Source organism: Punica granatum, chromosome 5, assembly GCF_007655135.1.
Source record: "Punica granatum isolate Tunisia-2019 chromosome 5, ASM765513v2, whole genome shotgun sequence".
NCBI classification, from domain to species: Eukaryota; Viridiplantae; Streptophyta; class Magnoliopsida; order Myrtales; family Lythraceae; genus Punica; species Punica granatum.
In genome coordinates, this window is record NC_045131.1 from 9,119,808 (window position 1) to 9,244,692 (window position 124,885).

Here is a 124,885-nt window from a genome sequence, read left to right on the forward strand (position 1 = left end):
TTCTCTAACTCGTTGATGTTATGGTCGGCATCAAGTGAAAATCTTACAACTGATTTTGGAAGTATGTTAGGGAGGCCCTTTATTATTCTTAAACTTATCCATATGGTAGTACATAAGAGCTGTAGAAATCTTAAGCAAAGTATCAGTTCTCTTGGTTCAAGAATCATCAAACCTGTAGATTTCGTGTGTTGCCTCTTTGGATAATGTACTCCCTAAGTAGGGGCGTGCTCTAGACGAAATCAAGAAATGATTATTGTTCTAGAGGACTTCCTTGTTTAATATTTGTTTGTCTATATTTGGGTTAGAGATTAATATTATGGAACACAAATCTACAGCGTCGCATATACTTCTGTATCAAACTTTCTCGAGAGTTAGATGCTTCACATTCTTGAGGTTCCTTATATTTATTTGTTGCAACTTCGCAGACAACATCTGGCAAGGGAGGTGCTTATCTGTATGACATACACTTCTGGATTGGAAAAGACACGAGTCAAGTAAGTGTTATGACATTCTTTAAATCATAAAATTGCTCACGTTACTTGATAACTGTGGTTAGCCTGAACATATGAATTCTGTGTATAGGATGAAGCCGGCACAGCTGCCATTAAAACTGTTGAACTTGATGCGTCCCTTGGAGGGCGTGCCGTCCAGCACAGGGAAATTCAAGGCCATGAATCAGACAAATTCTTATCCTACTTCAAACCTTGTATTATACCATTGGAGGGAGGTGTAGCATCTGGATTTAAGAAACCTGAGGAAGAAGAGTTCGAAACACGTTTATATGTTTGCAAAGGAAAAAGAGTAGTGAGATTGAAACAGGTTGGAAATCTCAGCATGAACCATGAATACAATGCTCAGAAGTTCGTCTATATGCGAATTTCTTGTTGATCTAGTTCTTTTTCTTGAAATTTATCAGGTCCCGTTTGCTCGGTCTTCACTAAATCATGATGACGTATTCATATTGGATACTCAGAATAAGATATATCAGTTCAATGGCACGAACTCGAATATCCAGGAAAGGGCTAAAGCTTTGGAAGTAATTCAATTCTTGAAGGAGAAATATCATGATGGAACATGTGATGTTGCCATTGTCGGTAAGGACATAAGTCATCATGCTTCTTGCTCTCTCTTATATGTGTATTGCTTTTTGTAAGTAAATGATACTGTGCCATCTTGGGATCTCATATATTGATTATCACCCCTTTATAGAGAACTTCTGATTCTTCAACCTTCGGTGATAAATGTGTCTGGTTTACCATTCCAGATGATGGGAAATTAGATACGGAGTCAGACTCAGGAGAGTTCTGGGTGCTCTTTGGTGGTTTTGCACCGATTCATAAGAAGGTGACCTCTGAGGATGATGTTGTTCCTGAAGCAACTCCTGCCAAACTGTACAGGTACATCATCTTGTACTTGTTTGTATGTTCACTGAAGTGATGAATTAGTTTGACTACTTATATAAGGTGATGGATCTTTGATTTATATAAATATATAGTTTTTTTCTGGTTTGACATCCAAGACCCCATTACTGGAAGTTTTTTTTTGGATAATGCGTTTAGTTGTCAGCATGGATTCAAGTTTACACTTTGTTGACTTTGTGAATGCATAGCATCCTAAAGTACTATATTTTTCTCCTTCACGCGTATTATATTGGGGTATTGTCTTTGTCTGAGAAGCTGACGGTAGCACAACTTAAGAATTTTGTATTACTTCTGTGATATACACTGCTTTTTGTAGCATCATGGATGGAGAGGTGAAAGTTGTTGAAGGTGAACTATCAAAGAGCTTATTGGAAAACAACAAATGCTTCCTTCTTGATTGTGGGGATGAGATTTTTGTCTGGGTTGGCCGAGTAACACAAGTGGATGAGAGGAAATCTGCTAGCCAAGCGGCTGAGGTAGTTCATCCACTGCTTAAACTTACAGAATTGCAAATACAATCTCTGTGCTCATTTTCAAACTTACGTGCAGGGGTTTCTCAGCAGCCAAAACAGGCCAAAAGCTACGCGTATTACGAGAGTCATTCAGGGCTATGAACCGCATGCATTCAAGTCTAAATTTGACTCATGGCCATCGGGATCTGCAGCTCCTGCTGAAGAAGGAAGAGGAAAAGTCGCAGGTAAATCACCTTCTTTTTTAGAAGATTGGAATTGCCTTTAGCTTTACTTTAGTGGCCTCAAAATATGACCCGATATATAACTTTTCTTTCCCTCTTTTTAATGATTCGATTTCATTTGTTTTAGCTTTACTGAAGCAGCAAGGGGGTGGTGTCAAGGGCATGACAAAAGGTTCTCCTGTCAATGAGGAAGTCCCTCCTCTGCTGGAAGGAGGTGGAAAGATGGAGGTAGGTGAAGCTTTCCCTGTTACATGTTCTTCATGCTGTTGCAGTTAACATCCTTTCGACTGATATACTGTACTTTCCTTTCCTTGGTAGGTATGGCGCATAAATGGCAGCGCTAAGACCCCACTGCCAAAAGAGGATATTGGAAAGTTTTACAGTGGAGATTGCTACATTACACTTTATACGTACCACTCAGGAGAGAGAAAGGAAGATTTCTTTCTTTGCTATTGGATTGGAAAAGATAGTATTGAGGTAAATGAAGTGTATGACTGCTAACCATTTGCCGCTAAGAATCAAGATAATCTCATTTCTGTATTGTATTAACTTGCACCCACGCTCCACAATTTGTTCTTGCCATTTTCTATTTGCTCCTTTACTTTTTGAATCAATAATAGAGTTCTTAGCAAGGAAGGCTTTTAAAGTATTTAGATGTATAGATAAATCCCCCTTAGAAATGATAAGAAAATCGAAGATGATTAAAGTAAAAGGATTACACAACCTTTTCTTGTCTTATAATTCGGTTAGATAGTATTTCACAACTTTTATCTTTACTGATTAGATAAACGATATGTTCTGCAATTCAGGAGGACCAAATGACAGCAGCTCGGCTGGCTAATACAGTGTCGAACTCATTAAAGGGAAGACCTGTCCAGGTGCATATTGTCTGTCACTCTACACAACTACCTTACATAAAGTTTGCATCTACCTTACCTTTTTTATTCCATGCTTCATTAATATATATATATGTATGTATGTATATATATTTTGCAGGGTCGTATATATCAAGGTAAAGAGCCACCACAATTTGTTGCACTTTTTCAGCCTATGGTGGTACTTAAGGTATGTAACCTTTTTGGCTGGTTTGTGGTTCAAAAATATAAAAGCCCAATTTTTTCTGATGATAAGAAATCTATTTCTGAAGTTGAAGGACCTGAATTTTCCTGATTGTTTCTTTCAGGGTGGTTTGAGCTCAGGCTACAAGAAGCATGTAGAAGAAAGCGGTTTGACGGAGGATACTTATACACAAGAATGCATTGCTCTCATAAAGATATCTGGCACTTCTATTCACAACAACAAAGCTATGCAAGTTGATGCGGTATGTTGACTAATGATCTTTAGATTTGTATAGATATTTGAATCATATTCAAAAGTCTGAATCCTATAAAAGTAGATTCTTTGTTCAGTCTATCTCATTTCTTATGTTTTGGCTGACAGACCAAAATATGTGAAAACGTGTAGTATGTAAAAGAGGAAAATAGCTGTTAATATCTCCTCTTCTTGCATCTTATGGAACAATTCTTTGTATATTAGCTGATAGAGGGTGAAACTGTAAGAAAGAAAAAAAAAAAAGAGTCAGCAGTATTAATACGGAAGTTTTAAGTGACTGTAGAAGCTCTCGCTTGTTTATGGTTACATGTGGCAGCAATCTAGGTTTATCTTAAATTATTGGACATCCGATACTCATCAGTGCATTGATGTGTGGGCTTGAGGAAATAACTGCAGAAGGATGAAGATGTGTTCGGTTAAGAACAGATGAACAAGTGGAAGGACAATCAATCACATAAAGAAAGTCAATAGTGAAAAATGCTGACTATTTCTGAAAGATCTTCTGTAAAAAGTCTCAAAATAAATCTCCATAAACCAATCAGGCTTCATCTTCAAATGCAGTTAGGTTGGACTGGAGGAGAATGATTTTACTCTAGAGAGGTCTATATTCACCTTCAACCTGTCTATGTTCAACTAGGAAGCTAGTTGTATTCAGATATACTCTTGCAATAGCTTTGGTTCATTGTAATTATCTCCATCTTCCTTATAGTCCTAAAAGATAATTATATCTGTCGTTCTAAGTGCAATTGCATGCTCTATCAATTCTTAGGTGGCTACATCTCTGAACTCGGCTGAATGTTTCCTTCTGCAATCGGGCTCTTCAATCTTTACCTGGCATGGAAATCAAAGCACCTTTGAGCAGCATCAGCTTGCTGCAAAAGTTGCTGAGTTTTTGAAGGTACATTGTCTGCTCCTCTCTCTCTCTCTGTCTCTCTCTCTCTCTCTTTCTCTCTAAGTGTTTCTTTGCTGTCAAGTAATGAGTTACCTACACTTGCAATGTAAGCATGGCTGGTAATAGGGGGCTCTTCCCAGTTTGTGCTTGAGATATTGTACTTTACTAGAAAATAAGTATTGCAACTTTGCATGACAATGATTGAGGTGTTTCTCAATTGGGAAAAGAGTGATTGGGTTAGCTCAAAGCACATATTACCCTAGGACAAAATCTTAAGAGATAGTTTGTCCCAGTGTCCTGGGGTACATGCAGTAGTTGATGATGTTAAAATCTTATTTACATGCAATGCATAAAATTGCTGAGTTAAATAGTTTGTAGTATAGTTGCCTAGCTGGGATACCACCAGGTTGAGGCTTTTGAGATGCATGAAAATGCCAACCAGATGAGGGGAATTTGTCATTATTGAGATGATTGCCAGTTTGAGTCAGCTTGCTATGTTTGAATACGCAACTTTTTACTTGCATTTATTCATCGAAAAAAAAAATCACTTGCATTGCTTAAGTTTATTCACTAAGCTTCTAAAAATACTGGCCCATGCATGTCTCTATATGCTCCTCGCCATTGCTTTGAGTTGCTTAAATGAGAAATAATCTTTTTAGTTTTGTTTGATAAGTACATGAGATTTCACTCCATTGTAGAAAGCCCAACAAAACACAAAGCTCAGCTATATGGCCTGTTTCAGTGTATGCAAAGTAAAATATTCAACAATCAAAAACAGACAAACTGGCCTATATACAGGGTAAGCACATAATTACATCTATGGCATGGGATCTTCAACACAATATCACTATGTCCAAGTAGTGACGTGGACGGTTATTATATAGTTGCATAAAAATCCAACGCAATATCATGCTAGCACTTATAAATTCACAATGTTTTACGGGGGATAGCTTTATCAATAGCCCGATTTGGATTTTGAGTTTTGGAACTCGCATTTACAGAACTTGCACCTCTTGTGAATATTTAACATACCATCTTCAAATGCCTTATGTTTTGTTTGATTTACAAGATCTTTTTTCTTCTGATACACAGCCTGGATCTACTCTAAAACATGCAAAGGAAGGAACTGAAAGTTCAGCCTTCTGGTTTGCCCTTGGAGGGAAACAAACTTACACCAGTAAAAAGCCTTCGCAGGAGACTCTGAGGGACCCACATTTGTTTACATATTCAATCAGAAAAGGTATGTGCCTTGTATGTGATCTAAATGAAAGCAGCTTCTTTTAACAAATTGATTTATCTGATTTAATTCTAACTATTTTTCCTTTTCTTTCACTATGTGTGTTTCGCAGGAAAGTTCGAGGTGAGTTATAGTTTTCTACTGGTAAGAGTATTTATGAGGTTAGTTGCTTCTACCCTCCTGATGTTCATATATGCAGGTTGAGGAAGTATACAACTTTTCGCAAGATGATTTGCTGACAGAGGATATCTTGATTCTGGACACTCATGCTGAGGTGTTTGTTTGGGTTGGCCAGTCGGTAGATTCCAGCGAAAAGCAAAGTGCTTTTGAAATTGGTCAGGTAGTGATTGCTATCGTAATGTTTGTTTCTTGCATTTGTTTACTTCATTCACTAATTAAGTACTTTGCAGAAATACATAAACATGGCTGCATCTCTGGAGAATTTGTCCCCAAATGTACCCCTGTACAAAGTGACTGAAGGGAATGAACCATGCTTTTTTACCACATACTTTTCATGGGATTCTGCAAAAGCAACAGTACGTGTTGCACACCTTTTGCTTCTCTACCATACTGCAATGCATACATATTCTTGAACTAAAAATATCTGTACAACTTAATATGGGCTATCTTATGTTAGAATAAAAATAATTGAGGCACTGGGATCCTATGTCCTTTACGTCTTTGACGAAGAACATTCCAACAGTCTTTAAAGTATTGGATTGCTGAGCGGGAGGTGTTCAGTCTATGAAACAGGCTGGAATTGGCGAAGGTGGAAGGATGCCCATAGAATTTGAATGGGAATGATTAATCATCAAACTGAGTGCACTCTGGACTTAATTGTCATCATTTTTGCTTAGATTTGAATTATAAAGAACTTTCATCAATGACGTCAGTGTTTCTTTAATTTTTGCTAGGGTATCAAATAGGGAAACCCTTTAGTCATGAACCTGATTATTATGATCAGAGAGGAGGCATAGGAATCCCCTATTTATGGACCTTAATATATGTAAGGTTTTTGATGGTTGTGGAGCCATTAGGTGACTGATCAAGACCGAGACATTGGTAAGATAAAGAGGTAGATAAAAGGTAGCAATGTTGATTAGATGAGAAATCAGTGTTAAGACAGTTGACCATCATTTTCTTGGGGACTCAAACTTGTAAAGCAATGGGAGCATATCAATGTTAGTTTTTTCTTGTAAAATCTTTGTTATATGCGATGCTTTATGTAAGGATTTCAATGTGCATGCTGTCATAGAATTGTTTTCTTTGATGATAAGATTTCTCCTTTTTAACTTAAGTTAGCAAAACCGAACGAACCACAACTTCTTACTGTCCTTAACAATTTTCATGTGATGCAGGTTCAAGGAAACTCATTCCAGAAAAAGGTTGCTCTGCTTTTCGGAGCAGTACATGCTCTCGAGGTAAATATCTGGATGTTTCTGCTAGGTCCTGCTGCTTAAGATATTTTTCAGAAGTGTATATGGCAATTCTGCGAGGAAAGAGCTAAATATTTGTGGGGAAGCAGAATTTCATGAGAAACTAGTCTGCTGTAACATTTATAACTTTTACCCGTGAAAACATGTCTGTCCTGTGGCACTGCTGATGCTAAGAGTTGTGTGTGAGTTAGGTGGGTTTCAGGCTTCTAATTTCAATAGTCCCTTAAAAATGCTCGAGGAATTTAGGAATGAGAAATGGGCATTACAAGATTGTCCCTTTGATGCTTGAATGCCACCCACATCTGTGAGAGCCTGCTCCCAACGTGGGCATTTCTAGTGCAGGAGGCAAACATGTATAACATTGGTATATATTATCAGTGAACTTTGCTTTATAACCTTCTTATGGCTTTTTTATTACCAAACCAGGAAAAGTCAAATGGCAGTCCAGGAGGACCAAGGCAAAGAGCTGAAGCTTTAGCTGCCTTAACCAATGCATTCCATCCATCTTCTGGGAAACAATCTTTCATGGTATAGGATCTCTCTCCCCATTAATTTATAGTCTGTATCTCTGTCAATGTCTTGAATGGTGCTTATAGTTTCCTAATTACGCAATTAAAAGAGGCCATACGAGTTTATCATCTGTACGCCTTTGTAAACCTTGTCCATTATGGAGGCCATATAAAAGATACACCCGAGGGTTGTGCAATCTAATTCACTTGCTCATGTCTTTGGTCTCTGAACTTGCCCTGCTTTTTCTCTTTTCTTGACACTGAGTCTATGTTTTGTGTTTTGTTGCAACTAATATGATTTATTTCTTCTCTTGGGCTCCAGGATAAATCAAACGGTTCTAGTGGAAGTGGTCCAAGGCAAAGAGCTGAGGCCTTGGCCGCCTTAAATTCTGCCTTCAGTCAATCTTCTGTGGGTAAGCTTTCTCCTGTTCAGAGGTCAAGTGGGACAGGTCAGGGTTCGCAGAGAGCAGCCGCTGTAGCAGCTCTTTCTAATGTTCTCACTGCGGAATCGAAGAAGAAATCACCCGATGCATCTCCAACGAAATCAATTGAGAATGCCCCATCCGAAAATAGCTCACCAGGCAAGTAATCCTTTATCTTCGCGGATGTAGCTTTTGTTGTCACGCATTTCTAGTCATAAGGTTTGGCTTCATGGGACTGAATCTTGCACGTTTGTCTGTAAGCTTATTCTCTCTCTCTCTCTCTCTCTCTCTCTCTCTCTCTCTCTCATATGGAGGAGAAAATTATTTCTCTTTTTGAAACAGAAGATTCTCAAGAAGTGTCAGAGCACAAGGAAACGGAGGAAGCTGCTCCTGTTACACCGACTAGCGTGGAGGATTCAGAACCTAAGCAAGAAAGTGAGCAGTATGAGACTGATAGTGCAAGTGCCCCAACCATATTCAGCTATGACCAACTGAGGGCTAAATCTGAGAACCCTGTTACTGGGATTGATTTCAAAAGGAGAGAGGTCAGTCATGTTATCAAAATTTTAGTGCTGGAATTAGTTGATGCACGTGATTTCGATCTTGACTCGCATTTTTCTTCCCATTCAATTCTCAGGCGTATCTCTCTGATGAGGAGTTCCAGAGCGTGCTTGGAATGACCAAGGAAGCTTTCTATAAATTGCCAAGGTGGAAGCAAGACATGCACAAAAGGAAAGTCGACCTCTTCTAGGTACCATAAATTCGACTGAGTGCTTCGGCTTTGCCTACTTCACATGCTTATTTGTGGGACTCTCCGTTTGTTCCCCCGTTCATTGACGAGTTGAGTGTTCGTTTTATTGGGACCCTCATGCCCTCGATTGCATTCGTGTCTAGCGTCATGCCTTCTGATTAATTTGTAGCTGTCAGAAGAAATGTGTTTGGTTTGTGAATACTTGGGATGCCTTTATTATATATTTATTTATTTTTCTTTTTCTTTTTATTTCACCCCTGGAAGAAAAGGGAGGAACCTGCTGCCTCCATTTCATTTATGGTCGGGGTAAAAATGGTAAATGATAGTCGTCGGTCTTTGAAGAAGACAGCGAAGTGGGAAAATTCTTTTGTTTTGTTGGTCAGCTTGTAATCTCATTTGTGCCTTTTCCCTTCTCCTCATTTCATTCAATTACACTTGTGCAAAAGGGATGTATATGTAATATTGCATATTTCTTGGTTTTAATTTTTTGGACTTTAATGTAAAAATGTGACATTTGTTGGTCTGTAATCGTATACGTATATTATGTGCTTTCGTTTCCCTATTGTTTTTGGCGGGTGATTCGAGATGGCCGTTCTCATAAGTGGAAGAACGATGATAACCAAGTCGAGCATGACATTGGTCCCGGGGAAGTTCCATGGCAGGTCCTGATCTAAACGGGGAGATGGTTACATTTCGGATTGTGCATCAGTGGAGAATACTTTTAATACATCGAAACGGAAATCGGCACTTAAAATCCAAAGCAAGTCAGGTGACTCCTAACTATTTCCCTGATAAAGAAAATATGGTATGGTCAACTGTGGTTGAGGACCTTAAAGGTGCTGAAAAATCATCAGGAGCTTCCCATAGTTGACGCCATCGGGCATTCCATTATGGCCGGTTGGCAATTAACCAACGCAACGAGGAGAGGAATGTGAATGGGGGACTTGTCATAATATTCCCAGGTCAAGCCACAAGCTCCGGTCTCCCACTGGAAGCCCACTGTATGTGTAAAAGATCAACAATAATTTTTTAGAAAAAAATTGGTAAAAGTTTCAAATATTCTAACGAGTATAGTCGTACTTTTGCCAATCGTGGTTTGACAACGAGCACATTTCATCAAAGAGCAATCCTTTTGCCAGTAACATGTTAATACTAGTAATCAAATTCGGGCACTGCACAGGATAGAACTTGAATTTGTGTTTTTCCCTTATAGGTTCGTATTGATTACTATATAACTACAATTAAGGGTTAAGGAGAGAAAACGTGTCATACTAGAGAAAAAAATGCAACCGAGAGCGGAACTACCATTTGAGCTTAGGAAAGAGAATGTGTCATATTATATAGAGAAAATGAAATAGAGAGCAACTACTACTTAGGATTTAGGAGAGAGAAAGTGTCATGTAAGAGAGAGAGTGAAACTACAATTTAGTGTTTAAGAGAGAAAGTGTCATGTTAAAGTAAAAAATGAATAAAAAGCCAATTATCATTTAGGGTTTAGGAGAGAGAAAATGACATGTAATAGATCGAGCGGAACTACCATTTAACGTTTAGGAAAGAAAAAGTGGCATGTTAGAGAGAGAGTGGAATAGAGATCGCAATTACCATTTAGGGTTTAGGAGAGAGTGTGTGTCATGTTAGAGAGAAAAAAAATGGAATAGAGAACGGAAATACCATTTACCATTTAGGATTTATGAGATAGAAAATGTCATGCAAAAAAGAAAGTGGAACTACCATTTAAGATTTAAAAGAGAGAAAGTGTCATGTAAGAGAAAGCAGAACTATCATTTATGGTTTATGAGAGAAAGTGTTATGTTAGAGAGAAAATGTACAAAAGAGAGCACAACTACCATTTAAGGTTCAGGAGAGAGAGTCACATGAGAAAGAGAACGGAACCACCATTTAGGGTTTAGGAGAAAGAAAGTGTTGCATTAGAGAGAGAAAGTGATATAGTTTGCAAAACTATCATTTATAATTTATGAGAGAGAAAACGTCACGTAAGAGACAGAGTGAAACTATCATTTAGGGTTTAAGAGAGTGAAAGTGTTATGTAAGAGAAATAGCGGAACTACCATTTAGGAATTATGAGAGAGAAAATGTCATGTTATAGAGAAAAGGAATAGAGAGCACATCATTTAGGGTTTAGGAGAAAGAGTCATGTAAAAGAGTGAATAGAACTACTATTTAGGATTTATTAGAGAGAACGGAACTACTATTTAGAGTTTATGAGAGAAAACGTGTCACGTTAGAGAAAGAATGTGGAGGAGACAGCATACTATCATAACATTTTCCCTCTCCGAGCAAACAACGGAACTATTTTAACACTCTCTCTCATAAATCCTATATCGTAGTTAGACTCTCTATTTCACTTTTTTCTCTCTAACATGTTATTTTCTCGCTCTTAAACCCTAAATAGTAGTCCTGCAATCTATTATACTTTCACTTTTTAACATTACACTTTCTCTCTTCTAAATCATGAATGGTAGTTTCTCTTTCTCTTTGCATGATATTCTCTCTCTTAAACCGATAGTTACACTTTTTATTCCACTTTCTCTCTCTAACACGACAATTTCTCTCTCTTAAACCCTAAATAATAGTTTTGCTCTCTATTTCACTTTCTCTTTTAAACATGACATTGTCTCTCTCTTAAAGCCTGAATGGTAGTCCCGCTCTTTATTCCATTTTATCTCTTTACCACGATACTTTCTATTTTTTAAACTTTAAATGGTAGTTTCGCTTTCTCTTGCATGACACACTCTTTCTTAAACCATCAATGATAGTTGCGCTCTCTATTCCATTTTCTCTTTCTGACACGACATTTTTTTTCTCTTAAACCCTAAATGGTAATTCCACTCTCTATTTCAATTTCTCTCTCTAATACGACACTTTCTCTCTCTCTTAAACCTTAAATGGCAATTTCATTCTCTCTTATACATTACTCTATTTCCTAAACCCTAAATGGTGATTGTGCTTTCAATTCCACTTTTTCTCTCTAACATGATATTTTCTTTCGTTTAAAACCTAAATGATAGTTCCGTTGTCTACTCCATTTTCTCTCTCTAACATGCACTTTCTCTCTCTTAAACTCAAAATATAATTGCCCACTATATTATATTTTATCTAATATAAAAATTATGATTTTATTTATTTTTTAAAAAAATAAATATGATAATAGATCTTTGAAAACACAAGCATGATATATTTTTATAGATAAAATCCAACCCAAATTTAATATAGATAATAGTTAATGTGATTGACAGTTAATGGAGTCATACAAAATATATAGCACATCATATCTTTTAACGTCTTATGTACAAAATCTATATTTATAATATTTGGTGTAATTGTACAAATCTATATCTATATGTTTTGGAAAAAAAAATTAAAAAGAATTCGTTTTGTAAAAAATATTGAAAAAATCTAGAAAATAACAACCAATCCCACAAATTATTTAGTTTTAAAAGTAATAAAAAAAATTAAAAATTATTTTTTAAAGAAAGTTAAAATGAAAAGGATAATGATCGATCCCATAAATATATATATTTAAAATTTTAACCATAAGTTCATTTTCTAAAAAATGCTAAAAAAGATTGAGAAAATAGCAAGCAGTCTAACAAACTATATTGCTTTAACTATATTAAAAATTTAAAAACTCTTTTTTATATAAAGTCAGAATAATCGATAAAATAATGACGGGTAGCACAAATATAAAAATATGTATATATTTTATAAATTTAAAATAAATCAAAAGTTCGTTTCCAAAAGATGCTAAAGTTGAGAAAATAAGAACCGCTCCTACAAATTATATTATTTTAAAAATATAAAAAAATCTTTTTAAGAGAAATTTAAAAATCAAGAAAATATTAGTTTGGGACTATTAGCTTATTTATCATGTTCATTATAGATATTGCAATAAATAATAAATTTTTCCATTCCTCTTCATCAAAAAGAACCATATACATGCTAATTAAGTCTTTGTTCTCTGTTTTCACTGCATCCCATAATTTAATTACTTTAACTTTTATCTTCCATGAATCTTTTTCATTCACTCAATAAATTGGAGGACACACTGAAAAATCAAAGAGAAAGTGTAATGCGTAAATCAGAATTAAAGAAAACAAATCTATACAGTAATCAAAGAAGTAAATGTTGATGGAGGGATTGAAGAGTCTATACAGTTCTTGGGGTTTCTCGTTTTGTCGGGAGATCGTGGGCTCCTTCTTTTATAAACAGGTGTACATGGTTTGTTTCTAAAAAAATTATAAATAATATGATGTGTCACAGTTTAGGAGTAGCAATCATCATTATATCTATAAAAGATTTAATAAATCAGATTTTATCATACCATATGTTTAAAAAATTAAAACAAAATCCTTCTTATTAAATAATTAATATAAAAAAATTCAAAAATTTGAGAAAATTTCATTCATCAATTCGGGCATTCTAATGCAATCTGGCTGGACCCACCAAAACTCCACTTTATATTATACTAGTCATGAGCATGTGCGTTGTACCGGATAAAATTTGATAATTATTTTTAAAGAATTTTATAATATATTGTTTTAAACATTTGTGTATATTAATCTATATCATTATAATTTATATTTTCTTTAATAATTCTTATTAGTGTATAAGTTATAAAATGGGAATTTTTTTTGAAAAACTCGCCTTTTTGAAATTGAGGAGCTCACGTCTACCATAGCAAAATAATAGACATATTTGGCCTTTCACATTCTCAATACTTGTACGGTGTTATATTGTATTAAAAATTGAGCTCTTGAAAAAATTTGTTTTTATAAATTTGTTTTTGGATAAAATTAATACACCTAAAAGGATAAAATTAATTCATCTTTTATTATTCTTTTCAATTAATACATCAAAATATATAACTACTAGATCTATATATATGTATGCCATGATGATTAAATTTTCAAGCAAAACTATCAAGCATAATTAAAATAGAGAGGGATGATTAATAGAGCATAAACATCTCTTGGTTCGATTGCCTTCCTCAACGATATAAACAATGAGCAGCTAAAACTATATATATATATATATATATATATATATATGCAATTGGAGTTGGAAAGATAAATAATAATGAAGTTCAATTAATTAATGTTGAGCCAGAAATAGAGGAATTTAATTATGAAATTTGCACACGGAAAATTATAAACCAATTAATATATAAATATGACAGAATTAATATATGTATGGTTTCACCCAAAAGAAATTAATATATGTATATGTAGCCAACATGCAAGTCAATGAGATGCAAATTGGTTAAATGGTAGTTTTGGAACATGTGATGCTAAGTCATGCTACACTAAGATCAGATCAGATTAACGTGAAATGAAAATAATTTTAAAAGAATTCCACCGAATATGAATTATGGTTCTCGTGCATAAGAGATGTACCTGTGATTTTCTTGTAGGTTTTGCAAGTTGATGGAAGCAAAATGGTGAAATTAGTAGGAAGCAAAATGCACGGGAGACTCGGTGATGCAACCCTCTGATCATGAACGTCCAACACATCTCGATTTAAAAGGAGTATCATGGATTTATATGTAGAGAATTATGGATATCTATTACCTTGGGATTTTTGATATATTTAGTTGATCCATAAAACTCGACACTTTAGGAAGTAAATTTGATTTTGTGAAATCGATGATAATTTGGTAAAGAATTTCAAACTATTTTTTGATAATTTTCTAGCCAAATGTAATTAATTTCTGAAGATTTTGTTTGGAAGATTTTATTGATAATTTTATAACAAAAAATAATAAAGTGAAAATTTTAACTCAAAAATCCGAGAAAATTTCATTCAGAAATAGAGCGTTTTGAAACTATATGGCCGGGCCCACCTCGTATCTTGTTTTAATATATATATATTGAGAGCATTTAGGATCAGGAGCATCCTTAGAAATATGTTCTTTTGGATGCTAAAAAAAATAAATAAGTTCCTTATTGTTTCGTAAGGAAAATTTTTTATTTAATAAGAATTTTGCTGTACTCAAATTAACAACTTTCTTGCAAAAGAATTCACATTTCATCAAAATATAATTTTCTTATCATTTAGTAAATTTTTTATTTATAATTTAAAAATAATATGTTTGTTGGTAAGTAATAATTTTTTTTTTATTTAACAATAAAACTTATCCACAATCATCCGATATATTGCGACGCAGTACTCTTGAATTGGTCTCTGCAATTCACTCATTTTAAGCAGCCTTCGGATGGAAGTTTATCTCTAATATATTATATTAGATAAATGAAGAGAAAGAAATTATAATGAAAAAGCGCAATCATATAGTGAATGCCTTTCGTAGGACAGTGGGCAGGAGCCACAATTTCGTCTTAATTAACAGCAATTGAAAAGTGGAATCCCGGCTTACATTGCTTAACCTAAGATCAAACTTTAATTTATTTATGCTTCAGAATTTTAAAAACATATAAATAGTGAGTTTGGACCCCGATTAGTATTGGCCGGGTTCACATGATATCGTTTGAGATGAAAAATGCTCCATTCACTTTGAGGCAAATGTTTTTTTTTTTTTTCTAAGCATTCTATCGCCCGTCTGATTATATATCCAAAGTTAACGGAAACAAAATTCCAATAGGTTTGGAAACCTCTCACGAGTCGAGATAGTTGATGCCCGCGACCTCCTCCATCACCTTCGGTGTCTCCTGATGTAGCCACACTGCCAGTGTAATCGATAGGAAATGACCACAATTATATTAATTTTCACCAAAAAAGGGGAAGAATAAGATTAATAATCGATTAAATCGACTAACCCTTCCTTGTTGATTGATTCTAAAATTTATAAAACCATATCATTGCTACGTCGGTTTGGAATCTCAACCACGACATTGACAGATAAAGCTCATCCAAACAAAGCGGAGGAAGCTCTTTCAATTTATCCACTCAATAGAGGATTATTCATATTATAATGGATGCCTTCTATAGAGTAATTTGACTGCCTCGAAATTAAATTTCACGTGGTGTGAGTCTAAACGAGCACGTAAAAGTATAACTCGCTCTAATACCATATAAAATTTTACTATATCTATAAGATATTTGGGTCCATCTCCAATTCAAAAGTTCAAGCCGATAGATTGTGATACCCAGTCACTTATAAACTCATGAATTTCTCTTTAATTTTTCATTGTGAGACAATATGTCTCAATATCTACTCTCACGTAGCAAAGTGTGATTTTGATTTTTCCATGTGAGACAATATATCTCAATACCTATCTTCACGCGATAAAATATGATTTTGATACTTTACTTATACATGCGATGTGATTAATTTAACGTTGCGTATGCACAATGTCTTTCTCATCATTTAATTGGGTGTGGGGCGTTTTATACGATCAATATGTACATCATCTTTTAGAAGGGACCGCACCCAAATGATAACAGTGACTTATATATTAATATATCTATATTAATTTTACCTAATAAATAAAAGATAACACTGATGATATTTAAATTGAATGACCTTTTTTCCCCCTATCTTAAGCCCTATAAAATTTTCCGTTACAAAAAGGTTGAGGGCTATGTAAAAAGAAATAGAGTTCCAAATAAATGATACGAGTAATTTTACTGGTGAAAACCGAACATGAAATCTCTTACGGATTCTCAGCAAAGATATATACTACTGTGCCATGCATCTCTTTTTTTCCACTAGAATATTTTAAACAATACATTGTGAGATATTATTTCGGAAATTGAAAAGGACAATTAAAATTGGGGGAGAGCAATAATTATAGGGGGTGCGTGGGGCTACAGTGAGACAAATTAGGTTCACATGAGCTTTAAATGTGTATATGCCCCGATCTTCATATGCGCCTCGTGAGAATATATGCCTAAATCACCCCCACACAACGGAGTTTGGATTTGGAAAGCGACACGCTTTTATTTATTATTCATCTATTTTCACATTTATAAAGCAACAAAAAAAAAAAGTAATCATTCTCAAACGTAATTTTCAGCTTTTTTATTTTTTGGAAGGATTTGAACGTTACTTACATATGTATTTTATTTATTTTTAGTTGTACAACAGATAGTTGTCCTTTTCCAAATAATTGAGTTTAGCTAGCAGTTCTGGCCCTTCACAAGCTTTGATTAATTTTATACATTGGATAATGATGTTGGAAAAGTAAAAAAGGAATTAAATTTCTTTTGGTGAAATAAAAATTATAAATAGCTACCAAATTGCATTAATTTTGTGGATAAGATTCTAGTATTATGCAATTATCGGCCAATCAATCGCACATAAAGAGATTGCACCGCCATTGCCTTTATATCTACGTTTTTCTATTACAATTGCTCGATATTGCGAGCTAGATAATACTACGTATCGTAATCTAAGCAATGACATCCATCGCGAGTCCGTATTATTACGTGCACTAGAATAATTTTGAAGATATTTACTATGTATAAGTCCAGCCCAGTACCTGTAAATAACATTCCTTTTAAAAGGCAATAGCTATTGGATTTGATGATGAGTGTTGTTAATCTAATAGTTATCATTTCTTAAGAGACGAGATTGTCGTTAAAGAGATGGGATGAGATTAGAATCCTGCAAACCTACTTTCACCATTAATATCATAATCTAATAAAATAAAATCGATAAATATTATACTCGAAAATCTTTTTTTTGGGGGAAAAAAATAAATAATTTGGACTAACTAGGTGCGTTGTGTGGACCATTGGGGGATTTTTCACGAGGGGTAGCCTCTAGACCTTTCGGCGCACTCAAAACTTTACTCTGTACCTATACATGTATATACTTCTTTTATATATGTATATATAGTGGTAATGGCTATATATATGCATTTATAAGTTAAAAATTTTAGTTAATGCAAGATTGTTCTTTTTCCTATATTATATTCCTTCGTTCTTGTTCGAATTTGTCTTGTCATTATTCCCCTTTGCCCGTCCGATATAATAATATACTGTATGTACATGTGCGTGTGACCTTTAAATATATGTATATATACTGCCATCTCATTTCAACTGGACGCTACCCGAAGGGGAAAGTTAGCTCATGTGATTAAGGGTAGAAAATAAGACCTCATGAAGATCATCATGACAAACTATAGGGGCAATCATCATATCATATGCACTATGACCCAAAGTCAAAGTCAATTATATATATATATATATATATATAGATAGATAGATAATAAAGCAATATCCTTAACTTCCCTTTGCCCGAATATCAAGGACAAAAAGAAAGAAGAATTTTGGAACCAATTACAAACTATCATTTCACCTGCACCCCCGGTTCCTAGAAAGACTCGAACTTCATCATGTTTGTCATCGAAACAAGATTAAACTTTTGGTTATGCCCCGATTAAGTCATCTCTCAATCTAACACATCATACAGAAGAACGCGCTCTGAACTCTGGAAATGAGCCCGAAGATCGGACGTTGTTGAGCATAACGTATCGGATATATATATGAAACTTGTAAAAATGTAGGGGTGGCCTTGGATGCTTATGTATATACATTACATGGTATAGAAGAGGCCAAGAGATATATCTCTCTCTCGAGTCTGAAAAATTATCAGAAAAAGGGTCGAATAGGCTGCAGAAATCAGCACAGCAGAATGAATGGAAAATCTTGAAAGTCACTATCAAATGGAGCCCTAGCTATAGCTAACACACACACACACACGCACAAAAAAGAAAGGCATAGAAATAATTAATAAAAGCATGCATTTCATACAACAATTTTGGCAGCATCCACCCCCTATACATATGTAGATTCAGTCCCAATATTAGCTCTGTATATACTATATTATTTTATTTTTCCTTTAAAGGTAATTCAACGTACACATAAAATTTATGCATCTATATATGAAAGTATAATGATGTGATGAGTCCATCATATATATTAATGGGTTGTGCGAACCATATTTCTTTATCTCTTTATGGAACATATATATATATATATATATATGTCTTCATCGTTTCTCAAAGGCTATGTTTCATGCACATCAATGGCGGGTCAACTTCCCTCAAACATATTAAAAAGAGAAAGGATAAAAAGTGAAAAAGGATTATTCCGTTTCTTTCTCTATCTCTAGCAGGAGTATACGTGACGTTGTCGATCTGTCAAGAGTATATACATGTTTATTGCGCCCTTTGAAGAGTAATATCCTGAGATAAATCATTCCTTTGTAAAACACGTGGGCAATAACTGAAACTACGGTCAATTCCTAAAGAAAATGACATTTTATTTAGCTAAATGATCAAATAAATAGAAAGAAATTACTTCTAAAAAAAAAAAAAAAAAAGGTCAAGAAGGGAGTTGTCTCATGCGGACTATGTGATGACAACCGGCACCCATCATTAGTGTCGGCGGGTTGGCTTCGGCTTTAACATTGGATCCTTTTCTATTTATCTGTATAATTAATTAAACCATCCAAGGCTTAAAAAGACTAGAAGCAATCTCAATTTTACTAATTTAATTATGACTGCCGATTAATCTTAATCGGATCTTAATTTACTATTAATTACATCAGTCCACCTTTATATTCTACTACAAAATGATGAACTCTAAAACCAGTTTTGCTGAATAAAAGTTGCACTGTTACAAAAATTGGGTTTCATCTCGAGCTACGAACATGTCATACTTAAAAGTGAACATATCATATGATGAATTAATATTCGCCGAGAGCGACCACACACACGTCGAGTTATATATTCATGGGCACGTATATCCGCTGATTGTAGATGCATGTGATGATCTTGTATGTGCCAATCAGACCACATTATGAAGTACTTATACACCTGTAAAGAATCACATCAAATCAACCAGAGGAATTTTGGAGGCTTAATGTCATTGGGACACGTCCTCCCCTATGAATAAGAATCAGAATTTGGCCCCTAATGATGTAATTATATTAATTAAATATGAACTCGTAAATATATGTTGAGTGTTTACAAGTTTTTGGCGCGTTGCTTTAAATTTTAATTGATTAATTAAAAAGAAGAAAATCGTGACCATGTGAAAACTTCATCGACTCTGTCTCATACAGAAACTTCTCCGTGATAATTAATAAATTATAACTTAAAGAATAATCAATAAAGGGCATTTATTTAATTATGGATCATCCCATTACGGGCAAAATCACAGATAATCGGCACGGGAGCCGGACAATGACTTTATGATGGTAAAGGAAATCTCTACTATCTTTTAACAGACAAAAATTATGATCATCTTTATATTATTCGATAAATAATTTTATCGTAAAAAAGTTAATCTAACAATGTACGCAGACTATCGACTGTCTTGCCGGTAGAGGATTCCTACGGTAAGGGGCAAGTCAATGGAGGGATGACTTACGATTATGTCACTCAACCTTTAATTTGAAAGAGGGCAAAGTTTGTTTAAGTTTTTCTTTTTTCTTTTGTTGCCCACAAGTTCATTTAAGTTTTAACAATTAATTTTTTTTAAAAAAAAAAGTTAAGAAAATTTTCCCTCGTGTATTGGAAAGAGTAATGAAGCAGCAGTTTTAACCTGCATGCTCATTAATAACATTTCAGAAAATTCTAAAAAATAATAATACGCGTCAAAATCCCCCAAAGAATCAGATCTTTGCAGCCCCAACCATTTAATGAAGCACTAATTAATCCATTTCTATTAATTCATCCCCACATGTCAAGTGGAGTTACCAAGGCCGCATTTAGCACAACAAAACCATGGCGGGACGAATTCGGTGCAGCTATGAATGTGTAGCGAACAACTATTGCCTATTCGTCGAGAACAAAATTTCGTAACGTAACGGGTAATTGTTCTTCGCAACGTGCTCGCAATTGTTTGTGCCAAATTAATTAAAAAGTAGTACAAAGTGTACAGTAGACCTTTTTTTTTTTTTCTTTTTGCTTCTTTTTTTTCTTTTGGGAATTAAAGGCAGAAAAAAAAGAAAGAAAGAAAGCAGAGAGAGAGGGGACGAAGCGGTTCATGTGGGTTTAATCAATGCAAGCTTAGCTTTGACACTCCCCACGCGTTTCCAGTTCAGTTCAGTTCCCCCACACTCCTCCCATGACTTTACTTCCCTTAGCATACAAATGGAGGGAAGCAAATGCAATTTCAATTTCATTTTTAACAAGGAGAAAAGAAACAACACATTTCCAACAGTAATTTTCAGAAAATTCTGCATATCATGTCATGAACGGTTTAAGAGAACCACGCTAACCACTGAATCAACACTTAAAAGTGAACGGCTAAGACAATGTTATGAACAGTTCATTATATGAAAAGTAAAAGAAGAATGGATCCTACTGTTGTGCCATGCAGTTCGGTTTTTCGAGTAGTCGAGAAAACCCGGGGAAACGAATTAGTCTGCGAAGAAGTAAACCTTACATGGTGTCTTGAGGAGCTGGCCGGTGGTCCATAACCGCATTATCCGGCCGGTTGGACATAGTTTAGTTTGGTAATAGTAAGGAAGAGAATAATAATTTTTCATTTTTCACCCAAGGAAAAGCAAACGAGAATAAATATCATGTCTTGTCATATTCTTACGCAAGTGTGGAGTAAATACCTCTTACATCACCGACACAGATTTTTGTAGCCAACTTTTCATTTTCTCCTTTTTCTCGCATGACTTTATGGGCGGTAAAAACTAAAAACTATCGAATTCGCATCGTACTTGTGATTACGGTTAAATTTAATTGTTATCCGAGCAAAATTAGTGTCGGTCAATAAATTGTAAAAGGAGAACAAAAGCAATTTTCCTTTCGGGAATTTCATATACACAGGTGAAGCCAATTTAAGAACACAAACTAATATGGTTTTTTTGCATTGGAAATTTGCAGAAAAACCCGAAAAAAAAAGGCGAAAAATCTATAATTTCTATTTCCTTTGAACTGTTTACTTTGATGGAAAATTTTATTTCGGGACTTACTGCTAACAATCCTTATACACAGAAGAATCTGTTTCACATGAACATATTTGCTTCATGATTAGGCCACTGAGACTGTTACCCCGTTGAATGACTGCAAATTCCGAGCTCGAGCTGCCGGTTGAGCCCGGCTCTGGCGCCGGCGGCTCGTTCGCCCTGACCAGCTCCACGTTCCTCAGCAGGAACTCGTTGCCGGCGAGTTGGCTCAGCACCGCCGACTCGGTGACCGAGCTCTTTTTCTTGTGCTGCATGGCTGCCCGGACAACCTCGGTCAGCATTGCGGCCGCGAGCCTCCGCACGCCCCTCGCCCCGCCCATGATCATCCCCGAGTTGACCGGGCTGTGACCGCCCTGGTTCTTGTCCGAGTTCTTCCGCCCGTGCCGGGGGGAATTGCCGTCGGGTTTGTTGAGCAGGTAGACTGATTCCGGGCTCCGGGACCTGACCCGGCCGAGCGGGTCGCCGAGCACGACCGAGCTCCTCACATCCACGAGCATTACGTGCTTGAAGTTCCGGCGGACCCGGCCGAGCAGCATCTGGTAACATGCCCACCTCCTCAGGCTCATCGGAACGTGGTCTAGAAACCCCGCGAGCGAGTTCTCCGGATCGAGCTCCGCCGCTTCGAAGCTCACGACCGACCCGTAACTCAGACGAGTCAATTCGCCCTCACCGTCACTATCGCTGTAATTGCTCCGCATCCTCTTGCCCCATAACGGCTCGGCAACCTCCTTCTCTTTCGACTTGACCGGCCTGACGAACTGGGTCACGTCGAAACCGCCCAATGGCGTCCGCTTCCGGGCAGAGGGCCCGTTCAGCTCACCGTAACGGAGGACCAGCCGCAAGAACGAGTCGTTCTCTTCGCGAATTACGGCATCGAATCCTGGGGACCTGGAGGAGAGGATCAGGACCAAATCCGCCCTCGCCATGAGAGCGGACCGATGAAGAGCTCTCAAGAAGAGGCGAACTTCGTCTTCCGTGGCGGTTTCCGTCACGTGGGCGACGACGAGGTCGTTCATGGCCCTGGTGCCTCTGCGATACAGAGTGCCCATCCCCTGCAGCGCGAACTGTGGCTTCGTGAAATTGGAATGACCCCACAAGTTCGAAAAGCGGAATCCGGGAGGCGAGCGGGCTCCGGCGGTCTGGGAGAGGAATCTCCGGGGGGCGGTGACGGGGGTGGAGGCGTGCTCGAAGGTGGAGAGAGTGAAGACGAGGAGGGTGATGAAGACGAGGAGGGCGCAGATGGAGATGGTGGACTGGGCCTTGGCGAGGAGGCGGTAGGAGCTGCTCCGCCTGAATGAAGACGAGGGGGAGACGCCGTACCCATTGCTCGATCTCGCGGCGGCGGAGGGCGACGGAGAAGGGGTATAGGAGGAAGACGGGGAACAGGGCAAGAGCTTGCTGGGGGGAGGAGGAGGAGTGTGGTGGGTCTCCTCCTCCGGGAAGAAGACGAGGAGGAAGCCCGTGTCCCAGTTCTCGCTGCTGCTGCTCCTCTGCTTGCCGTTGCCGGTGCCGGTGCCGGTGCCGCCCTTCGTCGAGATGCGCATTGCTTTGCTGCTCCCCTGCGCCTGAACTTGTGAACGTGAGGGCGTGGGCGTGGGCGTGGGAGTTAGAGAGAGAAAGAGAGAGAGGAGAGGAGAGAGAGTTGAGTGGTCAGTGTTGGAGCTATGGTTTCTGTTTATGTCTTCACCCGTCTCACAGTCAGTGCGGTATTAACTCCGGCGGTTGACGCCAAGGTGAAATAAGGATTCGCAAGGGAAGTTTCCTTTTATCTTAGACCAACTCCCGATTCCACCCCCGCCCCGAAGGGATTCGCTTCATATACCGGATCAATCACGACCATTGATTATTCAATAAGCATTGATCTGACCACGGTCGGCCTCGCCCGGAATTGAAGATCGCTGTAGATGGTTAAGCGACAATCCTATGAGGTTCTTGCATAAATTTTCCGAGTTAGGGATCGAAATTGAAGAATAATATGTAAATTTTTATAAAATATCAGAATTTCTGGGGACGCCTGCTTCTTTCCTCTCTTAATCCATTCCCGAGCAACGGGACATATGAGTGACATCATATATGCTCGAGCTCCCATTGATTTCTGTCTTCGGACTTACCTAGTTCAATTAATGGATGCGTTCACTTTGGGAGAGTGATGTAATCGTAAGATTACTAGGTTGTTTGTCGACATTAACTTCTTGCGGGTTTTCATAGTAACATAATCTTGTAGGTGTTTAGATTCCAATCTATATCGAGGTTTCTATGATACCGCGTGGAATTTATTTTGTCAACTAAATCATGTAGAATCATGTGGATGGACGAGAGGGATTTTCCTCCTCATATGCGTGTTTATTATTTAGTACAAAATATTTTGAAATATATATTATCTCTTAGAATGATATTATTCGACCGGGAAATAGGTCGAGTTCGAGCAAGGGTAAGATTCTTTTTACCCCGACGATGCTAATTGAAATTTAGATTACAACAATCGTGGATCCTTTCCAAAATTATGATACGATTGGAATATGATGATCCAATTATTTACCAATCACTAATTACGAAGAGGGAATAAGAATGGGATTCGTGGGAAATAAATTGCAAAAGATCAACCGTGCCGACAAATTTGGGGCTCGCCGACCACAAGGATCCAACTCACAATCAATTTCCTTATTCACCCCAAAAAAAAATTAATTTCTTTTTTTATATATAATTTTCCCTTTGTTTTTCACCTTTTTTTGTCTTTTTTCTTTTCTTTTTTTTTTGTCATAAATCAATTCACGGAAATTTAATGTACGGGAAGATAAATACAGGTACAAACTCCTCGTAGGGATGCATGCATTGATGAACTTTCATCTGCACAACTCGTACGTCTTCTACGACTTGGAAGGCCTTTCCCCGGATCAAATGTAACTCGAAGGTGCCCGTGCAACGCCTTTGCCCATAATTTTTATCACGAGGCTCGATTGAACCGACACAAGGGTAGGGAAAGATGTGGCTCTATTTCCTTTTTTGGTGATATATATGTTGCATGAAGCGCCGGAAGTACCGATCAGATAAGAGCTTCTCACACATGGATCGTTGAGTAGTGTCCTTATTCCTCATCGCGAATGTGACCACGTGGAATTCCGTGAAATGTTATGGAAAAATAGATGACTCTTGGAAAATCTGAATGCCCATTCCATTATTCGTGAGGTCCAATAAATTAAACAGCTATAGGATTACATGTACGCAAGAGAATTTGAGTAGGACACGAATCGCATCAACGCGCCCATATAAGTTGTGTGGGACATTTCACAATAAAATCCACTACCAAGCTAATTACCTCATCCGTGATGATGCACCAAACATCGTTTTTCCCTCAATGGTAGAACTTGCCGAGCCAATCGACCTCGTTAACAATTGACGCAGGTCGTGAAAAATTTAACTAGGACCGAAAATGATAAAATAAACCATGTCAGTCACGGCTCTCAACCGTTAAATTTCCTATATCGAGTAAGGAGATTCCTACGTATTAACCATTTATAGAAATTCAAGTTAGAATGACATTTTTTTTTTAAACAGTTGGTGCGGTAGGTAAAGTTTACAAGAATCTCCATTAACATTAATTATGGTAAAGAAAGCTTCAAAAATCGCGAGGCAGGGGTCTGCCCTACTGGGAACGGCCGACCCAACCATCAGTTACCGTCTGACCGACACAACAATGCGAAAAACGTGTCTTGGCATTTTAATTACTAGGCTTTTGATCGGATCGTCGGTCGTACCATCTCAGCGGGCTGCAATCACCTAACATATTCTCGATAAGGAACTACCGGGGGGGATCTAATGTCGAATGCTGATGAAATCATAATGGTCGTTGGATCGAAGTGAGACGGATCACCCCAAGTGTTGATCCAATTCCTCTCAGAATCTCATGAACCGATCATGCAATGAACGTAATCCACGGATGGGTCTATGATTTTTGCTGTTTTTGGTACGATTTTTCTTGTGTGGGGCCAAGGCCACGGCCACATTGAAGGGCACTTACGGATGGGGAAACAGTCCCTTGAACTGTGCGAAGGCTGCATTGCATGCCCCGAATTTTTATTTTTATTTTTCCAAGTTAAATATAAAAAGTAAAATAGATTGAATAGATAGACAGATAGATCCAGTGAGAGAGAGAGAGATCGAAGGTTCCATGAGACACGTCACACTTGGCGTCTTAACTCTGAGCTGCTGACTCCACCTTGGGAACTGCGATCTTATAATTTCTTGCTTAGCTTGGCTGCAAACTCACTCACAGTCCCTGTGAATGAAATGAACCCCCCCCACCTCTGTGTCCTGTCCTGTCCTGTCCTGTCCTGTCCATTCCATTCTCCCTTTGGTTCGTTGCGTTCGCCTAAGGTTCCTTTCCTATGTGCTAGAGCTAGATCCGGTCTCTTCAGATCGGATAGTCGAAACTGATAGATGCTCGGGTCGAGAGTTTTACGTGAGCTCTATATCGATTAGTATCCATTAGTAGATTAGATCAACCCGTGAGAATGAAACTAAGGCAAATCTGGTCGATTGGTTCGTTGAATGCAATGTTGTCGAGAGATATATCGGGTATCCATGCTTCGGTATCGATGCCCTCCTAGTATCCTTTCATATAATACCATTTACCGTGGCTTGAAGTTAGCCGGACAGGACCAGACTGTCTGCTACTAGAAAATGTATATATATATATATATATATATGCAAGTGAATCAACTGTCTGGTTCCTCATTTTGAATAGTCGAGATTGTACCAACTCGAGAAGTTATATATTTACTTCTAAGAGATCTGACTGGGAAGAATCAAATTTGTGAATTTAGGAGCATGTGGCTGGACCGACTCCATCTCCTGCTTAGATTTACATAGATGACATGCCTCATTGTGCATTTTTAACGTGTCATTTCATTTAATCGGTTTCAATGTATAACCATTTTAACTGCTATAACTTCAACGCAGGGTCCAAATCTCATAAAATATTTCAGTATATCTAGATCCGCTCACGTTTATAAATCACGTCGGGGCACTCCAACATTACGAAAACATTAATTTAATTGAGTCGCACGAGCTTAAATTGCTCTTCAAATCAAGATTTCATTCTTGGCACCAACGAGGCGGGAAAAAATAAAAATTGGGAAATAAAACTTTTTTTCTTGACTTTTTTTTTTCCTTAAAACGAAGTGCATCATCAATTCTCTATGCCAAATGAATTATTTGATGGATCCAAAGATGAATGGATCGATCCCCTTTTGGATCACGCGACCTCACAATCAAAACCATGCATTACATTGTCCCACTTCATGCAAATTAATACCACGCATTGGTCGAGAACTCATCCGTCATGATGAATCAAAATTCACGTCCTCCCAAATCTTTTTGCATATTATCATATTAACAAACTCTTTGCGCGATGCGGATACTAGAAACATCTTAAGACATCACCCGTAAACTTGAAAATTGTTCTATGTACTATCGATGTCGGTTCGATTGAGAATTTATTTTGTAGAGTTTTTTTTTAAATTATTATTATTTACATCGTGCAATCACATAGAGAAAAAGCCTTATTCGGATTTGTCCCCGAATCTTTAAGGTCGATTGATTTCTTCTGAAGGTGGCTTCTTGCTATTTTGGCACCTTGACCTTGCCTGCCGCCACCAGGTCGTGATAAAACTTTCTTCCCCTTCTAGATACATAAGCTCAGTCTATATATAGCATTGCAATGCATATCGAGCTGGCTGATGCCGAGTTCGCATATGACATGACATAATGAAATTTCTAAGACCACCTAATAATTTACCGATCCTTGTATTAATATTAAATGGGCCAGGCTCTATGTGGACCAATGTACACGGGGTCCGGTGTCACCTAAAGATTTCTCGAGGAATTAATTTCAAGTAGAGAATCTATACAAAACCGGGTCCATTGGAGGTTATGTTATTCATTTGGTAGGCCCAGCCCAACTACCAAAATTATTTCTCATGCGGTCGGTCTGTCTATGTGAGAGTAGACTTCATGGGCCATGGCTTTTTTATGTCTCTGTCCCCCACTCTTAATTTCCAATTAACTCTTAATTGTGGAAAAAAAAAACTTCGCTGTTATTCACAAAAGTAAAAATAAATAAATAACTATATTAGTCCATATGTTCTGTGAATTCATTCATAGAAGACAATTGAATATTATCCAAGCTGTTATGCTGTTGTTGTACATCTATGACTCTTACAAGTTAAATATCAATCCTGTCGAATGTTATTCGTAATGAATATCTATAGTTGAGAGTGTGTAAATTTTGTTGGCAAATTTGGCATTTGACGGGGAAAAAGAGAGAGCAAAAAATTGAATAATGTTCATTCATTGCAATCCGTTATAATTTTAGTAATTTGAAAATAGTCTCGCTTGATATATGGAATATAATAGAATGAGATGAAATTATTGAATGAAAATTACTGAATGAAAATTTCATCCTTCCATTCTTTTTCCTCATTTGGTATCGCTTATATAAATTGGACAGATTATTCCCACACGATAATATGTATTCTTCAATTTGATTGGATGAACGTTCTCTCTAAAAAGAATAGTAATAGTCATCCCCTAATTTTGTGTAAGTATCATAATTTTTAATATTTTCTTATACATTTTTAAGAATATATATATAAAATGATATCTTTGTAAATAAGTCTTTAGTGTTGTAATTATATTCCGTCATATAGTATTGTTCAACAGAGAAATCATATATTCTATGACAATATCATCATATCTTGTTATACAAAAACTTATTCCATTTCGGAGTATCAAATGGAGCCTAATTGTACAGGAAAATGACAAATCGTTTCCATTGCAATCAATAAATCTTGTTAGATGGAGATGTTTTTAAAAGCATACCGTCTACATAAGATATGTTTCATGAAATTAAAATGTTTTCGAAAATTTATTTTTGAGTAATTTAGGATTAAGTGCAAAAATGTTCTATTACGGATATTGAGAAAATAGCTGTTCTTACCAGAAATGAGAGAGGAAATGTAAAATTACATGTTTTTTAAGATCATTACCCTAATAAAAGTTAGTTAGATGAGCAAAAGAAAACTAAAACCAAATTAAAATGATTTTTTTTTTGTTAACTGTGGTTGACCATACCCGCCAAAGTTCGTTATAAGTTGGCGAAGGCATTTCCGTAATTTAGACAGACAGGCAAAGGCGATTTGGTCAATTGATGTTGTCCTTCGTCTATCCGCAACTGTGGAGCTCGGTGACAGTCCCTCGCAACACTCCCCCTTTCAGCCGGGCCGGCCAGCTTCCCGGCATTAAATGGCCGTCGCCGTGCCGAGTCAGGCCGCCCACCCGGCCGTCAACGGCCGCATACGTCCCGCGCCAGCTCTGGTGAGCTCGCGGCCCACTCGCCGCATCGCCATCGTCCTCTGCAAGAAGGCCAGCAACGAGTCGGCGCTGGAGGAGACAAAGTCCGGGTTCGTCGACTACGACAAGGGCCAGCACGCGGTGTCGACTCAGATCAGCGGGTTCAGGAAGAAGGACATACCTCGACGGTACAGGCTGCGGGTGGAACATGACCGCTTCCAGAAGGATTGGAGCGTGTCGGAAGTAGCTGAGAAGGTTCTGAAGCTGAGGCATTGGGAGGATATTCATGGGGTGTTGAATCGCTGGGTCGGTCGATTCGCTAGGAAGAACTTTCCTCTTCTTATCAAGGTATGAACAAACTTCGCATTTATATCACAGTGAAAGTTAGATTGTTTGTTGTTCGAATTGATTCGATTTTCCGAGATTATCACACGAATAGCTTCTGCAGTTCTGAATTTCCACCGGTAAAGGGCAGTGATTGCTTCCTTCCGAGTTTGCCGAGGTTGGGGATGGAGTCAAGTTCCTGACTTTGTGTCCTTCTACTGTTGTAGGAGATAACAGACGGTGGCTCTCTCGAGCAAAGTGATGAAGTCTTCAAATGGATGAAGAATCAAAGGAATTATTGCGCTCGGAAGGATATTTACAATATGATGATAAGGTTGCACGCAAGACATAACCGAACCGACCAGGCTCGTGGGTTGTTCTTTGAAATGCAAAAATGGAGGTACAAATTTACGGTTATATGATATGTTTCGTATTGGCCGCTATTTCATATAACATTTCTGATATCGATGTGCGACTGGAAGTTTTGTTTGTGTCGTAAGTCTTCCTTCATTGACTGGTGAGAATAGATTTACTTTTTCTTCTAGGATTGTTGAGCGTGTAATGCCTACCTGAATCTTGGTCATTTAAATTAAAAAAAAATCTCATTTCTGCAACTAGAAGAATATTTATGACTATTTTGTGCAATTATTCTCTTCTGCTGATTCTGTATTTCTTACCAATTAATCTGTTCTCCCTAGATGCAAACCGGACGCTGAAACTTACAATGCTCTCATTAATGCACATGGACGAGTTGGTCAGTGGCGTTGGGCTATGAATATCATGGATGACATGCTGCGTGCAGCCGTGTGTATTCTTCTGTCCTAAGTCTTTCTGTTTCTGAATAGCTGTTTGGAATAAATGCACTTCATATCCATACTCATACTGCGATGGAGGGTATTTGGTTCTTCATATTCATTTCAACTGATTAAGTGTTTGACTTTCACTATCTATCACAGATTCCTCCGAGCAGATCTACTTACAACAACCTGATCAATGCTTGTGGATCCAGTGGAAATTGGAGGGAGGCCCTTAAAGTGTGTAAGAAAATGACCGAAAATGGCGTTGGCCCTGATCTTGTGACTCACAATATTGTTTTATCTGCCTACAAGACTGGGGGTCAGTATTCGAAAGCTCTTTCCTATTATGAATTGATGAAGGGAACAAATGTTCGTCCTGACACTACTACCCTAAACATTGTCATACATTGCTTGGCGAAGCTTGAACAATTTGGAAAAGCTGTTGATGTCTTTAATTCCATGAGGGCAAAGAGATCAGAATGCCGTCCTGACATTGTGACATTCACTACCATCATTCACATGTATTCGCAGTGCGGTCAGATTGAAAGTTGCAAGGCTGCTTTCAATACGATGCTCGCAGAGGGAATGAAACCTAATATTGTATCCTACAATACACTAATGGGTGCATATTCTAAGCATGGAATGAGTGAGGAGGCATATTCTGTGTTTAGTGACATAAAACGTGCTGGTCTTCGACCAGATGTTGTATCTTATACTTCCCTACTCAATGCTTATGGAAGATCACAGCAACCGCAAAAGGCCCGTGATGTATTTGAGATGATGAAGAGAAACAAATGGAAGCCAAATCTTGTGAGCTACAATGCTCTGATTGATGCTTACGGATCTAGTAGTATGCTAGCAGAAGCTGTTCATGTATTGCGGGAAATGGAACAAGAAGGTATCCAGCCCAACATTGTCTCTATATGCACTCTTCTAGCTGCTTGTGGGCGCTGTAGAAAAAAAGCGAAGATCGACACTGTGCTCTCAGCGGCTGAGATGAGAGGAATAGAATTGAATACTGTTGCATATAATTCGGCAGTTGGAAGCTATATGAATGTTGGGGAGTTTGAGAAAGCCCTCAACCTGTTTGGATCTATGAAGAAAAAGAAAGTAAAACCAGATCCTGTTACCTACACTGTGCTGATAAGTGGGTGTTGTAAGATGTCAAAATATGCTGAGGCACTTGAGTTTCTTGATGAAATGATGGTTGCAAGAGTTCCTCTAACTAAGGAGGTATATTCATCGGCAATATGCGCCTACAGCAAACAGGCAAGTGCTTGCAAATCATGGCCCAGGATTCGGACCATACTTCTATACTGTCACTCTCTCACTGTGATCTTTCTTTCTTCTTTTCACTTTTATTCCAGGGAAAACTCGCAGAAGCAGAATCTATGTTCACTGCGATGAAGACAGCTGGTTGCTCTCCTGATGTTGTTACTTATACCACGATGCTGCATGCTTACAATGCTGCTGGTATGATTTCATCTTAAGCATTAAAATTCTAGTACAACACAAAAGTTGAACATTTTCTAATACTTGGTTGCAGAAAATTGGGAGCAAGCTTGTCTGTTATATCAAGAAATGGAAACTAACAACGTTATGCCAGACATCATTGCATACTCTGCTCTAATGAAATCTTTTAATAGAGGAGGACAACCATCTAAGGTTCTTGTTCTGGCACAATCTATGAGGGAGAAAGATATCGCTTTCACTGAGGCTACCTTCTTTGAGATGGTGTCAGCTTGTAGCATGTAAGCCTACTAATCTGTTTTACATGATATTTGCTGTCTCAAAAGTTAATCTTAGGAAGCTATATGTGAAGGGTTCATGAACACATTCTACTGGAAGAAATACAGACATTACTCAGTTTACTCCTTGTCATTGACTTATATGGTTAAATTAAAGACTACTAGTGATAGTTTCCTTAGAAGACCACATTTCAGGACGGCATATTTGTTATTCTCAATTAATTTATATTTTCCATCATAGAAAAATCTGACATTTGAATGTCTTTCGAAGTTTACGAGATTGGAGGAGTGCAGTTGATATCATTGGACTCATGGAGTCTTCTCTGTCGACAATGTCCATTGGTCTTCTGAATCATCTTTTGCATTTCTTGGGCAGAAGTGGGAAAACTGAGATAATGATGAAGGTAAATGAAAACTCTGCTGTAATAAATCGATATCCTCTCACCCATAGGCTACTTGACCACACCTGACAAGACAAGAAATGGTCATTTTACTTTTCTTGTTTCTTTTTTTGGTTCAATGTCCTTATTTCATTTGTCCCTTCGTTTTCTATTCGAGAACATCACATCAGCATCGATTCTAATCGATAAAGAGTTAGAATTAGCATCACCATAAGTAGCCTGTAGTCAGTGAATGTCAATATTGTGCTTTTTGAGTAGCTTCCCATACTCACTTTTTCCTCTTTTTCATGAATAAAGTTGTTTTACAAGATAGTGGGATCTGGTGCTGAAATCAACGTTAGTACCTACTCGATTCTGTTGAAGAATCTTTTGGCTTTGGGAAATTGGAGGAAATATATTGAGGTAAGTTCTTCATAGTTGTGAATACATTGATATGAAAGAAACTTATTACATTTGTTTCTCAGGAGCCGCCCATTAAGATTTCGGCAATCTGCACATATTTTACTCATTGTCACTTACACTCGGAGATGAGAGTAGATTTAGCTCTCTTGTTTGTAGCTTCATTGTTGCAAGATTCATTCATCCAGCATGCCCAATATATGAACATGGAAAACCAAGAAAGGCATTCACTTTCCCATCCACTCCCCAAAGTTCTGGAAAAATTCCAACATACCTTCTTTTTTAATAAAAAAGGAATATTTAAGTTAGTACCCTCTAACCTCGCAAATCCAATACCTAGTCACCCGCTTTGAAGTTTCTCCCAGGCCCTTTCTTATATACACCGTATGATTATTCATGTGCAGGTGTTGCAGTGGATGGGGGATTCAGGCATGCAGCCTTCAAATGGTATGTACAGAGACATATATTCATTTGCTCAGAGGAGTGCTGGAGCTGAAAACGCGACTATAATATACAACAGAATCGGTGAGCACATGCTTGGTTCCGCTGTGAATTTATTTTCACATCATAATCTTCTACTTACCATCATTTTTTTTAATTGTCGAGTTCTGTCAATGATGGATCTCAATATTTGATGTTGCAAGTCAGGCAGTTCCCATTAATCTCATTCTCTTCCCAAGACATTCTTTGCCATTCAGCCAAACCTGTTTTATATAAGTTATTCTTAACTAGCATCAGTATATCGTGCCTACTATTAATTTAGAAATTCAAGTAACTCTGTCCTAAAATCCTCCTTGTTATCATGAAGAATTTGCCTATCTTGAAATTTGATTATTAACTGCATTGCTAGATTAAAGACCCCCTGTTTAAAGATCCTAATAACGGTTTATACTATTCTGCAGAGGAGTTGAAAAGGAAGAACAGCAACCAAGTAGTTTTAGCATAGTTCTGCAACTTCCATTCTCACCCATTACTGATGGAACAAAAGCTCCTAGTCATGAAGTCATGCTTAGACCTTATGCAATACATCAGGTTTTCTCTTGTTCTGTGGATGTTCTATAGTTTGAAGCTCCGGAAGCTGGAATTTATCATCGTTGCCATTCATCTGGACATTGTAGGAGGACAAAGATGAAACGGGTCAAAGCAGCTTGGGAAGCATGCAATCACCAACTTGCACGCAACAGCGAAGACCGAATAGTAACAGTTCCATTCTATTGAGGGAGTACCGATTCTGTCGGGCAAGACTTAACTATGCAGAATGGACTAACATTCGAACGGCAGAAGATTGGTCATCAGTCAATGTTCTGTAGACAGATGAAGCGAAAGTTTCAGGCGTAATGTGCTCATTCTAGTCGAGCTCCCTATATTGGCTTTGGCTCTCTCAAAGGTTACCTTCCTCTCTCGACGTATAAACCCGTCATATGGCTCCTGATAACTTGAGGGAAAATTCAATCAATGCATAGTGTAGTCTGAGACTTCCGGAAGTAATCCCGCTCGCTTAAACCATTGGCATTCGCTCATCTTGAATATCTTCATTTCGAGTTTTTCAATGTTTCAAGCTCTGAATAGTAATAATCAAGACTGCCCTGCCAATGCCATCTCCTCCATCAATGGGGACATATAAACTGAGGCCAGATCGTGGGCTCATGGGCCTGGGATCTTTGAATGGGCTTATGGAAGGCCGATCATCCAATTCGAGTGGGGCCTGGGGGGCCCATAATTAGTTGAACAACCCCGAAGAAAAAGTGTGATCATTGTGTGGTAAATAAAGGTCAGTTAACAGTCAAATCCCACTTTACTTTTTCATTACATGATTGATCTCCACAGAGCATCCAAAGTCTTGCCTCACATGATGATTCACAATCTCCAATGCATTGCCGACCGCGGGACCGAGTCCGCGAGACGCTTTGGATGGGAAGGCAATTATTGAATGAACCGCAACCGTAACTGGAATCATCGAACTTCGTTGGATGGTTACCGGTTGAGGTGAGGCCCAAAGGGACTCTGGGATTCTCTCAAATGGGCAGAACCAGCCGGACCGGAGAGACAAGTAGCGTTAGGGAGCACGTGATGAGCAGAGGCATTTGAAACGCCCTAAATTACGGTTTTGCCCTCCATCATGTCATAGCCGTTATGAACTTTCCGCGGACGTCATGCCGGCCGCCACGTGTCAGTGCCCAGGACAGCAATCCAGGGGCATTCTCGTAAATTTCACCGACCGCCCGGCTTCTCCTTCTCCTTCCTTCCTGCCCTGCTCCCTGTAGTTTCCCCCTCCGCGGTGAATCAAAAAAACACTGAGCTTGATCGCAAAAGCACACTTAGCTCTTTCTCTCTCTCACTCACTCACTCTCTCTCTCTCTCTCTCTCTAAGACTCTAACGCGCACACACACAGTCTCACTGTTCATAGGGTTTTCTGGCGTCTCCGAGCTCCGTCCTGCCATGGCTTCCTCGTCCTCGGAGCCGGGGATGAAGTCCGAAGCTGGCGGCGGGGAGGCGGCGCCGCCGAATGATCAGCTGCTGCTGTACAGAGGACTGAAGAAGGCGAAGAAGGAGAGAGGATGCACGGCCAAGGAGCGCATCAGCAAGATGCCTCCCTGTGCTGCTGGCAAACGCAGTTCCATCTACAGAGGCGTCACCAGGTGCTTAAAGAGTTCATGGATTTTTGTGATCGCCACTGAATATGAGTGGGATTGGTGTCCGGTCCGTGATTGGCTTCTTCTTTTGATTTTGGTGCCCTTAGCTAACAGTAAGCATTGGACTAAGTAGAAAAGTCCATCCTAAGACAGTATTCGCCGGTGAATGTGAAGCATCGAGAACCAAAATTCAATGGAACTTCCGCAGATTAGTTTTTTTTTTTTTGTGTAATTGCATGCTTGGTTTGTGAAAATGAATTTCAAATTGCAATCTTTTAATTGCTAAAAATCTAAGCAGAGTGTTTATATGCGGTGGGAATTCTGTGTGAAGATGGAGCTTTCATACTTAATCTGCCTTAGGTAGAATGTGTTTAATCAGTTAGTCAATCTCAGCTTATTACCTAAGAAGATACTATTGAAGGGAGGAAGAACAAAGTCCTGGCGATGTGTGTCTTTGCAGGAATCAGACAATTATGAGCCTTTTCGGCTATTGCTTGAACATCATGAAAGATAAACAGCTGGTTGTCTTCTATGGTAGATATCAATTTCCTTTGGGATATATCGCCGTGGGGTTGTTTATTGATGTTTTTAGGGTTCAATGTGTGTGAAAATTTAGGCATAGATGGACTGGTCGGTATGAAGCTCATCTTTGGGACAAGAGCACTTGGAACCAGAATCAGAACAAGAAAGGAAAGCAAGGTCATCTTTTTCGCTTAGCATGCGCGTCAGTTATTTACTTTCCTACATAAGGTAGATTTGTATGTGATCTCTTTCTGAGAGCTGACATTAGTCTTTTGTTGTTGTGCCCGGAACAAATGGCGCATGATCCACTGGAACAGTTTATTTAGGTAATGTAAGATGATGGCTCGTATTTTATGGTTCCTTTACTTACTTTCCTTTCTTTACAGGAAGATTTTATCTGATCCTTCTGATTTTAATTACACTCATGGACAGGTGCCTATGATGATGAGGAGGCTGCAGCTCGAGCATATGACCTTGCTGCATTGAAGTATTGGGGCCCAGGGACGCTCATCAATTTTCCAGTAAGATAAATCAACGCCTAAGCCTTCTTTCCTTGAGGCAAAAGGGTTTCTTCCAATTAATTTCGAAAGGCAATGCTGATCAAATGATTCATCATGTCTTCTTGCCCATTTACATTTTCCATTGACTCTATCTTCATACCTCTCCATGCATGTACTTAGGCATGCTCGTTCTTCACATGCAGGTTACTGATTATACGAGAGATCTGGAAGAAATGCAAAATGTGACAAGAGAGGAGTACCTTGCATCGCTTCGAAGGTGTAAAGATATTCTTTGAAAGTGTTTTTTGCTACTCTTAATTTCTTCATTCGTTCTTCTTTAAAAAGAAAAGAAAAGAAAAGAAAAAATCTTCATTTGTTAATATGTCCCTGCAGAAAGAGCAGCGGTTTCTCAAGGGGAATTTCAAAGTACCGAGGACTCTCCAGGTTGATCACTACTCTGGTTCAGTTTCTGTGTATACAAATACATCATAGATCTAGTGCATCAAGCTTAACTGCTTCAACCATCCCATGAATGTTTTAAGGCAACAGTCACTTATGTTATTTGCAGACACGGTGTCATTTATTACATCAACATTAATGCCTATTCTTGGTCTCATGTTCATGTCCATAAGCTATTCATACTTCTGTAGCTATACTTCTACTAATTCTCAATCACGTATCTCACACTGCTTAATGTTAAAGTACTTCATCAAGTGATCGGTAACTGTTTCTTTTCCTCCCTGTTATATTTATCTCTCCTAGTCAAGATATTTCAGTATGAGTTGGAATACATTTTTACAATCTAAATTTAACAGTCTTTGCTGATGTCTTCTTCTTCTTCATGTTTATCTCTTAATATACCAGCCGATGGGAGTCATCATTTGGCCGAATTGGTGGAACAGAATATCTCAACAGCGCGCACTATGGTGAGTACCAAAGTTAAATCAAAACATATTCTGATACCCGTGAATATCCGAATCATTCCATGCATGTATAAGCATTATCTATGGTAGTTTACTTCCTGAACTTATTACATCTCTAACTGTTGAATTCTATTGAAAGGTACAAGTGAAGATCCAGCAATAGATAGTGACTTTCCGGGCGGTTTTTGCATTGATAGGAAGATTGATCTGACAAGTTACATCAAGTGGTGGGGACCCAATAGAGCACGTCAAGTTGATTCTACATCGAAGTCATATGAAGAAACAAAACAAGGTCCATCTGAGGACAGTACTGATGAACTTAAAACATCACAATGGGCAGCTCAGCATACTGAACCATACCAGATGCCCCGTCTGGGAACAAACCATGAGGGAAAAAAGCCAAAAAGCTTAGCCTCATCTGCCCTTGGCATCTTAACGCAGTCAGCCGCCTTCAAGAGCCTGCAAGAGAAAACAATGAAAAAGCAAGAAAGTGAGAATGATAATGACGAGAACGAGAACAAGAATACTATCAACAGAATGGACTACGGAAAGGCAGTTGAGAAACCAACGGCACATGATGGTGCCGGGGAGAGACATGGAGTTTCGATCGGGACGAGTGGGGGATTGTCTCTCCAGAGAAATGTTTATCCCTTAACATCTTTCTTAAATGCACCACTTCTTACCAGCTATAATACAATCGATCCACTTGTGGATCCTGTTCTTTGGACATCTCTTGTTCCGGTCCTTCCTGCGGGGCTGTCTCGTGCGCCTGAGGTACTAGCCAAATACTATATGCGCATGCACGCACATGCATTTGTGTTGGTTAATTGTACTTCTCTACGGATTTTCAACTTTACTCAACAAGAGTCCACCTGACAGAACGCTCTTTAGCAAATGCAGGTTCCAAAGACAGAAACCAGTTCCACCTATACTTTTGCGCAGCCACCGGAATGATGAACTGATTTCTTATATTTTCTACTGAATGTGGCGGACTGAAGAGCAAGAATATGCTTATTACACAAGTGGTTGGGCTGATGATCATGCTGTAGGTACAGCAGCTGCAAGGAGCCAAGGACATTGAGCGTACCACTCGGTTTGGAATCTGGACTTCAGCATATCTTCGGCAGCTCATATTGCCGGATTCTGAGTTTGTGAATACTGATTTTAACTTGATCATCTCATCTTTAATAGAATAGACCGAGAAATGATGAAGTTATGTTTAGAAAGATAAGTATAAAGTTATGTTTTGTATATTATATAGGATTCTGAGCACATTTAGCAGGTAAGAATACTGAGATTATGGCAGGACAAGTTGGGACAAACTCTGATCATCTCAGTTCTTGCCTAATAGGGAATAGACTGCGATCTTCCGTTCGAACAGTCTTGTGCAATGATGAACTGAAATTTCGATGCAGCTCATTCATATGCCTCTGCTGGATATTATCAGTCCCCAGCACCATTCTTTTTACAGAAACTCATGGGCTGAATTTTAATTTTCAACAATAAAAGAGAGCTGGCAGCAGACAAATGAGGTAGTGTTGAAGACAGAAGACAAATGAATGTGCTGTTGCTGTTCTTTGTTTTCCTAACCAGTAAATGTTACAGAGTGAGAGAATTACAAAAATTTCAGGATGCTTGAGGAGAGACATCATTTGCCCCCTCCCTTTTCGGCAGCAGTCAGATTATTACCTGAAACATGAATATGAAATACCGATTTCTCGCATCTCTCTGTCTACAAAAATTACAGCCGAGCTTCGAGAAAGAGGAGCAGATCTTCGAGTTTAATTAAACAGGCACAGGAGTTCTCCTTTTTCACGAGAGAGCAAAGTCAATGAAAAATTTCAGATTTTCGCACCCAGAACTTTATCCTGGTGAAGCCTTCTCCAGCTCGGTTGACCCCGAAGTACCGGATAAGAGGTCTTTAGTAGTATCATACAGATGTCCATTCAAATCGTACCCCAAAACCTTCATCCTCTCGATAAGATCGATGGCTTGCCTCCAATAACGAGACCGCAGCAGTGCCAGCAGCAGTTGATTGCATATCCTCTGCTTCAACAAGAAACCTCTCTCGAGGGTGTAGAGGAAAACGTCTACTGCTGTTTCAAGGTTTCCTTCCCTTAAGAGACATTGCATCAATTTCACACAAATCGGCGGACTCACGTTGACTTGGTGTTCCTGAAGAACCAAGAAGATCCTCAGAGCATCTTCAGTTCTTCCTGCCTGGCACATCCCAAACAGCAAGATAGTATAGAATGCCGGATCGAAATCATTCAGTGTTCGTTCGAGCTCAAGGAAGTCTTGAACTGCCTTCTCCACATTCCCTCTCTCGAAATGTTCCTCCGCCAATCTGATTACTCCTTCGTCCAACCCCGGGACACTCTTCAAGTACTTTAACCAAAGACTGAACGTTAAGGAGACTTTGCCCTTCCTGCTCGACCAAGCCATTAGAGTTTTGTAGACATTAAAACCTGGTGTGCACCCACTCTGATCCATCTGATTGAAAACCTTGAACGCGTCTTCTTCTCTGTCAGCTCTCTGGAGCCCGTCTATCAGGGTACCATAGGTAACCGAGTCGGGGGACAGCCCCTTCCTCGTCAACTCCTTGAAGAGCTTGATAGCAGCCCCAATGTTGCCTAACTTAGAGAAACCATTTATCAGGATGTTGTAAGTTGTAACGTCGGGAACAACTCCATCATCGGCGAGCCTCATGAGGAGCCTGTAGGCCTTGAGAATCAATCCCGTCTCACATAATTGTTCGACCATCCTTTTCAGGCTCTCAGTGTCGGGCACCTGGTTTGGACCCTGAGAAAGCTGGAGGAATATTGAAGGATTCCTACCTATCTCCATCCTGTAGAGCAGAACCCCCGCTTCCTTGAGCTCACCAACCTTACAGAGGCCGTCCATGAGAGCATTGAAGGTCACAACAGAAGGCAAGCACCCGTTCTTCTCCATCTCGCTGAAGATCTTCTGAGCCTCTGTCACCAGCCCATTCCTGCACATCCCGCAGATGAGGATCGTGTATGTGTAGACACTAGGAGGGCTGTCTGAGCGAGAAATCTTGAGCTGAAGTGACCTTGCCTCATCAAGAAGACCCACGTCGCAGAACCCTTTTATCAGAGCATTGTAACAGTGTGTGTTCGGAAGGATGCCCCTCTGTGTCATCTCTCCGAATATGCCCATGACATCATCAAACCTGCCCGCTTGCGAAAACCCACGGATCATTATCCCATAAAGAACAATGTCGGGTTCAATCCCTGCCTCAGTCATCTTCTTGTACCACGATTCAGCCTCATCATCTCTCTTCAACCTAAACAGACCATCAATCACACTACTGTATCCTTTCAACCCGAAGACATACCCATCCTTCACAAACTCAGGAAGAAGTAATAAAATAGCATCCACTCTCCCCGATTTACAGAACCCATCGAGCAAAGCATTGAAAGTGATTGAATCTGGAGCGCAACCATTTGCCCTCATCGATTCGAACAATTTATACGCATAAGAAGAATTCCTCGCCTGACACAGACCCGAGATCACAGAGGTGTAAGTCATCTCATTGGGAGTGATCCCTCTCAAGATCATATCATCAAACAACTTCAGCGCATCCTTTATCTTCCCACTCCGACGGAACCCATCAATCAGAATCGTGTAAGTGACAATATTAGGCAAGCAATCCGACTTCGACATCTTATTATACAATGCTAGAGCAAGTAAAAAAACCTCCTTTTGAACAATCACATGGAGTATCTTATTGTAAGTGTACACATTGGGATCGCATTTGAAATCCCTCATCCTCCCAAAGGCTTGGACGGCCTTGTCGGTTACCCCGAGCCTCGAGTACGCCATAATGAGCAGCGAGAAGGCGTCGGAGTCGATCGCGACCTCGAGCCTATTGAGCTCCTCGAGGATGCTCCAGTAAAGATCGAACCCACTCTCCTTCACGAGCACGTTGACCGCGAGGTCGTAGCAGTTCCAGCAGTGGAGGTGCTTGAGCCGCGTCACCCAGATGAAAAAGCGGAGCTTGAGCTTCGGGTCGGGCTGCCGGAGGAAGACGGACTTGACGGAGCTGAGGGAGAGGCGTGGGGCCACGCGCTCTAGGGCGGGCTCCATCGGGTCTGCGGTCTCGAGAATGGAGAGGACCTCATTGCAGACGGAGGCGTCGCTGCTGTAAGAGCGGAGAGGACTATGGAGCTGTGAGATGGCTCGAAGATAGTGGAGAGGCACTCTCATAGAAGCTGAGTTCCGGCTCCTGCATTAGAGGTTCAGCGCCAGTGTTCGGGTCAGCTATTGGCCAGTGTAGAGAGTTCGCGGAGAGTTCCGTGGATCCGCTCTGACCATACGGAGCTCGGGAGCTTGAGCATCAATGGCGGTTGGGGAGCTTCGATGACAGCGGCGAAAGGAGGGGGGGCGACCTCTGTCAAACTCTCTGATCAGGGGGTCCGATGTTTGAGCCGAGGGGCCGCACCGCGCGGCCCACAGTGATGGGCCCATGAACTCCTTTATGGGCCTCGATGAAAGTTTCGCCTAAGCTAGAAGCCCATATCCTCCTCGGATACGTCGATGTTTCTGTTGACAGATATTATCTTTGTCTTGAAGAGGATCTTGTTTATCAATATGTATGCCTCCTCGATCCAAACTATGTAGTATTTTCCGAGAATACTAGCTTCTCAAAATATTTCTGCCTGCTCCCCATCGGTCTCCGACAACCGCTTCTTGTTCGTATTTATACCGGTGGACTGCTTCGGGCCACAGGTTAACAGATGATGGACCGTTGCAAGAGGCGAGTATAGACCCTGAGCTGGAGACCCATGGTATGAGGCCCGTCACTTTGAATGGGGAAATTGAAGAGAGTTGTTCTCTTTCTTTTTTCCCCCTTAATTATTAATTTATTATTAGTTTTTTTCCTTTTTTTTTTGTGTTTGATACAAAAGAGACTCATCAACCTAACATAATAAAATTGAAATTTTAATAGTTATTAAAGACGCATGAACAGTCTCTCAATGAATGTCGAATATAAAACTTCTTGATTATCAAGCGAAAGAGTGCGCCGCTGCGTTATACCATTTTTTTTAATTGATTAACTGATGTTTTCTTCTTTTCTTTTCACCTAGTGGTAGGTTTTAATGGAAAACCAGACCTAACATTCGTCAAACTCGAAAGACGGTTGGTGGCTGATAGTAGCAGTATCGGGAACATAAAACGCTAATAAGTCAAACTATAACAAATACATCGAAGTTACTTTTCAGTTATATATTATTTATTATGATCGAATTAGGTAAATCTTAATCGAACGATATTTGTGAGTTATGCCGAACCAAAGTAGCATAATGAAATATCACGAGGCCAAGCAACATTTCACCAAAAAAAAAAGAGTTCTTCCTCTTCCTAAGTTGTTATATAATTATATATATTGTGTGTGTGTGTTTTAGGATGTTTATTTTATTTTTAAAAAATTCTTCTTATATCCTGTACTATGCCAACCCCACTTGTCCTTGGATCATTCAGCTTACCTACTTCTATCTGACCCATTTTAGCAAATGAAAAACGTCGGGGACTTCATTGTGGACTATAGACTTCACGCCCCTTCACCTATATCACTGAGCAGATTTTAATTACTTTCCGTATATAACTCGTCTGAGACAGGATAGATCCTTATCTGCAGCATTTTTATTTAGGGTTTGAATGACATTAAAAAAAAAAAAACGAATTTTGCTCTTATTCTTATTTCTAGTATGGTCTTTTAGAAATTGTATAAAAATGCACGACTTTTTATTTTATTGCGTTCTTAGAACGGCATCAATTTTCCTATCTATTTTAACGGTAATGACTAGCGTGAACTTAATGGCGCCACGTAACGTAATCTAATTGGACAAGTGGACCCACAATATTTATTTAATAAAAAAATTTAAAAAGAAAAGATTCAATTGAATCCAAGGAAAAGAGGGAGGGGCTAGCGGTGCTGGCCGCAATCAGAGACCACACTGCCAGAATCGAAGGAGCCTCAAATTTTGGGGCTCCTTCGATTCCAACAATGCGGGCCCCAATTGCGGCCACCATCGTCCTCTAAAGAATTTCGGCTGTAAGGGCTCCGATTGCAACCATCGTCGCCCCAATTGGGGTCGTTAGCCATAACGGAGATGGCCGATGATCTTGTTTGGGGATGGACTGTTGGCCCCCTCTCCCTTTTCCTCTCAATGAATCTTTGTCTTCTTCTTTTTTCCTTTTTTAAATATTTTTATATTTTTAAATTTTAAGAATAATTTTTATTAAATAAGAATCTTGTGAGATCTAGTTGTCCAATTAGATCATCCCACGTGACACTGTCAGGTCGACTTCATCCATTATCGTTAAAATAGACGGTAAAATTGACGTTGTGCTAAAAAAAAAACTAAAACATAAGGTCATACATTTCTATACAATTTTCAAAAGGTCGTGTTAGAAATAGAAATTCAAGTAAAGATCGTGTTTTTTTTATGTTATTGACCCTTTTGTTTATGAATAAACCTTTTGTCTTGTGAACTAAAGCGAATATATACAATTTCGTGTAAGTTATAGCCCGAAACTTGATATGGCTCTATCACACAATCTCTATCTCGGTTTAGTCTTGACATGTTGTGATTCGATTCCATTGCAAGCTTCCTTGATTGAGCAAGGTGCCCTTCACCTTCACGACCCCAACAAGTGCGGGCTCCACGAGCCCACTTGCATATAAACTCCAAAACTTTGCCCAATAATGCAATTGGGCCCCAAACATCATTAATTTGTTTGGCTGCATTTCATGAGGATAAATCATATCTATAGCAGTCCCACAATGAGTGTCAAATACAAAACTTCTTGATTATCAAGCGAAAGTGTTATACCATTTTTTCTTAATTGATTAACTGATGCTTTCTTCTTTTCTTTTCACCTAGTGGTAGGTTTTAATGGAAAACCAGACCTAACATTCTTCAAATTCGAAAGACGGCTGGCGGCTGATAGCAGCAGTATCAGAAACATGAAACGCTAACAAGTCAAACCATAACAAATACATCGATGGTACTTTTCAGTTATATATTATTTATTATGATCGAATTAGGTAAATCTTAATCAAACGATATTTGTGGGTTATGCCGAACCGAAGTAGCATAATGAAATATCGCGAGGCCAAGCAACACTTCACCAAAAAAAAAAAAGAGTTCTTCCTCTTCCTAAGTTGTTATATAATTATATGTTGGGGTTAGGGATGTACTCAACCAAACAATAACGCAGCAATTAATCTTCCTCCCCTACTGGTGTAATCGAGATAGGAACTAATCAAATCAACCAACAAGCAGTAAAGTAAAACAACACCAAGAATTTTACGTGGAAAACCCCAATGTGGGGAAAAACCACGGGACCAACTCCGAATCAACGATCCACTATGAAGGTTATACAATGTCTTTCATCAAGGGTAAACCCTTGGATCACCAAACTCAAGAGAAACACTCTCTTGGATCACCCAAATACTAAATTCGTCGCCCACACCGGGTGGTTCACAAAATCAGCTGAAACAGCACCTACAGAGCTCGAATAGAAATTCTGACCGTTCAGAAGTTAGCCCCACGTGTTGTGAAGCTGCTGTCAAAATTTCGTCCCAATCGGAGTTCGTTTGATGTCCCGTTCGAGGTTTGATCTCCAGCTGCGCGCTGCCCCTGCTCTTCGAATTCTGCTGTCTGCTCTTCCCTGGTTTTGTGCTGCTATGCTGCTGCACTTCTGCCGCTCTACTCTAATCTGCAGCTGTTCTGCTGCTATTTATACCTCAGCTGATTTGCTGAAAAAAAAACCCTAATAAAATGGGTTCTTGGGCTTATTAAGCCCGATAAAAGCCCAATACAATTTGAGCCCAACTTCCTCCAAATTGGAGGGATGCCCAACAAACTCCCCCTCCCGACTATTTGGAGGCTTCAAGCATACCGGCTATACTTCGGCAAACATGAAGTTTCTCCCTAGCGAGAGGTTTTGTCATCATATCAGCTCCATTCTCATCAGTGTGTACTTTGTCTAGCTTCACCAGCTTAGACTCCAACACATCTCTAATCCAATGAAACTTGATATCGATATGCTTCGACCTCGAATGGAAAGTGGGATTCTTGCAAAGATGAATGGCGCTTTGACTATCACAGTGTAGAACATACCTTTCTTGCTTCAAGCTCAACTCCTGCAAAAATTTTGCAACCACAACATCTCCTTGCAACCTTCGGTCACCGCAATGTATTCGACTTCCGTTGTAGACAAAGCGATGCACTTTTGAAGCCTTGACTGCCATGAGATAGCTCCCCCTGCAAAAGTCATCAAGTATCCCGAAGTGGATTTCCGGGAATCAATATCTCCTGCCATATCCGCATCCGTATAGCCCACTAACTCGGCTTACCAGTGCCAAAGTGTAAACACACCTTGGATGTTCCTCTGAGATACCTCAGAATCCACTTAACTGCATTCCAATGCTCTTTCCCCGGATTGGAGAGAAAACGACTAACACCCAACCAAAGAATGAGCGATATCTGGTCTTGTACAGACCATGGCATACATCAAACTTCCTACAGCTGATGAGTAAGGAACTTTCTTCATCTCTTCTTTCTCCTTCTCACTTGTAGGACATTGCTTCGAGCTAAGTTTGAAATGAGAAGCAAGTGGTGATGAAACTGGTTTAGCATTACCCATGTTGAACCGATCCAAAATCTTCTCGATGTACTTCTCTTGAGAAAGCCAAAGTTTTCCACTTGATCTGTCACGAGAAATATGCATCCCAAGGATCTGCTTTGCCGGTCCCAAATCCTTCATGGCAAAGGACTTGTTGAGCTCCTTCTTCAACTCATAATCTTGCTCATATCATGACCAACAAGTAACATATCATCCACATATAACAGAAATGATAAAATCACCATTCGAGAATTGTTTCACGAACACACAATGATCTGAAGTTGTCCGTGTGTAGCCATGGCTCAACATGAAAGAGTCAAACTTTTTATACCACTGCCGAGGTGCTTGCTTAAGCCCATACAAGCTCTTCCTCAGCCTACACACCAAATGCTCCTTACCTTTAACTCGGAATCCTTCAGGCTGCTCCATATATTTTCTTCCTCCAAGTCACCATGTAGGAAAGCTGTTTTTACATCGAGCTGCTCGATCCAAATTTAGACTAGCTGCCAGTGCGAGAACAACTCGGATCGATGACATCTTGACAACAGGCGAGAAGATCTCCTCGAAGTCAACTCCTTTCTTCTGGTTGAAACCTTTCACTACCAGTCGAGCTTTGTATCGAGGTCGCGAGTTCTCTGTCTTCAACCTGTAGACCCATTTGTTCTTCAATGCTCTCTTACGTTGCGGTAGCTTCACTAGGTCATACGTGTGATTTTCAGACAAGGAGTTCATCTCCTCATTCATCGCCTTCAACCAGTGCTCCTTGTGCTCATGTGCCACAGCTTCATCATAGCACTCAGGTTCTCCCCCGTCAGTCAGTAGCACATATTCATGAGGCGGATATCTTGTAGATGATCGTCTTATTCTATCAGATTGTCTAGGTAGATCTGCAGGCTCTAACTGTAACTGCGAGCCTGTATCATCCGTAGTCACATCATCATCTACCTGAGGAATCTCACCCCAGTCGTGGTTTCTTCATACTCACCAGGTACCTCTTCCATTGGATGCTCTACATCAACCGGTACAGGAATAGAGATCTCGTGAGGATTGCCTACACTGGCCTTCTCTAACTTTTGCAAATCCTCGATTGTCTGGTCCTCAAAGAAGACAACATCCCTGCTCCTGATGATCTTCTTGCTATCAGGGTCCCAAAGCCTGTACCCGAACTCTTCATGTGCATAACCCAAGAAGATGCACTGTTTTGCCTTGGCATCAAGTTTTGATCTTTCATCTCGAGGAATGTGAACAGATGCCCTGCACCCGAATACTCTGAGATGCTTGTATGATACTTTCTTGCCGGTCCACACCTGCTGGGGTACATCTCCATCAAGTGCAACTGACGGTGTAAGATTAATAAGATCAACCGCTGACCTCATTGCCTCGCCCCAGAAAGGCTTAGACAGTTTCGCTTGAGAAAGCATACAACGAACTCTCTCAACAATTGTGCGGTTCATCCTCTCTGCAAGCCCGTTCTGTTGTGGTGTCTTCGGTACCGTCTTCTCAAGTTTGATACCGTGAGTCCTGCAATAGTTCTCGAAAGGACCTCTATACTCACCACCATTATCAGCTCTGACACATTTCAGCTTCATGCCTGTTTCTCTTTCCACTGCTACATGGAAGTTCTTGAAAATCTCAGTCACCTGATCTTTAGTTCTCATAGGGTAAGCCCAAACTTTCCTGGTGTGATCATCTATAAATGTCACAAAATAGAGAGCACCACCAAGAGATCTATCCGACATAAAACAAACATCTGTATGCACAAGATCAAGTATATGATGGCATCTAGAGGGACGACTTCTAACAAAAGAAACTCTCCTCTGCTTACCAGCTAAACAGTGATCACAAGTGCTCAAGTGCATACCTTTAACGGGCAAAGACTGTTCTAGCAAGAATTTGAATACCTTTCTCGCTGATATGCCCAAGTCTCCTATGCCATAGCTCGATAGGATAATCCTCAGCAACATTAATTTGACCGGAATTGTGTCTGGCACGCAGCCTGTAGAGAGTGTCGGTCTTCTGACCCCGTGCCACAATCAACGAACCCTTGGAGAGCTTCCATCTCCCATTGCTGAATTCATTACTGTAGCCTTCATCATCAAGTTGACCCGTCGAGATTAGGTTAAGGCGAATTTCTGGAACATGCTTCACCTTCTTCAAAAACAACTTGCAGCCAAGCTCGGTCTCTAGACAGACATCACCAATACCGACAATCTTGCATGATTGTCCATTCCCCATTCTCACATAACCATAGTCCCCGGTAGTGTAAGATGAAAAGAAATCCGATGAGGGAGTGATGGAGATGACATGAAACACAGGGCACCTGTATCTGCAACCCAGGTAGAGTCCTGACATGTGAAATTCACATAAGCTTCATCACAAATGATGTAGGTCTCTCCATCACATGCCACTGCTTGTAGTGCCTTCTTCCTTCTTGCTCTCACCGTTGCCATTCTGATTTTCTTCAGAGCTCTACACTCCCTTTTGTAGTGTCCCTCTTTTCCACAGTGATAGCAAGTGACCACTTTCCTCGTCTTCGACTTTGATCTGCCCCTCGATTTGTCACGTGAGTTACTATGCTTGGAAGAGAAATTTCTGCTTTGACTTCTCCCCCGTTGTTCAGTAACCAAAGCTTCAGACTGAATGGAAATTCCCGTGCCTTTCTTCTAGTCTCCTCATTAAATAAACTGTCTGTCACCGTAGCCAACGATAGCTTCCCGTTTGGCGCAGAATTGCTTAATGCAACCACAAGTATGTCCCCAATTATCCGGTAGAGTCCCTAAAAGTAGACAAGCCTGCAACTCATCGGGTAATATTATCTCCAGGTTCGTCAACTGGTTAATAATATCCTGGAAATTACTCATGTGCGCAGCCATATCACCTCCATCCTGAAAACGAAGATGAACCAGCTTCTTCACGAGGAATGCTTATTTTGCGGTGTCTCCTCGCATAGAGATTTGTCAATTTATCCCACAAAGCTTTGCATTTGTCTCCTGAGCAACATGATGATAAATACTATTGTCTATCCACTGCCGAATCAAACCAATAGTCTTCCGATTTGTGCGTTCCCAAGCCTTGTCATCCTTATCTTTGGGTTTCGCGGAATCCCCTTCAATAGGATCGTACAAATCCCTGCAAAATAGAAGATCCTCCATCCGAGACTTCCATATAGAGTAGTGGTTGCATTCAACTTGAACATGGATCCTGTAGACTCCTCCATCTCGAAAACACCGAAAAAAACTCAAACTTCTCTAACCCGAAGCTCTGATACCACTTGTTGGGGTTAGGGATGTACTCAACCAAACAATAACGCAGCAATTAATCTTCCCCCCTACTGGTGTAATCGAGATAGGAACTAATCAAATCAACCAACAAGCAGTAAAGTAAAACAACACCAAGAATTTTACGTGGAAAACCCCAATGTGGGGAAAAACCACGGGACCAACTCCGAATCAACGATCCACTATGAAGGTTATACAATGTCTTTCATCAAGGGTAAACCCTTGGATCACCAAACTCAAGAGAAACACTCTCTTGGATCACCCAAATACTAAATTCGTCGCCCACACCGGTGGTTCACAAAATCAGCTTGAAACAGCACCTACAGAGCTCGAATAGAAATTCTGACCGTTCAGAAGTTAGCCCCACGTGTTGTGAAGCTGCTGTCAAAATTTCGTCCCAATCGGAGTTCGTTTGATGTCCCGATCGAGGTTTGATCTCCAGCTGCGCGCTGCCCTGCTCTTCGAATTCTGCTGTCTGCTCTTCCCTGGTTTTGTGCTGCTATGCTGCTGCACTTCTGCCGCTCTACTCTAATCTGCAGCTGTTCTGCTGCTATTATACCTCAGCTGATTTGTGAAACAAAAACCCTAATAAAAGGGTTCTTGGGCTTATTAAGGCCCGATAAAAGCCCAATACAATTTGAGCTCAACTTCCTCCAAATTGGAGGGATACCCAACATTATATATATTGTGTATGTGTGTGTGTGTTTTAGGATGTTTATTTTATTTTTAAAAAAATTCTTCTTATATCTTGTACTATGCCAACCCCACTCGTCCTTGGATCATTCAGCTTACCTACTTCGATCTGACCCATTATAGCAAATGAAAAACGTCGGGGACTTCATTGTGGGAATATAGACTTCACGCCCCTTCACCTACATCACTGAGCAGATTTTTATTACTTTCCGTATATAACTCGTCTGAGACAGGATAGATCCTTATCTGCAGCATTTTTATTTAGGGTTTGAATGACATAAAAAAAAGTACGAATTTTGCTCTTATTCTTATTTCTAGTACGGTCTTTTAGAAATTGTACAAAAATGCACGACTTTTTATTTTAGTTGCGTTTGTAGAACAGCATCAATTTTCCTGTCTATTTTAACGGTAATGGTTAACGTGAACTTAATGGCGCCACGTAACGTAATCTAATTGGACAAGTGGATCCACAATATTTATTTAATAAAAAAATTTTAAAAAAAAGATTCGATTGAATCCAAGGAAAAGAGGGAGGGGCTAGCGGTGTTGACTGCAATCGGAGACCACACTGCCGGAATCGAAGGAGCCTCAAATTTTGGGGCTCTGTCGATTCCAACAATGTGGGCCCCATTGCGGCCACCATCGTCCTCCAAAGAATTTCGGTTGTAAGGGCTCCGATTGCAACCGTTGTCGCCTCAATTGGGGTCGTTAGCCATAACGGAGATGGTCGATGATCCTGAATGGGGATGGACTGTTGGCCCCCTCCCCCTTTTCCTCTGATTGAATCTTTGTCTTCTTCTTTTTTCCTTTTTTAAATATTTTTATATTTTTAAATTTAAGAATATTTTTTATTAAATAAGAATCTTGTGAGATTTATTTGTCCAATTAGATCATCCCACGTGACACTATCAAGTCGACTTCATCCATTATCGTGAAAATAGACGGTAAAATTGACGTCGTGCTAAAAAAAAAACTAAAATATAAGGTCATATATTTCTATATAATTTTCAAAAGGTCATGTTAGAAATATAAATTCAAGTAAAGGTCGTGTTTTTTTTATGTTATTGACCCTTTTATTTATGAATAAACTTTTTGTCTAGTGAACTAAAGCGAATATATACAATTTCGTGTAAGTTATAGCCCGAAACTCGATACGGCTCTGTCACACAATCTCTATCTCGGTTTAGTCTTGACATGTTGTGATTCGATTCCATTGCAAGCTTCCTTGATTGAGCAACGTGCCCTTCACCTTCACGACCCCAACAAGTGCGGGCTCCGCGAGCCTACTTGCATATAAACTCCAAAACTTTGCCCAATAATGCAATTGGGCCCCAAACATCATTAATTTGTTTGGCTGCATTTCACGACGATAAATCATGTCTCTAGATACCACAAACAAAATGTAAGGGGAAAAATGAGGTAGTAAACCCAACTTAGCCTGTCACTAAACAAGATGCAGGATATTCCTTTCTAAAGTGGACAACACCGACCGTTCTTAGTAATCTAAATTGACTGGTTGATGGATATCTGCTGCAATATATGGGAGCGTCTATGCACTAATATAGTTGATATTATTTTATATATAAAAAGGATCGATAGTCAATGGCATTGATATCTTCTTATTCGTTAGCTTATACTGTTTACTTCCCTGGTTCATAATAGGTTATTTTGCTCCAAGAATTTCTTTTTAAACATGCAACATACAGTTAATGGCTTGCTAGATAGACTAATTTGTGTTGTTTGAGTTTGCAAATTCTCATCCGATTTCTCACGGTTTAGATCATTTGCTGTTATGAGATATTGTTGGACACTCCATTCCTTGCTTTTGCATTGCTTTTGGGTGAATTGCTTTTGCATTACTTAGTTTCTAGTTTTTCGGTTTGGGAGTCATTTTCTCTCATACAAAAAAAATATATATATATATAATAGCAACAATAAGAATGCCTGTTCATTCATTTATATATATACGTGTGTGTGTGTGCATAGAGCAAAGTACTTGTGTTATGTGCTGAAAATTATATCGAAAATAAAAAAAGTACAGATATTTTTTTTTAAAAAAAGCTTTAATTAGATTATAGATGAACTACTTTAGATAAAATATAGAATTATTATTGAGCAATGAAGAGAGATTTTAACGTCAAAAATTGGGAGATAGAATGGAGAAAAGATATATAGGGGATGAGAAACAAAGGAAAAGGGAGTGAATAGGAGAGTGAGTAGTTATAATCGAAAATTTACGCCTTCATCCGGTAGTCAAGAGGTTTCAGGTTCAACATTTAATAGGATTACCCGTACATCTTTATTAGGTATTAGGTTTTTTTTACCCGTGCGTTGCATGGGAATTTTACAACAAATATATTTTTATATTATTCAAACTTAATTGTTTTAGTTAAATTTCAAAATTTTCATGAAAAACTATTCCTTATTTCTATAATATATAATATATACTAATTATATCCAAATAACTTTAAAATTTTTGACCAATTCAAATATTACAAATATATTAATGAAGTAGAAGAAAATGGGATGTAATATTTTCAAAATTATTAATTTTCCAATTAGATAAAATATTAGTAGATATAACTTTTTTCATCACACTTGCTTTCTTGTTATCTTTTATTATCGTGGGTAACAACTTGATCTCTTTGTTGTACTCTATAATATTATCTTAATTGGGATTTCTGATGAGTCATCAAAAAAAATTTTGAGGACAAATTTTTATTTTTTCATAAAATTACTATTTATTGTGCTATTCTTATACAAATCTCATATATTAAATTTCGTGAATTTGAATAATTTTAGCTAGAATAAATCAATTATTTCCATGAGAGATTTACTTAATTGAGTTTTATAAGATTTGCAATAGTTTTAAGACATTATTCAGTAAAGTTTAAATTCATATAATTATAAATTTTCTTTATTTTTGTAAGATTATAAATATTTATTGAAATAACAATGATGATTCGAATTAATGTATTCTTCATTTTCGTATTTGCTACTATTATTTATAATAATATATATTACTAATTAATTTTTATTTAGCATATTAATCTATGAATTACAATACATTTACTATTATACATTTATTATACAACATTGGATGTAAAATTTATATTAAATTGACATTGGTATTGATCGTAAAAATACTATTATGAGACCATTTAATGCAAACAATTGGTACACTTTATCTTTTATAGTCAATTTATTAGTATTCGGAGGTGGAAATTAATATTTTTTTAATATCATATTTAACAATTTAAAGTATTGATCGTAATTTATTTCTCTCTCTCTATATATATATAATTATAAAAGCCTGAACGATAAGTTGGACAATGCCACGTAGGACGTAGGTAGCTCATGGTTGAGTGACTCTTGAAGTTTCTACTAATCACGAGGCGAAAAATGGCTTAGTATTATTGAGCCACATCATTATCATGGAATTCTAAAAGATCTTCAATTATTGAAGATGAAATGTCATCTAATATAGTCTTAAGAATAAGATTTAAAAATAATAATAATTTATTTATATGCATTCTTATCATATTCACATTAACAAAGCACAAATTTTCATACTATACGAACTACGAAAATCTATTTTTTTAAGAATAAAATATTTAGTTAATTATTTTGTAGCGCATCATCAACCTCTTTAAGAACCAAAATTAATAACTTTAATTGAAATAGGATTAATAAAAAATAAATCATGGCTAAATATTAACTTTTTTATAACCAACTCTGTTAATGTAATCATGGACGAATCTTTGTTATTTGTGAACATTTTATATCATCTATAAGCTTATGCCATAAGTGATCAGTCATCTTTTCAATACTATGCGCAGGCCCTTCATCTAATATAATATATTTTCGCTGAGATATATTGACCATAAAACATATATACACTATAATCTATTAATTGTAGTCAAGTTTATCTATCGATATGTACATATATATGAATGAAGTTAGTTAAAATTTGTATAATTTAAATTAAAATGAGTAAATTATTTTCATGACAAATCAAAGTATATTTATTTTAATCAAATCTCATACAATTATTTAAGTTTTGAGGATAATTTTGAAAAAAAATTAATTTTTAAATATTTTGGTATATATGTGAGTTAATTGTATATATATTTACGATTACTTCACTCTTTGTTTGCATTTAATTCATGTAAATATATCATTAATATAGTATTTATTTTATTTTTGAGATAGTATTTTTAATTTAGAATATTATTTATTACCTTACAATATTTATAAAATTACATTTCTAACTTTATTTAATTTGTGGGATACAACTTCATATATATATATATAGATAGATAATTCATGTAAATATATTATTAATATAGTATTTATTTTTTTGAGATAATATTTTTTAATTAATAATATTATTTACACATTTACCTTTATGACCTTACAATATTTATAAAATTATATTTATAACCCTACTTAATGTGTGGGATACAACTTTATATATATATTAAGATTTTTTATTCATTGTGCTAGGCATGAGCCTCTCTTATAATTGAAAAAGAAATTTGCATTATGAATTGTTTTTAAAATAAAAGAGTGAGACCAATCTGCCTTATAATAATGTAGAGAAGAGAAAAAAAAAGATGCAGTGTAGTTTTGTACGTCTTCGCATATAATTAAAAGTTTCTAAGTTTGATACTCGTTGAGGGATCACCTTTGTTATTTTATTAGTTATTATAATTTTTATTCCATTGTATTAGAGTCATGTACTTCTCTTGGAAACGAAATTATTTAAAAAAAAAACTAAAGAAGAGGGGAAGGGAAGGAATACATATTCTTGCATTTTGCTGCTTTTTTTCTTTTGGGGCAAAAAATTTGTGGAATAATATTAAGGAGTCAATTCCCTGGGCCGGGCTGGGCCCACTTAGGAAATTTCCTCGGGTTATGGGACTTCCCCTCCCCTCGTTTCCGTGACGCTTCGTGCATCAATGAAAAAGTGCCGACCACACTTTTGTGCTGACGTATATATCTATATATTTAATTATATCTAAATATACATCGATATATTTATATGCTTTCATTAAGAGAGAGCAATTTTCTTTTTTCAAATTTTTAAAATTTCAATATATATATGTATATAAATATAAAAAATTATCCTTTATAAACTTTATCGATCAATCATAAATTGATAAATTCGGAAATATATTCATTTAATGCAATTTTTTTTAAAAAAAATTGTCTTTCAGAATTTCTATCTGCTCTTCTCTCCCTTTCTTTACACTTCGTTTGTATTTTTACTCTTTTTTCGGAAGGGTAATTTTCCTGTGTAATCTTTCTCAAAAGCAAACTAATATCAAAAGTTCAATATTAATTGCGTAATCAACGTTTACGATAAATTACTCAATGATTTTCGCCAGTAACCTATAATAATATACACACATATTATTTTAATAAGATCTTTAGAACTACATGTAATATACTCGTATATTACGGGTACATATAAAGATTATTTATGATAGTACACACTATATGCAGCATAATTTTTTTCTGTTTCTTTTATTTTATTATTTTATTTATTAAGTTTGCATAGACCTAACGTGTGTGTGTATATATGTGACACGATATATTATGCAAATGTATGTGTAATAATTGTTTAAAATTAGAAATTCATTTTTGCCTATATTCCTAATATTTGATCAAATTCGCGTACCCTATACCGCATGAAATTACCACGAACAATTTCCATTGAGATATGAAGGAGAAATTATACTTGTATTTTTTGTATGAGATTCACAAAGCGATAGTTACAATATCATGTACTAAAAAGTGTCATTTTGGATGATAATTTCTTAATAAACACATATGCGTGCAGTTATATATATATATATATATATCGAAAAGAGCATTATAATGGGTTGGACGGTTTTATACCAGACAAACAGATAATTACACACACGCATATATAAAATCTCATTAACTTCTATTGGTGCGTGTCGGAGTCATCAAATGAGACGTCATGTCCAACTGATTAAAGGGAAAAACAAATAATCAAATGAAAAAGAAGTCTTAATCATATAATTATTATGGAAGAGGAGGGGGCAAACCTAACATTCTCTCCGATGGGATAATTCCCTGTCAATTATCGATTCCCATCCTGTGAAGAAAACAAACATTCAGAGACATATGGTTAGTCTGAAAAACAAACCTCATTGCCCGTGTCTCAACGTTTCTACCGTTCACGTTAAATCAATCGAAAATGGTAATTCGTGGCACGAGTCGCAGAGCTGCAACTGCAAGCGGCCCGATAAAATATATATGACGTCCTGATTGCAACAAAGTCATATAACTTGGGCATTATTGAGCTGATGGACATCACAAGGAGGCCCCATGGAACCAATTTTTACTGCTGCATATAATGGTTTCAGAATAAGAAGATTGAAACAAGGCAAAATATGTTGATACAAAGACGTGTTTTTAACAAAGAACAATCCAATCGCTTGTATCTCGGCACGCTCTCTAGATTCGGGTTAAGATTAAATAGACAGAGAAATTCATTGCTTGTATGGTAGGTGAGAGTTAAAACTGCAAACGATTCAATAAAATAAGACGTCCCCATTGGGGCAAGTTCTATTTCGGACATCATCGTATTGATTGATGAACATCATAAAGAGGCCCCCACGTAACCTCTTCTTATAGTTGCTGATGAATATAAGGTTCGGGGCAAAAAAGGAAGATTAAAGGAAGGCATAATGACAACAATATTGTGCCTTTGGACTAAAGAAAAGGCAAGGACGCGACCAAATATATGTTCCCTTCTTTCCCTCGAAGTAACCCTTTGCGGTTAAGTAAATGTTAAGGAATTGGGTAATATCTTTGTAAGTAATTCAACAAATATATCAAAGACAGTATAATATAACGGAGCACGATTTCGTATAGTAATCAAAATATTTCAAGTTCGACACTCGCTGTATAATATATTAGTTCGTTCCCTTTATTAATTATTATAATTTTTTATATTTAAACTTGCATTTACATAAAATTAGAACAACTAACGGTGAGAAATAAGTTGTCATGATAGGGATATTTTTACTAGACATGATTTTCATTGACTTGCTATTCAACGAACGGTTCTTCACCTCGTTATTTGAGCAAAGTGGCTAATTTTTATTCGATGAGATCGTCTCGTTGCGCGAGTCATGTCAACAAATCATTTCATACTATTCCAAGTTTTGCTGAAAATTAGCATTCTATCTTGCCAACGAGCCATGACTATTAGGTGAGGTCTCCCATTCCATAGTCGGACATTTTTGACTGGGGCCCTCGTTTTATTTTCAGTTATTGGTCGATGATTAATTGGGCGCTTTATCGGAATTTAATTTTGTAATTTTACAAAAAAATAAAATCTGAAATTTTGTACTTTTACAAAAATAAAATCCTGAATTTAGAGGCATATGCTTCGGAATATACTACTGATTCCGCATGACCCACCAGGGACGTGGGCTTCTATTTATTTTTGCGAAAATTCTTTCCGCATGATTCGGAAGTGAAACTAATCCCCACCAATATAATTCCGATCAAGTTTATTTATCAAGAAGTAAAACTCATATAGCATTAATTTTTTTACATTTACAAAAATTCAAATTTGATACTTTATTTAAATATTGATATTGGTGGGCCCACACAATTTACAATCTAGTATTTCTACTATTAGATCTCCTCCAGCTATGAATTCAAGTTGTAAATGGAGTTTAAGTATAAGCCTCTTGCAAATCCAATGATACATCTATAAGCCGCTATCTTTGCGCTTCGACTTTCGAGGATGAGCTGCCTATGGCCAAAAGCAGATGAACCTAAATAGTCGAGTTAATAGTATATTTTTTTTAAGAGTAAAATCGGTTATTAATATATATGAAGATTTTTCAATGTAGAATTACGAACGGATAATTACTTAAAATTGAAGTATTTCCCCAGCTATTGCATCTATAGATAGATTGATGGGCATGGTCGAATAGTCAGTGTCTCCATTTCACTCGTCTGTAAACTTTACATTGTACCGAATACAGAGGCGCGACCTTTTATCGATTCACAAACTAATAATGCGCCATTCAGCAGGCTATGATCATCGACAAAGAGAAGAAAGCACGGGTTTCACACCTGACTCTACGTCCATAGGCCATTTTAATTTGTACTCAATCCACAACAGTTTTAACTCGGGGTCAGTCGGCATTTGCTCCTTAGCCTACGGGATATTAGCAGCCGTTTCCAGCTACTGTTCCCCTCCCAAGGGGCACATCTAATTTATTGACCAATCGTATATGCTAATCTAATAGTCTCGTCTCGAGTCTTAGCATTGTTACGTAGTACGATGGACCATGAAATACTTGATTGTGGCGGGCCGAATACGTTAAACTAAGAAACTGATTGGCTAACTCCCAATTCCCCAACTCATCACATTTTTTTTTTATTTTAAATTTTTTAATAAATATAAAATAATTATCTTTCCGATGTAAATATTCCCCAAAAATATTTTTTAGTGGGAGTTTTTTTTTTATCGGATGGATAAATAACAGTTCTTTTAATAATAAATAAATAAATAAATAACAAAAAAGGGAAGAAAAAGAAAAAGAAATTTTGCTACTTTGCTTTGGTTTCTCCTGTCAGGGAAGGAACCTTTCCAAATGTCAGAGCGGCTCCTAACAACAGCATTGTCCCCTCCTTCCTCTGCCACCTCCTCCCTTCACCTCCTCCGCGCACCATAGCTGCTGCTTCTTCTTCATATTCCTTACTCTCTCGCCGAAGGGTTTTGGGGTTCATCGCCGGTGGTGAGCTGGGCTGAAGTTCTCTGGCCGGAAAAATGGGAGCTTTCCGGCGACAGCTGAAGGCGATGCTCAGGAAGAACTGGCTCCTCAAGACCCGTCACCCCTTTGCCACCGCCGCCGAGGTCCGACTCTCCCCTTCTCTCTATTATGTTAAGCATTCTGTCTGTGTAGGTTGATCATGGAGATTATAGCTCAGAATCATCGTCAACTGTAACGGCGACTTGTCAAATGTGAATGTCGGTTCAGAGTCAGGAAGTAATATGCATATTCACCGATTACAAAGTCTTTCTTGTTGTGAATCTTGTCTGTTCCTATAAAATACATTGAATTTGATTGCGTTGGAGCTAAAGGCGTGGTGTTGATGAGCAGGGCATGGTTCAATAGTTGCTTGTATTTCGTTTCGTGGTACTGTTCTATAGAAGGTGATGTCAAATTGTTTCTTTCCCATGGCAGATTTTGCTCCCATCGATCGTCATGTTGCTGTTGATAGCGGTTAGAACTCGGGTAGATACACAGATTCACCCAGCTCAACCGTAAGTCCTTATACTTGCTCATCTTGTAGATGAAGAAGCAGCTGCATTTATACTTTGAACTGGGAGCAATTTTTGCCGATGCATTTCTGTGCACAATTTAGTAAAGTTGCAGAAGAGTTTGGTGCACTTATGGATGGTTCATAATCATATAAGTCGATGAAGTATGTTCTGGTACTTGAAAGGCTTTCACGGATGGAAAGAATTTGGAATGCCATGCCACTAAGACTGGGAGGGAAAAAAACCATTAATTTGTGCTTTTCTTTGCACTCACTGGATAGTGGTCTATGTCTCCTGGTCTTTCGATTCTGTTCCTTTTCCAGCATGAAGCTGATGTACACCATTGTACTCGGTGGATTTTCACTTGCACATGAACAAAATCTTCATTTCATATGAAAAGAACGAATCCCTGCCATCAGTCATAATTGGGAGAACTATCCTTGGAGCATATAGTGCATGATGCGGAAAGAATGAATACCAGTAGCTGCCAGAAAGGGTTTCTTCCTGGTGCTGTTGCTGTATACGGACAGTCAAAGCAAAAACTTTTGCTGCTAATTTGTGTGAAATATTTCAGAATTGCATTGTCGTCCCAATTAGATGATTGATTGTAATTTAAATCTGATGGATGCTGAAGCTTTTTCTCTGGATATATGTCCAGGTACATTCAGAAAGACATGTTTGTGGAAGTTGGTAAAGGAATATCCCCTAATTTTCAGGAAGTTTTGGAATTGTTATATGCAAAAGGAGAATTTTTGGCCTTTGCTCCAGATACAAAAGAGACAACAGAGATGATTAAATGGATTTCCTTGAAATTTCCATTGCTGAAGGTACCACCCATCTATATATTTCTTTGGTTTATTATTATGCTCGCAATCCATTGTCTCGAGGTGATGCGAAAGGTCTTTTTACCTCGATTAAAGCAAGTTAGCCGAATCTCATTTTGAATGTACAGTTTGTCAGTAAAGTTTACAAAGATGAGCTGGAGCTGGAGACATACATACTTTCTGACTTTTATGGATCATGCAGCCAAGCCAAGTAAGTTATATATGGTTTAGTGATTTAGAGATAGAGCAGGTTGATCCATTGGGAACTAGTTTCTGGTAAAGTTTTCCATTTATACAATCATTTTGCATAATGATACAGTATCCTGTTATCTCATTGTATTACGCTTATAGGGAGTAATAGACCTTGGAGTCTAGAATGAAGCCTCTTTCTGTGTCTAAACTAGTTTCCATTCTTCTGATAATTGAATATTGTACTACAAAATGCTCCAAGTGGTGCCAATGCTTGAAGGATGTACAAAGAAAAATAAACTTCTATAGGATGTTAAACTTATGTTAGCATTATTGGGCTAATAGGAAACAGCTAATTGCTCAGAAAACATCATCAGATTTAAAAGTAGCAAGATGTAATTCAATTTTATGTTACCAGGTTGAGTTGTCCAGCATATATTTTTCACTGGAGTGGGAATAATACAGCGAACTCCGATTAGTTTGTTACTTAGAAAAAATCCATGCCCATTTGTTCGAAGCCGTTGTTCAATTTAATGCTTCTTTGTGGAATATGGACTCTACAAGTTCTATCTGTATCTAAATAAAGGCCTAGAAATGTTGCAAAAGACGGTGGGAGCATGATCTACAAAATGCTTAGTTCTTTATAGACATATTTCTGTTTTTTATTTGCTCATGTATGATCTGTTTTTTGTTGCGGTGAGAAACCGGTAGATGGGACCCATTAAATGATGCTGACCAGAATCTGCTTAATTGACAACTGAGATTTGGCTGGTCTGCATCTAAACTATTATAACGGGAGAAGGTTTTTTTGGTGTAACTTTTACTCTCCAAAACTACCCATATTAGATATGCTCTTTTTTATGCGAGCAACTAAATTGAGGGCACATTGATAAAATCATACAATAACTGCACACTATAATTTTTTTCTTGGCGAATAACTGCCCTCTACTTCACATACTTTTTTTTTCTGATTCTCTCTCCTCTCATCTGATCCTAACCTCCCATTTCCGTTCCTCTTTTTTCCTTTTTCAACGTTTAAATCCTCAATCTGCATATTTAATTTTTTTTAATGAGATCTGAATAAGCAATTTTTTTTGGTAGTGATCTGAATATGTAAATTAGTTTCATGTTATAGTTGATATTATCGAAAAATCAATCTCAAGTGGAGAAGATGGAAATGAAAAAGAAAAATCTTTAATTTTTGTTAGTTTTTAAATCAATTATATGTTTTAATATGTACTCTGCATAGCAAACTTGTGTTATATTATTGTCAAAGTTAACATTTAGGGTACTCTTTTTCCCACTTGCTAGCATCATTTGAAGCTATGTCATTTTGTTTTCAAAATGTCTACATGGAATGATGTGCTGCTTAATGCGTGTGATTCTATGAAAACTGACATAGTATTTAGTTAGACTCTTACTTGAGAAGTAGGCTGGTATTGGAGGCAATGATACTTAATATACTAATTCCATTATGTAGGAAATGCTCAAACCCCAAAATCAAAGGAGCAGTTGTATTTCATGATCAAGGCCCTCGGTTGTACGACTACAGTATACGCTTGAACCATACATGGGCTTTCTCGGGGTTCCCTGATGTTAAATCTATCATGGACACAAATGGACCTTTCCTCAATGACTTAGAATTGGGCGTCAACCCCATACCTACGATGCAGTACAGCTTCAGTGGATTTTTCACTGTACGGTCAGATTATTCCATAACTGCCTTCTTTTCTGGTGTCTTTTTCATTTCTTAAGGTTTCCAGATTCTTACCAGCAATAAACTTTTCGTTCAGTCTGTTGTTTATCAGTCCAAACATGAATCACTTGTCTGGGTCCTATGTTCTTCTCTATCTGAACCTGATTTGTACTGAGAAATTATTGTCACTATATAATTCCTACTTTCAGAAGTGGAAGAATCATATCTTCTATGTGAAAACCCTCAGATTAGAGATGAATGGAGAAATTGCTTTTTCAGCCCTTGAACTCTGGGATATCATGGCTTCAGTAAAACTTATTTATCAAAAACTTCTTTTCTTTTTAGAATATTTCCTGCAAAGCCACTAAGCAAATTATGATAATTCAATCATTTGAATTCAGCCTTTGGCAATCATTGATTCTTCTGAACTTTCTGCAGCTTCAGCAGGTGTTAGATTCATACATAATACTCGCTGCTCAGCAAGTTCAAACTAATGAAGTTTCTGAAAGGGTGGAACCTTTGTCAAAGACACATGATAGACCTTCCTCACTGGAGCAGTCATGGATGGAATATGTCCCTTCCAACATAAGGATAGCACCATTTCCAACTCGTGAATATACCGATGATGAGTTCCAATCGATTGTCAAAAATGTTATGGGAGTATTGTATGTCTGACTTGAATTTTCTCCTATCTTGCCAAAACCAATACTTCTTTTATTTGATTAGTTTGATACTGGGATGTGCAGATACCTTTTGGGATTTCTCTATCCAATCTCACGTCTGATCAGCTATTCTGTGTTTGAGAAGGTATTGTAATGCATCATAGTGACATTTGCAATTGTTGATTAAGACAAAAGCTGTGCTTCTCTCTTTTTGTTTCTATTGTTTGGAGTCTCTTGACATTCTTAGGCAAGGTTTCTTATATCTTGATTGGTAAATTTTCAGGAACAAAAAATAAAAGAAGGTCTCTACATGATGGGACTGAAAGATGGGGTCTTCCATTTATCTTGGTTTATAGCTTATGCTTTCCAGGTATGATGCCGTTTGAATGTGATTGTTATTTTCCCAAACTCTAAAAGGTAGAAGCTGTGGACATAAGTTAAAAAGTAAAATTTTGAGAAATATGTGGCATCTTAGGAGATAGGACTGGGCTCTGGACGTGAATGATGTGCCCTTTCCACTACATAGTACATACATTAATGTGGCTGGAGATACTATATTTGTTAGCATTCATAGAATTAGTGATGAATTATTCCTTCACCAGGTTTTCTAGATTCTGTTAACAGTATTCATGAGGCTCTCATTTTCTTTACCCTTTTGGATTTGCAGTTTGCCATCTCTTCAGGGATCATTACAATTTGTAGCATGGGTAGCCTTTTCAAGTACAGCGACGAGTCGGTGGTTTTTGTGTATTTCTTTTCTTTTGGACTCAGTGCAATCATGATGTCATTTTTGATCTCGACATTCTTCACACGGGCAAAGACAGCTGTTGCAGTTGGTACCCTTTCTTTTCTGGGAGCCTTCTTTCCTTACTACACTGTCAATGATCCAGCTGTTCCCATGTAAGTCCTAAGCCAAAAATGACATGCATGTGCGCACCCACATGTACATATTTTTTGTGTGTGCAAGGGTATATTTTGGACCTTAATATTTTGTGGAATATAATTATTCTAATCTTGCTGCTATTAGGGTATTAAAAATAATTGCCTCTCTGCTTTCACCTACGGCCTTCGCTCTTGGGTCAATCAATTTTGCTGACTATGAGCGTGCTCATGTTGGGCTCCGTTGGAGCAATATTTGGCGGGTATATTTGCTTAATAATTACTGTGTTGTTGTGATTAATGTTTCACATTTACATTCTCTTGCCATTTTCAATAAGTTTAATCATTAATACGGAGAGGATGTTGTGGTGCAGGCATCATCTGGTGTGAACTTTTTGGTCTGTCTCCTGATGATGTTGCTTGATTCTCTTCTGTACTGTGTAATTGGTCTTTACCTGGATAAGGTAAGTTCCTTCCATGTGACCACTTTATCTAGAAGTTATGCTTGTGGAAGGGTTTTGTTGTTCTTGTATTAAATTGGTAAAATTATGGTATTTGATGTCCAAGAAGGGTTCTTAAGTCTGTAGCAGTCGTCGATAAGAGCTGCCTAAGATATCCAAAGGAATAGATATTTCAATATGCATTGAGTAGAACTTTTAGGTTCAGATTCAATGCAAATGCCTCCTTGAATGTGTTCAATGATGAATTTTAATTGAATTTTGTTGGAAAAGGTCTCCTATTTCCCTTTCTACTCGAGGTGTAGTCATGTTGATGCTGTTGAGTGATGAACAGTAAAGCATGCCTTTAACAAGCTTAAGCTTTTAGATCAGTTGGTAGGGGACCTTAAAAATTATGGTATCAATGCTCTGCTTCGAGTCTTGATACCCGTGCATATGTTCCCATTTGATCATATAATTCCATATGTTAAGGCTTCAAACTTATTTGAGCCCACTCGTGAGTGAGAGTGTTATGTAATAATTGCGTTCATCTTACAAGCTGAAGCATTTAATTAGTTGGCACTGGTCTTTAAAATTCAAAGGCCTAAATACAATCTCATATTTTTTGCTAATAAGAAAATTTACTAGGAATTTTGAGGTACTCTTCAGTTTAGGAACGTTTTTTCAGATCTTAAAGCTCTTGGTCAATAGGTTGTGACAACTGGGGTGGAAGTGCTCTCATAGATATGTTAGATATGCTGTCCATAAGATGATTAGTTGGGTTGTGTGGTCAAATTTTTCCAAGTAATATCTCTCTTGGCTTCTCTAATTTGTCCTTCTGATCAGCTCTTTACTTGGGGCGAAAGAGTGCTTTACCCTTGGGACTCCATGTGGGGCAAGTGTTTCAGACGGAATAAATGTAGTTCAGCGCTCACAACTTCTACCATGGAACCAAAAAGCTCCATGAAATATAACCAGAGGAAGGTGGCTGCATTGGGAAAAGATATTTCCGAACCTGCTATCGAACCAATAAGCTTGGATATGAAACAACAAGAGGTTGACGGCAGGTATTAGCTTCTGACATATGACTTTTTTGCTTCTTACTCATAATTTATGTTTTTAATACGCTTTGTTTTGCAGGTGCATCCAAATTAGGAACTTGTGTAAGGTGTATGCCACGAATAAGAGAAAATGTTGCGCGGTTAACTCACTGAAGTTAACACTATATGAAAACCAGATTCTAGCTCTTCTAGGTTAGTGCTTTTATTTGACTTTCAGCATCATTTTGGAGTCTTATTATCTCCTTCTTATCTTTGGTATGGTACCTGATATCTGATTTCTTAAGAGATGTCATGTTTTGAATGCGCTGTCATTAAGACTTCCATCGGTTTAATCAGATGCATGATAATGTTCTCATAGGCATTTCAAAGAAGAAAGATTATTAGTATCAGGTCAGGGATGGAATCCAACGGCTTCCATTTCAGTGTCTCACACATAGATACTAATTTGAAGCAGAAAGTCCTCATAAGCTATACTACCTGTTCTATTTTTCTATTAACATCTTCAGCAATAATATTTCTTTCATCTGCCTGTGCATTATAAAATGACATTTTGTATGTACATGCCTTAACAAAAATCTCACTCAATATTTATTCAAGCACTTTAGGTGGCTGGGGATATGATAAGGGGTTGAGATGCGGGCATATTGTTTAATATTTGTCTGCTGATTATGGATTTTCTTATTTTGTAGGACATAATGGAGCTGGTAAGAGTACTACGATATCAATGCTTGTTGGCCTTATTCGTCCTACTTCAGGGGACGCTTTGGTATTTGGGAAAAATATTAGGACAGAAATGGTAAGTCCTTTATAAATGACTCTTCAGGCAAAGACCTTATCTTTACATGTTCTTTCTAGAGCTTATGGCTTGGAGACGTGTCTAAGATCGTGCTTGTTGCTTGGGCTCATTATACAATCCAATTGATTCTTCTCATAAATGTTAGTGTCCAGCAAAAAGATATCCTAATATGAATTTTACAGTGAGTGTCTCTTTGAGAACTTTGGATCTAATTTATATATCTGCTAGTTATGTTGATTGTTGGGGTTAATTTTGTGATGAATGATATGAGCATGTGTGCTGCACGTCTTTTTTTCTTTCTTTCCAGATTTTGTAGCCAGACAGCTGGTTTAGCTGGGAATGGCTATGTGCTGGTGGGCTTTTCCTTGAGTAATATATTACTTCCGTTGATAACAATACTTAAGCAACATATTCTTGTCTTTCTCTAGCACTTTATATGGCAGGGTCCAGACAAAAGTCAAACAACTGGAGATTCCTGCATGCTCTAGTTATTGACGTAGATCTAATTGACTTTCTTGGGGTTGACATTTGATGTTTGCCCATATAGGTGTGCTATTTCTGGTTTTGAAATGATTTTTTTTTTTTAGGTCTGAAACTTTTGAATTTCAAAGAATTTTGTTTTCTTTTCCACCTGAGTGATTAGCAACAATTTCATATGGTGCCTTCATCAGGAAGCTATATATTTTGCGTGCATTTCATGAGAACACATAATGACTCATAATGCAAATGTATTAGCAGAATGGGTTTGTATTCCTCTCCCCTGTTTGTTTTTTAAAAATACTTTCCTAGAAATTTTGTTGTATCGTTAGCTGAATAATAGTGTTTTTGCAGGATGAGATAAGGAAGTGTTTGGGAGTTTGCCCTCAGAATGATATCCTTTTCCCTGAATTGACTGTAAGTTCTAGAATTGCCTTTGTTTTTTTGCCCTTCATGTATCAAATCAGATATGATTGCATCTCTCTTCAATTACTTCTACCTCAATATATAATTACTTAATACTAATTTAGGTCAGAAAAAGTAGAGTTCTTTGAAGTTTAGAATATATAGAATGGAGTTGAGTCAAAATAGAATTGAAGCTATGAGCTGTTGCTTTCTTCAAGTAATAGAAGGCTCAACTATTAGATTATTAGCTTTCTGAGGAATAATTGTAGCTTGAGATGCTTGGAACTTCATGATATTCTTTATAAAGGAACAGTTAGTATCTTCTTCCAATGCCACTTTCCAATCTAGTTGCTTTAGGAAGTTGAATGAGCCCAGTTCTGAGCTGTATTAGCTAATATACTTTATAATGACGGTAAGAAGGTATCCTTTTCTTTCTATTAATTATTTCTTGAGAGAATAAAATACTGAAACGATTGTCATGTCATTTATGAGAAGCTGTTGAAGAGCATGCATTAACGTAAATAATGCAAAACCACTTTTAGCATTTGGTTCATGAATCGTTAAGGGAATTCTCGGGTTTAATTTCATTTAAACATGAAATATATCACTTGCATGTTCTTGCTTCATTAGGGGAATTCCAAATAATGGCACTATTGTCTTTATACTGATGTAACCTAAACATAATTAAACTGAATAAAAGTTACAATAGAAGGTTTTTGCCATATCCCAAACTCAGTCATCAATTTCATGTTAAAAAACCTATTAAAACTTCCAGGGTTGTAGCCATAAGATTGAGTAATTTCTTTTTCGATTTTATCCTCGTAATCGCTGCAGCAATCGCAGCTGAATGGATCTTATTGATTGCCATTAGTGTAACTCATGTCGCAGATAGCTGATTGCTTTTAGTATGCTTCATATTTACTGTTGTTTGACATGTTTGGTTACCATATGCAGGTGAGAGAACATTTGGAAATGTATGCTGTTCTGAAAGGTGTGGAGGAAGACCATGTAGAGAATGTCGTGTCAAATATGGTTGATGAAGTGAGTGTTCTCTCTTCATATCCTTTGGAGTTCTTTCTGTATTGTTTGATGAGCTAGTCTTTCCATCTTCTTACATAGATGTTTCTGCAAGTCACCCCTCATTGATTCGAAATTTCTGTGTTCTATATTCATTTAAAAGTTTTTCTACTTTCTAATGAGACTGATATAGCACAGGATAGTAATAGCTGTGTAATTCTATGCTCTTTTTGATATAAAATATTCAATCTTTGACATCTCTTAAATGATTTTTATACGAGAATGGATGTCATTAATACAGCTGTGTGTGTATTAGATACTGAATGCATTTACAATCTTTAATTTAAAGGGAAAAAAGAAGGAAAAGGCCATGCTGAGTAAGGGGTTATATCATTGAGATTTGAGTGTTCTTTGCTTACTATAATCAGGTGGGTTTGGCTGATAAAGTCAACACCACTGTAAGGGCTCTCTCTGGTGGCATGAAGAGGAAGCTGTCTCTTGGAATTGCTCTGATAGGAAACAGCAAGGTGCTACAATATCTCTACATTCCTGTTCTTGTCCTTATCTTTATTTGATGTTTGGAATTTCTAAATAGAGTTTCCAGTATCTTCTTGCAGGTTATTGTACTTGATGAACCCACAAGTGGAATGGATCCATATTCAATGCGATTGACATGGCAGTTGATAAAAAAAATTAAAAAAGGCAGGATTATTCTGTTGACAACACACTCTATGGATGAAGCAGATGAACTTGGAGATCGAATAGCTATTATGGCTAACGGCTCATTAAAATGTTGTGGAAGGTAATGCTGCTCTTTCTTCAACTTCTCAACGTTCATTTCTTTGCAATTGAACAGAGAAAGAAATGGATTTAGAGTAATTATAGATGCTTTTCTTGCCACTGTTAAAGACGCTATTGAATTATCCACTTCTATACCCTGCAAAATATTTGTTTACATACAGGCAAATCACGCTCCTTTGTTATAATTCAGAAGGACCAGTAATTTAGAAGGCAATTGTTCCTTAACCTATCTTTTTGTCTACCTTCTACCGCCAGCTCCCTTTTCCTGAAGCATCAATATGGTGTTGGTTACACTCTCACTTTGGTGAAGGTACAAACCTTTTTCAGTTTATTTAATTCTAACTTTAGGTTTCTCATGAAATATGGTAACACTGCCATCCTGTTATTGACTGGCTTTTCCTTCTTTTTAGTCGGCTCCTACTGCCTCTGCTGCTGCTGATATTGTATACCGTCACATTCCATCAGCAATCTGTGTCAGTGAGGTAATTGTCAGTTACCTAGTTATGAAAGCACTGTGATTCTCGGAATTAAATAGAATGATGAAATTTGTTACACATTCGTTTATTTGTTTTCCGCCTTGCACGCACATTCTTTTTGTAATATATCTACTATTACTATATTGGAGAAGAGTGTAGTGGTGTGACTTTGAGTTTCCTAAAATACACTTATTATAATATTTTTTTATTTATAACAACCATTATATTAGGAATACAACTGTAAATATACATAATTAACTATCCTATGTTTCCTCCACCACTTTTCACTCTCCTCTCTCCCTGTATTTCTCTATCCCTTTTCTCCTCTCTCCTACTTTTGGTCACCTCACTCTTCTATTTTTTTAATCAAATTTATTTACTAATAAATTTTCAAAATGTTAACACTGATTAATAATTAACACTAACTCTGCTTAATATTTTCGTCCACTTAAACTTAGATTATAAATTTAAATTTGTTTCTTAGTAATTTAAGTTATAGAAATCGTGCACACAGTGTGGTTATAGATCTAGTTTGGTATATTTATGAACTTGATTGATGGAATGTGATTGTGTGAAGTCATTTCTCATTCCTGGACTCTGGAGGTCAAATAGCACTAAGCTTTGCATTCTATCCTCTTTCTCAGGTTGGAACTGAGATTTCTTTCAAGCTTCCTTTAGCTTCATCGCCTTTCTTTGAGGGTATGTTCAGAGAAATTGAAAGTTGCATGATGAGATCAACCTCTTCGTCAGTAAAAGGCAGTTCTGAGGAGTTACTTGGCATAGAAAGCTATGGCATCTCCGTGACAACGCTGGAGGAGGTATTCTTGAGGGTGGCAGGGTCTGAATGTGATGAAGCTGAAAATTTTGTCCCTGGGAAGAGTGCTGTTTCACCTAATCCTGTCATATCTCAAGCTTCAAATGATCAAGCTCCGAAACTTCTTTCCCATAACAAAGTCTATGGAAGTTACAAGAAGGTTCTTTGGACTCTTTGTGCCATAATAGGGAGAGCCTGCAGATTAATTGTTGCTACAATTCTCAGCTTCTTGAACTTTTTGAGTATGCAATGCTGTAGTTGCTGTCTCTTTTCAAGATCTATAGTTTGGCAGCATTCTAAAGCACTATTGATAAAGAGGGCCATATCTGCTCGGAGGGATCGGAAGACAATCATTTTCCAGCTTCTGATTCCAGCTGTTTTTCTATTGCTTGGTCTTATTCTTCTTACGCTTAAGCCGCACCCCGATCAGCAGCCACTGACTTTTACAACTTCACATTTCAATCCGTTATTAAGCGGAGGAGGTGGCGGTGGTCCAATTCCATTTGATCTATCCTGGCCTATTGCAAATGAGGTTTGTAAAGCATTGTCATTTTACTGTCATTTTCTTCTCTTTTTTCAAAATTTGCTCTCATTCATGGCGTTCTTGTGATGCTAGATCTTTGATGATATACTTCCCCTTAGAACATTCCAGTTTTATCTCCTTTTCTTTTATTTATTTATTTGTATCCTTGTTTCATATTCAACTGGAATATCTTCATCCTTCAAGGAGCTAATTGATGCTGCAGGTTGTCCCATATATTCAGGGAGGACGGATCCAAAAAATTAAACCAAGTTCATATAAATTCCCTGATGCAGAAAAGGCATTAGCCGATGCTGTGGAGGCCGCAGGGCCTACTCTGGGACCGGTTTTACTTTCTATGAGTGAATTTCTCATGTCGAGCTTCAATGAATCTTATCAATCAAGGTTTGCTACCTAATAATTTAATGCATTCTATGTCAGTTCAATGTTAGTTATATGGTAATCCACCGGCTCTACTGGAAAATCTTTTGAATCATATACTAGTAGAATATAATGTACTGTAGTAGAGATTCTTTGATTCTTCAAGTTCATTCTTTATGTTGTCGTCCTTGTTTTCAATTATACATGTATCTTCACTGCCACTAAAGCAATTGTAACTTCTATAGCTTGTTCAAGCTGTAAGTCACTGGCCTGCCAAAAAATGAAAAGTTGATTTGTGGATGTCCTCATGTGAAGGTATGGGGCAGTTGTGATGGATGATCAGAACGATGATGGAAGTATCGGCTATACAGTACTGCATAACGGTTCTTGTCAACATGCAGCTCCGACATTCATTAATTTAATGAATGGTGCAATTCTTAGACTTGCTACTGGAGACAAAAATATGACTCTTCGGACTCGCAACCATCCTCTTCCAATGACCAAGAGCCAGAGGTTGCAGCGTCATGTAAGCTTCTCTACTTATAGTATACAAGTACATGTAGTAATTATTCTTTGTTCACTCTCTAAGAGGACACTAAAATAATAATTACTTTTACTATGATACTATGCAGGATCTAGATGCCTTCTCCGCTGCTATCATTGTGAACTTAGCATTCTCATTTATTCCTGCCTCATTTGCTGTTTCCATTGTGAAGGTATTAATCCTAGGCCACTGTCTTAATTCCATATTTGGAAGTGGGCACGCTTTGTCATTTTCATCTGTATGGATTACCATACTTAGTGTAGGCTTTTCTTTCCTTTTTAGTTTGTTCTTCCCTTTTAGTTGCCCATCATTTTTCCTCTTCTATGGTCATACAGTGATTTTTTCTATATGCTGTCAGCTGCCCATCTCTAACACAATTGTATTCACTATTTGGAACATGTTTTTTCTTTTTATGCCTTATTGTTCAATTTGCATATTTATGTATACTGCACACCACATGGTTCTAACATGGACTGGCAGAGGTTTCTCTTTTATGTAAATGGAAGCTCAGTTTTAGGTCACTTTTTTGAGGAACAGGCAGTCCCTCTATGCTTCAAATGAATAATGAATTTTCACCATATTTTCCATCCAGATACTCTTTGGATCGTGTAATACAATCTTGCGATATCCTCTTGTGCCTTACTATCTTCATGTTATAATGTTGTGCAGGAGCGTGAAGTGAAGGCTAAACACCAACAGCTGATTAGCGGGGTATCAAATTTTCTGATGCTTTTACAATCAACTGTTGGTTATATTCTCCCCTGAAAGAGATCTTTTATGATTTAATCTCTTTCTTTTATGCAGGTCTCTGTTCTTTCCTACTGGACTTCAACTTATATGTGGGACTTCATCAGCTTCTTATTCCCTTCATCATTTGCAATAGTTCTCTTTTACATCTTTGGTATGTCCCTGAACTTTGATTTCTTATCATCCTTGTTTTCAATTTCATAAGTATTTATTAGTGAGATATCATTCCTTGAAGGAGGGAAAAGACCAAAGGAGTTTTCTCCCAGAGAAAGACTTGTATGTGCCCTCTTACATGTTGATTTGGACTTACAGGTCTGGAACAATTCATTGGAGTGGGCCGCATACTTCCAACAGTTCTCATGTTTCTGGAATTTGGATTGGCAGTTGCCTCATCAACATATTGCCTCACCTTTTTCTTCACTGACCACACCATGGCTCAGGTAAGAGAAGTTCATTGTATAGACTCCCATTTTGGGTGCTCAAGCTTAATTTCAGGCTAAATCTATTTTACTTACTTGCAGAATGTGGTACTTCTGGTTCACGTTTTCTCTGGTCTTATCCTTATGGTTATCTCATTTATCATGGGGCTTATTAAGTCAACAGCAAGTGCCAACAATTTGCTCAAGGTCAGAATTTATTTTACAAAATTAATATTTTTTCTTCTATACAAGTTCAGATAAAGTTGTATAACTGTTAGCAAGATAGCTGAGCTGGTCTATGAAAATGTTAATGTAAGTTGGTAGCGGCAGGATTTTGAGAAACTTATAGGTTGAGTTGTCTGTTGTAAACTCTCTTTCAGAACTTCTTCAGAATATCACCAGGGTTCTGTTTTGCTGATGGACTTGCTTCACTCGCTCTTCTTCGGCAAGGCATGAAAGATAAATCTAGTGATGGTGCTTTTGATTGGAATGTCACTGGTGCTTCTCTCTCTTACCTTGGCCTTGAGGTATAAGAGCTTTAAGCCTGGCTAGTTTTCCATTTTATCGTGTTGATGAACAATTTCATTAAGCCTCAATCTTGTGGGTTCCACTTAAAGATATAGCTCTATCTGAACTTTAACGCATGTTGATTATAATTTTGGAGTATTAGTCCTTATTTTGTCTTGTGACCTCAATTCTCTTTGCAGAGCATGATTTACTTCACTTTGACGCTTGGGCTTGAAGTCCTGCCACTTCACAAGTTGAATTTGGCTGTGATCCAACAATGTTGGGGAAAATTTAGAAGAAATCGCTATGTTAAATCATCTAGTTATTCTGAGCCACTCCTGAAATCTTCAGAAACTGCTTCTGTTGATATTGATGAAGACATTGATGTATTATCTGAGAGGAAGAGGGTCCTTTCAGGTTCCACAGACAATGCGCTCCTCTATCTACGCAACCTTCGGAAGGTAATAGCTTTTTCTCTTGTTTCGCTTGATGATATGAATTGCTTCAAGGTTCTGAAATTCCAAACCTAACTGCTTATAGGTATACCACGGGGGAAAGCATCATAGTGCAAAAGTGGCTGTTCATTCTTTGACCTTTTCACTTCAACAAGGAGAATGCTTCGGCTTTTTAGGAACAAATGGAGCGGGGAAGACCACAACACTGTCAATGCTCACTGGTTTGTCCTAATTTTCTTTTCCTGGTCCATATAAAGAGGGCCCTCCTATTATAAAATGTATTTTCCTCCACATCATATTGAAAAGAATGTTCTGCCTATGTCCACTGTATTCAGTTTTTTTATATGAGGTAGTTTTGTTGAGGGCAGGACTCAAAAAATGTCATATTTTATTAAGTCATATAGCAGGGAAGTATAGCATATAGCTCCGATGCTTCTCATTCTGCATTCTGAAATTCGATGTGTTAAACGTGGTTAGTGAAATATGTTATCTTCCCCAGTTTTTAAGGTGAGAGTCTTCTTGCAGGAGAAGAGTATCCCACTGATGGAACTGCTTTCATATTTGGAAGAGACATACGCTCAGATCCTAAGGCTGCTCGTCGCCATGTACATGTTGCATTGCGTTCTAGTTTGTTCAATGGTAGTAACTTAATAGTATAGGGCATCTAAAACTTGTCCTATTTTGTTGGCAGATTGGTTACTGCCCACAATTTGATGCACTGTTGGAATATCTAACTGTCAGAGAGCATCTCGAACTTTATGCAAGAATAAAGACAGTTCCAGATCAAAGGGTACATGATGTATGTCTCAGAAGACCTTAATATACTGTACATACTAAATTCTATATGTTGAGAAAGGATTCTGAGTTGCTAAATAAATTTGACTTGATGCACATGATTCCTGGTGACAAATTTGAGATGAACCTTCAGAGGCTTTGATTGTGTTGGCAGGTTGTTATGGAAAAGTTAATGGAGTTTGACTTGCTTAAGCATGCTAATAAACCATCGTATTCCCTAAGTGGGGGTAACAAGCGCAAATTATCGGTTGCAATTGCAATGATTGGAGATCCTCCCATAGTCATCCTTGATGAGCCTTCTACGGGTAAATTGTCTGATTATCACATTTTCCTCTTTCGTTTTGAATCTCTCGATAGCTCTCTATGGCAAAACCAAAATCCTCTGTTATATCTGTCTTGTCTGATGCGAACAAGTTTAGATATTTCATCCTGGGTTCTTCAGTTGCAGAATGAAATATGTGAAGAAACAATGGTGTGATGTAATATTGCTATTACATCTGGATACTAGCTGCGACATGGATCTTGCTGAAAGCTTGGTTCATTTTGTGATTTTAGCAACTGCTTTTGGTTGCAGGTATGGATCCCATTGCCAAGCGATTCATGTGGGATGTCATATCCCGTCTATCAACAAGGCGAGGCAAGACAGCAGTAATCTTAACAACTCACAGCATGAATGAAGCTCAAGCACTCTGCACACGCATCGGAATAATGGTAATCATTCTCGGAGTCATTACGAACTGAAAAAAAAAAAAAAACGTTATCTATCACAAGTAGAATTATCTTTTCACTTATTGTTTGATGTGAAGGTCGGAGGCAGGTTAAGATGCATAGGGAGCCCTCAGAACTTGAAAACGCGGTTTGGGAATCATCTTGAGCTGGAGGTATGATATCCGATTAAAGCATTTTAAAGAGAAATTTTCAGGAGAATTGGTTGATTAATGTTATAAGTGGACGGTTCCAGTGATTTAAGCTAGGAGAAAAACAGAAGACAAAACTTACATTATTGTTTCTGTCGAATACGTTTCTTCATTAAATAGCACTTCTCTTGCATTAGAGAACCCTCACACTATTCTGACCCTTTTCTCCTCAGGTCAAACCTACTGAAGTCAACCCTGAGGACTTGGAGAACCTTTGCCAAATCATTCAGGGGAGGCTATTCAACATTCCTCAACAGAGGAGCTTACTGGATGATCTGGAAGTTTGTATCGGGGGCAATGATTCCATTACAGCGGAAAATGCAACAGTAGCAGAGACAAGTATGTCACAAGAAATGATAACGACAATTGGCCGCTGGCTTGGAAATGAAGAGAGGACGAGGGCACTTTTGTCTTCAACGAATGCTGCTGGTGGGGCTGCTAGCGAGCAGTTATCAGAGCAGTTGTTTCGGGATGGTAAAGTGGCCCTTATCATTTTCTACTTTTTCCCTCTGCTAATGAGCAAGAAAATAGATAATTTTAGTAAATGATGTTTGGCTGTTTTACTACTCGTTTCAGAATTATAAAACCCCTGTTTAACGATCTAGTCATGCATAGGAGTTCGAACAGAATGGTGGGCTTAATTGCGTGGTTTGCTACATACTCTTTACGTGCATTTCATCCTGTTAGGTCCCTGGTTTAATTATCCAATCACTGTGCAGCATCATTTGTTGAAGAGGTAGTTATTAGCCCGTTGTTTTCATGAAAGAGTCTCATCGTTTGCTTAAAACTGAATATACTTTGTAGGTGGTATACCATTGCCTGTATTTTCCGAGTGGTGGTTGGCCAAAGAAAAGTTTGCAGTCATAGACTCCTTTGTCTTATCTTCGTTCCCTGGGGCAACATCCCAAGGCTGCAACGGCATGAACATCAAGTATCAGGTAAAGTAACTAAGTACTCGAAAATTTTCTCTGTTCAATAATCATGTTCCTCGATTCGTAGGTCGATTGCGATATTTCCTACTTCCTAGTGTCCAATGGACCAGTCCGTAAGTCCATGAACTCAGTTTGCTTTTCTGAAGTTTTGATTTATCTTTTGCTTCTCTTGCAGTTGCCTTATCAAGAAGGCCTTTCATTGGCAGATGTTTTCGGGCATCTAGAGAGAAACAGGTGAAGTGAAGGTCGAGCTTATTTTCTCTCCCGTTTTACCTTCTGACTTGGATTCCCCAACCTGACATTTTCGACTCACTTTCTTTCAGAAATCGCCTGGGAATAGCCGAGTACAGTATAAGTCAGTCGACTCTCGAGACCATATTCAATCATTTTGCAGCTAACCCATGAGTCCTTTTCTTTCTCCTCGTATTGGATACGACCCTTCTCGCTCGGTAATTCATCCGCAGTGGGACCAGAGGATGTGATTGTAGATGTAGTAGAATCTATAGAGCAGGTAGGCTCATAATTTTGAATCTTGAGTCCCTAGGCACTGTACATGGACAAAAACTTCATACTAAAAATGGTACTGTAGAAATACATATTGTTAAACTTACCCGACCTATCGGGCCAATTCCTCTCGATTTGCCATCTAACTATGAATTTCTTAACATTTCTACAATGATGTAAAGAAATGAGGAAGACGATATATGATAGATAGCAGCAGCTAACAGTTAAAAGCCATATTCGGTAGTCACTCGGTTCTTTTGGAATGTGCGGTTTTTGTCATCGCAGTCTCTGCTTGAGCAATCGCCGTATCATCATTTACGAACTCCGACATCTCGTGAATATACTCGAGTCGATCTGTGCATTCGATCTTACAGATATACTCGAGATCTTTATTTTGTTCAACAGAACGTTTGAGGCTTTACGGAAACCGCCACAAATTGATACCGACATCTACTAAATGAACGTGGAAAAAGCAGGAGCAAGAAAATTTCTTCATCAAAAGACATCTTTTCCTCCAAGCCGACATTAAAATCAATTTTAGACGAACATCTTTTTCTATGAAACATCTACCCCCCGACAACATTGAGCTAAAACGGTCAAAAATGGCGACATACTGCTGCTGCTGTTCTTCCTCTTCCTGTCACCTTCCTGAATATTTCCTCTGTGGGCGTCTCTGTGTCTGTGTGCAAGTCAACATGTTTGACTGATTTTTATTTGAAACTTGAAGAAGGAGAATAGGACTGTGTATATCCTTCTGCAGTGAAAGGCGTTCCGATCAGAAAGTTCGATGCACGGTGCAGTTCTGGACCGAATCCGAAGTTCGATACACGGTTTCGTGGCTTTTTCCTATTATACATTGGTCTGATTGTCACGGGCCACACGGCACGACGGTAAAATGTGGAAATATGAACAAACCCAAAAGGCAGGGAGAAGCGTATATGGCATAGAGAGAACTATTACATAGAAAACTTATGTAATGGCTCATTGGTCTTTGACCATGCAAACTGAACCAATTATAGCATATGATAATATGTACATTACAATTCTCACGATACCCTTTGCCTTGTCTCTAACGGCACCCGATAATTCTTTGTTATCTAACTAATTATGATTCGAACATACGGATGGAATAATCACAACTGTTGTAGATCAGTTCTGGCTATTTGTACCAACGTGCGGTCGATTTAGATTTTCATGACTGTGAAAATAACATTTCCCTAATGTTTTCCGCCTTCCTCTTCCTGGTATGATGATCTCCCTCTTCCAATCTAACCCCAAACAGCTTTGGTCCTTTTTCTTCTTCTCTTCCTCCTCCTTCTTCCTCCCTAATACTAATCTCCCTGCCAAAACTATGATTGTGACAGATGTGATTGTTGATAGCGTACTTCGAGACCAAATCGAGGAGCTCCTTGCACTTGCTCTTCAGGCTTAGGAGCTCAGAGCTGAGGGCCCGGTTCTCCTTCTTCAGCCTCTTGTTCTCATCGACAAGGCTGCTGTACTCTGAAGATGACGAGGTTGACGATGACCTCTGATCTTCGTCAATGTTGTTGAACTGCTGATGATTATCCTGCCTGGATGCCGCTCGGACTGTTGGGTGCAGCTTGTTGGCCCACGCCTTCCTCCGCCGGATCTCGCATAGCAGCTCCTTCTTCCCCTTCTGGAACATGTCGTTGCAGAACTCCCACCGGGCTGTCGCCACCTTACGGAATCCCTACATATGTGACCAATTTCGTATAACGATATATATAGTATCATTATTTCTAACGCTCCAACTGCAAGCTATAAAAAATAATCTGAGGCATATATGCTCTCAATATATCAAACCAAATGGGGCACCGATATGTTCTCTTAGATCAAAGACTTGTTGTAATGGAGCTATATACCATGTAGGGAATCATCAGAATTCAAATCCTAAACATATTTCTACGACTGATCAGTTTGGCCCTTCAACCGCTAGCTCGATGAATCCCAGTCATTTCGTACGCTAAGTGTACGTGCCTAACTAGCTAGGGAATTAACGTAAACTTTACATACATAAGTGTTGAGCTGTCGGACGAAGCTAGAGAAGTTGCTGTGCTTGAAGAGGGTGGGGAGGAGGTCTCTTGCGAACTCGGGGGGTTGCCACACCACGAAGCCCGACCCGTCCGAGTTCCATGATATGACCTCATCCGTGGCCGGGTCCTCGACGAGCATGTACGTCTTGAGCAGGAAAGGCGGAGGGGTCGACTTCCGCACGTACTCCAGCAAATTATTACCCTTTTGACTCGAACTTCGCTCCATTATTTCCTAACTATATTGACTTGCAAGAAAGAAGATATCAAAGACGAAGATCGAAGAAGGAGGAGGAGGAGGAGAAGGAGTTATATATATCGGGAGGGTTTGTTTAAGAGTCGGAGAAGAGAAGAAGGGCAGTTAAGAACTCCCAATCCCAGCAGTAGAAGCCCAATACGATTCCACAGTTCATGAGATTTGCAAGGGTTCTTCAGTTGTCTGTCTCTCTCTATCTCTTCCACACAGAAGAAGACGACGATGAAGAAGAAGAAGAAGAAGGAGCAATTAGGATAAAAAGGATCGAAATGATCCAAACGTAAGTTACAAGCCTCTATTTGTGTGATTTCTTCCCTCTTTTCCAATATATATATATATACACATATACACACACACACGTATGTATATGTGGGTGTGTAAGTATATAACAGTCCGCGTGTGGAAAATCTTAGAAAATGACATGTAATGATCGCAATTCTTGGATTCGGGGATTGAATATTCGACTGAGATTTCCCTACGAAAAGTTATTCTCTTTGTATAAAACGCTAATCTCTAAATACGAAAGTATTCCATACAAAACATCAGTCGACTAATTCGTACATGCAGTCAACTGATTGTTTTGTGAGTAACGTTATTATTTTTGTACGAAATATTATTGTTTCAAGTACAAAAACATTTTGCAAAAGGGCAAAAGGGCGCAGCAATTGAATAGTCAATCACTGGACCCAAGAATTTCCTGTAATTATATATGTGGAATGTAATAGGTATCTCATGTGATATATTGAAAATTAATGATTGTTCAACACATCATCAATATTGGCAGTTACAAATATGTAACATAATGCTATTCGAAAAAAAGAACTTAGCCGTCTAAGTATTGATTGAGTAGTAAGCAGTTCAAACTTCCATAAGGATGAAAATACAACTATGAGTTTCAGAAAACGCACTTATTGAAAGAAATAATAACCTTGAAATTGCGAGAGTAACATCTCAAATAATTTTAATTTACAAAAGAAAAAAAGAACCTTTTTATCATTATTGTGATGCAATGTTATCACGTGATATCTCCGTTATACATAAATTTTCTCATCACGTCATAACATAAACATATGCCTTTTCTGTCTACACATACACATATGTATATATAAATCTCGTAATGAATTCACAGGCGTGGATGGTTTAGGTAATTCAACATATGTTTCCTTAGTGAGGTTTTCAATTTGACTCTGTGAATGGATAAAATTGACAATTAGGAAAACTTTATCTTCTAGTGGGTTCACTTAACTAGAACTTGAATTAGTCGCAATTCATTAAGTTTATGGATGTTAGGAGTGCACACCAAAAAAAAAAAGAGAAAGAAAAAAATCTCATAATGACGTGAGCGTATACAACGTGTTAGTCCTAATTTGCCACTAACCTGCAAACGTATATGATGCCTGGTCTTTTCTTTTTTCCCTTTAGACGAGATTATTTAGCTTATAGACTAAGATTAATCTCGTTCAGACATTGATTTAATTTTCGCTATGATGTGCTTTAAAAACCACTGTTGTACAGATAAAATTTCTTGATCATTTGAAACTCAAATTGTGGTTAAATCAAGTAGTCGTGATTGCCTAGCTATCTACTATGTGATGATATGTAAAAGTCTATCACTGACTCTGGGTTTTATTAACTTGTTAATTTATTATGAACATATCTAGTGTTATATCTCCTCAATTGACTATATCTACCTAGCAGTGTCATCTCAACGGCGAGGAGCAACTACATACTCGACCTTTTAAAACAAACATATATACTCGAATGTTAACTGATTCTTGATGTGAATATAAATTTCCTTACAGTTCGTCGCGGCATCGCCGCAATACTCACAATAACGCATTTCCCTGAGCATGGCCATGATGCCTGTCCGTCAACACCGATATTGAATCTGTAAGGATGTATTAATTGGTTCAACTCACACGTACATAACATAAGAAAAACAACATATAATTTTTAAAATTTAAGACATTTCGACCGCTCTAGAATTTAATAAAAACATCTATTTATTAAATATATTCTACAAAATGTTGAATTATTTCTGGATATTATTATTCAACACATGCATAGGACGCAACGAGAATGGATAAAATGTACAAAATAAGACCTAAAAATTGCATATAAAATTATTTAAAAGATATAAAATTCTCCGACTTTCAACGCATTATATTATAAATTATTATTTATTAATATTATTCATAGGCATAAATATTAACGTGATGATTCATCCGTCAAGAAATTCTTCGTCCAAGCCAATCGTGATGACAAAATGTTCAATTACTTCTAAAATTTCCAATTCCAAAATAAGTAAAAGTCCCTTTTTTGACCTTTCTATATAATACATACTAAATTTTTTCGTCGCCTGAATTTCTTCCATGTGGGAGAAGATAATTTCCAATCCCACGCGATACAAGCAGTGCGTGGGGTGCACGGTGCTCTGCATGCGAGAAAGAAAAGTCCGTCCCAAGCCACTCAAAAATTGGATTCATGTCGAAACTTCAAACTTTGTCATTAAAGAACACTGCCTTAATTTCAGAATTGGATTGGATCAACCTCGAAGTTAGATAGAAAAATGGCAAGGTACAATCGACTTCATGGGGCACTATCACTACAAGAATTTCAATTACTTATTAGAGATGAATCAATTCGCAGTTGTCAATTCTTGATAGATTTTTGATCCCAAAAATTTTCTCAGAATAACTTTAATATGAAAAATTAAAAAAATTTGATCGACCGTCTCTTAGTATTATTTAAAAATAAAGGAACAATACTTTGTAAATAAACTATAAATTTACATATATATAATATATTATCATCAATATCATTATTACTACCACTACTGCTAATATTGTCAAATGAAAATTGTACAATTTATTTTATTTTCGTTTGATAAAATTGAAGGCTTTTTTCTACTCATATAATAATATTATATCTGAATATTTATTAATATTGAATCAAATTTGTTTTAATTAGTAAGAAGGGCAATTCAATTCAAAGATGCAAGAGACTCATTATCGTATCTAAGGGATACCGTGGAGTTCTTCTTGGTGTAGATTTTGCCTTTCTTGGATAGGCAAAGTAAAGCCCGTTTTCCCCAAAAAATGGAGGAGGACAAATCCAGGTAAAACCAACCACTTCTGCGGACACCTCATCCAAGCGCGTGGCCGAAACGCACTGGGTGAGCGAGTGCAAAGGGTCTTGAGTTTGGCTTAGTGAAAGAAAAGAAAGAAAGAAAAAGAAAATTCGAGGCCTTCGGACGCTCCCGGCAGGCCAGTGATTTGGATTTCTTTCTTTTGGTGGGGCAGCTGAGCTTTCTTGACTTATTTTTCACTTATTCAATAATTTATTATTTTTGGTCACCATAAATACAATTTTTTTAACAAATTATTTATGGCATAATTCTGTCTTATACGACCCTCCCAACAACCCCATGCAGCTTGTGTTCCCATTGAGCTATATATACTATAGTCTTTTTTTTTTTTTGCTTGAATGAATATAGTCTTGTTTGTAATAAGAAAAATATGCAATATATATATATATATATATACTGTTCGTGAAGTACAGCACTAGTGAGAATTTCAAACTTTATAATTTGGAGATTATAATATCACACTAAGTTGGTTATATTTCCCTAATATGAAAGGACAACTAGGAGCATTCATTTGTACATTGGCCAAACAACAATCAATGTTCCCCTCATTCTTATCAATCGAAACCCATGAAAAGACGGTATATTTCATTATGCGATATCTTAAGGATTCAAATGCACGTGACTAGAAAGATATATAATAAGCACATGACCTACTGCTTGTGAAGATGACCTAACTGCGGCTGGATTGATTTCAGTGCCGAAGCGGCATATGATGCCAGAGACTAATCGGATCGGAGGCAGATATGATAAGATGATAAAGTAATAATGAGTTTCTATTGTTCCCTGCAATTTTGAATTTGGAAGTGCAAATGACACTTATGTGTTCTAGTTGTTCTTGAAGAATCAATCATGGAGGGAGAATATATTATATAGAAATGCTAATTATAAATGGTCTAACTATATATACATTTATAACTCACTGTTTTGGACCATGTTCCTCGATAAGGATCGGTCTTTGAATCACATAATAATTAATTGAATTATCAGGCCAAAAAAGAATAATTAATTGAATTGCAATAATTTGAAAAATTAATGAACTATTTCTCTGCTAAAAAGATAAAAAGAAAAAGAAAAAAAGGATGATAGTTTCCCTGAGCTGGTTTCCTCCTCGTGGGATGAAGGGGGCATATCCTCATGAACTCCATTTCCTCCTTTACTCATCACGCTCAAATTTGGAATAAATAGGCCTTTGGTAACATTTTTCAATGTAAAAGAAAGACTCTTGCTAGATTAGCTAAGTATCCAAAAAGCTTCAGGACCCACTGATTTTATTGTCAATTTGGAGAAGGAGCTTAGAAGCGAATACAACTCCATCCTCCAAGATGAAAGAGAACTTTCGGTCATGAAATCACGATCTGATTGGATTTTGGAAGGGGCCCGCAACACAAAATTTTTCCCATATTTCCACTCTTGTCAATCGAAAAAAGAAAAAGAAAAAAAGGGATTATGAATGGATCTTTGACCCCTCTAGCTTTCTTCCATGGTTAACTTCTTTTTTTTTTTAAATCTTTATTCATCCGACTTACCCTTTTCGAAACTTCACCCAATCTTACACCTTGGCATTTCCCGCCATATCTCGACTGATGCCTACCAAGCTCTCAATTCCTTTGTTACTGATTTGAAAATTGTGGGTGCTCTGAGGAGCCTTAAGCCAAAAAAAGGCTCCAAGATCGAATGGTCTTCACCCCATATTTTTCCAAAAACATTGGGGCGTGGTAGGAAGCTCCGTGGTTACTTTTGTTAGGGATGTGTTTGAGGGTCGAGGCATACCAAAAGGGGGTAAATGATACACTCATCTCCCTTATTCCAAAATGCAATTCCCCAAAATCCATCTCCCGATTTCAATCGATTAGCCTTTGCAATACTAGCTACAAAATCATCACCAATATTATTGTGAGGCATATCAGGCCTATTTTATATGATATCGTCTCACCTTTTCAATCTAACTTCATTAAGGGGCGTCATGTGGCTGACAACGTTGTTTTACTTCGGGAAGCTCAGAACCGCCCTTAAAACAAGCAAGGCAGCAAAGGTGTCATGATTCTTAAACTTGATCTTGAAAAAGCTTTTGACCGTGTGGAATAGAGTTCCATTCGCAAGGTGCTCACTCTTTTTAACTTCCCTGATCATTTCATCCGCTTTGTGCTTAATTGCATCTCCTCTTCGCTTGTCAATGTTCTTTTCAATGGTGAGAAATTAGAACAACTCGAGCCTTCTCAAGGGATTCGACAAGGAGACCCCCTCTCACCTTACCTCTTCATACTTGGGGATGTAATTGCTTTCGCTACTTATTGAGCCCGAAGTGAAGCATAAAAGGTGGAAAGGGGTCAGCCTCGCTAGGGGTTCCTTCGCCGACAACTTCTTGCTCTTTCGTTCCATTAACGAGTCGACTTGCCATTCCATAATCCGTACTCTTGATTATTTTTGCTCTATCGCAGGTCAAAAGATTAGTCTTTCAAAATCAAAAGTTATTTTCTCTCCTAACACTTCCCACATAATGAAAAGAATACCCTGCAATATCCTTGGTATCTCGGAGTCGCACTCCTTGGGCAAATACTTGGGCTTTCCTATGGAAATGTCTCCGGTTCATACCTCCTCTTTCAACTTCTTGATTGAAAAGTTTAGAGATAAACTATCGGGTTCGCAATCGAAGTTTCTCTCATTCACGGGGAGGATTGTTCAGGTCAATTCTGTCTTATCCTTCCTTTCCATCTCATATAGTGCAATGCACTCTCTTACCTCAATCTACTTGCCATGCACTCGATCGTCTACGTAGAAACTTCCTATGGGGATTCACAGATAACCAGAGAAAATTGCACATCGTTGGATGAGACACCATTATCAACCCCAAAGAGCAAGAGGGGTTTGGTGTTACTTGTGCTGAAGGCCGTAACCTAGCCTTCCTTGCTAGATTTGCTTGGAGACTGCGGGAGGATAATAGGCCTTGGTCTCGCATTCTAAAAAGAAAATACGTTACCAATCCTGTATCTCCAAGCACTGTTAATGCCCTCAATCGTGCTGCCCTAATAGCGGGAAACTAGCTATGCTCCATTGGGAGCAAATGGATGGTTGGAAATGGCCACAGAATCAATGTATGGACTGACTGTTGGGTTGGCCACCAACCTCTCAGAGCACAAGTTTTAGGTCTTTTGAACTCAACAGACCTCGGTCTAAAGGTAGCTAATATTCTCATGGAGGATGGTTCCTGGAACCTTGATAGACTGCCTTTTCATCTACCCGACAGCGTTTTAGACATCTTGCAAAGCACACCCAGAAGCTGTCCAGGGAATAGATGTGATGATAGACAAGTATGGAGACGTCTTTTCAATGGCCTTTTCTCGGGCCAAAACTGCCTACTTTCTAGCTTGTGGGGTCTATCACCCCTTACCTCACAATAATTGGAAGTGGGTATGGAAAGTGGCGGCGATACCCAGAGTCCAAACTTTCCTCTGGTTAGCATGCCAGTAAAAACTTCCAACTGCAGCCCACCTTCATGCGAGGGCCTCAACATACCCCCTGAATGCTCTGTTTGTCTCGACAAAGTTGTGACCACTTCTCATGTGTTGATGGAATGCTCGGCTGCTGCCAGCTTTTCGACAAACCTGGGCATCCCACTTTCTAAATGAGCAACTTTCTCTCTACCAGCGCATGAGTGGCTACAACTGAATTGTGATTCTTATGAGACTCATAACCTGCACATTCCATGGCGTATTTATCTTTGCTTATGCTGTGTGGGTACTCTGGAAAAGACGGAACAATTTTATCGTTAATAGAGCTCCTCCTATTGAGGGATTACACCGATCTGGCCTACAACTCGCAGCAGAATTCTTTGCCTTGAGCCTCCCTGCTCAATCTTTGCATACTAGATCCCATTAGCATTCGATGGAAACCACCCCCTGAGGGTTGGTTCAAATCGAATAATGATGGATCGGTCTCTACGTCTTCGGGGCATGTAGGGGCTGGTGGCATTCTAAGAAACCATATGGGAGAGGCAGATAGTCTCACAGCTGAAGCATGGGCTCTTCGGGTTGGACCTAAAATGGCCACTGACTTAGGCATCCAATCGATCCCAGTAGGCCTAGGTGATCATGCAATCGGCCGAGGGTACTAATGAAAATCTAGTAACTAATGCCCCTTTTTCTTGATTGCAGGAACCTTCTTCGGGGCTTTGCTAATGCTAGGATGCAACACAGTTTCAGAGAGGCAAATGCAGCTGCAGACTATCTTGCTAGACTAGTAGCGAGGACATATTTCTATCATCATCAGGCAGTTATGTATTTGGAAACACCTCCTTCGGGTGTCTTCGATGTTCTTTTAGCTGATCTTTCGGGGGTCCATAAAACCCGCCTTCTTTGTTATAACCGAGCTTCGATTGACTATGGTTGATTATTAATATTATTCTAGCCCTCTGTTACCAAAAAAAGAAAAAAACTATATACATTCTTTCCTCTCTTTAACAGCGTATATACATAAATATACATATTTATATACGTATATGTCTATTAAAAGATACTTGGTTCTTCTGCTTAGGTACTGGCCACAATATTGTCTAAGCCTGTCTGGTCTAATTTAGAGACCATTAATCAATCAGCTAATCATGATCATGATCAGTTTATGATTAAGAACACTAATCATCTCTAGAGACGTTGATCAATCACTAATTAAGCCTGCGGAAGCAAAGAATTATATGTTGAACGACAGATGGATGTGGTATATTTCTAACGATTCGATCTTTTAGACTATCCTACTGTGGACTGCTGATTGACTTCTTGATGGCGTTGCTCCTCGTGGCTCAATTCCCATCATCCACCTCACCGATCCGAAACTAAGTATATCAATTGGAAGCCCTCGTTTCGTTAATCGTATCTAGAAGGAACTCATAGCACGTGCACCGAAGTGTCATGCAATTTTCTATTTTAATGGATTGTTCACTAATGGCCCAATAGAACATAGTATCGGATTTACCCCATACAAATGCGTACGTACACCCAAAATGTCCCGTATGGACCTAAATGAAGCAAAAAATAGCCATTTACGGCCCCTTGGACAACTAAATTGGCCCAATGTTACAAGTAGCTAGGAAGCCCAAATCATCAATATTTTTGCTTCCCATGTTCCGGTTTTCTCATCTGCTCAATTCCCATCATCCATCATTCCGAAATTATGTAAATCAATCGGAAGCACTTTGTTCGTATCATCTCGATAAGGAGCTTATAGCACGCGCATTAAAGGAAGCCGATTGTCATTCAATTTTCTCTCTTAGTAGATTGTTCACTGATGGCCCAATAAAACATTGTATTTTGTTTAGCCCATTCAAATGCTACGCACATCCAAAATGTCCCAAATGGACCTAATTGAATAAAAAAAAAGCCATTTACGGCCCATTTGACAACCAAATGGGGCCACTGTTACAAGTAGAAAGCCTAAAATCATCAATATTGTTGCTTCCAATGTTCATGTTCTCATCATCGTGTCACAATATTCAAGTGTTTCCTCAAATGTTCGAGATCGAGCGATATTTCTAGAAAGAGATAGACCGATGTATTATCATGTCCAGCTTGACTTAAACAAGTATCGTGTGACCGACTGAGAGGAATGTAATAATAGAATGAATCGCGAAATAACATAAAATCAAATTTTGAACTTAGGCATCAAGCTATGTAAACATTGCGTCTTGACTAGCCCTCCTGCATCAACTAAATAGAGTATAATGTTGCGGGTCCATCACCCTAACAATTGGAATTGGCCTTTGATTCATTGGACCTTACAAGTCAAATTAGGAACTCTTTTTATAACATTTGATAAATCCCGCTATTGCAAAAGCTATTTGCAGTTAGCAATGATAGGTCAATTCTCGACGGTGCGATTATATAAATATTGTATCAAGTTAAGTATAACGCGTAAAATCAATGAGACAATGAAGTAAGATTATGTATTCAGTGAATGTATTCGTTCATAGTGAATGAAATTATTGTAAGTTCAATTTACCATTTATATGTATTTTGATTAAGTGATTGATAATTACTCTGAAGTGAAAAAATAAAAATAAAAAAACCTTTGGAGAACTCCCTAAATTTTTTCACTCCTGATTTTTTACGTTGCACCAGAAAAATAGGAGGCCGGACAAAAATTACAAGCGCGCGAGTCGCTTCAGTGTCCTTACTCGCGGGAAGCAGGCAGAGACGGCTCAGCGCGTGGAGTGCACTCATCGTCGGGACTAACGAGAAGAGATTGGGATGTGTGCATAGTGACGGGAGGAGGAGAGAGTGTCAGTAAGTCGTACCTTTTTCTTTTGTATGGTCTCAAACCAATGGCTTCGAATGCGAGGATAGGCATCGGAATCGGCCCAGTGTCGACTCACAGTGTCGCCGCCGCCGCCGCCCCCTCCGCCAACGCCATGGCTCCTTCCACCACCGCTCTCCCCACTCGCCACAGCCTCTTCTACTCCAACCGTTTGTCGTCCGCCCGCCGGCCCTCCCTTAGCTTCGACTCGCCCCGAGCTCGGCCCCGAGCTCTCCGAGTCAGAGCTTCCTCTGAGGACTCCCCTTCCTCTTCCTCAGGTAGCTCGACTGCTCCGTCTAGGTGAAGGCAATGAGCCGATGCTGTTGCTGCTGTGTATTCGGAGCAATTTGATAGTTCCAAAGTGCAGTGTTGTTGGCTGTTATGGACTAAAAGCTTGAACTTCCTTTGACGAATAATGCTGCTTAGGTTACATTCTGTCAAGCTGTAATTCCATTGTTGGCGGAAGTTGATTATGATTGTACCCTTTGTTTTGCATGGCGGTTGTTGCAGCTGGAGGCGTAGAGAATGTGGTGATAGTAGGTTCGGGTCCTGCTGGATACACGGCAGCGATATATGCAGCTCGTGCAAATTTGAAGCCGGTTGTGTTTGAAGGGTATCAAGCCGGAGGCGTCCCGGGGGGACAGCTGATGACCACCACTGAAGTGGAGAACTTCCCTGGGTTTCCCGAAGGAATAACTGGTCCAGATTTGATGGACAGGTAAGGAATATCGGGGAACTAAGCATGCTTCCGTAATGTTGCATTATTCGAGTGCATAAGTTAGTTGGGTTGCAGTTTGATGAAGTTGTTAAATAGAGCTTGACCCATTGATGTAATTAGGATGCGGAGGCAGGCAGAGCGTTGGGGAGCAGAGCTATTTCAAGAGGATGTAGAGCATCTTGATGTTAAAAGCAGGCCTTTCACTGTGCAAAGCACCGAGCACAAGGTGATAATTGAGAACTGACTCTGTCCATGTTTTTTACTTAGAATTGGTAACACTAAATTTGAGGACCTGAGGAACCTCAGCTTAGTTGGGGATTGTGAATTATCATTGAATCTTCATATCAAGTCGAACTGATTTAGTTACTGTACAAATGTGCTTTTATTTCCACCTGAAGCATCGTAGGTACTTCAGCGATTTCTTCTCATCTGGAATCTTAATGAAGGATTCTGATTTGGGTTTCATATATACAACAAATGTTCTGTATGTTGGCAAGGAAAATACCTTCTTTCCCTCTTTCCTTTTCTCTCTCTCCCTTCCCCCCCCCCCCCCCCCCCCCCCCCCCCCCCCCTCTCCCCCCCCCCCCCCCCCCCCCCCCCCCCCACTCTCTCGGGAACCCTATAAGTCGGGAGCTATCACAGTGCTATAATGGCTCCCAACTCTTTGTGAATAAACAAACTGCTTTACAATATGTCTCTGTGTGTGCGTGCATGGATATTATCTTTTTCAGTGATGGTGTTGTTGGACAAGATTAATGTCAATTCACTTGCACGTACAAGTGTTGTATTTCCTGATGTGCAGCATTTCATTAATATCTCATTCTAGTCAATCATAAATTTTCCTTTGATGGCTGGTGCTTTCTCCTGTTGGATTACTTAAAGCATGCCATAATCTGCTCAAATTTTTGAGTTCTTGTTGAACTCTGCCAGGTGAAATGTCATAGTCTTATTTTTGCTACTGGAGCTACAGCAAAGAGGCTCAGATTGCCCCGTGAGGATGAGTTTTGGAGTAGAGGAATCAGTGCTTGTGCTATTTGTGATGGAGCCTCACCCCTCTTTAAGGGACAAGTTCTTGCTGTGGTTGGAGGGGGTGATACAGCTACAGAGGAAGCCCTATACCTTACAAAATATGCTGGCCATGTTCACCTACTTGTACGCAGAGATCAACTAAGGGCATCCAAGGCAATGCAAGATAGGTGAGGTTTGATTCATCCTCTATTCATACTTGAGGAATTAAAGTCAAACTATGCAGTGATAAGCCTCAATTGCTTTCATAACTAGGACTCTGGCTAGTCAAAATCCTTGATAGTGTCAACAGTTGTTTGCCAGATGAGTGAACTAATATATCTACTTCAGAAGGAGATAATCCTTGTCCGGGCGACATTTTTTCGCCGTCTTATCCTGGGCTATATTGAACAGATTTGATGTTCTCTAGGTTGTGAATTATTCATTTTACTGCCTACCCTACACTGGCGAATTATATACTAATGAACCATTTGTATGTGAGTTTTCAACTCCCTTAATGTTTGTTTAACAGGTTGATTATCGCGAATGTTTCAGAGTGATCAACAATCCAAATGTCACCGTGCACTTCAATACAGAGGCCGCGGATATTGTTAGCAACTCGAAAGGTCAAATGTCTGGCATTTTGATAAGAAAAGTCGATACTGGGGAAGAATCCGTGCTTGAAGCAAAGGGCTTATTCTATGGTATAGGCCATTCACCAAATAGTCAATTATTGGAAGGACAAGTTAAACTTGGCGATTCTGGTTATGTGCTAGTTGAGGAAGGCACTGCAAAAACTTCTGTAGAAGGTGTATTTGCGGCAGGGGATGTTCAGGTAATAAGCTCCTGGTTTGACTCTGTTTTTATTTTGATACTGTTCTGGACTCATAAAGCATTTCGTACATACTTGTACCAAGAATTGCTAGCAATCTTCCATAGAACCCCATGTATCTTATACTCTGGATTTTGATTCGAAGTATATTATCATACATGAATTATATGGGCAGGCCTGACTCTGACACGTATTGGGAATGGTAAACCGAAATATCTTCTTTGATTTGAAATTCAAAGAGATCATATAGAGAGCATGTGAGAAGTCATCGATTCACAGTGCATCATTTATGGCAGAAAATCTATGAAGACTGTGATGTTATTATTTTCTTTATGTACCTTGTGCATGGAGTAGGATGCGACAGTTCCTCGAACTAGATGTGTCTTTCGATTTTCTCTGTGATAATGGCGTTGTGAGAAATAACTAGGGCAGCTTCCTTTGCTCAAAAAGTATTTGGACCAGCTAAGATAAATCCTTTTACATGTGTAGATGATCCTTATCTGTCTTGCTTCTTGAAGCAATATAGTTTTTATGATCCAATATCTTCATCTAAATGTCTTAAATTTTGCTGGCCCCCTAACATCGGTGAGCCTGGCTATCTAACAGGATCATGAATGGCGGCAAGCGGTTACTGCTGCTGGGTCAGGATGTATTGCTGCCTTGTCTGTTGAGAGATATCTCACTAGAAATAATCTGCTCATTGAATTTCACCAGGTATTACACTATTGACAAAATTGAACCTATTGGTGAAATTTTATCAAACTGATTACATCTGAGTTCAACATATTTTTGTAGACTTATGATGGTTTCCTGACCTATGAGCAACATGCTCTATTTGTACCTTGAATTCCATTTTATATTGTGCAAATTTTAATAAACTGCTCATTTTCTTAATGCCAGCCACAAACCGAAGAAGTCAAGAAAGAACTTACAGACAGGGATGTCCAAGAAGGATTTGACATCTCAAGAACGAAACATAAGGGCCAGGTACATGTTCTGCTTAGTTCAATCCATGTCTTCCTCTCCAATTTGGCACCCCATGTCCTAACGCTACAAGTGTCTTTCTTTTTCCCTTTCTTATCATTTTTCTATTTCAGTATGCTCTACGGAAATTGTACCATGAAAGTCCCAGGCTTGTGTGTGTACTTTACACATCTCCAACATGTGGTCCTTGCCGAACACTGAAGCCAATTCTTGGCAAGGTGTAATATTTTACTTTGAATGTGGCTTTACATTGCTAAGCTCACAGCTATCTTATTAGATACCAGATTTTAGTGATTCTAAGTTTTTATTTTTACCTTTTACGTAGGTGATTGATGAATTCGATCAGAATGTTCATTTGGTTGAGATTGATATCGAGGAAGATCCCGAAATAGCAGAAGCTGCTGGGATTATGGGCACCCCGTGTGTGCAGTTTTTCAAGAATAAGGAGATGCTCAAGTAAGTGATTGAATTAACACTGTCATTACGTAAATTCTTGTGGTTGAAACTCGTTACAAGATGGTTTAGTGCGTTGGCGCAGTACATAAGCTTGTAATTTCATGCTTCTTTGATCAGTGGAATAAGGCTGTTGCACTCTCATAACTGGATCGGAGAAATGACCTTTTGTGTCTGTGACCCTTATCTCTTGATGGTTGTTATGCAGGATTGTCCCGGGCGTCAAAATGAAGAAAGAGTATAGAGAATTTATTGAGGCGAATAAATGAGGATGTCTCTGAGAACCGTAATGTTTTGCTGCTTCTTCCCAACTTCCGATTCATTTTTGTTCCTCTCTCACGAACTTGCTAGTCAAATAATTCCTTCTATGTTCTTTGCAATGAGATTGTATTGATCGTGTACACCTTTCTTGGGTAAAAAGGATCAAGAATGGATGTTGTACATGTTTCGGAGAGTGTTCCATATTCTCCAAGAACTCTGAGAATCTCATAACTGATCCATTTGTTTTGCCCCATTCCGGATCTCATCATAATTTTCAAGGAGCTCAATTTCATCATTTCCAATTACAAAGCCTGCTTGTGCTCGTGAAGTTTGAAAGGGAGCTAAACTTAAACTTCGAGGTGCAAAATTGGTGATTTGCAAACTTTGGGGGCACGAAGTGATATTGACGCGAATTGTGGGGTGCAAACACTCATTTACTCCTAAAAGTTTTACTCCTTTACGGAGCCGCGTTCTTTTTTTTTTTTTTTTTGAAAGGAGACATCTTTGGCCTAAATCAAAGGCATGGCAATCATTGTTAAATTGAATCAAAGTAATAACCGTTTCAACAGGACTAGTGTACACTTACATCTATAACGGGCCGTTTGGATTCGGAGTTAAAGTCAACGAAACTTTAACTTTAACTGAGGAAGAAGACAAGGGTTTGTGGGTCCACCATTTTAACTTTAAATAAAATAAATGGATGTAGTAGATAATTGTGTATAATGAGATTGTGTGTTTGAATAAGATATGGGACCCACCAGTTTGACTTTTCAAATGTGTATTTTGTTGTGTAGTGTAGAGTTAAAGTTAAAGTTAAAATCATGGTGATTTTAACTTCAAATCCAAACAGGGCCTAAAATTTTAGCATGGTTCAACTTGTGTTGGACACAAGTTTTGTTGAAATGTTTATTTTATCATGGTTATTATCTTTACAGTAAATATGTTTAAATTCCTATCTGTATATATATAAAAGCATGATAAAAGTGAGTCGTACCAGATGGTCTCATAATACTTCGTTTTTTAATTGAATTTTCTCGATCTTTTGAGTTTTTTTTAAAATAATAAAATTTTAAATTTTAAAAATATATAGTTATAGATTTGTAAAATCGTTTATTATGTTATTGATTTTCTGAGTTTTTTATTTTTAATTTTAAAAATAAATAAATATAGATTTGTGGAATAATTAGTTATTTTCTTAGATTTTTATTTTTTTAGAAAAATAATTTTTGGTTTTATTTTTAAAGCATGTAGATATAGATATCTAGGATCGATTGTTATTTTCTTGCATGTATGTAGTTTAACTTTAGGTACATCCACAGTTAGATTTTTGAAGATGAGTTTTTCGGCTATTTAATTTTTTCTCGTACATAAACTTTTTTAGAATTATAGGATTTTTCAATTTTGTATTTGTAGTTTGGGTATTAAATTTTGATAAAGCATATTGAATTTCTATCATCAACATTTTTATTATATCTACATTATTAGAATTTAATAACAATTAGTCCCAGAAATCTATATTTACATGAACCATGCCAAAATAACCATATCAAAATAAGTTAAACCATGCTAAAGTTATCGATCCCCGTGTTCAACAAGTTCAACCATGCTAAAATTTTATGGAATGGTTGTTTTAGCATGGTTATTGTTTTTACAATATAATATGTCTAAATTCCTTTATTACTCAATGTTATAACATATATGAATATTCTTTTGACTTATAAATAAATAACAAACTTGCAACTGTTTTAACACTTCTTTTTTGTTATAAATTCTTTTAACATTCAAATCAACATATATATATATATATATAGATCCATAATTCAAACGTATTCATTCAAAGAAGTCATATTTTGGTATATGTGATTTTTGAAAAAAAAAAGGGTCATATTTTGGTAGATGAGGGAACATAAGCAAACTATGTGATTTTTCAAAATTATTGATATTTTGGTAGATAAGGGAAATGTTATTGATATTTTGGTAGATGAGGGGAAAAAACAAACTACGTGATTTTTTCGGTTAAAACGTTTATGGCATGCCATCCACTTAGGCAGCCGTCTGTCACATTAGCGTCGTTAATGGCCACATCAGTATTTTTTACGGCCTAATTAACGGATTGGTAGATTAGAGAAACGGAGGTAAACGTTGTGATTTTTCAAGATAAAATTTAAAAAATTAGTAGATCGAAAAATTTCATTTGATTTTTCGAGCTATTTTCCCTTGATTTTTCTAAAAGTCTAAGGAAAAAGAGTTTCGAATCTTGGTCTTTTTTTTCCCCCCTTATTCCTGTAACTTTTAATAGATAACGTGCATGCATGCCCTTATCTTTCTGCACCAATATTGTCTTGGACTGAAGGCCAATACGTACATGTATGTTATTGCCTTCACATGGGAGGATTATTAATGAAATACATTAATAAATATCTCATATTATTCAAATAAGTATCTTGTTCCCAAAATAAATATCTGATCCAGTTAGTGTTCCAGCTTTCCTGCTCTGAAAGGCCACCCACATCACTCTCCCTTCCTCCTCTAGTTTCGTGCTGTGCATTATCTTGCGATTCAACAGATATGCTCCAATAATATGTCAGATCAGACAAATCATGTGTCTTTGTCAATTTCATTTGAAAAAAAATAAAATGTTTGTGTTTTTGTTATTTATGGGCGAACATAAATTCGAGTGAGTAGATGAAAGATCTGAATTGATGTCGGAGACCCTCAATGTGAATTGTTGTCACTGCTAGGAGTGATCGGTTCTGAGTATCCTGTATTTTTCACGATACTCCGACTCCACCCAGGGACAGGTTTCAAGATTTTAGAACCGAATCTTGCCCTGTTGAATCATGGAACCGGAACTTACCCGAAACTTATATTATACTACAGGTTCCGGGTAAATTTTTTTATCATTTGCATTTTAGCAGCAAAACAATAAATGCTAGATAGATTTCATGAGAAAGAACTATGTTGCCTCTGATGCTTGTGTTTTTCCCCTATCTAAGAAACAATAATTTTACTCTTTGCTCTTCATTTTTTTTTTAATTTTATAAATATCCGGTTTCAGTTTCGATTCTAGGTACCTTATAGGCAAGAACCGGAATCGAAATCGATTTTCACCGGTTCCTGATTTTAATACTCGGATCCCACCCTATTTTAAATACGAGTTACCCGGATCCTATCTTAACGGGTAGGTTCCGATCGATTTCGAGTATATCTGGTACCCGTGCACATCTCTAGTCACTGCGATACGCCTTATATTTTTTCACTAGTGTATTTACACGGATCTCAATACTCTCAAATATAGCCTGCCTTCAATTTCTTGTAACAGTCGTCCTCTGATTTTGTGTTTTCTTCTAAACGATGATTCACTGTAAGTAATACCTTTGAGTTCGGTCGCTCATGAATCGAATGGTGTGGCACCTATCTTCATCTCACATTTGCATCTTATCATAACATGTCGCAGCAAAAACAATAATATTGAGTGAAAATTTAAGCCTGAGGATACTTTTATAGTATAAAGTTATGAGCAAGCAGCATATCCGATTCACACGTCATGTTTAACATTGATTTTGTTAATTCAGAAAGGGATATAAAACCGGTCTATTCCCAGCATGATATATATTATAATATATTTCGATATGTCTAGGATATTCTTACCTTGTATAGCTCATCATGTATCGGGACACCTTTGTTGTATCTTCCTCGATTATATATATAAAATATATGGACCCAATTAGATTACGGCCAATATTACTCACATGGTATCTAGAGCCTGGGGTTCCTCTTTCTTCTGTCCAGTCGTGCCCGCCCTTTTGCCTAGTCAACAATAGCCTCTCCCTACTTCATTCCAGCCTTATTCCAACCTTAATATGTCTCACGAGCCAGATAACTCCAGCAATACCAATGACTCACCACTTCCTGCTCTTACTCCTACCCAAACCTCACTGTACTCCCCTCCTCATCTACTCTTGTCTCTGGTTCAGTCACCGTACCTAACATCGCCAACCTCATCCACATCCAACTCAACAACTCAAACTAATCTCGCCTGGAAAAAAAAACTCTTCTCCACCTTCCTGAAATCTGACGATCTCTTTGGGTTCGTCGAAGGCAGTCAGCCCTGCCCTGACTCAACCGACCTGATGTATGTTGCATGGTGTAGGACGGACCAAAATATACGGTCTTGGTTGTTCTCCACGCTTTCCGAAACGCTGTTGGAGGAAGTTCATGACCCGGGCACGACACAAGTTTGGGACAATCTCCATACCCGTGTTGTCGAGCTGTCATGTGTCATGTATTGAGACGTCAGGGTGGAACTCACCCGCATCAAGCTGGAGGATCATGGAGTTGAAAAGTACTTGCATCAGTGTAAATTGCTAGTCGATCAACTGGAGGAGATTGGCAAGCCTATTGATGATGAAGATCTTATTACCTTTGCTATTGCTAGTCTCCCTCGTGATTACAAGTCCTTTATTACCTCTAATGCTAATGACTATGGCCCTATATCCTTGGCTGTTTTTCGAAACAAGTTGTTGTTCCATGAGATAAGGGTTCGGAAGTTCTATCATACTCAAACTCTGGCAACGAACATGTCTCTTCAGGTATCTACAAGGCCTGGAGGCCATGGTGGTGGTTGTTGACAACAACACAATGGAGGCCGTGGAGGAAAATCTAATCGAGGGGGTGGTAGAGGCAGTGGTCGCTTCAATAACGGTGGTTCTGGTCGTGGTATTTTCAACAGCAAAGCATTCCTGGGCAGTTCTACGGCCGTGACAATGGTGGCCGTGGCTATCAAACAAATCATGGATGTCATACAACAATTGTATATGGTTGTGGACAACCGAACCGATTCCCATATTCGGTAAGGTCTTGGAGTAACTTTCTTCCAGTCACTGATGGGATACTAGGACATGCCTCTGCATATGTGGTTTGTCAATTATGCAATATTGCTGGACATACTATGCTTTGGTTATTATAACCAAAATCAATCTCATGCCTATCCAAAATCTCTTGCTACCATGAGTTTGAATGATACACTATCACCATATGCTTATTTGGACTCCGGTGCTTCTTTCCACATGGTCCATGACGAAGGTATACTTCAAAATTATGTCATTGTGCTTGGGTTGTGAGGGCTCTCGGCCACATGGATAGTTCAATGTGCTCATCAGCGCCTGACCTTGAGATGTGGATCATCCAAGACACATTAGCATGGTGTACTTCTCCTGTTCGAACTGGGTTTGAAACCAAACCTCTCAAAACCTTACTTCATATTCTAGTTCCATATCTATTGTTACCACCCATGGATCTATTCTGCCTATATATAACGTAGGTTCCGTGACCATTCCTTCAACTTCCATACCTCTACGTTTACAAAATGTGCTTCATGTTCCTGGACTTGATTATAATCTTGTATTTCTTCATCGATTATGTCAAGAAAACAATTGTCATGTGATACTTACTAATTATGCTTTCTTATTAAAGGACAATCTCTCGGGGAGGACTCTCCTCAGTTGCCCCTCTGAGGGGTCTCTCTATCTTGTTCCCCTATCATGGCCGCAGGCTCTCCATGTTACCACACAACCCTCCATGAGCTGGTATTAGTGTCTTGGGAACACAAATAAGTCAGTCTTGGAAGTCCTCAAGTCTAGAAAGTTAATTCCAATGATTTCCTTCAATAAAGATTTTTGTGACTCTTATAATTTGGGTAAATCTTCTCGGTTATCTTTTTTTTTTCTGTGGACTATGTTGCACAATTTCCTTTGGAGTTAATTCATGCGGATGTTTGGCATTCTCCAATTGTGTCTCATTTGGGATTTAAATATTACGTTATCTTAATCAATGAATTTTCTCAATTCACCTGGTTATTTCCCTTAAAATTCAAATCGGAAGTTTTTGATAATTTCCAAATTTTAAATCAAAAATGGAAAATTTGTTTAACAAGAAAATCAAAATCTTCCAATGCGATGGTGGTTTAGAATTTAACAATTCTAACTTTCCGAATTTATTCAATAAGTTGGGAATCACTTTTTTTACATGTTGTGTCCACACACTCCGCAACAAAATGTCGTCTCCGCACACTCTGTCATATCCTTGATATGATCCTAACATTTCTCATTCAAAGTCATCTACCACAATTGTTTTGGGTTGATGCCTCGCTTGGAGCAGTCTTTATAATCAATAGATTTCCTTCTCCGATTTTACAAAATTTCTCTCCTTTCGAAAAATTGTTTGGCAAAACACTGGATTATGGATTTATATGTACGTTTGGGCGTGCTTGCTTTCTCAATCTTACGCCTTATGCTTCGAACAAACTTGAATCTCGATATAAGCTTTGTGTAGTTATTGGTTATGCGAGCGAAAACGAGGGTTATCGATGTCTTGATGTCCATAACAATTGGGTTTATGTTTCTCACCATGTTTGGTTTAATGAGTCTCATTTCCCATTTGCAAAAACTAATGTTGTCATGACTCAGGACAAACCTATTGGTCGATTGATTTTCTTTCTGGTGTCCATCCCACAAGCGCCTCCTCAGTTCACTGTTGTCAGTCCAGCACGAGTCTCTTAATCTCGATCTCAGCCAAATACTAATCTCGGCCCATACTCAGCGGATCAATCTAACTCTGCCTCCTCCCTCCCGCTACCGAATCCAGACCACTTTGTGCAGCCAACACATCTAATCCAGGTCTCAATCCACTGATCTCCCCAAGCAACCTGTCCAGTCCGCGACCCAAATCACTGCCTGGCCCGTCTGCAACCATTCAGTAGTCTAACTCGCCCGCTACCTCTCAGTCCAATCTAGCCCTGTCTTTAGACTCCACAGTCGAAACAAATGTTGAACTTGTAGTGCAAAATCAACATCCCATGGTCACACGTGGCAAATCCGGAATCGTCAAATCAAATCCAAAATTCTCTCTAGCCATGTCCCCTACTACTGTCACAGAACCTACATGTTATTCGCATGCCATCAAAGATCCAAATTAGCGAAATGCAATGGCCGAAGAATTTAATCCTCTTATTCAAAATGGGACATGGAGTTTGGTTCCTCCGCCTCCTCGAGCAATGTAATTGGCAGCACTTGGAAGTTTCGAATCAAGTATCGGGCTGACGAGAGTATTGATCGATATAAAGCCCTCCTGGTTGTTTAGGATTTCGTAAACAACCAGGTATTCATTACCATGAGACCTTCAGTCCCGTGGTAAAACCTTCTGCCATTCATCTAGTTCTTGCTCTTGCTCATTCTTCCTCTCGGGATATTCATCAACTAGATGTCAAAAATGCCTCCTTACATGGTCATTTTCAGGAGGAGATTTACATGCGTTAGCCTCTTGGTTTCACTCATCCTTTATTCCCTGACCATATATGCCATCTTCATAAATCTTTGTATGGTATAAAACAGGTTCCCATAGCTGGTTCACTCGCTTCAGCTCATTCCTTCATTCCATTCAGTTTGTTTCTAGCCTTGTTGATTCCTCACTTTTTATCTATCACATCGCCCAACATACAATCTTGTTATTGCTCTATGTTGATGATAATATTCTTATTGGCAGCCCCACTTTTCTCCTAGATCGATTTATTAGACTTCTTTCTAACGAATTTGCAATGGAAAATCTAGGTCCTTTGCATTTTTTTTCTCGTGGTCCAAGTCAAGCGTTCTTCTAATACCCTTTTCCTGTGCCAGCAAAAATACATCTCAGATATCCAAGCTAGGTTTGGACTTAAAAACTCGACTGCAGTTAAGACATAATTACCATTTATAGCCTTACATGTACATGCTAGGTCGAATCTTCCCAATTTTGTGACAGGAATATGTGACATTTATAGTTGAGAGAACAGTATTAGCAATCGAAGTGTGATTGCAAATTGGAGAACATGATTGGACACAAATCTTCCGCAATAACGGGCTGAAATTTGCAACAAAGTTAAAGGGCATGCAATCCCCACCACCACCACATCACTGCCTTATTGCAGCCAGACCTCCTCCTTTTGGACGAGTATCCGATACGTGGGAACTGGAAAGTCATGTGTTGAGAGTTAGAATCCCATCAAAATATGTGAATGAGGAAATTTTAATAATATAAGAAAATTAAGTTGATCATTCTATTTATTTAAATTTTCGAGATGAATATGAACTCAATCACTCGTAAGTTCAATAAATAAAATTTTACATTATATATCCGAGTGGATTTTCTCATCGGTGTGGGCTCACATGATGTCATCATTGTCATGCCCGAGTTGTTGAGGGTGAGTGTTTAAATATGCGTGACACGTGCTGACAAAATATCAAAACTACTTATATGTTGCTGTGTGAGGATTCGAACTTTTGAAATGGACATGCTTCGTGAAACTTTGCATATCATATTGGGGATTGACAAAAATTGCACGCTCACGAGGAGAAATCCATTGAAAAATGAATCCATAAAGTTCCCATATATATAATTTGATCCCTTTGTACTTCCATTTTTTTTTCTCATCCCAAGTGATCGATGATCATAATACTCACGCATGGCCCCCCACCCCGGCCACCTCCACCTCTATCAGAAAGCAGGGTTGTCTTGTCGCACGAGGTGGACATGTCACACGGATACATATATGCTCTATAATATAGGTTGATTAATGTGATATATGAACAAGATTGGGGTGTTGTGTTTGTTGAGAGTTATTGTATCCCACATCGAAAAAAATTAGAAAGAAAACTTTTAGATATATAAGATGATTGGATTTACTGTAGTAAAGTGTCATCTAACACGTGTAGTAAAGTGTCAAAATCGCACGTTACCACATGAAAACATATTCATACTAATTTTTGTGTCCTACATAAAAAAAATTAGAGAAAAAATTATGGGGGTATTTACCTAAAATGACCCATGATTTGTCCGTTTTGTCAAATCTATCCTATGCTTTTTTTTTTATCAAATCTATCACATGGTTTATTTTTTGCATCAAATCTATCCCGGCGTTATCTTTTCCGTCGACATCTAACGGACGTGCTGACGTGGCGCTTACATGGCAAGTGTGACCCACTATCTCTCCACGTGCCACGTCAGCACGACCGTTAGATGTAGACGGAAAAGATAACGCCGGGATAAATTTGATGCAAAAAGTAAACCATGGGATAAATTTGATAAAAAAAACATAGAATAGATTTGACAAAACGGATAAATCATTGGCCATTTTAGATAAAAACTCCAAAATTCTGAACGTATAAAATGATTGAGTTGACCATTTTATCACTTCCAACTTTTGAAATGATATAAAATTATAAACTCAATTGCTTATAGATTGAGTATCAATAAAAATTTTACTGTATACATTCATCTGAAGACAGAATTTTCACTTTAAACGTTATGCTCGCTACAATTTGGTGGCTAACTTTAAACTAGAGACTTGGATTTAGGATTTTTTTTTTAAAAAAAAACAAGAGTTTGACAAACTTTGAGCTTAAATTTGCTGATAAAATATCACAGTGCAAGACTTCTTGGGAGTGACATGGTTTACTGGTGCAATTTTGAAGAAGAATTTATGGTCGTAATCGTCTTACACCCTTTCGATAATATATATGTCTAGCATGATCAATCGAGGGGCATCCAGTAAAAAGAATTGCAAACATATATATAGTAGTAAATGAATTTTCATTTAAAATTTTTTTTCTATAACTTTGGGTATGATGAAGTGTAATTACGCGTGCTATTTTTTTTTTCTCCTATCTTTCTTTTAGCTTTCAACCGCGTAGCTGAAAAGTGGCACATTGCATGCGTGCATATGGAGATCAGTGATCTATAATCATCACATGGTTCGATCAAAACGCTGCGTTCTCAAAAACAAACATATATAATACATATTATGCCCCGTAAAAAAAATCAAAACCCTAATTTGCTATATAATCATATATAAAGTTCAAATGACATATATTCAACCTCTCTATCTCTTCTATAAATTTCTGCATGTATTGTGATGAGGGTTAAACACATGATGAACAAACAATCCACATATATATGTATATATATGGTACAATCACATTATCATTCACATATAAACTAGTTAAAAATCCGAGGACAAATAAAAAGAAAATTCCAACAATTCTGTAATTTCTACCCGCCCCCATGACATATTCACCTCCAAATCAAGTCCAACTAGCAATTTCCTAAGTCCACTATGCGTGACACAAACCGGCTGGTGATCAAGGATCGGAGATTGGACGGATCAGAACTGATCGATAAAGCCTATATGAGATGTTTCTGATCGAATCGATTTTGAAGTACTGTATTAATGAGGGGTTACCGGTCGTCATGGTATTCTTCTTTGGATGATCTGAACTGCTTAAAGTGCACATGGACCGCTTTAGTGGTCTGAGCTCTCATCTAATGAAGTTTGTGACTGCAGGTCGCGGTCATATCCTGAGCAAGAAGATACTGAGCTCAGGACCGCCGTTCCCGTCAGGGTTAAGCATGTAGAACGCCTCGGAGTCGCGGCTCCCAACGACCCGCTCGAACTTGGCCCTCATGTATAGCAGCTCCCCTTCTGACCCGCTTCCCTTCTGCCCATCGTCCACGACTGGGATCACTCCTGCCCCGACCGAGACCTTGTGGACCGTCCTGAGGACGTGCAAGTCAGACTCTGAGCAGGCCCGGGACATCGTGTACCCGCACTTCCTCCCATTACAGTACATGGTCCACGTGGGCTCCTGGAACAGCTTCACGGGCCGGGCCAACCCGCCTCGCCCGGGGCCACCGGCGGGGGCCTTCTCGCACTCGAGGGCGATCCTCACTAGGCCCGAGGACATCTCCTTCACCAAGGCCGAGGTTGACATGGCGAGCTCGAGGAGGAGGACGGGGTCGGAACCTGGGTGGTCCTGGACGGCAAAGGTCACATGGCCTCTCCGGTGGCCGAAGAGGGTCCCGGTCACTTTCCGCCCGAGAGAGTAGGAGGGACCGAAGATGGACAGCTGGGCGGTGGGGATGGAGAGCCACTTGCACGTGGGGAGTACGACGGCGGGGAACGAGATTATGCTGAGAAGCGAGCGGAGTAGGGAGGAGACGGCGATGGCGGGCTTGGAGACGCGCCGCTGGTGCGGGGACTGCGAGCTGCTCTTCTGGAGGAGAAGCTTGCCTGAGAAGTCGTCGGTCTCGAGAACCGCAGCACCAGCGGAAGATCGGGAGAAGTAGGGGTTGGTGGAGGGGATGATCTTGCGGGTGTTGGGCCTATAGGAGGAGCTGGTGCTGGTGCTGGTGGTTCTTTGGAGGCTCATGAGCTCTTGTGCCTGCTTCATAGCTTAGCTAGCTTATATTAATTATATATATATACAGCAATGATATATGTATATATATATATATATATAGTGAAGAAGCTGAAGGGAGACAGATAAAGAGGGATGGAGGTTTTGGAGAAACTGATGATGTCTTATGTGTGTGATTTTGGTTGATGAATAAGGGAAGTGTTTATTGAGGGGATGAAGCTGAGGGTGGGTGAAAGGGGAGAGACAAGATGATGATTGTGTTGGGAGGGGGGTGGCCACTATAAAGGGGAGTTGTGGAGGCTTATATTGGTGCTCCTTATCATTATTATTCCCTATTTGATCACTCATTTATATATATATATATATATATATATATATAGTGTTTCTCCCTTGGCCCTATATGTATATTATATATGATATATATATCATATACTATATGTTTATACATCTTATAACCACTCATATGTATGTATATTTTTAAGATGATACGAGATAAATATACTCACTTTTGATTGAGAATTTTTTTTCATCAAACGTCGACTTATCCTTATTATGAAATGCTTCCTGCAATTATGGAATGTCTATAGATGTCATGTAAAGTCTGCCATCATCTATAGCATGGAAGTGAAAGAGATTACGACAAATTACTTGTTTATCTTGTCTCAGTTTTGAAGAAGTATCTGTTATGAACGAGAGCAACTAGGGGAAGAAGGTAGGCCTTGAGATTGGCCCCACTCTAAACCGAGTTAACTTCAAGCTATTTTCATAACTGTGAAGTGTGATACATTTGGAAAACTGTATATCTCGTGAACGAATCTTATCTGCAGTGAAGTAGTGTGAAACTTATCGAAAGTATTTTGTGATCAGGCTGACACGTCGACGCTTGAGATTAATTTCAACCAGTAAACTGAATACAGATCATACGCAGAAAATAAATTCAAACTAGCTATAATGTGTGCCCTGAATCAGATACCATGGAATAATATATTGATGCGCTATAGGCAAATACGTGCTTCTATGCAATTGCCATTGTTATAATACATGCATCCTCCAAAGCCTTCATAAAATAGATGAGTTTGTTTCAGAAAAATATCTTTTGATCCTCTTATCATTCATCGCCAGTAGCTAGATCTTATCGAGTTCAAGACATCGCATTATTTAAACAGTTATGATTCACTTGGTCGAGATATAGTTCCCTCGGGATATCGTTTCATCTGCTGGTGGGATTGTTTGTTCATATATTGTTATGTTGTTTAGTTGATCTTGAGATCTCTCTTCGGCCCTTATTATTAGTTTATCCCAATGACATGGTGTTTCCCGTTGGATTAGAATCCTTCCCATGGCCATGAAGTGGTTGAAACATGATGAAAGATATAAATAAAACAACTATAAGAATTTTTTTTTTAAAGGATGAAATTCAATTGTTTACTTTAATAATTAAATCACGCCAAATTCTATCAGCTCAGTCCTTTTTTATTCGAAGTAGGTTTCAACACTCTCCTAAGGACAGTCCCAAATTAATTGCCCTTTTTGCTTAATTAGTTGTGATGTCGAAAAGTCAATTTACAACAGCTTCAAGGCGGCGACAAAATTAATTTTTACCGAGCCACTATACTCGAAACTAAGAGCTTTCTGGGTACAAAGGCTTATAATCATCAACATTAAACAGCACATAATACGGATTATATACCAAAATTACGGCATACCTGTGGTGAAATTGATTGAGTTACTAATATCGAAAAGGTCAATGCTTTATAAACTATATGTATGTACATTTATGTCCTAGAAGAGGCAGCTTTCGTACTGATCGATCTGTAAAGCGACCCGATGGCTTAAACTAATCCTTAGTTTAAGATTTTTTTTGGACCATTAATCATTAACTTATGGCAATGTTTATTTAATAAGCTAATATGTGGGATTTATTATTTATATATATATATATACACTATTATTATCATCATTAATTAATTGATATTAGACTTTGGACGGTTCCAAACTGAGGCATGCCCAAAAGCCTCCCATGCCCATGCACCCGATTTGACCAATCAGACTGGTGGCCTAACAAGACTTGGGGACTGCCACGTGTGCTGGAGCTCCACCACAAAACGACGTCGTCGGCGCTTCCCTTCGCTGCCTGTCATAGTCATGTGCATCATCTCATGTCCCCAACAGTGGTTGAGATTATCTGCGTCAACCCAAATTAGCCATAAATTAATTCTCAGGTCTAAACATTATAATTTGGGTCATTTTCCATTGATTAACAGCAAATATGGCGTGACACAGACACACGGATTAGGTTAAAAATAAATATTTTGTCGTGCATGATTTGATTAGTTTTTGATGGACCTATCGTATGTGACATTGACAAATTCTTTGTCATCGTGTTTAAAAGAACAATATGCGAGGAGATCCTCCCGAAACCTCCAAAACACCTTATAAATATTCATTCATTATGGGATATCATCATCATGATGCAAAAACCGAGCATTGTCTCGAAAGGTTGTCGTACTTGTATTCATATTTGTAATGTCGGATTTTCAGAATTGATGCTCGTAAATAGATGATCGAAGCGAATGAAACTGGGCAAAATGTGACCATTGTTGAGGGCATATGCAGCATGTAATAAGTCGTTGACTAGGAAACAAGAGGTCCCTAATTTGATATTTTTCAATTGGACTTTTATGTCCCTTTATTTCTCTTTCGATATTTTTATATTATATTTAAAGATCTCTTCTCCCTTATAATTAAAAAGTATTTAAAAAAAAAACGGGGTGACCATTGCTAAATTCACTGGCTTGATTGTTTGAATATGGGCAATCAATCATCGGACACGGCAGGAAAGCTGAGATTCAAGTACCCATCAAACCCTAATAGAAAACCTAAATCAACAATTTGAGGGATTAATTGCTTCAAGAAGTATGGAAAAGGGAAGATGGAATGTATATATCACTCAGAGGCCACTTGACTTCCAGAATCATCACAAGCAATATTCTCCATCTCAGCTGCTTTCCTCTTACGGTCACCACGACTTGTTGCCAAACTACTGCCCCACAAAAGAAAAATAAAAAGCAAATATTAGTAATTCGTAATCATATAAAAACTTAAAATTATTATCGAGATATGAAATGTATCTTGAAAAATTTTCTACAGTTAAATGGGTGAGAAAGAACTAATAACAATAGCAAAGGCGCTGCCGATGCAATAAGGGTCCGAATTATAATGTATATTTGCATATGAAACAACGTAAGTATCGCGGTTTTTGTAAAAGAAAATAATGATAATTCCGGAATTACAGGGTTGAAAATGATAACTCACTTTAATTGTAGAGAGACATCAGGGCCTTCGTTTGGGTCAGAAGTGCAAGACTTAATGGGTTTTGGGTTTGAGAGTGAGAATTTCCCTTCCAGAGGATGAAATTCTAGCAGTGCTTTCCTTTGGCTCTCTCCTTTGAGCTGCTCTACCTATAATTATATATTCATTAACACCACCATGTATAGATATATGGACAATTAGCGAGAGAAATTAAGAGTGGAAAAAAAAGATTAATTCTATGGTCTTAAAATAGGACCAGACCGGCCTATTCGCCCGATTAAACCGGGATATATCGACACGCCTAACTATATATCTAGCTATAGGTTCAAGAACACTTAAGACCGCTATAGGTCGATCAAGTGATCGAACTACTTCGAGTGATCATCATCTACAATCACTTCTTATAGGCAATAATAGACAATGTAGTTGTCTACCACACACACTTATAACTGTACCGACCGCACTGAATTTAGATGGCAATGTATGTATTTTCAACTTTGAGAGGACATGCAGAAACACGGACAACATGCAGGTTCTCGCGCGTGGTTTTAAAATTTAAACTGAAGTCTAGAATACCTCTTTGCGTAGAGCCTCATTCTCAAGAGTCGCCTTTTCTTCCTGCAAAGGAGATTGGAAACCGATGTTCAGAAATCAGAAGATCGGAACTGCAGATAGGTTTTCGTGTCGATATGATGAACAATGGCCATCTCAAGTTGTCAACATGCTGTTCGTAAAAGGAATTTCCAGATGTAAAGTGACATGCAATAGATTAGAGAATATAGAACTACCTGTATTCTTGATTTCCCAAGTTGGTCCAACAAGAATCCTTCCTGCAACACATTCAGTTTAATCATATATATATATATATATATATATATGTATGTATGTATGTATGTATATGTTATCAGAAGTTTCATTTGTATATGTGAGTCAAATCTATATATATATATAAACTAATTTAACAGTTATAAAAAGTTACCTTCTTCTGCTTAACAGACAACAACCCTTCAGTCAATTGGCACTCTATCTGCTGCAGCTCCTTGAAGCTCAAGCCTTCTAGTTCCCTACCGATCAGCCGCCTAATGAAGGAAACCCGAGTTCAACAAATTAGCAGTCACTTTTATCACAACATGATTCGAGAAATAATTGGCAAATTTAACTAGCTCGTGCTGTCAAAGCTTACGAGTATGCCATATGGAGCCTCGATATTTCACTCTTCAACACGTTTAGTTCCGTTTGATGTCGATGTTCCTGCTCAATATGTACCAAGAAATTGCAACGTAAGTAAACAACGATGTTCATTTCGGATGGCACGATCACCACTATATGAGTTTCTATGAGGAGCTTATTCACGGGTGGTACCTCCACGACACGCCCATCGGATGAATTTTCGGGCAATTCATGATGAAGTCCCCTCTGGTGTCTAACTAGCGTGTGCTCCATGCTTCAATCGACATTTTGCACAAGAAAAAAGAGTCAGCAAAACATCATCATAATCATGAGTTTCAAATTAAATATCTGCTTATAACGATCCCCGTTTTTCCCATGCCAGAAGTATGTTTCGAGGAAAATCTTCTTCAATTGGCAAGCGATAGATCTAGAGCTATATTGGTGTTCTGAACGAAGTTGTTAAGAATAACATCGAAATTGATGCATCATCATGATACATTGCGATAAATTTCCCTCAAACCTTATGAATACAATCTTGCTCCTAGCATACCTTCCACAACTATAAAGATATGTACGTTTATAGCAAGTCATATATAGTCTTGTTAATACGAGTATGGGCCAATCTACTTGAATTCAACAAGGGAGAACCGATTTGTCACGTCTCTTCTAGGGTTTCTTCGGTCGACATTGAACGTAATTAAACTCACTTCAAGAGTCCGTTTAATAGAAGTCTAGGGCTTGAAAACAGCGAAGAACTCTCGATAAAAACAGGTTCTTGAAGTGTCTCAATTACTTAAATGCGACTACCGAACAATATATATGCTTACCAGTTCCTAGAATTCACAAAGCTTTTTGCTTGGACATGGCTAATTAATGAATAAATTAATTAACCAATCCGAAATTTAAATAGAGTAATCCAGAACATGTACCTGGTACTCGAGAACTCGTAAAGCTTCCCAGTGTTTGAGAAAACTATGACGGCGACTTCCGCATCGCAGAGGACCGATAACTCATTGGCCTTCTTGAACAGCCCGTTACGCCGCTTCGAGAACGTGACCTGCCTGCTGTTCACATTCTCGATCTTCTTGATCTCGATCCTCCCCCGACCCATCTTTGTAACCTTTCCCGTGTTCCCAGATTAATTCCTTTTCGTGCCTAAAAACGACACGGGGGGGACTAATTCAATGCTAAAACCTCTTGAGAGGAAGAACACAAAAAAAGAAAAAAAAAAAAAGCAAGGACTGAGAAAAGAAAACAATCAGTGTTACAAATCGGCACATACTTGAATTGTGTGGGTGTGAGGAGAGAGATGATTCTGACCAAAATGGGATATTTTGGTTTTTGAAAATCACAGATTGTATATATAACTATAAAGGGTAAACAAGGGGATTGCCACAATTGGATTTGTCATTTAAATGGAAAAAAAAGGGGGAGAAAATCTACTATTTTTGTTTATTAATTAAATTTAATCTTTTTTCAAAAGTTGAAAGAAAATTTTTTTTAGGGATCTTGCCAAATAAGGGGGGATGTGAATCATGTGATGGTGTTGTATTCTTTTTATAGTAAAGACTATAATGGAAGGGAGGATTTTTGGGTTTTGCCTAAAGTTTTTTTTTGTGATATTTTTCTAATTTAAAGATAAGCTCAAAAATCACGAGAAGAATCCTCAGTTAGGAAATCTCAACAAGGGAAAGATTTGCAACTATTCAAATCTCACATCCAATTTCAAAAAAAAAGACATTCATGGTGAAATATACGAAAATACGGTATGCAAATCTTTTTTGTGATTTAGTATAATCGGCAAACTACACTAATTATGGTAGACGTTACTTACCTATATAGGGAATCAAAATTCAGTTCGTGATTAGAACAAAACAACACTCAATATTTATATCATGAAAAAATTATATTTTAGTGATTTATTTATTTACTTATTTTTATATTATATATGTCAATAAAATGTTATATCTACAATACGATGAAAATGTCCTATTGGAGTCACCAATCAACTCAAGAGATATCTACAAAAATAAAAATTCGATATAAGTATACATTCCCAAAAGAAATCGATACAAACTTTCTTTTATTTAGATTAGATTCAAAGTCCCCAAATTAATATCTACTCTCATTATAAGGGAAAATTTTTAAATGGTCATGCTCCACAACATATAATGAAAAAGAACCAATAAGATTATTTCAATTAAAAATAATTATCACAATTAATCGAGTGATTAGCGCTCATTATTTTGTTTATGGTAATTTAATTGGTGCTTCCTTACATCAGGTGGTGATATAGACCGAAGAATCTCAGCATTATAAGTGTGTGTGTATATATGTATGTATATTTCAGCCTGCTTATAATCATCTAAAATATACTAATAACAAGTTTTTCTCCTTATCTTGAAACAAGGTCGCTTCATGAGGAACATCTCAAAGCCTTTTTCGGTTCAAATTTACGAAAATCAATAAATCTAGAAAGATATTATATTTCATTCTAAGAATATTGGAGATGTCCAATTTATTTGTTTACAAAACAAACTTTACTTAACTTTTTCCTTAATTCAATAATACAATCATTACTTTTTTATCTTTTTTCTCTCTTATATTTTTTCTTATCTATTATTACAATTAATTATTTAATACTAAATTCTCTCGAATATTCAACTTTTTTCCTCAATTTCAATACTTTTTACTCAATTCAACAACACAATTATTAATTTTTTATCTTTTTTTCAAATTATCTCACAAATTTTTCCTAAATACTTTTGTTTTCATCTCCTCAAGTCAAACTAAATTAAATTAAATCAAACTTAACTTCATTAACAAGCGCTATGTAACTTTTCCAAGGTACTTCAACATCTCAAAACAAGGTAAAATCCAATATTGAACGAGAAAAAGAATTATATTCATTAATTTCACCCTTTCTATTATTGACGGCAACTCATTATATGAATACATATAGTATGCTATTGGTTATGATCCTTAGTTAATAATAAAAAATCTAATAACAATAATATTATTATTATTGTTATTATTATTATATTATATATAATATGATAATATAATACTAATAATAGCAACTTATTATATGAATTATTAATAATATTATTATTATTACTATTTTATGAAAAAGAAAAACGATAACTCCATTATTATTGTTAAATGTTTGTTACTATTAGGTTCTTTGTGTAGTTACGTACTTGGTTCATACTTCCATGTATATGATTTTTATGTGGATTAATCAATTTTCATATACACTTCATAGATTAAGGGCAGTCTCAAATCAAATGCTCTCTATAGTTTTCATTTGTCTCAATAGGCTCCCCGTGATAGGCAAATCGATTCAAGTCACTCCATACCTCTTAACACCGTCAACGCACCGAAAGGAATGATGATTGTGTGCAATTCACACGACTCTTAATCATGAGAACCACAGAAATTTGACATAGTAATATGCCAATGTTTTAGGAGTCATTCGATCTCGACCGTTAACTGCACGGAAACTCGAACGCACACCGCATAAGTTCCTCAGGCCCAGTGCATAAAAATCAGGCCCAAGGACTGATTTCCACATGCCCCCCCATGAGATCTCAACCGTCCATGCCATCACTAGAGGGACCTCTCAGCTTCAACGGCGGAGATCGGCGCGAAGTGTCAGTACACATTTGAATTCAAACAACGGGAGCAGAAGGTTAACGTTACAATTTGTACTGTTATTCTATTCTATTGTATTGTGCTCTGTTCCTCCTCTGTGTTCCCAACTGGACACAGTGTTGGTGAGAGTGCCAACACAGTGGAAGGAACGAAGGTACCTCGGCAATATCTCTGGGAAAGATCCAATCTTTCACTGAGCACTCTCTCTCTCTAGGTCAGTTTCTCGCTCTAAGCTTCTGGGTCTGTCCGGTTTCGTCCCCTTTTTGTATGCATTCCCGTGTCCCTTTGTGGTTCTGAGGAGAAATTTGATGGACGACAAGTTTGTGGATTCGTGGGCCATGGTGGTTTTGGTTCTTGGACGTTCTTGGGAGATGGGGGTTCTTTTGGGTTGCGGTTTCTGCTTCTGAGACAATGCGGGTGTGGATTTTTTTGTAGGAATCAAGAGGATTTGGAGCGCTGATGGAGGATTCCGCTCGAAGTGGGTTGCATGACATCAATTTGGCTTCAAGAAAAGCTGAAGAAGCAGGTCGGTTCTCGTCAAATCTCGAAACTTTCTTAATTTCGAGAATGTGCAGCTCAAAATTGAACTTTGACCCAATGGAGGGTTTGGAGTGATTTGTCGTAAAAATTGCAGCTTGGAGACGATACCAGGCGGCAGGGTGGCTTGATAGCCTAGTTGGCCCTCTCGGTTTGCCGGGTCAGCCGTCTGAGAGAGAGTTCATTTCCTGCTTAAGAAATGGCCAGGTTTTGTGCAATGCAATCAACAAAATTTATCCGGGAGCAGTTTCCAAGGTTAGCGTTCCTCAATTTTTTGTCTCTCGGTTCGAATTGCTGATAATGAGGAAGAGTTTGCGCTCAATCCAACGGCTTCAATTTTGAAAATATGGTCATTAGGTCGTGGAGAATAATCCTGCTCAGCTGTCCGTTCACCGAGAAACTCAGCCACTTCCTGCTTATCAATACTTCGAGAACGTGCGGAACTTTCTGGTGGCTATGGAAGAGCTTAAGTTGCCCGCTTTTGAAGCTTCTGATCTCGAGAGGGTAATCAATGCTTGTAGAAATTACTTCTGCATATTCAAGAATGTTTCTTGTTAGTAACCTCATGCCTGCTTTTACTTTTCTATGTATCTCAGCACAATTTGGAAGCAGGGTCATCTGCTAAGCTCGTTGATTGCATATTGGGCCTAAAAGCCTACCACGAGAATAAGCAATTGGCCAACAGCGGAAATGGGCGTTGTAAGCACCTGAGATCTCCCTTGGTCAAGCATTCTGCTGGTAGGATCCATTCGTGGGCCCCAGCACCATCTTCATCAGACTCTTGTCGACGCTTGGAAATGTCAACAGCATCCGAAAAACCACCTAATGTTAGCGAAATGGGAATACTAGAAGGTAATTGCATGAAAGTTTTGACAAATTGTCAAAATAATATTTTCATTGTCCCAACCATTCTCTAGTCTGTGAGGGTTGTCCTTAGTTGTATCGCATTAACTTCATATTGGTAATTAATCCCATTTCGTGTTTCAACTTTGATTACAGAGTCCATAGTCAGATTGCTAGCTAATTCCATGGTTGAGGCCAAGGAAAACTTTGATGGGAAGCTTCTCTCTACATTCTCCAATGGAAATATGGCAACTGCAAAGGCAAAATTCTTTCTACACCTTTTTGGTTAATCCATATGAATTGCTGGAGGTAGACCTTAGGTAGCTTTTCTAAGCAGAAGTTCTTTATTTTTACAGGATCCAGTCAAGTTATTTAGCAAAATTATCTCAACTTGCTTGGATGACCCGCAGATCAGTGTTGTGAGTGGACAGTTATATGAAGTTTCCTCACTTTATGTTTTCAGTGGCATTTAGTTATGCTACAGAACATACAGTAACATCTTTTTTGTTGAAAATTCTGCAGCTGAATTCATTCTTTGAAAATTATACTGCAAAACGAGACAGACCATTGTTGCAATCAACATCTTCAGCACAGGAGGATCACTCTAACATGAAATCCAAGGTATGCTCCATTTCAATATATTACATAGATAGCGCATATTGAAAATGTTCAGGCAGATTCTGATGTATATGTATCTTGTCTTTCTAGTGTTGCAGAACTTGCTTGAGAAAGGGTAACTGCAATCACGGGCAGAGGTTCCAAATGCAAGAGAGAGAACTTTCAGTAAGTAGCGTATTCTCTGTTTACACTCCTTTAGAGACAGGGAAGATACATTAAGACTGGCGACATGCCGTTTCGTTGGGAGATTGCTTGTTTCTGTATTACTCGGTGAAGGATCAAAGAGCGTTTACCCCTTATGAATTGCCATTTGCAGGCACTCAAGAACTTGTTGTCCAAGGCAAGGACTGAGTTTGAGGACTTGCAGAGCCAGTTACAACAGGATTTGAAAGAGCTTGGTGAGTCGACGAGAAATGAATCAGTTGATCCACCAACTCCAATATTGCTAACAATACGAATCTTATTGTATTGAATCATCTATCAATTCAACAACTTTAATGTCAGCTTCTTGTTAAAAATCATAAGTTGAAAAATAAAATCATCCAAGTCCTTTTTTTCCCCCCTCCTTTGTAGCTGTATTCATTAATATTAACATTTTTGAATGCCTGATAATTGTTAGAAAATGTTTCTTCTGCCTGTTACATTGATCTAGGTGCTCAAGTCCAGGAAATGTCCACAGCTGCTCTCGGCTATTATCAAGTGGTGAAAGAGAACCGGAATTTGTATAACATGGTTCAGGATTTAAAAGGTTGGCTTTCTAGCTAAGTAGTGCGATCAATTTGGCCAAGAAACAATTCTCCTGGCCTGCTCATATTATTTCTACAAAATTTCCTGTAGGAAATATACGGGTGTATTGCAGAATCCGGCCTATTTTCAATGATGGAAGCGTGGTTGATTTTATCGGGCAAGATGGTTCACTTGTTATATCAGACCCTTCAAAGCCTCAAAGAGAGGGAAGGAAAACTTTCAAGTTTAACAAGGTTTTCGGTCCAACCTCTACACAAGGTAATATCAATATTTCATAAACTACCTTTTATCAGTAAACATTTAATTTCTTTCTCCTTCTTGCTTCTCTTGTTTGCTTTTGGTACTTGCCGGTGACTCTAATAGATCGCTTTTTACCACGCAATCCTCTTTCTCAGGCGAGGTGTTTGCAGATATTCAGCCACTGATTCGATCTGTGATGGATGGTTATAATGTTTGTATATTTGCCTATGGTCAGACAGGTTCAGGCAAAACGCATACCATGGTAAGAATTTCATATGAATAAAGTTCAGTTATTTAACTCTCATCGACTGTTTGCTGTCCTTGACTACTTATTCCACGAATGTTGTGCTTTGAAATTCCCGGGATTGATGAGATATCACTGGCTTTTCTCCGGTGATAGAGTGGTCCATTAAATGGGTCGACAAAGGACTTGGGGATCAATTATCTCGCTCTCAGTGATCTCTTCCAGTTGTCCAGTATGAGGAAGGACATCACCGATTACGACATACGGGTTCAGATGGTGGAGATATATAATGAACAAGTCCGCGATCTTCTCCACAATGATTCCTCGACTACCAAATATCCTTTCATGCTAATGTTCATCTAACAATGTCAAAGGAAATTTGTTCTTTACTTCTCAAAATTGCTTTTGGGAAATTCATTATGAGGAAGAATTTGGGTTCTTGACAATGTACAAGTTAGAGATCCGTAGCTGCACAGCCGATGGTGGCCTGAGCCTTCCTGATGCTACCATGCATTCCGTGAAGTCCACAGCTGATGTCGTTAAACTGATGAAACTTGGAGATGAAAATCGCGTAGTCAGTTCCACAGCTCTCAACAACCGAAGCAGTCGTTCTCACAGGTAAGCCCGAGCACATGTAATATTCGGGTGATCATCAACTTCGTAAATTAACATCCGTCAAATTCTTGAGGCATGCAGCATGAACAGGGAATGTTCTATTCGCAAAATGTCATGTCAAGTGTAATCTGACATACAGATGAGAAAAACGAAATACTGGAAAACTGAGAATAGTTCTCTAAAGCCAAGATTTATCTGTTTTTCAGAACTAATGTGATGATTTCATCCTGTTGTTCAGTGTGTTGACAGTTCATGTGAGTGGAAAAGACATTTCGGGCAGCACCCTGCGAAGTTGCCTTCACCTGGTCGATCTCGCAGGCAGTGAGCGCGTAGACAAGTCAGAGGTAACAGGAGAGAGGCTCAAGGAAGCACAGTACATCAACAAGTCTCTCTCTTGTTTGGGAGATGTTATCACCACGTTGGCTCAGAAGAACTCGCACATTCCTTATCGCAACAGCAAGCTCACCCTTCTGTTGCAGGACTCCCTAGGTTGTGGGGTCATTTTCCAAGCTTCCCTTACCGCTGGAAATTGTTTTCCTCTGCCAGCTTAGAAGTTATCTCATGGTTGTGATTCTTTCTTCAGGTGGACATGCAAAGACGCTGATGTTTGCTCACGTAAATCCTGAGGTGGATTCCTTCGGGGAAACTGTCAGCACCTTGAAATTTGCTCAGCGGGTTTCAACTGTCGAACTTGGAGCTGCTCGAATGAATAAAGAGAGCAGTGAGGTTCTGCAACTCAAAGAGCAGGTGAGAATTATGTCAATTTTATATATGATGTAAGAGATTTGTGTGAAGGAGATTCACCCATGAACATGTTGATTTCTTCAATGGATAGGTTGAGAACCTTAAGAAGGCATTGGCAAACAAGGAATCACGATCTGCACAACTCTCGAAAACAACGAACTCCACATCTCCAGTCAAGAAACCTACAACAATGCCAGAACGAACTCCCCCACGACCCAGAAGATTGAGCATCGAGAACTGCAGAAACAGCACAGCTGAAAAAAATGAGACGGCTGTGAATCATGAAGAGCGAAAAGCAACAAAAACTCCAGTAAGTATTCGCTCTCGAAGGTTAAGTATTGAGGGTCCCAGATCAATTAAGAAGGATGATTTGCCGACAAGAGTTACAAAGGAGGCAACTTTAACTCAGAGAAATGAGAATTTACAAGAAAGAGATGTTGTCTCGAAGTCGTATGGGTACTTTAGCCAAAGTGTTTCGGGTTCCAACGAGGGGTATCATCAACAAACTAAGGCAATTCGAAGTCCTACCAGTGTCTCCAACCGTAAGCAGGTAGCAAAAACAGAGAGCAGACAGAGAGTATCAACTCTTCAGGTCCTCAAGACTCCTGAGCCAATAGTACAAAGAAACAGGATTCCGTTGGTGATGCAGAGTGAGGTTTGCCTTTCTACAGACCCTGAAACACCAACCATGATGGTCAGCAGCACGACAGGGAAAGGATCGCAAATCAGAAAATCTTTCAAGACGATCGGGAAATTGATCAACGGATCCGAGAAGAGGTAAGTTATGGCAGTGAAAGATAGTAAAAGTTCTTGAAGTTGAAATGATTATCAATAGACTTAGTTCAAACTTGCTGTGGATAATATACTGCTTAAATAACTGTTAGGACTTCCAACTGTAGGCACCAACGGATTTCTGTAGAGGCTTGCTCACCGATCAGAGGAACGAGTGTTACAAGTAGCAATGGAAGGGCATCAAGGAGGCAGTCACTGACAGGGATTCCACTGCCCGGTGAGATAAGGTCCAGGAGGTCTTCTATTGGAGGCAAACCTATTGAATCATCAGGTACATAAAAGACCAGACTAAAAAAGCTTCTTCTGTCATCATTCGTTGTCATCTGAATCAACTTCCTTTCTTCATTCTCAAATAGACGTTAATGATGAGACTCGAAATGCCAAGACCCCTCCTACCGTCCACTCATCATCGACGACAACGAAGAGGTGGTTATAGAAGATGATGGCGTTCTTCAGTCAATCAGTTTCAATGTAGACAGGCTTTGACTCGAAGCTGGCTGACTCCTGCAGCGGACTCAGCCTGTGGGATAGAGAATTACGACTTAGCTTAAATCTTCTGATCATCCAGAAAGAATTCAGGCCGGTTGACAATTCAGTAGTCAGAGGAATTTTGTCACACATTATTCCTGTACAGGAAGACTGTCCCGGAAACATTTCTGTTTTCACCAAATATGAAGAGATTCATAATTCCTCTTACCATGTTCTTGCAATGGGCAAACGATTACTTTGCATGCAAGAAAACAAATGGAAAAGCCTAATCAGCAGTGGACTCGCTTTTCAAGGTCGAGCTCATAAGAAATAGGATCAAGCAATCAAAGAATATGAATTTTTCGAAAAGTACAACTTTACAGAGGAAATTCATAGATGATGCACTATACATTTTGATCACAATAAATAAACAAAACAGAGCTTATTGATCTCAAGTATGGTCTGGTGCTTACTAAACTAGAGAGCCATTGAGCAGTCGAAGAAGGTAAACAGTACACAGATACAAATGCTGCCCTGATCAGATAGTAATAAGTCACTGTGATTGAATACTAGCTCTCCGGTTAATCATTCTAAAGGAATGGTCATACGCACGGACTAGACGCTGTCTGAACCTTCTGAGGTCCAAGTATACATTTTGCCTGTCAAGATAGATCTTCTTCGTGAATTCCCATCCTTTCTGATTCACGCTTTCTGGGTCCATGAGCACGGGATCTTTTCTATCGTATTCCCTGTACAGAGTGCTCTCTCTGGGAAGAATCTTGTATCCGATGTACTTCAACCCAAGCTTCCTTGCAGGTTCACCATAGTAAGTTTCAGCAGCCCAGTCAGTGCCCAAGGGAACAACTTGAATAAACCAACAACCGGGCCTCACAAAGAGGAAGTGGGTCATGGCTGCTCCGTGGACCCCTACCATAACATCACTCGAGTTCAGCACCCGATAGATCTTTGCAAGCTCAGTCGTACGTCTAGGCCTCAGAACTTCTACATTGAACCCGATTTCCTCAGCCAACTTAACCAACGCATCCTCATTCAGAATTGCCCTTGACCCATTCCTTGACAGGATTACCAGCTTCGGTTTCTTCATTTGAGACTGGTCACGTAGTTGGGGCTCGATTGATGGAGATAAAGAGGGGCCGTTCATTTTCATCCTCATCTCACGCTCCTCGTCCTGTATCAGACCTCTGATCCGCGGCCAGTAAGCTCGGTCCAGCACAGTCCTGAAGTCAACTATGCTCTTATTCCCCTTCATCGTAGAAGAGTCTATGGTGAGCTCATCGTGGATTCTGAGCCCAACAATGGCTACAGAGAAGCAATGGGTCCTCTTATCCCCGCTATAATCAATCGGAGGATAGTCAGTGAGATGAGACAGGATATCCCCATACTTCATAATCCACCAGTTGTGGTACTCGAGAATCACAAACACAACCTTCTTATTGAGATGCTGGGAAGTGATATAAAGCGGCAGAATCCCATCGTTGAACTCGTGATAGACATTCCCGGTGTATCCCCCGGTCGAGAAGAACACAGCAGGCACATCGTAAGAAACATCACACTTATGGGCGAAGCCCGCAGCCTCCTTCTTCGCGACGAGTTTCAACTCATCGATGGTGTCCATCACCGAAGTTTCCCACTTCCGGGTGTAAGGCTTTATCTTCTCGTGTTGTATTTCTGCTTCTTCGTCATTTTTGCTCGAGATGCTGATATTTCTTGGAGTGTACACAAAGACCGATGACGAGACCGCGTCCGTTCTTATGTCCCCTTTCATGAGGCAAACATCGGAACGGATACTGCTCCTATCGCAACATATGGTGCCTGAAATTAATCAAAGATGAATATCATTAGATGCCCAAAGGGATGATTAGGAACCAGTTTACAGGACAGGGATAGGATTCCCAGAGGAAGAACCAACCTCTAGGCATCGAAGAACACAGAGGAGCATTGAAATCAATATCTGCGGGCTGTTCACTATCCAGTCCAAATGTGTCTGCACATAACATCATGAAAGACATCAACAAACAGAGAAACAGGGCTGGATTAACCCAAAACAGCCAAACAAGCAGAACCTCCAAAAAAAAAAACAGAAAGAAACAGAGAAAAACCAGGAAAGAGGAACACTCACACAAGAGAGAGAAAGTGGATGAAGTCAGGAGCTGAGGAGCCAACACGAAGCTGCAAGAGAGGAGAGAGATGACGAGGAGGTAGAAAAGCTTGGGCCTTTTCCTCTTGGAACAGGCGGAGCTCCCACACCCGAGAGCGGCGAGGCCATGCGACTCCTCGTCCTCCTCGTAAGCGTGGGCGTCCCCTTTCCTCCATTGATGGTACCTCTGGTGGTGCACCATCTTCTGTTGCAAAAAGAAGCTCAGACCTTTTCTCTGTTTTTTTCTTTAATATTTCTTGATGAGACCTACAGCTGGTCGTGTTTTTGAAACGACCCTCCAAAAACTTGCAGAAGAAGAGAGAGCAGAGAGAGGGGTTTTGGGTTCCCAAAGCTTAAAGGATGGAGCTACAGGGACAGCCCTTTAATGGAGTTTTGTTGCTTTTTCTGCTCCCTTCACAGAGAACGAGGAAGGTTTCCTTCTTTTCTTCTCTTGGGTTGGGCGTATGAGCGAGAGAATCACAAAGTCGACGGTAGAGAGAGAGAGAGAGAGAGAAGACGAGGGACTAAGCAAAGCAATGTTCCTCCGATGACAGAGGCGGAGAGCTGTGACGGAAGAGCTTTTAGCCTTTAATGACCACCTTCGAGAGGGAATGTCCCCGAAAGAATTCAACTGCGGGCGAAGGAGAAGTGCGGATGGGACTCTCCTTCTCTGTTCCTTCTCTGTTCGGTGATTTTATGGGCATTTCATTTTCTTACTTACTGGACTCGACTCCTTTCGGGACGGAACGCGGGACTCCGCTGTTTGGCTCCACACGCGCTTTGGAAACAACCCATTTTCATTAATTAGTCATTCATTCATTCATTAATTTTGTTCATTAAACCATTGATCATCACTTGGAAGTTCCAATCTCAATGATTTTTGCTTGAATTAATCGTGGTCCAGCTCCGAGAAATTGTTTCGGTTGAGAAAAAAATTACAATCGAATCGTGCGGTAGGGTTGGGAACCATTGGATGGGTGAATAGCCCCCCTGCTAAGTTATAGCCCTCCCAACGGTCTTGGAGTATGCCCGATGGTTCGGTTACGAGACCGTAGGGGTGGCTCCCTCCGGTTGAAGGGTAATTGCTTCACGTTTGGTTCTTTCAATTCCAAAGTCGGCCATTGAATAGAATTACTTCGTCTTTTGTTATTTTTGCATGAGATATTGAATTTAATTAAAGTAAATTTAGTCCGCTCTAAATTGACTTAATTTTTTTTCGATTACAAGAGGATCCGTGAATCCAGTTAAATAAAATAAAAATTATAAATATTTAATCAAGGGTCACGGGCAGTCTTATCTTAATATTGAATCTAAAATCAGCATACGTCACTATACTACGCCTTTTTTGATAGATTGACCCGATTGAATCTATGGATATGGCAATTATGAGCAATTGCATGTAACAATTTCCCTCTTTCTTGGCATGTCAAAAGGGGAAAAATAATCCATATCTGATGCGATTATAACTTTTGTGTACATCGGAACCGTCTTATGTTTATTATTTGGCATTATATTAATTCAAAACATCTCTTTGACTAGCTACTAAACAAGAAAATAAGCAATTTGCGCTCGAGCGTTTTACACAAAGAAGTCCGACCCCTCCTTGTACAACCAAAAATACATGAATTCATATCCGATAAGAGATGGTGTCCTAGCCGATTCTATCGCTAATTTAGTCAAAATGCTTTCCGTCCAGCACAATGGAATAAATTCCCAAATCATCACTCAATTTTTTTCCTCTCTTTCCACCCAAACTCCATGTGTATGAACATCAATATTCAATGGAGATATTGTATCCTCTTAAAGCTTGATATGAACTTCAATTGCAGCGGCGACTTTATCTATTTGCTCTGCATGATCCATGATCCATTAATTGCATAAATAGGATTTAATCGCATTATTATCTCCTTTTTCCCTTCAATATACTCAAAGCGATACTGTATCGCTGTAAAATAGGACTTGAATATCCGGACAGGCTATTCTTCAACATTATCTCCCTATTATAAGTCAAATTATTTCTTATTCTAGTAAAATATAAATATACATAAGGTGATAACCTAGGGTTTCTCAATAAGATAATTATTATTTGCTTAATTCATAAGCGCAGCCTGACATGCAATAGTTTAAACCTCAATGCACTGTTCGATTAATGTAATGTTTCATCGGGTCACGTGAGGGAGTGCCCGTGAGCTGTGATTGGTAGAAACCGGGAATTATCTTTGAGGCGGTGACACGCGCGTGCGGAATGGAGGCGCGCGTGGTGGGCAGAGTGGAAGTCAGTCTAATAAGATCATCGAGATGGGATTATGTAATCAATTGAATCCTAATTACTTCCGTCATAGGACGAGATTTTCAAGTTAGAAGGACCCCGCCCGGCTCTTAATAAGTAATTAGTCGTCATAATTAATTGACGGGAACACGCACATTAAGAGTATTATCATCGATGATTTTATAACAAAATAAAAGGAGGATGCGCTTTTATCTTTAGGAAAGTGGAAATCCTATGGTGCCGGGAGAGCTTCGTGCCCCTACGCAGGTGATCAGGCGGTGCTAGGGTCGGGACCATGGTGTCTCACAGAGCCAAATATATAGGAGTTGGCAATGGCGAGGTCGAGACTAATGTTGGGTTTTGATAAACTACCGTGCCAACTCTTCATTTCAACGAAGGGCAAATAAGGGAGGGTACATAAGTAAAGCTGATTAGGCATGTGAGAGCTTTCGAGAATACTAATCATTCACGTAAGCAGTTTGAAAATTGAGAAATTGCAATTATTAGCAGATTTATATTGTCGATGCGAAAGAAATTTGAGTCTACTACGCTAAATGATGGACAATGTGAAGAAAATAAAAGTGGATGGGATAGATTTTAATAATTAGTCAAAAGGAAATTGAATGAAAGAGCATAGTGCAATTATAAAATAAAAACTACACAAAATTTGTTAATGGAAAGTGGAATAATTTGGGTAATATTGTACCCAAGGGCTAAGCGGCTGCTCCTTTTTCTTTGAGCTTTGGCCCCGTTAGCCTAAAAAAACACACAAAAAAAAGAACATAAAAACAAAAAGGCTGCTATTTCTTTTTGATAGGGCGGTCATATAATATTCGAATCATCTTTCGCACATCTTCATTAATTCACCTCTCTTGACGAATTAAAACATGTGACTTACATTATTTTTAAAGCTAAACAAGGAAGAGTTAATCACCTAGAAAAATACAATATTTGCACTTTTTTTTCTAAATGTAGCACGACCTTTGAAAAATAATATAGAATTACACGACTTTTGTATTTTTTTTAAATATAACACGACTTTTAAAAAATATCATAAAAAGACACTGTATTTAGGTTTAATTGCGCATCTAGCACAACGTCAATTATTCTGTCATATTTTAACGATAACGGCTTATGTGGAGTTAACGAAACTACGTGACACAATATGACTGGACAAGTAGACCTCAGGGGTTTTTATTTAATCAAAAAATATTATAAAAATTTTAAAAAATAGAAAAAAAGGAAGGGAGATTCAACTTAATAAGAGGAAAGGGGGAGGAGGCCAACGATTGTGGCTACAATCTCCCAATTTAGGTCGCCAACTATGTGGGTGGTGATCGTAATCGAGGCATTGACAGTCAAAATCGACATCAAAGCTGGGGGCTTTTTCATTTTGTGATGGGGCCCCCAATTGCATTCCTTGCAATCTACAATCCACTTATTTACTTATTTTCTAGAAAAAATCTTTTTTAAATTTTTTAAATTTTTCGAATTATTTTTAATTAAATAAAAATATGTGAGACCTACTCGTCCAATCATGTTATGCCACGAGACACTGTTAGCTGTTACCATTACATTTAACAAATAATTAACGTCTTGTTAGAATCGCAGCTGAACTTGAAGGCCGACAATTATTTTGTTATTTTTTAAAGATTGCGCTATATTTAGAAAAAAAAAATACAAAGATCGTGTATTTGCCTGATACTCCCAAAATATTGTATTATATTTTAAAAAATATAAATGTCGTGCATTTATTTGTCATTTTCTAAATGTCGTACTATATTTAAAGAAAGCGTAAAGATCATGTTTTTTTTAGCGATTAACCCAACAAAAAATTATAGATCAATTGTTCTCTTCTCGGACATGTTGGGTAATTCCAAGGTAATAAATTGCAAGTTAACTATTTGGTTTTACGCGAGAAAAAAAAACAAAAGATTCTATCATTTTTATTATCCCAATATATTAAACATTAATTTGTCAGGTTTATCCAATAATTATATATTTGAAGTGCGTGAACACCAAGAGAACAATTCGATTATGGAACTCTTGTCAAAATCGCATTCTTCACGCAAACTGCTGTCGTCTGATTTTTTTGAAAAGAAATTAGGAACTGTCAGATAGTCTGATCATATCAATATAATCTGGTGGCTCTATTATATGTTTATGCTGGCAGTGACCGGGTCTAATATGTCCGCGTGATGAACAGAATAAAATCTATCGATGACTTCTTGGAACACAAGTAATGTCAATGCCAGCCCTAAATAAGGTCTATGCTATTTATATATCTGTGCACCGAAAGAATTCAATGTACTAATAATATGCAGGATATATATATATACTAATAATATGCAGGATATATATATATATATATATGCATATACATGTGCGAGGATGCGAGAATTAGTATTGAATTTTCATTGGGCTCATATAGGCTTTGGTTCATTTCTATTTAAAAATTCAAATTGTTAAGTGGTGATATCAAAATTTCATATTAGCATAATGAAAATTTAAGATGATATCAGAGCGGGTTATGATTTCCTTGCGCACGTGTGTAAACTCAGACTACGTCAGGTTTAAGGTCTGTTTGTGATGATAGTCAAAAAATGTGTTCGTGTTGACCTCAGTGTAGCTAGGTCCAGTTTTGGGGTAACCAAGAATGCATCTCATATTAACTCAGGACCGAGTGTGGAACTAGTAGTTAGTTTCATTTGTTCCTCTTGCCTGAGCAAATAAGAGGATGTATGGCTCGTGGTCAGATATTGAAGGCCGTTGTTCTAAGGGCACGTGATAACGTGACGTTGTCACGTAAAAACGGGTGTTAAGAGTTATGAATGAGTTAAATTTTACA

General features: G+C 38.4%; 12 protein-coding genes and 2 long non-coding RNA genes across 21 annotated transcripts in view; 8 read left to right on the forward strand and 6 right to left on the reverse strand.

The window, feature by feature from the left end:
- The window catches only part of LOC116209266 (villin-3), an 11,777-nt gene extending 2,525 nt beyond the window's left edge, over positions 1-9,252 (forward strand). The window contains exons 4-25 of one of the 2 annotated variants that reach the window (XM_031542861.1): positions 426-494; positions 583-819; positions 917-1,094; positions 1,265-1,397; positions 1,738-1,897; positions 1,971-2,118; positions 2,243-2,343; positions 2,434-2,592; positions 2,925-2,993; positions 3,112-3,180; positions 3,299-3,436; positions 4,217-4,345; positions 5,432-5,579; positions 5,689-5,699; positions 5,776-5,916; positions 5,987-6,112; positions 6,935-6,997; positions 7,439-7,540; positions 7,844-8,102; positions 8,286-8,488; positions 8,581-8,694; positions 8,959-9,252. In XM_031542861.1, the coding sequence (XP_031398721.1) occupies positions 426-494; positions 583-819; positions 917-1,094; positions 1,265-1,397; positions 1,738-1,897; positions 1,971-2,118; positions 2,243-2,343; positions 2,434-2,592; positions 2,925-2,993; positions 3,112-3,180; positions 3,299-3,436; positions 4,217-4,345; positions 5,432-5,579; positions 5,689-5,699; positions 5,776-5,916; positions 5,987-6,112; positions 6,935-6,997; positions 7,439-7,540; positions 7,844-8,102; positions 8,286-8,488; positions 8,581-8,694 (2,757 nt within the window). In that variant the 3' untranslated portion in view covers positions 8,959-9,252. Of the gene's footprint in view, positions 1-425; positions 495-582; positions 820-916; positions 1,095-1,264; positions 1,398-1,737; positions 1,898-1,970; positions 2,119-2,242; positions 2,344-2,433; positions 2,593-2,924; positions 2,994-3,111; positions 3,181-3,298; positions 3,437-4,216; positions 4,346-5,431; positions 5,580-5,688; positions 5,700-5,775; positions 5,917-5,986; positions 6,113-6,934; positions 6,998-7,438; positions 7,541-7,843; positions 8,103-8,285; positions 8,489-8,580 lie in introns of both variants that reach the window. The other variant, XM_031542862.1, reaches the window with a different exon arrangement.
- A 12,148-nt stretch (positions 9,253-21,400) lies between these two features.
- Positions 21,401-23,606, reverse strand: LOC116208918. The gene has a single exon (XM_031542491.1). The coding sequence runs from the start codon at positions 23,146-23,148 to the stop codon at positions 21,613-21,615; it is 1,536 nt and encodes a 511-aa protein (XP_031398351.1). The 5' UTR covers positions 23,149-23,606; the 3' UTR covers positions 21,401-21,612.
- A 5,188-nt stretch (positions 23,607-28,794) lies between these two features.
- On the forward strand, positions 28,795-34,181 carry LOC116207523 (pentatricopeptide repeat-containing protein At2g41720). 3 transcript variants are annotated; one of them, XR_004156938.1, is made up of 11 exons: positions 28,796-29,302; positions 29,506-29,678; positions 29,977-30,082; positions 30,235-31,344; positions 31,443-31,548; positions 31,622-31,826; positions 32,095-32,227; positions 32,522-32,626; positions 33,028-33,148; positions 33,526-33,655; positions 33,742-34,181. XR_004156938.1 is itself a non-coding variant. In XM_031540499.1 (10 exons), the coding sequence occupies exons 1-10, from the start codon at positions 28,907-28,909 to the stop codon at positions 33,476-33,478; spliced, it is 2,460 nt and encodes an 819-aa protein (XP_031396359.1). In that variant the 5' UTR covers positions 28,795-28,906; the 3' UTR covers positions 33,479-34,181. The 3 variants fall into 3 exon arrangements, 2 of the variants coding, with proteins under 2 accessions (XP_031396359.1, XP_031396358.1); XM_031540499.1 differs by having other exon boundaries at positions 28,795-29,302; positions 33,474-34,181; XM_031540498.1 differs by having other exon boundaries at positions 33,526-34,181.
- A 699-nt stretch (positions 34,182-34,880) lies between these two features.
- Positions 34,881-38,340, forward strand: LOC116207524 (AP2-like ethylene-responsive transcription factor At2g41710). 2 transcript variants are annotated; one of them, XM_031540500.1, is made up of 9 exons: positions 34,881-35,263; positions 35,874-35,956; positions 36,097-36,105; positions 36,212-36,300; positions 36,483-36,556; positions 36,673-36,723; positions 37,144-37,205; positions 37,342-37,976; positions 38,094-38,236. In XM_031540500.1, exons 1-9 carry the CDS (start codon positions 35,064-35,066, stop codon positions 38,154-38,156), a joined length of 1,266 nt encoding a protein of 421 aa, XP_031396360.1. In that variant the 5' UTR covers positions 34,881-35,063; the 3' UTR covers positions 38,157-38,236. The 2 variants fall into 2 exon arrangements, with proteins under 2 accessions (XP_031396360.1, XP_031396361.1); XM_031540501.1 differs by having other exon boundaries at positions 34,883-35,263; positions 38,103-38,340.
- A 398-nt stretch (positions 38,341-38,738) lies between these two features.
- On the reverse strand, positions 38,739-41,754 carry LOC116208345 (pentatricopeptide repeat-containing protein At1g79540). The gene has a single exon (XM_031541723.1). The coding sequence runs from the start codon at positions 41,430-41,432 to the stop codon at positions 39,066-39,068; it is 2,367 nt and encodes a 788-aa protein (XP_031397583.1). The 5' UTR covers positions 41,433-41,754; the 3' UTR covers positions 38,739-39,065.
- A 16,697-nt stretch (positions 41,755-58,451) lies between these two features.
- LOC116209477 (ABC transporter A family member 1) lies at positions 58,452-76,642 on the forward strand. 2 transcript variants are annotated; one of them, XM_031543121.1, is made up of 40 exons: positions 58,452-58,745; positions 59,077-59,156; positions 59,812-59,980; positions 60,106-60,188; positions 61,647-61,863; positions 62,301-62,527; positions 62,609-62,669; positions 62,808-62,894; positions 63,192-63,424; positions 63,552-63,666; positions 63,778-63,867; positions 64,687-64,907; positions 64,981-65,093; positions 65,591-65,697; positions 66,529-66,591; positions 67,534-67,620; positions 68,025-68,123; positions 68,214-68,398; positions 68,653-68,707; positions 68,808-68,879; positions 69,518-70,219; positions 70,434-70,612; positions 70,904-71,114; positions 71,221-71,304; positions 71,802-71,843; positions 71,937-72,033; positions 72,192-72,319; positions 72,401-72,505; positions 72,679-72,825; positions 73,006-73,266; positions 73,346-73,481; positions 73,786-73,865; positions 73,952-74,059; positions 74,210-74,360; positions 74,630-74,766; positions 74,862-74,936; positions 75,146-75,446; positions 75,777-75,910; positions 76,080-76,138; positions 76,228-76,642. In XM_031543121.1, exons 1-40 carry the CDS (start codon positions 58,659-58,661, stop codon positions 76,307-76,309), a joined length of 5,670 nt encoding a protein of 1,889 aa, XP_031398981.1. In that variant the 5' UTR covers positions 58,452-58,658; the 3' UTR covers positions 76,310-76,642. The 2 variants fall into 2 exon arrangements, with proteins under 2 accessions (XP_031398981.1, XP_031398983.1); XM_031543123.1 differs by lacking the exons at positions 58,452-58,745; positions 59,077-59,156; positions 59,812-59,980; positions 60,106-60,188 and having other exon boundaries at positions 61,731-61,868.
- A 672-nt stretch (positions 76,643-77,314) lies between these two features.
- LOC116209478 (heat stress transcription factor B-3) lies at positions 77,315-79,033 on the reverse strand. The gene is made up of 2 exons (XM_031543124.1): positions 78,443-79,033; positions 77,315-78,119 (listed from the first exon to the last, which is right to left on the reverse strand). Exons 1-2 carry the CDS (start codon positions 78,686-78,688, stop codon positions 77,601-77,603), a joined length of 765 nt encoding a protein of 254 aa, XP_031398984.1. The 5' UTR covers positions 78,689-79,033; the 3' UTR covers positions 77,315-77,600.
- Positions 79,034-84,580: 5,547 nt separating this feature from the next.
- On the forward strand, positions 84,581-86,315 carry LOC116207140. Its single transcript, XR_004156869.1, has 2 exons — positions 84,581-85,945; positions 86,015-86,315. It is a non-coding gene; the product is annotated as an uncharacterized LOC116207140 (long non-coding RNA).
- Positions 86,316-88,107: 1,792 nt separating this feature from the next.
- LOC116209336 (NADPH-dependent thioredoxin reductase 3) lies at positions 88,108-92,693 on the forward strand. Its single transcript, XM_031542944.1, has 10 exons — positions 88,108-88,423; positions 88,656-88,863; positions 88,984-89,089; positions 89,794-90,059; positions 90,424-90,703; positions 91,307-91,414; positions 91,601-91,687; positions 91,798-91,902; positions 92,010-92,140; positions 92,346-92,693. The coding sequence occupies exons 1-10, from the start codon at positions 88,174-88,176 to the stop codon at positions 92,404-92,406; spliced, it is 1,602 nt and encodes a 533-aa protein (XP_031398804.1). The 5' UTR covers positions 88,108-88,173; the 3' UTR covers positions 92,407-92,693.
- A 3,434-nt stretch (positions 92,694-96,127) lies between these two features.
- LOC116206766 lies at positions 96,128-97,839 on the forward strand. Its single transcript, XR_004156793.1, has 2 exons — positions 96,128-96,757; positions 96,991-97,839. It is a non-coding gene; the product is annotated as an uncharacterized LOC116206766 (long non-coding RNA).
- A 4,524-nt stretch (positions 97,840-102,363) lies between these two features.
- Positions 102,364-103,887, reverse strand: LOC116207221 (protein MIZU-KUSSEI 1). Its single transcript, XM_031540107.1, has one exon. It carries the CDS (start codon positions 103,657-103,659, stop codon positions 102,781-102,783), a length of 879 nt encoding a protein of 292 aa, XP_031395967.1. The 5' UTR covers positions 103,660-103,887; the 3' UTR covers positions 102,364-102,780.
- A 2,505-nt stretch (positions 103,888-106,392) lies between these two features.
- On the reverse strand, positions 106,393-109,320 carry LOC116208827 (agamous-like MADS-box protein AGL18). 2 transcript variants are annotated; one of them, XM_031542391.1, is made up of 8 exons: positions 109,038-109,320; positions 108,301-108,382; positions 108,122-108,189; positions 107,918-108,017; positions 107,727-107,768; positions 107,515-107,556; positions 106,942-107,087; positions 106,393-106,666 (listed from the first exon to the last, which is right to left on the reverse strand). In XM_031542391.1, exons 1-8 carry the CDS (start codon positions 109,217-109,219, stop codon positions 106,573-106,575), a joined length of 756 nt encoding a protein of 251 aa, XP_031398251.1. In that variant the 5' UTR covers positions 109,220-109,320; the 3' UTR covers positions 106,393-106,572. The 2 variants fall into 2 exon arrangements, with proteins under 2 accessions (XP_031398251.1, XP_031398249.1); XM_031542389.1 differs by having other exon boundaries at positions 106,393-106,669.
- Positions 109,321-111,819: 2,499 nt separating this feature from the next.
- Positions 111,820-117,838, forward strand: LOC116208353 (kinesin-like protein KIN-14L). Of its 2 annotated transcripts, none has more exons than XM_031541732.1 (20): positions 111,820-111,976; positions 112,198-112,288; positions 112,397-112,554; positions 112,657-112,803; positions 112,896-113,151; positions 113,299-113,402; positions 113,499-113,561; positions 113,665-113,763; positions 113,851-113,925; positions 114,077-114,158; positions 114,413-114,508; positions 114,598-114,765; positions 114,903-115,009; positions 115,148-115,326; positions 115,445-115,609; positions 115,845-116,095; positions 116,190-116,353; positions 116,442-117,127; positions 117,250-117,413; positions 117,499-117,838. In XM_031541732.1, the coding sequence occupies exons 2-20, from the start codon at positions 112,222-112,224 to the stop codon at positions 117,576-117,578; spliced, it is 3,111 nt and encodes a 1,036-aa protein (XP_031397592.1). In that variant the 5' UTR covers positions 111,820-111,976; positions 112,198-112,221; the 3' UTR covers positions 117,579-117,838. The 2 variants fall into 2 exon arrangements, with proteins under 2 accessions (XP_031397592.1, XP_031397593.1); XM_031541733.1 differs by having other exon boundaries at positions 117,527-117,838.
- Positions 117,839-117,954: 116 nt separating this feature from the next.
- LOC116208354 (beta-1,2-xylosyltransferase XYXT1-like) lies at positions 117,955-120,448 on the reverse strand. The gene is made up of 3 exons (XM_031541735.1): positions 119,751-120,448; positions 119,541-119,615; positions 117,955-119,443 (listed from the first exon to the last, which is right to left on the reverse strand). Exons 1-3 carry the CDS (start codon positions 119,968-119,970, stop codon positions 118,164-118,166), a joined length of 1,575 nt encoding a protein of 524 aa, XP_031397595.1. The 5' UTR covers positions 119,971-120,448; the 3' UTR covers positions 117,955-118,163.
- Positions 120,449-124,885: the final 4,437 nt, after the last annotated feature.

Coding starts and splice junctions, on each gene's coding strand:
- LOC116209336 (XM_031542944.1), top strand. CDS start 88,174: ATGGCTTCGAATGCGAGGATAGGCATCGGAATCGGCCCAGTGTCGACT. Junction 89,090..89,793: donor TGCAAAGCACCGAGCACAAG/GTGATAATTGAG, acceptor GAACTCTGCCAG/GTGAAATGTCATAGTCTTAT. Junction 90,704..91,306: donor TTGCGGCAGGGGATGTTCAG/GTAATAAGCTCC, acceptor GCTATCTAACAG/GATCATGAATGGCGGCAAGC.
- LOC116209477 (XM_031543121.1), top strand. CDS start 58,659: ATGGGAGCTTTCCGGCGACAGCTGAAGGCGATGCTCAGGAAGAACTGG. Junction 71,844..71,936: donor ACCAACAGCTGATTAGCGGG/GTATCAAATTTT, acceptor TCTTTTATGCAG/GTCTCTGTTCTTTCCTACTG. Junction 73,482..73,785: donor AACACTGTCAATGCTCACTG/GTTTGTCCTAAT, acceptor GTCTTCTTGCAG/GAGAAGAGTATCCCACTGAT.
- LOC116208345 (XM_031541723.1), bottom strand. CDS start 41,432: ATGAGAGTGCCTCTCCACTATCTTCGAGCCATCTCACAGCTCCATAGT.
- LOC116207221 (XM_031540107.1), bottom strand. CDS start 103,659: ATGAAGCAGGCACAAGAGCTCATGAGCCTCCAAAGAACCACCAGCACC.
- LOC116208353 (XM_031541732.1), top strand. CDS start 112,222: ATGGAGGATTCCGCTCGAAGTGGGTTGCATGACATCAATTTGGCTTCA. Junction 112,555..112,656: donor ATCCGGGAGCAGTTTCCAAG/GTTAGCGTTCCT, acceptor TATGGTCATTAG/GTCGTGGAGAATAATCCTGC. Junction 117,414..117,498: donor CAAACCTATTGAATCATCAG/GTACATAAAAGA, acceptor ATTCTCAAATAG/ACGTTAATGATGAGACTCGA.
- LOC116208827 (XM_031542389.1), bottom strand. CDS start 109,219: ATGGGTCGGGGGAGGATCGAGATCAAGAAGATCGAGAATGTGAACAGC. Junction 107,769..107,917: donor TGTCTGTTAAGCAGAAGAAG/GTAACTTTTTAT, acceptor AATGTGTTGCAG/GAAGGATTCTTGTTGGACCA. Junction 107,088..107,514: donor ATGAGGCTCTACGCAAAGAG/GTATTCTAGACT, acceptor ATATAATTATAG/GTAGAGCAGCTCAAAGGAGA.
- LOC116207523 (XM_031540498.1), top strand. CDS start 28,907: ATGGCCGTCGCCGTGCCGAGTCAGGCCGCCCACCCGGCCGTCAACGGC. Junction 31,345..31,442: donor TATGCGCCTACAGCAAACAG/GCAAGTGCTTGC, acceptor CTTTTATTCCAG/GGAAAACTCGCAGAAGCAGA. Junction 33,149..33,525: donor TATAATATACAACAGAATCG/GTGAGCACATGC, acceptor ACTATTCTGCAG/AGGAGTTGAAAAGGAAGAAC.
- LOC116208354 (XM_031541735.1), bottom strand. CDS start 119,970: ATGGTGCACCACCAGAGGTACCATCAATGGAGGAAAGGGGACGCCCAC. Junction 119,616..119,750: donor ATCCACTTTCTCTCTCTTGT/GTGAGTGTTCCT, acceptor TGTTATGTGCAG/ACACATTTGGACTGGATAGT. Junction 119,444..119,540: donor GTGTTCTTCGATGCCTAGAG/GTTGGTTCTTCC, acceptor GATTAATTTCAG/GCACCATATGTTGCGATAGG.
- LOC116207524 (XM_031540500.1), top strand. CDS start 35,064: ATGGCTTCCTCGTCCTCGGAGCCGGGGATGAAGTCCGAAGCTGGCGGC. Junction 35,264..35,873: donor ATCTACAGAGGCGTCACCAG/GTGCTTAAAGAG, acceptor GTGAAAATTTAG/GCATAGATGGACTGGTCGGT. Junction 37,206..37,341: donor TCTCAACAGCGCGCACTATG/GTGAGTACCAAA, acceptor TTCTATTGAAAG/GTACAAGTGAAGATCCAGCA.
- LOC116208918 (XM_031542491.1), bottom strand. CDS start 23,148: ATGCGCATCTCGACGAAGGGCGGCACCGGCACCGGCACCGGCAACGGC.
- LOC116209478 (XM_031543124.1), bottom strand. CDS start 78,688: ATGGAGCGAAGTTCGAGTCAAAAGGGTAATAATTTGCTGGAGTACGTG. Junction 78,120..78,442: donor TCCGACAGCTCAACACTTAT/GTATGTAAAGTT, acceptor TCACATATGTAG/GGATTCCGTAAGGTGGCGAC.